General features: G+C 46.4%; 1 protein-coding gene and 1 long non-coding RNA gene across 3 annotated transcripts; one reads left to right on the top strand and one right to left on the bottom strand.

Annotated features, from left to right (window-relative positions):
- Positions 1 to 2,345: 2,345 nt before the first annotated feature.
- Positions 2,346 to 120,130, top strand: AIFM3 (apoptosis inducing factor mitochondria associated 3). Of its 2 annotated transcripts, none has more exons than XM_037879114.2 (20): positions 2,346 to 2,543; positions 27,093 to 27,318; positions 47,830 to 48,043; positions 54,944 to 55,053; positions 56,967 to 57,076; positions 57,746 to 57,790; positions 59,109 to 59,205; positions 61,647 to 61,759; positions 66,427 to 66,513; positions 69,280 to 69,371; positions 77,451 to 77,581; positions 80,285 to 80,400; positions 80,883 to 80,954; positions 81,976 to 82,039; positions 88,384 to 88,460; positions 91,084 to 91,201; positions 94,633 to 94,731; positions 97,728 to 97,803; positions 106,276 to 106,380; positions 113,821 to 120,130. In XM_037879114.2, exons 2-20 carry the CDS (start codon positions 27,288 to 27,290, stop codon positions 113,858 to 113,860), a joined length of 1,797 nt encoding a protein of 598 aa, XP_037735042.1. In that variant the 5' UTR covers positions 2,346 to 2,543; positions 27,093 to 27,287; the 3' UTR covers positions 113,861 to 120,130. The 2 variants fall into 2 exon arrangements, with proteins under 2 accessions (XP_037735042.1, XP_037735041.1); XM_037879113.2 differs by having other exon boundaries at positions 119,297 to 120,115.
- On the bottom strand, positions 28,316 to 44,826 carry LOC122463063. Its single transcript, XR_006286040.1, has 3 exons — positions 44,632 to 44,826; positions 33,582 to 33,695; positions 28,316 to 28,777 (listed from the first exon to the last, which is right to left on the bottom strand). It is a non-coding gene; the product is annotated as an uncharacterized LOC122463063 (long non-coding RNA).
- Positions 120,131 to 121,896: the final 1,766 nt, after the last annotated feature.

The raw sequence follows: 121,896 nt of genomic DNA, 5'->3' as shown, positions 1-121,896 counted from the left end.
CTCTGTGTGTGTGTGTGTGTTGCACAGGTCTATCCATGTGAGAATGCCACGGGACAGGGTGCAATTGTTTGATGGACCACTGGAAAGGCCACTGATTCATGTGCAAGGGACCAGTCTCAGATCCAATCTCTCAGAAGTGATTTTAAAAAAAACAAAACTGATGCCCTCTTCCCAGCTTTTTTCCTTTCAAATTTTACACAGCCCCATGATGACTTCTATTGTATAGTGGCTTGGCTGGTCTCGTGGCAAAGCTTCCTGTTTTGTTTACAATACTCCCAGATTCCCATCCCAGCTCGGCTCTTACAGACACATTCCGTAACCTCTTGTGTATGTAGAGAGAGAGAGAGAGAGAGAGAGACGCCATGATTTATTTAGTTCTTCCTGTTATAACCAGCAAAAGGCTGGGTCAGAAGTAACCACCTCTACTATTTTAAGACTATAGATTCCTACCCCTGCCTTTTTGTGTGTTTCAAGGTGGTGTGACCCTCTAAAGAGGCAAACTGGTGTTGCTGGAGTGCTAGTCTTAGCTTCAGTGTTCCTTACTTTCCTGTCTTGACACCCTGTTGCAGCCTGGACTCGCCTTAATGGTTCTTTCCGGGGCCTCTGTTTTTAGGTTCTTCTATGTTTTACTGCATGTTCTGTATAGCTTTTTGTCTGTTCTGGCTGGGATGAAAGGGTTGTTTTTCTGTTTCCCTTTTCACAGGGGTGTTCTGTGATCTGTTGGGTCTTCATCTGATCCCACATTACCACCAGATAGTGATTACAGAGACCTAGGAGGCCAGGACATCATGGTTTGAGTGAATGTCTTTATTTCCTGTTTACATAGGCACATCTCCTTGTACTGTGCCTCCTAGTGGCCAGCCTGATAGTGACTCTCAAAACTAACACCACACTTCTCACATATCCAATCCTGGCTTGAGTGTCTGGTGTCAGAGTGGTATGGTTCTTGTTCTGTATGCAAGAGGTCAAAGATTTAATTTGCTGTGGAAGTGGAGAGGGCGTTTGCTCTATTGGGATGTGTAAATGGGTGGTTAGTGTGTCTATGGAGGAATCCCTTACTGTGGGTGTTGTATGAGTAGGGGATTCCCTGATGTACGTGGTCTGTGTGCACTCCCCCGAGCTAGGGATACCATTGACTAGTGGGAACATTTGCTGTTTGCAAAGTTGTATGTAACCGTAGGTTCAAATTCCCTTCCCTCCACCTCTTGCAGAATTGGTAAAAAGGTTCTTCCCTTTACATTTAAGCACCACATCAGGAGTTACGGTTCTTCCCATGTGGCAGCAGATGCAGCGTGTGCAGTGACTTGGTTGGTCTTGTGAAAAGCTTCCTGTTTTATGTGCAAATGGTTGCTTGACTCACTAGCCTCTTGCAGATGTGGTAAAAATGATGTTTTAGCATCTCAATAAAAGATCCCTATATCGGGGATACAATAAACCCCTATATGAAAGGGGAATAAATAAACCTGTATATCATTGGGAAGTAATAAAAGCCATATATCAATGAAAAAAAAACCCTATATCCAGAAGGAGTCAAATCAATCCATATATCAAGATGAATTTAAAAAAAAAACACATTTCAGGGGATTATAAAAACCCCATAGAGCAGGAGATAGTAAGACCTCCCCCCCAAAATCCAAACAACCCCCCTCCATATGATTAAAATAATCTCATGTATTAAGGGCAACTGGAAAATGTCATACATCAGGGAAAGCAACAAAATCCTGGTATCTAAAGTGGGAGTAGGGGGGGAAAACACATATTTGAGGCATTAAAAACAATCAATAGAGCTGTGGGGAGGGATGAAAAATACAATATATGGGGGGAGCAGTAAAAAACAAAAAACATGAAACCCTATTTCTGGAGGGAGGGATGGGTGGGGTGCACATGAGGTACCTGGCAGCCCACCCTCATGCGTGCCACTCCCTAGCACCCCATCCTGATTGCACTCAAAACCCTTGCACCCCACATGAATGGTATCCCACATCCACGACAGCTGCCAGGGCTATAGTAACCCTAAGTCTGCCCCCAGCATTGGGTCACGTATTGATATCATACAATTCTCGCAGCATGAGAAGATACAAGTATCCAACAGCAGCAAAGAGGTTAAGCAAGAGAAGTTCACTGGCCTTCTTCACTCTGACATCACAGCCAAAGGCCTCCTGCCAGCCCCCACAGAGTTTATGCAGTGAAGCCCTTTGAAAGGTGCATGAAGTTCTTTAGCAATCAAGAGTGACTATAAAGGTAGGGGCTGCTGTAGCAGCAGCTAAATGAAAGTGGGTGGGATGTGGGAGAATTCCTGCTGCCCTGGCGTTCTGAGCTACTTTATTAAGACTGCATGCAGCCCAAGAGAACTGACTGTACTCCCTGCTGCAAGCCTCGAATAAGCTGCATTACACACACTGTAGCTCGGCTTAAGCCTCTTCTAAATTGGAATACAATGCAAAGGATTTCCAGTATAGCTTTCTGCTGCCTGAAGGGACTCTGAGCAGCTTTCTTGTAACCTTACGTGTTAGTTTCATTGTGGCGCCAGTCTTTCCACTCAGGTAAGCAGTTATTTTAGGTTGTGCATTATTTTGCTTTATGAGCAGCAAATGGATAGATTTCTCCTTGGTTGAAAACTGAAGTGCAAAGAAGCTGTTTCTCTCAAATTGTGATCAGGTTCATGATAAACACTATTGTGTTGACATTGCTACCATGGTATAATTATGGCTTTCTGAATAGATTGACTGTATCATCCTAGGCAGTGTTTGCTCTAAGTTAAAATTAAAACCTAAAAAAAGAATACAGGCTGGTGCTTCTAATTTGACATTGACAGATTGCAGCTCCCATATGCTGCAATGTGTGTTATTACTGCCAGCATAGAGTTCAGCTGATCTGCTCTGCCAGCATTATCAGCACAAAATGCAACATTTTATTTAGGTTCGGCTGCGTCAGATTTCTTTTTACATTCAGTTTGGGCCAGTCCCCGGCTTCATTAATGATAAATGTTGAATCAGTTCTTCCAGTATAAATAGCACTCACGTTTATTAATTATTCTTGGTAGCCTCCAGTGTAAGTTTGAATCATTAAGCACAAGATGCATGGGCTAGTAATTAAAGCACAGGACAGTGAATTGGAACAGCTGGATCAAGATTTTCAAACTTGGCTGCCTAAAATTAGGCTCCTAAATCCATATTTAGGCATCTAAATTGGGATTTTTGGGGCACCTAACTCTCTTAGGTTCCATTTAAAAATCAAGCCATTTATTTAAGGGTGGAATTTTCAAAATGCTGAGCACCCTGCAGCACCAATTGAAACCAGTGAAATTCAGGCTAGTTAGCCAGCTACTTAAAAATGATCTTAGGCTGGGATTTTAAAAGGTGCCCAGGAGAGTTGGGTGCCCAGCTCCCATTGACTTTCTGTGAGATTTGGGCTCCTAATGCCATTTGGCCCCCTTGAAAATCACAGCCTTAGGACCCTAACTATAGGCAGCCAAGTGTGAAAATCTTGACTCTGAGTAAAGCAGAGTTGTAGATACAAACACTCTTCCCCCCTCCAACTCTGAGATATTTAGATTGAACTGTAGATCCACATTTTATGGCTTGGGCACCTTTCTGCTGGGCTGCGTTTTTATCTCTGAAATGGTCTCCCTGTGTGATCCTGAGCAAATCCTTTAAATTCTGTCTCTGTTTCTCCAACTGAAAAATGAAGTGATGACATTTAACAACTTGCTAAGGGGTGGAGGCTAAATTCGTTAAAGTTTGCAGAGCGCTTGGGGCCAGATTCTGACATACTGGCTCATAGCAATGATGATAGGGCCTACAAGACCTAGTCATGTTCCAGGACCCCATTATGCCAGGCACTGTACAAACAGAACAAAAAGACAGTCCCTATCCCAAAGTATTTATAATCTAAGTCACCAGACGGATAGGGGAGTACAAGGAAACAATGAGACATTATTGGTCAGCATGCCAGGCAGTCATCTCAGCACACCCGTGGCCCAATCGTTGACAAGGTTTTTATAGGCTTCACAGCAAAGGAGAGTTTTAAGGAAGATTTGAAGGAATATAATGAGGCAGCATTATGGATGATTATGGGGAAATCATCACAAGCATAAGGGGCAGCATGGGAGAATGCAGAAGGGTGCTTGAAAATTTAACAAGTGGGTGGTGGAAGCCCATCATGGGCTAATAGAAGGCAGAAGTCAACCTCTTGATAGTGAAGGAGAAATGATAGGTGGGGTATGCATAGGTATGAAAAGATTTGAAAATGAAGACGTGGAGCTAATGTTTGTTGTAATAGAAAAGGGAAAGCCACTGGGGGGATGCAAAAGAGGGATGAGGTGGTCAGAATGATGGGCTAGGAGAATGATCTTTTCAGCAGCATTCAGAATAGAGATGAGCAAGGCAAGAATGCTTGAGCAAGGCAAGAGAGAAAGATGTGGTAATCAAGACATGAGAGACTTCAAGAGAGTTTTAGGTGTGTGCATGGATAGGAAGGCCGTATTTAGGAGATATTGTGCAGAAACCATCAGCAGGATTTAGACTTAGCCTGGATGTGAAGATCTAGACAAAAGTTGGAGTCTAGTGTGGTGCCCAGGTTTTGGACCTTAGTGACAGGTAGGATGGTGATATTGTCCACAGTAATCAAGAAAGGAGGTAGCAGAGAGGGACTGGGGGGTGAGTAAGAGTTCTGTTTGAGCCATACTGATCTTGAGGTGACAGTTAGGCATCTATGAGTAGATGTCTGAGAGACAGGCCAAGATATTAGTTTGGACAAAAGGAGACTGGTCTGGAGTAGCAATAGAGATCTGTGAGTCATTACAGATGGTAATTGATTTGTGTTAATAGATAAGATTACTCGGAGATCCAGTGTAAAGGGTGAAGAGAAAGGAACTAAGGACTGACCTGTGTGGAACCCCCACAGAAAGTTGGAGTGGGGGGATGAGGAGGATCCTCCAGAGGACATCTGAAGGGGCAACTTGTGAGGTAGGAGGAAAACCAGGAGAGAACAGAATCATAGAAGCTAAGGGAGGACAAGATTTCAAGAAAGAAAGAGCATGGTTGATGGCCTTGTTGGTGATTGACAAGTCTAAGACGGTGAGGATGGAGTAAGGGTTCTGAGCTGTCCGTAGGAAGAGGTTATCCAGGCCTTGGTAGTAGTGGTTTCAGTGGAGTGCAAGGAGAAGATGCTGGATTAGAGAAGTTCTAGGCTGGAACTGGAGGAGACACTATAAGGTGGGTAGAAAGTTGGCTAGATTGTCGGGCTCAACGGGTAGTGATCAATGGCTCCATGTCTAGTTGGCAGCCGGTATCAAGTGGAGTGCCCCAAGGGTCAGTCCTGGGGCTGGTTTTGTTCAAAATCTTCATAAATGATCTGGAGGATGGTGTGGATTGCACTCTCAGCAAATTTGCGGATGATACTAAACTAGGAGGAGTGGTAGATACGGTGGCAGGTAGGGATAGGATACAGAGGGACCTAGACAAATTGGAGGATTGGGCCAAAAGAAATCTGATGAGGTTCAACAAGGATAAGTGCAGGGTCCTGCACTTAGGACGGAAGAATCCCATGCACCGCTACAGACTAGGGACCGAATGGCTAGGCAGCAGTTCTGCGGAAAAGGACCTAGGGGTGACAGTGGACAAGAAGCTGGATCTGAGTCAACAGTGTGCCCTTGTTGCCAAGAAGGCCAATGGCATTTTGGGATATATAAGTAGGGGCATTGCCAGCAGATCGAGGGACGTGATCGTTCCCCTCTATTCGACATTGGTGAGGCCTCATCTGGAGTACTGTGTCCAGTTTTGGGCCCCACACTACAAGAAGGATGTGGATAAATTAGAGAGAGTCCAGCGAAGGGCAACAAAAATGATTAGGGGTCTGGAACACATGACTTATGAGGAGAGGCTGAGGGAACTTGGATTGTTTAGTCTGCAGAAGAGAAGAATGAGGGGGGATTTGATAGCTGCTTTCAACTACCTGAGAGGTGGTTCCAGAGAGGATGGTTTTAGACTATTCTCAGTGGTAGAAGATGACAGGACAAGGAGTAATGGTCTCAAGTTGCAATGGGGAAGGTTTAGGTTGGATATTAGGAAAAACTTTTTCACTAGGAGGGTGGTGAAACACTGGAATGCGTTACCTAGGGAGGTGGTAGAATCTCCTTCCTTAGAAGTTTTTAAGGTCAGGCTTGACAAAGCTCTGGCTGGGATGATTTAATTGGGGATTGGTCCTGCTTTGAGCAGGGGGTTGGACTAGATGACCTCCTGAGGTCCCTTCCAACCCTGATATTCTATGATTCTATGAGACCTCAGACAACAATTGTAGACAGTACGTTCAATAAGCTTACATCTGAAAGGGAGGTGGGCCAGTAGTTGGAGAGACAAATGGGGTCATGGGTGGGTTTTTTTAAAGTGGGAAAGAATAAAGTGTGTTTGCATTATGAGGGGAAGGAGCTAGAGGAGAGTGAGGAGAAGAGCAAGGGAGGGGATGAGAGGGGAATCGAGGGAGATCAGGAGATGGGATGGGGTCACTGAGGAAAGTGGAGGGTTTAGAGAAGAGCAGACGAGAAACTTCTGTGACAGGGGAGAAAGGGAAAGCAAGGTGAGGGGAGACGGAAAGTTACATGGTATTTTGTCAACTTTCTCTTGGAATAAATTGGCAAGATTCTGTGTAGAGACAGAAGCAAAGACAGGATGAGGGAAGAGTTTGAGAAGTGAGTCAAAGATAGCTGTGATTGAATTAAGGCAGGAATGGGATTCAGTTAAGTTGACAGAGTTGTTTAGGTAGGAAGATGGCAGAACTGAAGGAGAGGAGAAAGACTGTGCAGTGGAGGAAGTCAGCCTGGTCACAGGATTTCTGCCAGCAATGCTTCGCAACGTGAGAGCAAAAGTGAAGGGAATGAGCCAGGGCTGTGGGTTGGCAGGATAGACTTTGTGATGAGTGAGAGGGGCAAAAAAGTCAAGGGTGGAGGAAAGTGAAGCCTGGGGAGAATCAACAACAATGGCAATGAAAGAAAGGGAGGAGAAGGCTGAGAGCAGTTAAAGTCATCAGTGCTGATGGACTGGAAGACACAGAAAGGCAGAGTGATGGTCTGTAGTCCGACGTGCACCCCTTTTTATAGGACCATGGGAAGTGTTGTACAAAGTATGCCTTGTGAGGTATCATTTGAAAGCTCATGATTTGCTGATCATTATTGTCCTGGTGAAATATGTGAAGCAACATTGCATGAAAAGATATATGATTCCTCTGTATAGTGTTAAGACAAGATCAAATGGATAATCACCTAGTGAAGTGGCCACTCTTGGGCAGGAAAAAGGGTGTGTGCAGAAAATCTACAACTTGAACAAAGGACCAGCTTGAGGTTCCCTTCTGTCTCCTGAACCTCAGTGGGAGATGATTCTTGTGCAAGATAAAGGGCTATAAAGGGGGCAGGCAGACTTCCCAAAATGTCTCCCTCCTTATCTCTACCCACTGCATCAGCAACACCTGAAAAACAAAGAAAGCAGCACTGGACTGAGAGAGAGCTCTTGTATGAAAGGGGATCAGCCAGTAAGACTGTTGGGACATGTGATGAGAGAGATCTTTGCTTTGAATTCATGTAGCTATTAAGTTAGGTATTAGTTGCATTTTATTTTTTATTTCTTGGTAACCAATTCTGAGGTTTATGCCTCATTACTTCTAATCACTTAAAATCTATAATTTTCTAGTTAATAAATTTGTTTTATTGTTTTATCTAAATCAGTGTGTTTGGATTGAAGTGTTTGGGAAACTCCATTTGGGATAATAAGGCTCTTGCGTATCATTTTCTATTAATACATGGCAGACTTTATATGAGCTTGTATTGTCCAAGAGAGGGCTGGGCAGTACAGGATGCACATTTCTGGGGGAAGTCTGGGACTGGAGAGTTTGCTGGTGGTGTTCTGCAGTGTAATTCATGAGTGGCTGCAATAGCATTCATGCAGTGTAATTGGGAGTAATTTACATGCTGGAGGCTGTGTGGGAGCAGATCAGAAGTGGTAACTCTCATAGCAAAGCAGTGTAAAAAGCACCCCATTCTGGAGGATTGAGGGGACACAGCTGTTCATCAGTCCAGATTTTACCTTGGGTAATGTCTCAGGGCATGGGGGATAGGGGCTGCTGGGCGATGCTGAAAAAGACCAGGTGATGGTTGGAAAGGGGGAGCTTGGCAATAGAACAATCAGAGAGAGAGAGCAGTGCTTGCTCAAGTTCAAATAATTGGCTGACCATTTTGGTGAGTGGGAGAATTGAAGCAGGGCTGCAGGTCAAGAGAAGAGGTAAGAGTGAGGAAACATGCAACGAAAGGGTCAGGCAGGCCATCGACATGGAAGCCAAAGAGACAGAGGATGAGTGAGGGAGATTGCAAGGAGAGGGAGCCAGGAGCTGGGGCAGGAGAGAGAGGCTGATGGGGAGGAGTTGGATGGACAGTAGATGACAGCAACATGGAGGGAGAAGGTAGAGGAGCATCAGATGCGATGCTGCTCAAAAGATGGGGCAGTGGGAAGGGAGAGGCCAGAGGAGTTGGAAGCAGCAGGAATGGGAAAAAAGTCTAAACATTCCATGAGTAGTCCAACTGACTCCACTGTCATTCAGTCTCAGTAAAGGTATCAGAATGTGGCGCTTTGAAAGCATTAGCTAGAGGGTGCTATAGAAGATCAAAAAATACGATTGTTACTTTTATGACCTGATTTGAAATACAGCTATTGTCTGAAATACCAAAGCACCAGGCAAATGGAATATGGTTGTTTCAAGATGAAAGACATACTTGTTGTTAAAATCTACTATTTCAGAAGCCCTATTTACATGGGGGCAAAGTTTTCAAATGTCCACTAAGTTTGCTTGCCTCAGTTTTGGGGACTATAATCCCTTTGGAGCAAACAGGATCAGATTTTCATTGGCCAGCATCAGGGGTCCTGGGACAATTTGAATAGTGGTGGTGCTGAGAACCACTGAACCAAACTGTAAACCCTGCATTTGATGGAAAACAATTCAAGCCAGGAGGTGTGGCAGCATCCCCGGCACCCCTAGTTCCAGCACCGCCGCTGTACCTGGAAAAGGCACACTATCCTGGATTTGCGTGCAGAAATCTGCACTTGCACGAGTGACTGAGTAGTTACACATGCAATTTCCTGTTTCTACAGGTAAATGTGAGACTTCTGGGTGTAATGTATTTATGCACAAATTTTGTGGGGGCAGCTTAGTCTCTGGTTGTTGATGTCCCATAGTAAACTGTCCTTATTTGTTTTGCACAGTCTGTCGCAGAAATATCCTTTTCTTGTGCAAAAGGATACATTTAAAAACTATGAAAAAGATGTGAAAATAATTCACAGCTTCAAAATGAAAGTTTCATTCTTACCATTTTGTGCATTGTGAAATCCTTCAGTTCCACATAGTGCAATCTGACACCTGTGAAACTTTTCAATGTTTCTGTGTTTATTGATGCACCTTTGAGATATTAATTGCATCTCTTGTTTAATTATTGTCAGAACATTTCCAGTCTATCTTGCAAAGAACATACTAAAGCGGTTGTACCGAAAGCTCTGTTAATGACCCTGGAAAATATAAACTACTGAAGCAGCAACCAGTAAAACAATACTAATTAATTGTTGCTTTAAACAATGTTCATGGGATACATCTGAGAAAAACATCTGAACACATTAAATGGCAGCATGATAACATTTAGTACAGTGAAGGTTGCACCAAGACACTATCCACTGAAACCTTCACAGCAGAAGGTAAGGGAGAAGTCTCTTGGATTTCATGCCACAGCACGTCACCTACAGTAGCATGGAAAACACTCCAACACTCGTCAAGGCTTTCACTTCCATTGCCCATGAACACCAAAAGTGATATCTCACTTGCAAACAGAAATCCAGCTATCACCAATATGCAGTTGATTCATAGATTTACCCTCTATACTCTGGATTTGTCTCTTTCTGGCCAAACTAAAATCTTCCCTTTCTCTTTGACATCTTCTCAAGGACATCCAGGCTTCAACTTAAGCTCAACATGGCCAACAACAGAGCTCTTGATCTTTCCTTCCATGCCCTCCTCTCTCCCTCCTTTCTCAATCACAATGTGCACGACAACCACAATATCCTCTCTGTCAATCAGACCCCTAACCTGGGTGTCCTCTTCTACTCAGGGCTCTCTACGTCCTCACATGCAAGCTGTGTCTAAACCATTCTGGTTGTTTCCTGCACAACATCTCTAAAATCCAGCTTTTCCTTGCCATCTGGTTGCTTGGTAAACTGGATGCAAGTAAACAATACACATTTTAAGATGGCTAAATGTAAATCTATACCTCTAGGAACAAAGAATGTAGGTCATACTTACAGGATGGGGACTCTATTCTAGGAAGCAGTGACTCTTTGGGGGCCGTAATAATCAGCTGAATATGAGCTCCCAGTGTGAAGCTGTGGCCAAAGCAGCTCATAGGATCCCGGGTCTGGGATGCATGAACAAGGGAATCTCTAATAGGAGTAGAGAGGTTATTTGACCTCTATATTTGACAATGGTGCGACTGCTGCAGGGATCCTGTGTCCGTTGCTGGTGCCCACAATTCAAAAGATGTTGATAAATTGGAGATAGTTCAGAGAAGAGCCATGAGAATGATTAAAGGTTTAGAAAACCTGCCATTAGCAATAGACTTAAAGAGTTCAAGCTATTTAGCCTACCAAAGAGAAGGTTAAGGGGTGTCTTCATTACAGTCTGTAAGTACCTAGAGGGGAAATAAATACTGTATTTAATAATGAGCTCTTCAATCTAGCAGAGATCCAATGGCTAGAAGTTGAAACTAGACAAATTCAGACTGGAAATAAGGTGAGAATAATGAACCATTGGAATAATTTACTGAAGGTCATGGTGGATTCTCCATCACTGAGAATTTTTAAATCAAGACTGGATGTTTTTCTAAAAGATCCGCTCTAGGAATTATTTTGGGGAAGTTCTATGGCCTGTGTTATTCAGGAGGTCAGACAAGATGATCACAATGGTCCCAGAGAACTTCCCTGTATTCATTTCTACTTTGAATCCAATAGCTGTCCCTGAATTAGATCCTATCTATTAGAAAAACCTCCAATTTTGATTTAAAAATTCCCAAGGTGAATCCACCACCACCAGTAAGTTGTTCCAATAGATAATTGCCCTCCCTTAAAAATTTGCACTTTATTGCTAGTCTGAATTTGTCCTGTTTCAACTTCCAGCCATTGGATCTTGTTACAGTGTTGTCTGCTGGAGTGAAGAGCTGCCTATTTTCAAATTTCAGTCATCCATGTAGATACTTATATGATCAAGTCATCTCTTAACTTTGTCTTTCATAAGCTAAATAGATATGGCTGAGGGGGGAGGGTTGTGTGTTTGGGGGGTGCTCAGTAGCTGAAGGGAGAGGGTTGCTTTTGAGTTTGTGTTCTGGTGGATTATTTGTAGCTGAGGGAACAGGTTTATGTTTGTTCTAGGAGGTGTAGGTGTGTGTGTATTTTGGAGATAGTGGATAGTGTGCAGGGGAGGTACTTGTGTGTGTTCTGGAGGGTTGTGTGTAGCTGAGGGGGGAGGGTTGTTCATATGGTTTTGGGTGTGTAGATGAGGGTGGAAGTTGTGTATTTTAGGGGGTGGTTTATACATAGAATCATAGAATATCAGGGTTGGAAGGGACCTCAGGAGGTCATCTAGTCCAACCCCCTGCTCAAAGCAGGACCAATCCCCAATTAAATCATCCCAGCCAGGGCTTTGTCAAGCCTGACCTTAAAAACTTCTAAGGAAGGAGATTCTACCACCTCCCTAGGTAACGCATTCCAGTGTTTCACCACCCTCCTAGTGAAAAAGTTTTTCCTAATATCCAATCTAAACCTCCCCCACTGCAACTTGAGACCATTACTCCTTGTCCTGTCATCTTCTACCACTGAAAATAGTCTAGAACCATCCTCTCTGGAACCACCTCTCAGGTAGTTGAAAGCAGCTATCAAATCCCCCCTCATTCTTCTCTTCTGCAGACTAAACAATCCCAGTTCCCTCAGCCGCTCCTCATAAGTCATGTGTTCCAGACCCCTAATCATTTTTGTTGCCCTTCGCTGGACTCTCTCCAATTTATCCACATCCTTCTTGTAGTGTGGGGCCCAAAACTGGACACAGTACTCCAGATGAGGCCTCACCAATGTCGAATAGAGGGGAACGATCACGTCCCTCGATCTGCTGGCTATGCCCCTACTTATACATCCCAAAATGCCATTGGCCTTCTTGGCAACAAGGGCACACTGTTGACTCATATCCAGCTTCTCGTCCACTGTCACCCCTAGGTCCTTTTCCGCAGAACTGCTGCCTAGCCGTTCGGTCCCTAGTCTGTAGCGATGCATTGGATTCTTCCGTCCTAAGTGGAGGACCCTGCACTTATCCTTGTTGAACCTCATCAGATTTCTTTTGGCCCAATCCTCCAATTTGTCTAGGTCCCTCTGTATCCTATCCCTACCTGCCACCGTATCTACCACTCCTTCTAGTTTAGTATCATCCGCAAATTTGCTGAGAGTGCAATCCACACCATCCTCCAGATCATTTATGAAGATATTGAACAAAACCGGCCCCAGGACCGACCCTTGGGGCACTCCACTTGATACCGGCTGCCAACTAGACATGGAGCCATTGATTACTACCCGTTGAGCCCGACAATCTAGCCAACTTTCTACCCACCTTATAGTGCATTCATCCAGCCCATACTTCTTTAACTTGCTGACAAGAATACTGTGGGAGACCGTGTCAAAAGCTTTGCTAAAGTCAAGAAACAATACATCCACTGCTTTCCCTTCATCCACAGAACCAGTAATCTCATCATAGAAGGCGATTAGATTAGTCAGGCATGACCTTCCCTTGGTGAATCCATGCTGACTGTTCGTGATCACTTTCCTCTCATGTAAGTGCTTCAGGATAGATTCCTTGAGGACCTGCTCCATGATTTTTCCGGGGACTGAGGTGAGGCTGACCGGCCTGTAGTTCCCAGGATCCTCCTTCTTCCCTTTTTTAAAGATTGGCACTACATTAGCCTTTTTTCCATTTGTCCGGGACTTCCCTGTTCGCCACGAGTTTTCAAAGATAATGGCCAATGGCTCTGCAATCACAGCCGCCAATTCCTTTAGCACTCTTGGATGCAACGCATCCGGCCCCATGGACTTGTGCACGTCCAGCTTTTCTAAATAGTCCCTGACCATCTCTTTCTCCACAGAGGGCTGGCCACCTACTCCCCATGCTGTGTTGCCCAGCGCAGCAGTCTGGGAGCTGACCTTGTTCATGAAGACAGAGGCAAAGAAAGCATTGAGTACATTAGCATTGAGGGGGGAGGGGAATGCTGTCAGTTTGGGGTCCCATGTAGCAGAGAGGAAGAGGTGTGTATGTATGTTTTGGAGGTAGTGTGTGGGTGAAGGGTCACAGATTGGTGTGTTTATAGTGGTGTTTAGCTCAGGAGGCAGGGTGTGTGTGTATTTTGGTGTTTATAGGTGGTGTGTAGCAGAGGAATGGGGTTGTGTGTGTTTTGGAGATTGTTTGTAGCTAAGGAATGGGGTTGTGTGTAGCTGAGGGATGGATTGCGTGTAGCTAAGGAGCAGGGTAGTGTGTGTTTTGTGGGTGGTGTGCAGCTGAAGGGCAGGGAAGTGTGTGTTTTGTGGGTGTTGTTGCCATGGGGCAGGGTTTCCTCTTCCCCTGAGGAGTAAGCTAGTGATGGTGGGTGGCAAAGGAAGGAGTGACCTCTTTCTTGGTCTCCCCCATGGAACCTGTAGTTCCCTGGCAGGGTGTCTGTTCACAGCTCCTGCTGTCTATGGGGGAGGCTAGTGCAGCACTGGCTTGGGACACCCTTACTAGGAAATGATTGTTGTGAACACATTTGGTGCAGGGAGGAGGTGGGATTTCTGCAACTTGTTAATTAAAAACTTGTCCTGAGCCATCAAGGTTAGAGACCAATTGCTCCCTGGAGATTGGGACTCTGTTGTGTCACTGAACCTGAAGACACAGCCCTAGTTCATACTATGCAGGGCTTTCTTTGCCTTGGCCTCCAGGTTAGCCACCATTTCTTTGCATATGCTCTTTGCTATCTGACTCCAGCTATGCGGCGAGGCTGGGAATGCGTGTTGGAGGCTGGGAGATCACCCGGACTTGTTTATAAGTAACCCTGGTTAGTTAAACCCAGTGACAGTGCAATTCCTAACTTCACAGGCTAGATAGTTTCAGCACACTAATTTTTTTTTTAAATCACCTCACCCATCTTGTAAAGATAACAATGTACTAAGCACTTAGCTTGGAGATAACAAAGGGCATTTGTGTCCAAAAGACACACTTCACTCATTCAAGGATTAGCCACACAAGAATGGCATCCATGTTTACTCCATATTGTAGGCAGCATGGGTAATGACCGCATCAGGTTTCTTTTGGCCCAATCCTCCAATTTGTCTAGGTCCCTCTGTATCCTATCCCTGCCCTCCAGCGTATCTACCACTCCTCCCAGTTTAGTATCATCTGCAAATTTGCTGAGAGTGCAATCCACACCATCCTCCAGATCATTTATGAAGATATTGAACAAAACTGGCCCCAGGACCGACCCCTGGGGCACTCCACTTGACACCGGCTGCCAACTAGACATGGAGCCATTGATCACTACCCGTTGAGCCCGACAATCTAGCCAACTTTCTACCCACCTTATAGTGCATTCATCCAGCCCATACTTCTTTAACTTGCTGACAAGAATACTGTGGGAGACCGTGTCAAAAGCTTTGCTAAAGTCAAGAAACAATACATCCACTGCTTTCCCTTCATCCACAGAATCAGTAATCTCATCATAGAAGGCTATTAGATTAGTCAGGCATGACCTACCCTTGGTGAATCCATGCTGACTGTTCCTGATCACTTTCCTCTCGTCTAAGTGCTTCAGGATTGATTCCTTGAGGACCTGCTCCATGATTTTTCCGGGGACTGAGGTGAGGCTGACTGGCCTGTAGTTCCCAGGATCCTCCTTCTTCCCTTTTTTAAAGATTGGCACTATGTTAGCCTTTTTCCAGTCATCTGGGACTTCCCCCGTTCGCCACGACTTTTCAAAGATAATGGCCAATGGCTCTGCAATCACATCCGCCAATTCCTTTAGCACTCTCGGATGCAACTCGTCCGGCCCCATAGACTTGTGCTCGTCCAGCTTTTCTAAATAGTCCCTAACCACCTCTTTCTCCACAGAGGGCTGGCCATCTACTCCCCATGTTGCGATGCCCAGCGCAGCAGTCTGGGAGCTGTCCTTGTTAGTGAAGACAGAGGCAAAAAAAGCATTGAGCACATTAGCTTTTTCCACATCCTCTGTCACTAGGTTGCCTCCCTCATTCAGTAAGGGGCCCACACTTTCCTTGGCTTTCTTCTTGTTGCCAACATACCTGAAGAAACCCTTCTTGTTACTCTTGACATCAGTTATTCAGCGACTTCCCAGATTGAGATTATAGGGGGAAATATGCGTTTTGTCCATGTTTAAAAATATTTACAGCCCTTTTGTTAAGAAGCTCTAGCACCCCCAGTCTTTGGAGCAGGGACTTTACATTTTGCAGCAGGGTCACAGTGATATCAGGGATGTGCCTTTTGCTGCTCCTGTGACAATCCAGCCAAATGTAGCCAAATTATATAAACAATAGTGTGCAGCTTCAAAGCCAGTCAGGCCAGCGAATTTCACCCACTTGACCCTGCACTGGGTTCAGTAACTTGCGTTTGGCTAAAACTCCTTCCAAAAAGGCATCCTGTCTTGAGTGAACTTGTCAAGAAATGGAGAATCCACCTGGGTATTTTGTTCCAGTGGTTAATCACCCTCACTGTTAAAACTGGTGCCTTATTTCTAATTTGAATTTGTCTGGTTTCAGCTTCCAGCCATTGGTTTTTGGTCTGCCTGTCTCTGCTAGATTAGAGAGCCCCTTACTACCTGGTATTTTCTCCCATGAAGGTGCTTATACACTGTAATCAATCACCTCTCAATCTTCTTGTTTGATAAACTAAACAGATGGAGCTCTGTGAGTCTCTCACTGTAAGGACGATCAGTAGAGGTTTAATAGAATTCAGCAGAGCTACATTCTCTGAAGATTCTGGCTGTGGGCTACAGTGGCCGAGCAGGACTTTCTGTGTAATTGCTCTTCCTGGCTGCTGGGGGTTATTGTGATGCCAGAATTGAAGCAGGGAAATTATCTTTCTTCTGGTCTCAGTGCTACCCCCACTGGATCTCACCATGGAGGCAAAGAAGGAAGCTGCCTGCATCCTGATTGGAATGCATAGGTGTAGGACAGGAGCTGAAGAAGGGGTGGCGGGATGGGAGCACAGGGGACAGTGACAGGAATCAGGGGTGGGGGAGAATAGTAGCAGAGGGGGATGTCAGGGACAGGTTAGGACACAGGTGCAGAAGAGTCTATATGTTCCTCTCTGGAACCTACATAAGAATGGCCATACTGGGTCAGACCAAAGGTCCATCCAGCCCAGTATCTTGTCTACCAACAGTGGCCAATGCCAGGTGCCCCAGAGGGAGTGAACCTAACAGGTAATGATCAAGTGATCTCTCTCTCCTGCCATCCATCTCCACCCTCTGACAAACAAAGGCTAGGGATACCATTCCTTACCCATCCTGGCTAATAGCCATTAATGGACTTAACCTCCATGAATTTATCCAGTTCTCTTTTAAACCCTGTTATAGTCCTAGCCTTCACAACCTCCTCAGGCAAGGAGTTCCACAGGTTGACTGTGTGCTGAATGAAGAAGAACTTCCTTTTATTTGTTTTAAACCTGCTACCCATTAATTTCATTTGGTTCTTATATTATGGGAACAAGTAAATAACTTTTCCTTGTTCACTTTCCCCACACCACTCATGATTTTATAGACCTCTATCATATCCCCGCTTAGTCTCCTCTTTTCCAAGCTGAAAAGTCCTAGCCTATTTAATCTCTCTTCATATGGGACCCGTTCCAAACCCCTAATCATTTTAGTTGCCCTTTTCTGAACCTCTTCTAATGCCAGTATATCTTTTTTGAGATGAGGGGACCACATCTGTATGCAGTATTCAAGATGTGGGCGTACCATGGATTTATATAAGGGCAATAAGATATTCTCCATCTTATTCTCTATCCCTTTTTTAATGATTCCTAACATCCCGTTTGCTTTTTTGACTGCCGCTGCACACTGCGTGGACGTCTTTAGAGAACTATCCACGATGATGCCAAGATCTTTCTCCTGATTAGTTGTAGCTAAATTAGCCCCCGTTATATTGTCTGTATAGTTGGGGTTATTTTTTCCAATGTGCATTACTTTACATTTATCCACATTAAATTTCATTTGCCATTTTGTTGCCCAAACACTTAGTTTTGTGAGATCTTTTTGAAGTTCTTCACAGTCTGCTTTGGTCTTAACTATCTTGAGCAGTTTAGTATCGTCTGCAAACTTTGCCACCTCACTGTTTACCCCTTTCTCCAGATCATTTATGAATAGTTGAATAGGATTGGTCCTAGGACTGACCCTTGGGGAACACCACTAGTTACCCCTCTCCATTCTGAAAATGTACCATTTATTCCTACCCTTTGTTCCCTGTCTTTTAACAGTTTTCAGTCCATGAAAGGATCTTCCCTCTTATCCCATGACAACTTAATTTACATAAGAGCCTTTGGTGAGGGACCTTGTCAAAGGCTTTCTGGAAATCTAAGTACACTACGTCCACTGGATCCCCCTTGTCCACATGTTTGTTGACCCCCTCAAAGAACTCTAATAGATTAGTAAGACATGATCTCCCTTTACAGAAACCATGTTGACTTTTGTACAACAATTTATGTTCTTCTATGTGTCTGACAATTTTATTCTTTACTATTGTTTCAACTAATTTGCCCGGTACTGATGTTAGACTTACCGGTCTGTAATTGCCAGGTCACCTCTAGAGCCCTTCTTAAATATTGGCGTTACATTAGCTATCTTCCAGTCATTGGGTACAGTAGCTGATTTAAAGGACAGTTTACAAACTATAATTAATAGTTCCGCAATTTCACATTTGAGTTCCTTCAGAACTCTTGGGTGAATGCCATCTGGTCCCGGTGACTTGTTACTGTTAAGTTTCTCAATTAATTCCAAAACCTCCTCTAGCGATATTTCAATCTGTGACAATACCTCAGATTCATCACTTACAAAAGACGGCCCAGGTTTGGGAATCTCCCTAACATCCTCAGCTGTGAAGACTGAAGCAAAGAATTCATTTAGTTTGTCTGCAATAACTTTATCGTCTTTAAGTGCTCCTTTTGTATCTCAATCGGCCAGGGGCCCCACTGGTTGTTTAGCAGGCTTTCTGCTTCTGATGTACTTTAAAAACATTTTGTTATTACCTTTTGAGTTTTTGGCTAGCTGTTCTTCAAACTCCTTTTTGGCTTTTCTTATTTCTTTTTACATTTAATTTGGCAGTGTTTATGCTCCTTTCTATTTACCTCACTAGGATTTGACTTCCACTTTTTAAAAGATGTCTTTTTATGTCTCACTGCTTCTTCTACATGGTTGTTAAGCCACGGTGGCTCTTTTTTAGTTTTTACTGTGTTTTTTAACTTGGGGTATACATTTAAGTTGAGCATCTATTATGGTGTCTTTGAAAAGTGTCCATGCAGCTTGTAGGGATTTCACTCTAGTCACTGTACCTTTTAATTTCTGTTTAACTAACCTCCTCATTTTTGCATCGTTCCCCTTTCTGAAATTAAATGCACAGTGTTGGTCTGTTGACGTGTTCTTCCCATTACAGGAATGTTAAATGTTATTATATTATGGGCTCTATTTCCAAGTGGTCCTGTTATAGTTACTTTTTGGACCAGATCCTGTGCTCCACTCAGGACTAGATCGAGAGTTGCCTCTCCCCTTGTGGGTTCCTGACCAGCTGCTCCAAGAAGCAGTCATTTAAAGTATCAAGAAATTTTGTCTCTGCATTTCGTACTGAGGTGACATGTATCCAGTCAATATGGGGATAATTGAAATCCCCCACTATTATTGAGTTTTTTTATTTTGATAGTCTCTCATTGTCGCTATCACTGTCCTGGTCAGGTGGTCGATAATAGATCCCTACTGTTATATTCTTATTAGAGCATGGAATTACTATCCAGAGAGATTCTATGGAACATGTGGATTCATTTAAGATTTTTATTTTCATTTGATTCTACATTTTCTTTCATATATAGTGCCCGCCCCCCGGCACGACCTGTTCTGTCCTTCCGATATATTTTGTAACCTGGAATAATTGTGTCCCATTGATTGTCCTCACTCCACCAGGTTTCTGTGATGCCTATTATATCAATATCCTCCTTTAACACAAGGCACTCTAGTTCACCCATCTTATTATTTAGACTTCTAGCATTTGTGTACAAGCACTTTAAAAACTTGTCACTGCTTATTTGTCTGCCCTTTTCTGATGTGTCAGATTCTTTATGTGAATGTTTCTCGTCTGATCTGGCCCCTACTTTATCCTCTTCCATCCTCTCCTCTTGACTAAAACCTAGAGAATGTCTCTCAATAGACTCTCCTCTAAGAGAAGTCTCTGTTCCAATCCACGTGCGCCTCTGCAGCAATCGGCTCCCACCACCGTCCCACATCTCTTAGTTTAAAAACTGCTCTGCAACCTTTTTAAAGTGAAGTGCCAGCAGGCTGGCTCCACTCTGGTTTAGGGGTAGCCCATCCTTCCTGTATAGGCTCACCCCCCCATCCCAAAAGTTTCCCCAGTTCCTAATAAATCTAAACCCCTCCCCTCTACACCATCGTCTCATCCACGCATTGAGACTCTGAAGCTCTCCCTGCCTACCTGACCCTGCGCGTGGAACTGGTAGTATTTCTGAGAATGCCACCATAGAGGTCCTGGATTTCAGTCTCTTTCCTACCAGCTTAAATTTGGCCTCCAGGACGTCTCTCCTACCCTTCCCTATGGCATTGGTACCTACATGTACCACGACCGCCGGCTCCTCCCCAGCACTACACATAAGTCTATCTAGATGCCTTAAGAGATCTGCAACCTTCGCACCAGGCAGGCAAGTCACCATACGGTTCTCCCAATCATCACAAACCCAGCTATCTATGTTTCTAATGATCTAATCTCCCATTACTAACACCTGCCTTTTCCTAATGACTGGAGTTCCCTCCCCCGGAGAGGTAACCTCAGTGCGAGAGGATACCCCAACATCATCTGGAAGGAGGGTCCCAACTATGGGAAGGTTTCCCCCTGTTCCCATTGACTGCTCTCCTTCCCTGAGCCTTTTATCCTCCTTAACAGCGCAGGGGCTGTCTGACCGGAGGTGGGAGAAATCTACAGTGTCCCGGAAAGCCTCATCAACATACCTCTCTGCCTCCCTTAGCTCCTTCAGTTCCGCTACCCTGGCCTCCAAAGCCCGTACTCAGTCTCTAAGGGCCAGGAGCTCCTTGCACCGAATGCACACATATGCCACCCACCCACAGGGCAGATAATCATACATGCTACACTGAGTGCAATAAACAGGATAACGCCCACTCTGCTGCTGGGCTTCTACCTGCATTTTCTCCTACAATTACCTAGGTTAATGATGGGGGTTTTGTTTAAATCAAGAAGTTTTGATTATAGTTTAGTGTAAAGGTTTTAAAGAATGGCAAGTGTACCTTGCCCCCTTCCCAACTCCCTCTCGAAACTCCCTGTTAGCGGCCCCTGTTTGCAAAGCTCCCTGGTCGCTTGCTCACTGCTTTATAAAGTCCTGGTCTCTTTAATAGCCCCGCCCCCTGACTAAGGCTCAGCCAATGAACAGAGGCTTCTAGATTTCAGACCTTGTTTAGAAGCTCACAGCTTCCAACTGCTGCCCACAGAAACACGGTCCTTCAAACGAAAACAAACAGACAGACAAATACAAGCTCAGCACACAGCACATAACCCCCAAACACAAACACACACTACAGACAGCCACTTACGCCAAGGATCCCATATTTGCTCCTCCTTCAGCTGGAGAACTCCCTCTCGAAACTCCCTGTTAGCGGCTCCCTAGCAATGAAGCCAAGTACCCTAGGTCTCTACATTCCTCTGCTGTTAGCCAATAGCTGTAAAAATCACTGTGTATCTCATCCCGTTGTACTGACTGGTCCATATAGAGGATAACAGCCTGCTACTGCTGTCAGTTACCATTAGCTCAAGTGGTAGAGGTCTGTGCTGTGAGTCTAAAGGACCCAATCCTGCTGTTGTCCCATGTAGGGATCAGTATGGTTCCACGTAATAAAATTTCCATTTTAATCCATTTGCTTTTTAAAAATATAAGAAATTACATTTAAAAAAACTACATTAAAAGAATGTTATGGATGGAAAGTCAAGCACTCCAATGTTAAGAAATGCTAGAATTAAGGATCCTAATGCATCCTTAATTTGGCCCCCTTGTACACATCATACAATCTTTAAGTATGTGATCACACATGATTTATTTCCACAAGGTCCCTGCCTCATTCACTGCAGAGGGGATCTGACTGTGCCCTTACATACAGGGCAGAGAAGAAGGTTTCTAACAATGACAGAAGTGAGGTTCTGGAACTGCTTCCTAATAGGAGTTCTGTGGGCAAACAACTTAATTAGTCTTAAGATAGAGCTTGATTCATTTATGAGTGGGGCTTCTGTTGTGGTTGGGAGGCAGGGCTTGGTGGTTCTTTTCAGTTCATGATGTCTTACGTTCCTAAAATCTCGTGCTTCAGGGCTTCAGCCCTGAAGATGTGGTTTATCGTGCTGTAGTTCCTTCGAAAGCCGGCCTGCTCTCTAGGTTGCTGTTCATCCAGATTTCGCGACAGTCGATTTGTTATTTGTTATTATTTTTGTGAACAACTTATAGATATGCGAAAGCAGGCAGATCAGGTGATAGTTCTTTAGATTTTCTCTATCGCCTTTCTTATGCAGCAAGATGGTATTGGACTCTTTCCAACTGGATGGTATTTTCTGGATTTCCAGTTAGTGGCTGAACCTTTGGGTAAGAGCTTTCCAAAGTTCCTGACCTCCCGCCTTAAGCACTTCTGCTGTCAGACCTTCCTTGCCTGGAGCCTTCCCCTCTTTCATTTGATGGATTGCGTGACGGACTTCGCTGATGAGAACTGGGAGTATGTGTTCATCGGTTTGTTGCAGTGATGGTACTCAAGCCTGTCACTGCCATTTCTTTTCATTTTCCTCGTCTTCTCCAATAAAGTCTTTGTATTCTCCGAGATTCTTCTGCTAGCTCTTCTTGGTCTTTCACGCTCAGCTTATTTCACACACCATTTCAGTCTCTTACTGAAGTTCTCATAATCGTCATTGCAGTTGTCCAGGAGGCTCCAATTTTCCCTAGAAATGTTTTCCTTCGGGATTGCCTCATCGAAAGCTACCGGTTGGTGCCTTCTGTTCGCCATACATAGTCTTTTTCTCCACCTTCACAGTGAATGTGAGTCTGGCTTTCAGTAGGCGGTGATTGCTACCGATATTGAATGATGGCACTACTGAAATATCCTGCACGATGCGTCGTCTATCGATCAGAAAGTAATCTATTTTATTTTTTGTCTTCGTTTGGTGCGATCCAGGTCCATCTTCTGTTGGCCTTCTTTCGGAACCAGATGTTACCAATGAACATTCTCCTTGTCTCTGCCAATATAGCTAGTCGTTCTCCTCGCGTATTTCATTCTCCGATACTGTACCTTCCTGTGAACTTTTTGCCCTCTCTCCCTCTTCCAACCTTGGCGTTAAAATCTCCCATCACAATCGTATATGTGGAACTCTGGGCGAGGGTTTCCTCCAGTTCCTGATAGAATCCTTCCACATCATCATCTTCGCATGCACTTGAGGGAGCATAGATCTGGATGATTTTGAGGGTACTATTTCGGTTCAATCCCGATACATGATGATTTCAAATGGCATGAGACAATTTTCGAAGACCATTCCTTGTTTATGATGAATCTGACTCCTGCAACTGACCTTGTGCTTTCTCCGTGTTTCCATCCCTCCAGCTGACCTCCATCTCCTTCTTTCTGCATTATTACTGATAATTCTACCATTTCCATCTATTAATGAACTAGTACCATTGTCAGGATTTTTTTTTTCCTAATAGATTTTAAAAAATGCCTCCTTATTTTCCTTAACTCTGCTGGCCATAGATTTCGCTTTCTGTCCATTTGCTTTCCTTATCAATTTTCTACAATTCCTATCTTCTGATCTGTATTAATTACTATCAACTTCTCCTTTCTTCCATTTGTAATATATTAGGGTTTTTTTAAATAGCTGCCTTCACTTTCCCTTTAAACCAGGTACATTTTTTAAATCAAGACAGCTTTCTTCCTTGGTTGTGGGATTGTGCTTTTTTGGGCATCTAGTAAAGTGTTCTTAATCAATTCCCAATTATCAGTCATTTTTCTGATTAAATTCTTCCTGCCAGCTAATTTGATTCACAGTTGTTTTCAGCATTGGGAAACTGGCCCTTTCAAAGCACGCAGTTTAAATATTCCTGTTCTGGACATTATTCTGTTTGCATATTATAAACATGATCAAGTCATGATCATTTGTACCTAAGCTATGATTAACTTTAAGTTCTGTGACCAATACTTCATTATCTGTCAAGATAAGGTCTAATATATAATTCCCCTGCATTGGATGCAACACTTTTTGAGATAGGAAATTGTCATCTATCATGTTTAGAAATATCAGGGAAGTTTTAGTATTGGCAGCATGAGACCTCCAGCATACATCACTCAGATTGAAGTCTCTCATGATCACAAAGTTCTTTTCCCTACACACTATAGATAGGCGCATAAGGAGCCTGTCATCCTGTTCCCTAGTGTGATTTGGTGGTCTCTAGAAGACACCAGCTAATAACCCATCTTGTGCTTTATTTGCTTTTTGCGGGATCTGCTTAATTAAACATACTGATGATACCCTTTGTACTTTGAATGACTCACAAGCAACATTGTGATCTCATGGGGTATATATCCACCCATGGAAAAAAAACAGGGAAATCCAAAAACTTTTTCAAGACAGAGATGTAGGCCGGGTACTTTCTATCACCAGAGATCATCAGTAACCCCCAAGGAAGAGTCAGCAATACCAGAAAGAGAATTTTTGCCTTAGCCACTCATACATCTCAGCCTGCAATACTTTGCCAATCCCCTATCCTCTTCCACATTCCTCTTCAGGGACTCATCTCATGAGAGACTGTGGCATCAGGAGGTGCATTAACTTCTGTCACTCACAGCAATAAAAGATGTTCCATCTCAATTCTGAGGAAGACGTTTCTACTCCAACTCCTTCTTGATACCAAAGAAGGGTGGCATCCCATTTTGCATATGAGCAGGATCAGCATCTTCATTCATCACATAAAGTTCAGAATAGTGACCCTAGCATCAATGATTCCACCTCTAGATCTGCAAGACTGGTTTGCAACTCTAGACTTGCAAAATGCATAATTGCACGTTGTGATTGAGCTGGATTTAAGATTCCTGATCAGCCAGAAGAACTACCAATACTAGGTTTTCATTTTCAGACTCTCTGTAGCACTGGGAGTATTTACCAAGCCATGGCAGCTAAGAAGACAGGACATAATAGTTCATCCATATTTGGATAATTGGTTAGTCTGGGGAAGATCCCCACAGAGCTGATGAAAGATTCCATTCATCATATTCTTCATCTCGTCCTTGCTCTTAGTTTAAAAATCAACAGAGAAAAGTCCAGATTGACAGCAATACAAAGAACAGAAGTTATAATTGCAGCCACAGATTCCATCACAGCCAGATGGAATAGTGCAGACTGTTCCTTTGTCCAGATTTTTAAAAGGATTTTTAAAAATTGGAGATGATGCAGAAAAAAGCCAGAAATACCTTACAATGAGAGACTTGGGGCATACCTGCATTGCCCCACGGTTGTGACTAAAGGGGTGTGAATAGCAGAGCACACCAAAGTGTAACATTATGGGCATAAATTTACAAGTCCAGAGTTGGCGCTAAGGTAGTTGAAACCTTTACATTCACACTCGCAGCGTCCACACACGGAAGTTACAGTGCAGCCCTTTGATGCGCACTGTTAGTCACACCCCATTAGAGTCAGAACTGTGGCAATTTAGACATGCACATACAGAGCTCAATCTGTTTAGAGTATCAGAAAGAAGATTGTTAGGCGACTTGATTATAGTGGATAAGTAAGTCCACAGGGAGAAAATAATGGGTCCCAACAGGCTCTTTAACGGGGGGGCAAAAGTTTTAGCCCAAGGGCCACATTGGGGTTGCAAAACGGTATGGAGGGCCCGGGCTGTGCCCCCCAAACAGCCTGGCACTGCCCCCTATCCGACCCCTCCCACTTCCTACCCCCTGACTGTCCCCCTCAGAACCCCCGACCCATCCAACCCCCCCTGCTCCTTGTCCCCTGACTGCCCCCTCCCGGGACCCCACCCCATCCAACCCCCCTGCTCCCTGTCCCCTGACTGCCCCGACCCCTATCCACACCCCTGCCCCCAGACAGGCCCCCTAGGGCCCCCCCGCCCCTAACCACCCCCCCGGGACCTCACCCCTATCCAACTCCCCTGTCCCCTGACTGCCCTGACGTCTATCCACACCCCTGCCCCATGACAGACCCATTGGGACTCCCACGCCTTTCCAACTTCCCCTGTTCCCCATCCCCTGACCGCCCCCCCAGAACCTCCGCCCCATCCAACCGCCCCCTGACAGGCTCCCCGGGACTCCCACACCTATCCAACCGCCCCCTGCTCCCTTTCCCCTGACTGCCCCCTGGGGCCTCCCAGCCCCGGCCCCCTTACCATGCCGCTCAGAGCAGCATGTCTGGCAGCCGCGCCGCCTGGCCAGAGCCAGACACACTGCCGCACTGCCCTGCAGGAGCACGCAGACCCGCCGCCCAGAGTGCTGCCCGCACAGTGGCGTGGCTGCGGGGGCGGGGGACGACAGTGGGAGAGGGGCCGGGGGCTAGTCTCCCTGATGGGGAGCTCAAGGGCCGGGCAGGACATTCCTGTGGGTCAGATGTGGCCTGCAGGCCAGAGTTTGCCCACCTCTGCTCTTTAATCTAGCAGAGAAAGGCATAACAAGAACCAATGGCTGGAAGATGAAGCTAGACAAAATAAAATTAGAAATAATTTTTTAACCGTGGGGATGATTAACCATTGAAACAAACTACCAAGGGAAGTTGGGGAGTCTCCATCTTGTGGGCTCTTCAAATCCAGACTGGCTGCCTTTCATGAACCAGGTGAGACAGGCATTGCTCTGCTGAAGTTCCCTGCCAGGCCCACACCGGTAGGCGCGCTCAGAGCCACACCTAACTCCACACAAAACAGCCAGGTGGACGGAACGACAGTTCGCTCACAACGTTTCGCCCAGTGGTTAGGGTGCTCACCTAGAAGGTCAGTCAAGTACCCCCTGTGCCTGGGGGAGAAGGGATTTGAACAGGGGTCGGCCACTTCTCAGGTATATGCGCTAGAAACTGGGCTATGGGACATTCTGATGTAGTGCTCCCTTGGTCTCCTCTCCTGCTGAAGCTGTTCCTTTTTGTATGGCGAGTTAAAGAGTGCTGAACTCCCGAACCCGGCCAGGGCTTAAGAAACACCTCTCTCCTTTGCATCTCCCCTGGGCTAGCATGGCCAGCTCCCCGCCCAGCATGCTGGCTTCTGTGAATCCCTAGATGCCTATCAGAATGGCCAGACTGGGTCAGATCAGAGGTCCATCTAGCCCAGTATCCTGTCTTCTGACAGTGGCCAATCCTATCTCCCTCAATTCATTGGAGAGGAAGCCTGAATGCCTAACGGTGGCTTTGTGAATCCCAGGGATTCTGTCGGTAACTGAAAGTCCCTTTGTGAATCTAGCACTAGATGTCTGGAAATGAGTTTGTCTCTGATTTGGAGGCCCCAATCTCCAATGTGTTAATCAGTTTACAAAGAGACTCATGGGGCTTACTTGAACATGATTTGTGAGCCATTATTTCATGTAAGGGAAGTGCCTCTGACTTGTGGATTTGTGTTGCCTAGCCCATCGGTGCATGGTGATGTGAAGGAAACAACATCTGGGATGACTTAAAAACAAAAAAAATAAAGTATCTGAGTGAATGTATTCCAGTTATTCATTTTTAATTGAGCTTTTCCATTTAATGTAGGTTATGAAGGCAGCCTAATACCCGAGCTGGAATGACTGGCCAGTTTACCGTGAAAGGACATGCCAGTCATCCTCATGAGCTGATTGCTCACTTTAAGCCCTAATGGTCTATCCCTTCTGGAGATTGGGCTGAAGCATCTACTAGCTGACTTGCCTCCTATTCCTGCTGTGATTCTCTCCTTCTACTTGGCGCACCATGGGAGGATGCTTCTCCAAACCAAAACCAGGTGACTGCTGTTTAGTGTTCCTCTAATCATCATGTGTTTGCCCAAGTAGCTGCAGATGAAACTAGGTCAGGCACGCAGAGGTGCTCCACGGGGAGGCTGCTTCAGAGAATTTTAATTCTCTGCTCTTACACGGAGGATTACGGGGCAGTTAATCCACAGAACATTCCACTTCATTTTTATTCACATGCAGTGAATTGCGTAAAACCTTTCAAAGTGCTGAGGGGTAGGGTGAAAAACTCAAATCTCAGTAAACTAGAGATAGAAAAGCTCGCTGGGGTATCAGTCGCAGCCTGGGACAAAGGTAAGAATCCAGCCTTGATTTGAAAGTCAGAGATTCAAAATCTATAAGTACATTTCCCATTTGATTTGCCCTCACACATAAACGGCACACTCACATCCTGCTGCCCTGTACACGCCCACACAGAGCAGCTTTTCGGTCCCCTTGTGGCCCACATTCACAAAATTATGGTGTGGTCTTCCCACATGCTTGCCTCACCTTGAGGTTACTGCTATACGCTCCCCTGTCCCTGATCCTCTGCCGGATTCACAACACAACTGTATTCTCCCTCACCCCCCTTTCAGAACTGCACTGCTCCCAGGCTCAGCCCCGAAGGCACCGCTGTACACTTTCCATCTGCCCCCCGGATCCTCATGGTGAGTGAAAACTTGTGGGGAGGTAATAGGTCCATTATGGAAAAGGACTGTAAATTGCTTCAAAAGAGCAGTGTGACAACCATCCTTAAAACAGGCAATATTGTGACCTTGCTCAAGAAACAATCTCAGCTCTAGTAACCCCATCAATTATTGACCAGCCTCAAATCTTCCCTTTTTGGAAGATCTTCCATAGTTGTATGCAGTGTTGTTGTAGCCATGTGGGTCCCAGGATATTAGAGACACAAGGTGGGCGAGGTGATATCTTTTATTGAAACAATATCTCTTTGTGAGAGAGACACGCTTTCAAGCTACACAGAGCTCTTCCTCAGATCTGGGAAGGGTAGGTATAGTGTCACAGCTAATTACAAGATCAAACAGATAGTTTAACATAAGTAGTTAGCACATAGTCTTTATTCTTTTAGTTAGCACATCTTTAAAAATGTCATCATTTTAAGCTGATCTTTAATTGTGGGGGCCTGATTCATCATTTTTTAATTCTTGAAGCTGGCAATTCTGAGCATGGCATATACTGAGGTGATGCTCTTTTGTACAATATTAGCATTCACAAATAATATAAATAAACCACTTCATCTACTTTTTTATTTTTCTTTAAAAAATACTCAAATTATTGGGTTAATTCATGTGTCCTTCCATTATATGTACCAGCAGAACCGTAGTTGCTTTGCCATGAGAGAGAACTGATTTCTCATTCCTGACCACCTCAGGTCTTAGATGGCAAGAGTCCTGGTCTTCAGTACAAAAGTTCCCCCTTTTGTTAGTCCAACAGAAGTCAGCCTCAGAACACCTGTTATTGAGTAAACAGAAGTACAGTCATATGTGACTGCTTAAAAAATTGCAAAACATTAGATCGCATTCACATTAAGCTTAAGAACCTCTTTTAGTAGGGTTAAAAAGGGCTTAAAATATGCTGGAATGCAGTCCAAGTACATCAAGCCAATCGGATTAAAAAAGTTAAGAAACTTGGTGTTTATAAACCCCTTATTTCTTAGAAATCTAATTTTCCTTGATCAAAATAGACCTACATCCATTCTGAACAAACCTCGTTACCACGGAGCCCCAGACTCCAGAAAGGCACAGCAAAAGGGAACACAGCTCCCTACCTAGAGCAAAGGGGCTGTCCCAGAGGCACCCAGTGTGGGGTGAAGCAGTGAGTTGCCAGGATGGGGAAGGGGTGAGGTTGACCAGGGGGGTGCCATAAAGAGGAGTGGGTGGGGTGAAAATGGATGGTTGTGTGGGGAGGTGAAATGGAGCCACACTGTAAAGGGTTGGGGTGGAGCCCAGAGGCACATGGCAGGGAGTGGAGCCATGAGGCACAGGGAGCAGGTGGAGCTGAGAGGTGCAGTGTGTGTGTGTGGGGAGCTGGGAGGTGTCCTGAGGGATGCGGGGGGGAGCTGAGAGCTGAAGTTGGGGAGGAGTGAGGAGCTGGGAGGTGTCCTGAGGGAGAGGGATGAAGGGGAGCTGAGAGGTGCACTGTGTGTGGGGGGGGCGGTAGCTGGGAGGTGTCCTGAGAGAGAGGAAGGAGGGGGGCTGAGAGGTGCAGTGTGGGGGGGGGGAGCTGGGAGGTATCTTGAGGGAGAGGGATGGGGGGAGCTGAGAGGTGTAGCGGGGTGTGGGGGGAGCGGGGAGGTGTTTTTGAGTGAGAGAAATGAGGGGGGCTGAGAGGTGCAGTGGGGGGAAGCTGGGAGGTGTCTTGAGGGAGAGGGATGGGCGGGAGCTGAGAGGTGCAGTGGGGGGTGGGGAGGAGCTGTGAGGTGTTCTGAGGAAGAGGGATGGGGGGCTGAGAGGTGCAGTGTGGGGGGAGCTGGGAGGTGTTCTGAGGAAGAGGGATGGGGGGAGCTGAAAGGTGCAGTGGAGGTGGGGGGAGGAGCTGGGAGGTGTTCTGAGGAAGAGGAATGAGGGGGAGCTGAGAGGTGCTGTGTAATGGAGGGGACAGATGAAGCATCCATGGTACCTTTTTGCTAGGGACAATTGTTTTGAAAATTACTTTAGTGATACTGATTATTGTGTGAGCCACCAGATTTTTGTGAAGTGCTGCACTAGTTAGCACCTTCTGGAGCTGTCTAGTGTCATATACTGCCCAACTGGTTTTGCATAGCAGTGGTCCATGGACCCAGACTATGTCTAAGGGGTCTGCAAAAGACAGATTGAAAACTGACTGAACAGAATTCTACTATATATACAGACCATAGATTTCCAAAGGGGCCCACACCTTCATTCAAAATTTTTTAGGGGTCTGTAAAATGAAAAAAGGTTGAGAACCACTGTTGTAAAGTGCCATCGATGTGTTGCTCTGCCTGTTAATTCAGCAGATAGGGAAGTACGTACTCCCACATATCTGCTCACGAGGCTCCTCCTTTGTCCACAGAGACTCATATTTGCATGGGTACCTTAGGCCATGTCTACACTATAAAATAAAGTTGACCTAACATCTTTTGGCATATAACAGCTGCAGTTATTATATTGCTTGTGCATGTCTACACTTCGCTCCTTGTGTCGGTGGTGCACGTCCTCACCAGGAGCACAAGTGTCGATTGTACTGTCAGTGTGGGGCGGTTCCTGAAAGCCAGTAACAGTCAATATAAGCAACACAGTGTTGACCTAACCTAACTACATTGACCGTGACTCTACGCCACCCATGAAGATGGAGTTATTATGTCAGCGTAGTGGGGCAGTTATGTCAGCAAGAGTGAAATTTGGGTGTAGACACTTCCAGCTAACCAGCAGTTAATGTGCTGCAGAAGGTTCCACAAGGCTGCATGACCATAGTGTGAAATTATCTGTTTTTTACCATGACTGAGCCATGCATTATGCACAATACTCATTGTGGAGGGTAGCAGAGCTTTGCTCCACCAAAGTTCTGGGTGGTCTCTTAGCCCATGTCTACTATAAGGAATTTTAGTAAAAAAATTGTCACAGGTTCTACCTCTGGTAACACCAGTAATAGCACTGGTAGGAGCCCTAGTGTAGATGGCTTTCAGGCTCTGGCAGTTTTTTTCAGTGTCAGTTAACACTGCTGAGGAGACTAAGTCTAAATTTCGAGATCCTGAACACTGCTGCTGAGCTGGAAAACTTTCTATACTAGGCCTCCCATCAGTGCAATTACTGGTGCAGCTGAACCAGTGGTAACATTAGTGAGAATTTTTTTTACTAAAGTTCCCTAGGGTTGATAAAGCCTTCATTGGAAAAAAAAAAAAAAAGATGAAGGTCCTTCTTTGTAGAGCTGGCAGCTAATGTAGTCTTTGCATGATGAGACAGGCCCATTTCTTGGTTTTACCTCTTCAGTGCTGAACTGTGTACACGGTATGTACACCACGCTACAGAAGGATTGAAGAGAGGGCTGTCTACAGACTTTGAGCTCTGCTCAAAGGTGAGGTTTGCAAATATTATTGCCTTTGTACTGTAGTAGGAAAGTGCGATTGGGTGTGCGCAGGTCTTTGTTCCTCAAGAGCTCATTGAAAGAGGCCCCTCTCAGGTGGGTGAAACGAAATTGGGCAGGAAGAGAAGAACTCAGGGGAGGTTTGTATGGGAGTAAAAACCAATTTGGGTTTGTGATGTGGAAATATCCTGACAGAAAAACACTATGTAAACACGTCAATAGTTGGATGGGTCACATAGGGCATCACCAGCTGGGACTCCATAGAGATGATGACCGGAGCTGAGACAGGAGTGTCGTCATGTTGGGTGTTGGGCAATCACACCTCCTCATGGAAGTTGTTGGGCAGGATAGTTGACTTCCATTTAGGTCAAGTGAGGGAACAATTACATGCCCCTTTGGTTAGTGAAAGCTGAAACAGGGACTAGGCCGCCTGCAAGCCTGGGCAGTGGCTGTGCCATATGGTCCACGGGGTTTTCCAGGGGATCTGATAACAAATGCTGGGGCAGGGGTTTGACTGGATTGCAGCTGTATGTCTATGTGAGAGAAAGAGAGAAGCAGCAGAAACACCACTGAAGTGCACAGAGAAGGCAGTAAGGAAGCCCTAGCCACATCCGGAAAAGGTCTTGTAGCATGACCTTCAGAAAAGATGAAAGAGCTTGTGGATAAAGGGCTGGAGCTGGAAAAAGGCTTGGCACTGAGAGCAAAGAATCTGCCTCCATCTGTTTGATTCCTACTGTGTTCTGGGAAACAGGACTGTATGCATTCTTTGTAAGTAAACAGGATTGCATCCAAGAAATACCTAACTGCATCAATTTCTTAGGCTCCCGAAAATAATCTGCTAGACCCTAATTACTGGCTAACCACTCGGGTCAAAAGCAGTAACAACGCTGTATCTGGGTCCCATATTTGCATGGTGTTTCTATACCATAGGTAGGGATGGATATTTCCCCCAGGGACCTAGCTGGGTAGCAGAGCCTACACATCTAGGCAATGTCTTTATTACAAAAAGTGTGTTTTTTACATGGAGATAGTGAACTCAAGATAGCCATCTTGCTGTAAAATCAGTGTGGAGACAAGGCACAGTCGTTTTAATTCCAGGTAGCTAGTCAAGGTATATTCCAGGTGGTGCTATAGTGTGGACCTTGACTAACTATATCAAGGTAAAAAGAACTGCATCTCATCTCCACTGGGGTTTTATATCAAGATAGTCTCTCAATGGAAGAACACACCTTTGTTTGCAGTTAGGGCATAGCCACAGGGCAGGGATGGGAGGAGGAGATGTCTCTGTCTAACAGTCACCTAACAGCTTCCAGTTAAGAGACCGTGCCAAGCCCACTAGCCTTAATGGTTCTAGCCTGACCTCCTAGGCAGCCCCTAAACTGGTTTGAAGAGGGTGGGTGAGGCACAGCATCATGATCCGCACCTACTGGGTACAGAATCCAGGGGGACAAAGGGAGGTTGTGTGGCTTAAATAAGGACAGACTCTGGAGAGGAATCAGACAGAACTAGAATGAGACCCCCAGAAGGATCTGGGCTTTCTAAGAGTATGTGAGTTGGGTCAGTTCTGTTCTTGTAACTTAACAGGAAACTCTCTCTCTCCAACTCAGCTTGTAGAGAACACAGGTGGTTGGTGTACGTGAAGTAGTGTATCCAGGTTCCAGTTTAAGAGTAGGAGAATTGTGAGATTCCACCCTGACAGAGGCTTATCTCCTGAGGGGGTGTGCTGAGCGAGACCAGAAAGGCACAGAGCTGCAGCTAGCCATGCAACTATGGCAATACCCGGTTCCCTTTTACAACAAAAGAGAATGGGAAATTTACAGCTCTTAGGAGACTTTGAGAATCCAAGTCTAAATGTTTGCTCAATAAGTTACGTCTTTCTATTTCATATTAGAGTTAACTAGTGAAGTAACACCTCGCTCTGGAAATCTAGAAATCAAAATACTCCACTATAGGACACCTCATGCCTATTCACTTCTGAGCCGATGCTCTACATGCCACATCAACCAATAAGTCCACCAGGGACCACCAATTTCTGCATTCACCCATCTGCCTGGAACAACAGCAGTGAGGGATGATTCTCTTGGCCAGTGACAAGGGCCAGAAATCCACATTGATATCACTGCACCTCTCCACATCAGTTGACATGTCAGCCATGATGCAGCTCAGAGACACAGCAGGGGTTGGGGGATTGTGCTGTGATAGCTTCCATTACCCCTCTAAGACTGTTATCATGGTCTCCTGCTTCTCCAGCTCCAAAGTCCTCAGTCATAGAGTCCCAAAGGAATCCATTCTCTTCTGCAATTTGATCCACATCTGTGTGAAGTTTCTAGGGAAGAATATGAGTAGAGAATAATATACCAGTAATACATTAATAATAACTAGCCCTACATCAAAGGCAGCTCCACTCTAGCATGTGCTCCCTGCTTGCTTGTGTGCCACCCCAAAACTCTCCACACACAGCCCTCTCCTCCTTTTTACCCTGGGATAGGGGTGTAGCTGTCATAAAAGGCCTCAGAGCTGCCTTTGCCAGATCCCCACCAGCGCAGAGTTCTCCTACACTGGGAATTCACTGGCCTTTCCTCCCACTTGAAGGCCACTTTGTACTGTGGCCTTAGCAGAATGGAGACTCAGGCCTTTGTCTTTATCTTTCATTTTCTAATCCTTTGCATCACAATGGTTTATGTGGGAACACTCTGAAGAGTATCAGTGACGGAGTGTACAAACCCCACACTGGGGGTGTGGAAGGGGTTAAGGAGCAGCTCTGGGCCCAGGTGGCCCTGCCCAGCAGCCCTTGCAAAGCCTGCACAAGCTGAAGGCAGAGCTTAAAAGGGGAAGAAGAGAGGTTCAGAAGAGGACAAGCAGGGAAAGGGAACAAATTGGTGCTCTGCGGAAATAATAGCCTAACAGCTCCTATTTCCTGAGACCTGACACACCAAGCCTGCAAAAGAGACTGGTCGCTGTTTAGGAAGGCCAGGGACTATTTTCAGTTCAGTAATTTAATTTGTCCTGTGAGGGGGGGAAAAAGGGGAACTCAGGTAAGAAGTGATCCTATTTAGCTCCCCAAGGTCAGAACTTAGCTACCCACTGCTGGGCCCTGGATTGGGGCCTGGTGGAGAGTGTGGGCCTGGGCTCCCCTACCAACCCCTGAAGGTGGGATGACAACAGGAGTCTACTCTTCAGTGGAAAATCCAGCTGGGAAAGGCCCTCAATACACAAGGAACGAGATCCCCAGTCCCAGAGCTAAGGAGAAAGTCCTGAAGCCCTTGTGGGCACAAAAAGATCTCTGCTATTGGATTTTTCTCTCTGTATATCCCAAAAGGGCTGAACTAGAATATGTGACCTGGCTGGAGGGCTGAGCTGCAAAAGAAGGGACCAGCCCCACAGGACGGAGCTGTAGATGACAGGCGGACCTCTGGTCATACTCTGCCTGACCACTAGGCTCCACTGCCAGGGAGGGTCACCTTTCACAGCTTCCCAGACAGACTTCCGGCCTGTGGGTAATCTTGTTCTGAGCCGGTAGGGGCACTTCATTTTCACACATTCCAATGATGTGTCTTCTTTACCTTTGGCCTGTGACAGCCTGTTTTCAGTCCATTTTATATGTGCTATTGATCGTTTTACAATCAAATGCTTTACAAAAATGCAATATTATATCAAACCTGTTTCCTTTATCAGTTAATTTATAATATTGCCAGAGGACAATTTTCAAACTTATTTAACAAGAATTATTTTCCAGGAAACCACATTGATTGCCAATAATTATATTACATAAGTGTATTTTGGAAAATCCCCGTTTGCCCTTCACAGTGTTTTAGGTTAGGAAGAAATCAGCTCACTGTGCCACTGATGTGAACTGAATGAGTCAATGAAGTTCACTTGGAACCCTGCAAAGAAACTTGCTCACAGCCAGAGACTTTTAAATTGGTAAAGTCTGGCACATTTGATTGATTGATTGACTACTGCAGCAGTCAGTTGTAATAATGTGAAAGAAGTTCACAATCCATCTCTTCCAGTGAGTCAACATGGAAACATTGGCCTGAGGGAGAGAACAGGCATGAGAATGATGCTATAAACCGGTGTTTGCAGATCCAGATACTCCCCCTGCTCCATTGACTCTTCTTAATTGTTATTCCACAGTGGAACAGCTTCAGCAGGAGAGGCTGAGGAATTCCCAATCTCAGAACATCCCATATTCCAATGGTTAGGATCACAGGCACTGACTTTTCAAAGTGGTGGGGGGTGCTCAATCCCTGTCTCTGTCCCAGGCCCCGCCCCCACACCACCCCTTCCCCCAAGGCCCCACCCTGCCACTTCCCGCCCCCGCTCCACCCCACCTCACTTCTTCCCACCCAGTTCCGCCCCTCCCCCGAGCACACCACATCTTCGCTCCTCCCCTCCAGAGCCTCCTGCACGCCACGAAACAGGGAGGCACGGGGAGGGAGGGGGAGGTGCTGATCCGCAGGGCCTGCTGGCGGGCGGCACTGGGGGCTGCTGGTGGGTAGTCAGCACCCACCATTTGTTCCCTGTGGGTGTTCCAGCCCCAGAGCACCCACGGAGTCGGCGCCTATGGTTAGGGTATTCACCTGAGCAGTGAGAGATTCCTGTTCCAATCCTCTCTCTCCATCAGGCAGAGAGGGGATTTGAACCAAGGGTCTCCCACATCCCAGCTGAGTGCTGTAAGCACCGGGCTAAAAGTCCTCCTCCATCATTTTGTGTGAACTCACCTGAGGGGCCTGACCCAATAAGTGGCCTCTGGACATGCCTGCCAAATCAGTCCCCCCACCTGACTAGGTCAGCTGAATGCATGTCCTCCCCCCGTTTTGTGAATCGCTCTGGGGCTTAGGTGGGAGGCAGGTGCCCAGATGCCCCCAGGAAGGCAGTAGGGCGCATACCCAGAGATACCTAGGGAACTCTGACCGCAAAGTACATGGTTTGGCAGCGGGGAGGTGGGATGGGATGGGTTCTGTCTTGAAGTCAGGGGCACCAGAACAGAGGGGGCCAGAAGGCCATGGCCCCATCCCTTTGAAAAGAGCACTTTTTACGGGCTGTAAGGATGAGTGATGGGGGAGGGGCGGAGAGACGTGAGTAAGGGGTGGGATCTTGGTGGGGAAGACATGGCACAGGAGTGGGGCCTTTGGGGAAGAGGCGGTGCGGGGGCGGGGGCTCAGGGAGAAGGGGTGATGTGAGGCGGAGCCTGAGGGGGGGGGCAATGTGAGGAGTAGACCTAGGGGGAATGGGCAGCACAATGCCAGGGACTCAGGGGGAGGGGCAGTGTGAGGGTGGGGGCTTGGGAGGAAAGGGTAGGGACCATGTTTTAGGCATCGGTGGCCCCTCAATTTTAGGGAGCTCCCACTGCTCCTGACTGAAGTGATGCCAAAACAGGGACTTAGGTACCTAACGCCTATTGTGCATTCAGGCCGTGGAAACTGCTATACTGGGTCAGACCGTCAAGACTGGTAATTAGTGTCCTTCCTCCGCTGAATGCCAGTACCTAATACTTCAGCATAAGGTGAACCCCACTTTCATGCATCTGCCGTGCTGGAGATGGGAGCGAAGTTCCCTTCCTGGACCCTGAACGATCAGTTTCATATCCTGAAGCGTAAGGTTGGATTAATCCTGTCTAATCATGCATGACTACAAATATGATGGGTCAGAAGTACACAGCCCTGTTTTAAAATCAAGCAGCAGGGTTGGACTTTGTAACCTCTTGCTCTTGTGGCGGTGAATTCCACAGCAGGACCACATACCGTGTAATGAAGTATTTCCTTAATTTCTTGCAGTTTTGTGGGCTGTTGTTAAGTCATTGAGTGACCCTTTGTTCCTGGTATGGAAAAATACAAAAGATAGAAACTCACAGCTTGATCGGGACAAGTAGCTGCCCTCAGTTTAATGGCGGGGAGAAGATTGGGCGGGGGGGGGGAGGCAAATGTTCCTTAAAGAGGAAACCTGCCCTGCATGCTCAAAAACTCTAAAGGTACATAGTTCTTAATCCCCCTGCTCTCACCATCACCTCTGCCCTTGGAGAAATACCAGTTCTGCACAGGGGCCTCAATCCCCCCATCAACACCATCAGTGCAGCCCCAAAATGCCCAGACAAACTGCAAACCCTGGAGGGGTTTCAGGAAATCTAATAGGAAAGGGGAGGTCGCACAGAGTGCAACAGAATCAGGGTATTTACAGCCCTCGCCTGGAGCACCTCTGGTCCCCAGCCAAGGCAGTTTCTCCATTCCAAGGGACTTTGTGATTCCCCATTAGGCTAGAACAATGGGTTCTTTGTGCTCCGGGATCCAATGGCAGGTCTCAGCCTGCTTTCCTCCTGAACTGCATACAGTGAGGTGCCTCCATCTAACTGTCGAGTGAATAAATGAATATGTAACTCCTAGGACATGAATAATAATTGAATTCAAAAGGACTCATGGACCAAGAGTGGTGAGAAGAACCAACACTTTCATAGGGGGCAGAATAGGGCAGCAGTCATCTGCCGCACCCATAGCACTCATCACCCCAGCACTAGCTCTGTCTCACACACCAGAGTCTCCCTAAGGACCATTATGGGCATGTCTGACTCCTCCCCATCCTGACATTTCTTGGCCTTTTCTCCATTCCCCTCCTACGGTTGAGTTGCATTCCATCAGGCTATACTCTCCCCTCCTGCTTCCTATGGCTTTTCTCTACTCCCCTATCTCCTCCACAAACAGCTTCCCCTTGGATTTCAACACCTGGCTTACCCGTTTCCTTTCTTCTCACTCTCCCCACCCTGCATCCGTAGAGACTTCCCTTTCCACATCAATGCCACACCTGCGCATTAGCAGCTCCCTCCTCACTCTCATTTCCTCCTGTGATCATCAGTCCTGGATCCACTCTCCTAAATGGTCATTTGACCTGCTTCTCACCAAAAACTCTTTGACCCTGTGTGACACGGAGGCCCATTGGTGGTTCACTGCTCTGTCAGCAACTCATCAAGCCTGACATTCCACACCTAACACACTGTTCTCATGCTATATACCCAAACGGTGGCATGTAAGATATCACTGGAAAATGAATTACTCACTGATCATTAATATTCTTGCAGGAGGTGCATGTATGTGTGGAGTGTGTGTCTACAAAGAGTTATGGATATGTGCTAGAATTCTGTTCTTTAAAATGTGTTTGGCAAGCAATGCATAAGCCCAGTCTGCCCTAGACAAAGGAATATATATTTGTTTGTTGGACCTGCTTGGTTGTTAGGCAGAGACAATGAAAGCACACTCATATGAAAGCCATCGATCTACTGAGTGGGGGAGATAGCCTCTAAACTATGAGACCAGGGGTCTCAAATGATAAGTAATTAGATCAACTGATTGTACACAATATTATAAAAGTGCATCGAGTACAGTCTCTGCTGAAAGCTGATGACATACTGGTGATTAATAACATGGTGAATCTATGGATTAACGCTATGTGAGGAAATATGGATACTCGCTGATATAATGATTTAAAGTCTGTGACCAAACACAGGGAGAAACAGGTTTTCTTGAGGGAAGGTAGCAGCGTGGAATCAATACAATGGAAGCCCTGTTACATAAGAATTGGCAGGGGGATGGGAAACCCACAGGAAAGGAAGAACAGCATGAGGTCATCCTGAGACTGGGGAAAAAACAGTGAGTTAGGGAAGATACAAGGAGAGAGAAGATGTGGTCCTGGCATCCATCACTAGACAGACACAAGGAGCCAGAGCCTCTAGCAAGATGAGAAAGATGGGTCCTTCTGCCAAGGGGTTTGACATCTCTGGGAGAGAAACCTGCTTCAGCAAAGATCTTTCACCAAGGAAGACAAGAGAAACCAGCATCTTGGGCTTCTGAGAAAGTCAGCAATGGCTGGGAAAAAAAAGAATGGTAAGAAATCTATCTTGAACCAAGGCTGTAGTTTGCTGAATTAAATCTCTATTTTTGTGTGTTAGTAATTCTTTCTAACTTTATTCCTTCTACTTGGTATCACTTACCTATGTCCTTTTGTTAATGCATTTGTTTTATTTTCACAATGAACCAACTCAGTGCGGTGCTTGAAGGGAAGGGTGTATTAACAGCTTATTAACCTAACTGGGGTAATGTGCTTTTGCCTCTTTCAAGGAGCAAACAAACATTATTTCTGAGTGGTCCAGGACAGGGCTGGATACTTCAGGGCAAACAGTTTTCGGGAAATTCAGAACTGGAGGTGTGTTGGGGTCACTTGGCTAGTAGTAACCCCCACAGTGTATGACTGTGATGTAACATGCAGGCTGCTGGAGTCAGAGTTGCTGAAGCAGGGTTGCTTATCACACAGACATTCAGTGCATGCTTGTCTGATGGCTGGGAGAATCCAGACAGGGAATCATAGAATATCAGGGTTGGAAGGGACCTCAGGAGATCATCTAGTCCAACCCCCTGCTCAAGCAGGACCAATCTCCAATTTTTGCCCCAGATCCCTAAATGGCCCCCTCAAGGATTGAACTCACAACCCTGGGTTTAAGGAACTACAGCAGCAGAGCCTTTTAAGACACTCAGGGTTACAGGACAGGTGGTAACACAACCTCTCAATGGTCTGGGTTGCAGCTCAAAATGTGACACTCTACCCCTCCACCTGGACCTTCTGCAACCTCCAGTCTATTGAGGCCCTTGACTTCCCAGCCGACTTCAGCTCACTCCTCTCAGTGCCCTAACCTCTCTTCAGTACACAGTTGTTCTCTGCCAGCACTCTGCTCTCGTGTACCCACTTCCCTGGCTCGATTCCCGTGCTCAACACCATTGGCGGGAGTCCCATGATCTCAGAGACTTTCTCTACAACACGTGTTTTCTCTCCTGCTTTAGCTCTGGCACCTCCCTGTCCAAAACCAATACTTTGGCCCCTCACAGCCTCTCATGCCCACAGTCCTGTCACTTATCTGTGGTTTGTGGCCCTGCCTCTTCCTCTGTCTCTGCACAGGATCTTGCTGATTTCTCCAAAGAAAAAAAACCTGACAAAATCTGTTGATTTCTCCCCCTCCCTGACTTGTCTTCTACCTCTAATGCCTCCCCATGCCATAGTGATCCTATGCCTACCCACCTCCTTAGCTCCATCGCCTCCATGCCCACCCCTTCCCTCACATTGCTTATCAACCTCTCATTGTTCTTTGTCCCTACCCCTTAAAATATAAATATGCCTTGTTCTTCCTACCCTCAAAATAGTCTTTGATTCTTGCTGCCTCTCTAGCGACTGCTCCATCTTTCTCCTTCCCTTTATCTCTAGAACAGGCACCTTCTAACCCTATACGGAACTCAGACCCTCCTTGCTTATATTCTCTTGCCAAGCTTCGCTTCATCTCAGATCCACCCCCCACTCTGCCAGTGCCCCCAGCATTGGCACTCCATTTGTCAGATTCGTGCCCAATCCTCTCTGTGACTTCATGGTAGGACCTCCCTGAGCTCAACTGCAAGGCCCCTGCCCAATCTCTGACATGCTCCCACTACTGTGAATTGAGGTGACTTGTATGCACCTTGCCCTAATGTTCTTCCCCTTCTCCTAACCACTGTCTACCTGTCCGTCTGCCCTTATAGTGGGAGCTTCTCCGAGGAGAGACTGCACTCCCTGAGTGTTTGGAAAGTGCCCAACATATACCGGATACTAATATAAATAATAATAATAAAGGGAGGGACCAGAGATAGAAAGGAAAGCATGGGAGTTGAGGGCACCAGATGTATAAATTAATAAATTCATAGATACTAAGGTCAGAAGGGACCATTATGATCGTCTAGTCTGACCTCCTGCACAACGCAGGCCACAGAATCTCACCCACCCACCCCTGCGAAAAACCTCTCACCTATGTCTGAGCTATTGACACCACTTCAAATCGTGGTTTAAAGACTTCAAGAAGCAGAGAATCCTCCAGCAAGTGACCCGTGCCCCATGCTACAGAGGAAGGTGAAAAACCTCCAAGGCCTCATCCAGTCTGCCCTGGAGGAAAATTCCTTCCCAACCCCAAATATGGCGATCAGCTAAACCCTGATCATATGGACAAGAGTTACCAGCCAGATACCCAGGAAAGACTTCTCTGTAGTAACTCAGATCTCACCCCATCTAACATCCCAAATTAACTTACAGCTGTAATCGGACTCTCTTACCTTCAGACAAGGAGAACCCCACAAACAGTATGTGACTGCACTCTCTCAAATCAGGACAGTCACCTGGGCATCGCTGAGGACTGCTCAACGGATACCTTGGCTCAGTGGGTAGCTAGCTGCAGCCAAAGAGGCCAGCCAGATGTTGGGATGCTCTAGGATATGTGAAATATAGACATATATGTTTGGTGTTTGGGTATGTGAAAAGATGCCTGCTTGTCTGGCAGGGAGGGAGAACAGCCAGGTGAAAAGCTGAGCCAGCAATCTGATCAGGTGTTCACCTGGGTCAGCAGTTCAATTAGGTAAACAACTGAGTTAGCAAACTAATCCTAGCATTAGGCAGAAAAGTGTTTATACAATACATAATGAGTAACTTTGTAATAATATATTTTTGAGTACCTGAATGAGGCTATGCACTTGCATTTAACCCTATGCTGTGCCCTGTTTCAGTGAACTGATCACTCACTGAAGCAGCAAATAAACTACATACTTCTTCAGCTCAAGAATCTGTCTGTGAACCTGTGTGTTCTGGGTAGCGGGAAGAAGAATGGTCAGCAGACACATAAGGAATAGGATGGTGAATAATACAGAAAATATTCAATGCCTTTATACAAATCAATGGACCAGCCTTATCAGGATACTAGGGGTAGGACTAGTCACCCTGTCTCACCCAGGATATTGCAGAACTAGAGGGGTCTGATAGAAGAGCAATGAAAAGGATCAGTGTCCTGGAAAAGGTGTCTTATGAAGAGAGAGTGACAAGACTGGGATTGTTACCTTAGAGATGAGACAAATAAGAATGGATATGATCAATGTTTATAAAATAATAGACTCATAGACTTTAAGGTCAGAAGGCATCATTATGATCATCTAGTCTGACCTCCTGTACATTGCAGGCCACAGAACCTCACCCACCCACTCCTGTAATAGATCCCTAACCTCTGGCTGAGTTACTGAAGTTCTCAAATCATGGTCTGAAGACTTCAAGTTCCAGAGAAGCCACCATTTACTCTAGTTCAAACCAGCAAGTGACACATGCCCCATGCTGCAGAGGAAGGCAAGCCTCTCCACCAGCACCTCTGCCAATCTGATGTGGGGGGAAATTCCTCCCTGACCCCAAATATGGTGATCAGTTAGACCCTGAACAAGTTGACGAGACCCACCAACCAGACATCTGGGAAAGAAATTCTTGGTAGTAACTCAGAGCCTTTCCCATCTGTGTCCCATCACCAGCTGTTGGAGATATTTGCTGCTAGCAGTCATAGATTGGTTGCATGGCATTGTAGGCAGGCTCATCATCTCATCCCCTCCATAAACTTACCAAGCACAGTCTTGAAGTCAGTTAGGTGTTTTGCCCCCAGTGCCCCCCTTAGAAGACTGTTCCAGAACTTTACTCCTCTGATGGTTAGAAACCTTAATCTAATTTCAAACCTAAACTTGTTGATGGCTAGTTTATATTCATTTGTTCTTGTGTCCACATTGGTATTTAACTTAAATATGAGGGAAGGAGAGGAGTTATTTATCCCTCTGATGTATTTATAGAGAGGAATATCTCCCCTCAAGCTTCTTTTGGTTAGGCTAAACAAGCCAAGCTCTTTGAGTCTCCTCTCATAAGGTAGGTTTTCCATTCCTTGGATCATCCTAGTAGCTCTTCTCTGCACCTGTTCCAGTTTGAATTCCTCTTCCTTGAACACCAGAGACCAGAATTGTACACAGTATTCCAGATGAGGTCTCACCTCCACCCTGTGTAATGGTACTAACACTTCCCTGTCTCTACTGGAAATACCTCACCTGATGCATACTAGGACTGCATTAGCCTTTTTTTTGTGGCAACATCACAACTGCAACTCATAGTCATCCTGTGATCAATCAATACACTCAGATCTTTTTCCTCTTCTGTCACTTCCAACTAGAGAAGGTACATTGGGAGCATCTGGTCTCCCTGTGTCATAACAGAAACAAGGGGACATAGAAAGAAATGGAAAGATGGCAAATTCTAAAGTGATAAAAATAATTTTTTTTCACATGGAACAGCTTGTGGAAGTCATTGCCATTGGCTGGCATTGTCAAAGAGGGCTTGGACATTTAAATGGATGATGAGACTTCTGGATTTATAATAGCTAATGCTAAAAAAAAAAAAGCACTAAAATCAATGGGAATTTAGACTCATAAACACCAAGGTCAGAAGGGACCATTATGATCATCCAGTCTGACCTCCTGCACAACGCAGGCCACCGAATCTCACCCACCCACTCCTGCAATAAACCTCTCACCTATGTCTGAGCTATTGAAGTCCTCAAATCATGGTTTAAAGACTTCAAGGTGCAGAGAATCCTTCCAATCTGCCCTGGAGGAAAATTCCTTCCCTACCCCAAATATGGCGATCTGCTGAACCCTGAGCATGTGGGCAAGATTCACCAGCCAGATACCCAGGAAAGAATTTGGTGCATAGGTGCTTCAGAAAATCCCACTTCCCCTAGTAGGGGGCATGGGCCCCTAGGGTGGCATAGAGAAACATTCAGGGGACACGCAGTGGGTCCCAGGCCAGTCCCCACAGGAGGTGGGGAGGGAGCGACACCCAAACCCACTCTGCCCCCAGCCCAGCTCCACTCCACCCTGTGCCCCACCCCAGCCCAAGCTCCACTCCGGCCCCTGCTGCACCCCCATGGCGTCATTCCCTTTCCGCCCCAAGGCCAGCTCCACATCTAGCTCCATCTCCTCCCTCATCCCAGTTCTACCTCCAGCTCCTCTGTTTAGCCAACTGTGCAATAATGGAGGGGTGTGTGGACAGGTAAGGGGGGGGGGAGGATGCAACAGGAAAAGTTGGGGCACCACTGCACTAGCTGCTTACCTTTCAATATCTGGTCATTGCCTTTTTTCACATTTTTTTTGTAAACTACTACTACCTAATTTGCTGTCTGCTCTCACCCTTAACTCTTTCATTGTCACAGCTTCCCAGGGTGCTACCTACCCTGAAGTACCCTGGCAAGTTTAATTAATTAATGTTTACTCCCTGCTTCTAGATTACCAGTAAAGGTGTTCAATTAAGCTGGTACCAACAGTGATCTCTGAGACATCTCCCCAAAGAGCTCCCCTATGCCCATGCATCAGCTGGTATCTAACCAACCTAATTATGTAAAGGAGACTCACCTCCAGGTTCTTGCATGACATCCTGCAAGTTACCCATTGCTAGACTGGATTTGTCTTTATGAAGATAGTACCACTTTAAATACCTGTAACATTTCAACTCCTATTAAACCAAACTCTTTTTCTGTTACTACTTTCCAGCCACTGTCTTCCCAGGTTGACTTGCATTTGCTGTTCTAAGCCCCATTTTCATTTATCTTTTTATTAACTGGCCCAGATTTTCACTGATCCTAATGCAGGGGAATGAGGAGGTATAAGGCCCCACCCCACCTGTTGGCAGTTTGCAGGAACAAGCTTAGGACCAAGAGCAGGTGCAGCAGTGCTGCAATAGAAATGGAGAGGGCAGTGTGTTGGTTTTGCCCCCCTCACTATGCCAGCATGGCTGGCAAAAGGTAAGGAGCAAGCTGCACCCTGCTGTAAATCTGAGCCGCTCTCTCCCCTTCCCCCCAACTCTCCCAGCTGCTGCAGAAGAGGCACTGCTATCCAGAGGCATTAGATAGGCCCCCTTTTCTGTGGCCGCACACTACCCATTTGGCAGCTAAGGGCCAGTGGTAATATGAAAGCTGAGCTACTCCACCCCTAGCCTCTGATAGCAACTCCCTCTCCCACTCCTTTGTCTACAACTCTGTCCTTTCCCCGGCCTTTCCCACCTCCCTGGCTGCTGCTGCTCCTCCTCCTGGCAAAGTGAAGCTGGGGTTCCTGTGTGTTGCTTGGTCCTGGCTGAAGGTTTCCTCCTCTATAGCTGGCCTGGGTCAGTTTCAGGTGCATTGAGAGTTAGGGGGCACCAAGCGCTGGAGAGAAATAGGTGCCTCTCGATCTAACTGTCCTGTGAACTGGTGTGCTCAGAGCTCACCTACCAGAGTAGATCCCCCATAGGTGAACAAACACAAAATGGCTGGGGAAGGAGGATGTCCCTCATAGCTTTTAGCCCAGTGGTGGGTACTCTCCTGGGATGGGGAAGACCCCTGCTTCCCCCCCACCTCCCGTAGGCACCTAATGCCAAGTAAGGATTTTGTTGATGAGAATTCCAAACAGAGGGAGGTGCCAAACTCCCAGAGAGGATGCACTTGTCTTGGAAACTCCCATTAACTAGCTGAGGCAGGGAGCCACCTCCCATGCTGGCTTTTGTGGATCCCATTCTGAGGTGCCTATCTCTCCCTTTCCAGTGTGCAGGGAGCCCAGGTACTGAACTCAAGTGTTGTGAATCCCAGTGATTTTCTAGGCCCCTGCATGTCACCACCCCTAAGTTCCTTTGTGAATCTAGTGATAAGCAACTGTTGGGGGAGATGGGTGAGCAACAGCAGCAGCAATTGACTGGTTTGTGGGGAAAGGGAGTTTGTGCAGTTGCATGTGACATTCCTCACTAGTAAGAAAAGGTCATGATTGTCCTCACTTGAATCTCACGCAAAACCTGGCAGCTACGGGAATTCCTCTACAAGTCACAGGAATATCAATCTCCCCATTTTCCAGCTGCTAATGCAGACAACGATCATTTCCTTATGTTATGAGACATAAACAAATAATGTTTGCCACCACAGTGTGAGGGTAACTGCCCCTGTATTCCCCACTCTGTGGCCCATTCCAGGAGTGCCCAGTCAGGTCTCAGGTGTCACCTGTCTCTGAGAAGGGAGTGTTGCCCCACTCCCTTCTGACTGCGGGTTTTAAGGCTGCACAGCTCCCTACCTTACACAGGGATATCCCCAGTCTGCCTAACGGTCAGCGCTTGTGCATGGCTTTCTCTCCAAGGGCTCTGCGCAGTGTATTGCCAGCAGTTACAAGTTATCGCACAGGTCTTTCTAAGCAAACACGTTTATTCTTAAGGTAAAAACATCACAGAAAAGCATAAAATCAATAGAAGTTCCTATACACATGCTAAAAGCTTAACAGAGGTCACCTCATAGATCTTATGGGGCCTTAGTAGGCCAAAGTCCTTCAAACACTTTCACAAGGGTTGGTGGGAGGACCCCTTGGAGAGAATGTCCTGGCTGCTGGTTCAGAAAGAAGGCCCCTTGTCAATTTAAATGTAGTCCTTTTATCTAGAAAGCCCTTTCTTCATCTGTTGGTCTCTGAAAAACTATGTTTGGATCAGTGTATGCATACCTCCCCAGCAGGTGGCACCTCTTTGGACATGTTGGCAGTTTCAGAGACTTGCCTTAATCACCCTCCATTGCTTTTAGCTCCAGGAGGAGTGGCAGTAACCCTCCCCCTTGGAGTTGCAACGCTCCCTGGCCCATAACGATAAATAAACCATTCAACACTTAATAAAATATGGTCCCCAAACATTGCATGCAGTTGCAATATCATTTACACTTGCAAGTACAAAGTATTAAGGCCAGTTAGCAGCACAGCTGGGACTAGAACTCAGATGCTGCCAGCGCCTGGCGTTAGACACAGATCTTGGGGCTACATGGCTTCTAGGAAGGCTCTTTCTCCTCTAGCAGCTCTGTCAAAAATTCAAATTTGAAAATCAGCCAATGTTGCTGGAAAATACTGCTCTTTATCCCCAGGATGATTTTCATCTTCTATTGCCAAATTTGTGCACCTTTCCCATTTAATGCTCAGGATTCATAAGAGTCAGAACTCAAATAATAGTTGAAATTCATAACATCAATTTCTTATTAATTGCCATCTGAAGTGGTAGCAAAAGCCTGCTCAGCTGTGTACAGATTTAATATACCATACTGTATAGGGTTAGCTTTACCTCCCATTTAATATTGGTTATTAATGATGGACAATTTTTCTTTATCTGTTTTCAGATGAAGAGAGACCCATTTATGACTAGAAACTGAAGCGTCTAAGCCTAAACATAAATTACAGCTGATTGCTAGCAGCTGTATTTCATTAACAGGGAACAAGACTAACATTGATTGGGTGGGGTTTCACAAGCTTTAATATTTCTGTTTGCAAGAAGACTTGGTTGGTACATATTAAGGAAAACTGGTGGGTTGTGATTAAAAAGGGAATATAGGGTCAAGACAGAGATTTAATATGCCACCTTCCCAGCCAAGGCAGCAAAGATGGCACTCTGAATGGCATGCGTCAGGTCACCTAGAATTTCCTGAAAGCCAGTGTTCCTAGGAAAGCTGGAAGTAATGTTTCAAGGCCGTAATAGCATTATCTGCAGATTTCTGGAGAAATTGTACAATTTGACTGAAAAAACTGCTGCTTAGTTTGAATGAAGATTTCTGTTCGCTCCTGCAGTTGAAGTGAAAATTGAAGTTGTCCTACCAGAGAAAGAGAGGGCAAAGGAAGAGATGTCACCCAATGGGAAAGCCAGTCCACTTGTTTACAAAGTCAATGGGACTGCCCGGCATTACCACCTTGAAGAACATCCCATCACCATCAACCCCTACCAGAACGTGAAGGATGTAGTTGAAGCCTCAGTGTGCCACGTGAAGGACCTTGAGAATGGACAGTAAGTGTTTAACATTTTTACACTTAGCTTGAAGGATCCCAGAGGGCTTTATACATGCTACCATATACTATTACCATAACTGAAATGCTGCCAGCATGGTGCTGGAGCTGAACAGCAAGGCTGCAAACGTCTGTGAAATGTGGCATGTTATGACCCCAATTTATCTAAACACTTGAGCATGTGCTCAACTGTAACTTTGTGCTTAAGCTTAAATTTATCTCCAGTCAGCACAGCATTTAAGCATATGCAGGTAAGCATGTATTTAACTGCTTTGCTGAATCAGGGCCTATGTCATGGAAACTGTTGCTTTTTTCTCACTAGCTCTTTAGTCTTGACTAATCCAAGATGATCGGACCATCTGTGGCTAGTGTAATTTATCTTTGTAATATGGGTATTGTTATCTTCCTCCAGTTTGAATACAATAGAATCTTGTACAAGTGACAACTCATCTTTAATGTTTTTGGATACATGAAATTCTCTCATGTTCTGTGCCTGTGGAACTCCTTTTTGGGGAGATGCGACACTAATTTCCAATAGACCTTGCCTAGTATCCTTTAGTTGCTTCTTTAATGATTTGTAAGTTTATTTGCAAAGTTCTCGACTTAGCATTTTAACAAACTAGTTTAAGTAAAACAAGCGCGTGGAGTTCGTGGAGTAGGCCCCATACCACTTCTACCTTGTCTTGTTTTTCTAGTTAATGTGGTTCCTCATCAATTTGTTCTCTCACAAAGAATGGAATTTTCTGATGTTTTCGTGCCAATGGAAACACACTTTGCATGCAACTTCACAGTCCTGATTTTTCATGTAACAATGGAATCTGTTAGGATATCAGACAATAGATCACTGGTACATACTGATGAAAACACATTTTCAAACCAGAACAAAAAACAACGGATTATGTAGCAACCGAGAGAGGGGAGAAACCAGATATGTAGGAAGAAGCCCAGGGAAACAGCAGTAAGGGGTTGGACTGCACAGGGACTGTGGCTGCTTGTTCTAGGGTCCCTGGGCTGGAACCCAGTGTAAAGGATGGGCCTGGGTTCCCCTACCAGCCTCTGGGGAGTGGCAAAAGGTGTTGGAGATGCCTGCCAGCCAGCAGGTCTGGAAAGACTGCAGATTCTCCAGAAGGGGAAGACTTAAGTGACCTGGCCGGAGGGCCAAGCCAGAGGGAGGAAGCTGCAGACCCAGAAGTGAGCGGGGCAGCAGAGTGAGACAAGACAGGAGAAGACAACACTGGAGGGAGAGCATAAACTGGCAGAGCTAATCCCCAGGATGGCCAGCAGTAGGTGCTGCAAGCGATGATGTCAAGGGACGCACTCATGTTCCCTTACTTTCGTGGCACCTACAGCCTGGCTTGTAAGTATAAGCCACTTTTGTTTCATCTGGTAGCAAGTCCATAGTTTTGGGTCATCTCCCATGAAAGTACTGTCTCCCTCAGTCATAAATCTCCCCCTCTTCATCCACAGCTTCATTGCTGCAGCAAACAAAGCTGTCATGGTAGAGACAGAGAGACATTCCAGGCAGAACTCTGAAAATCAGGTCAAGTGCTTGCACAGGATTCTGTTCAATAGGGACGAGTGCAGAGTGGCATATCGGAGTGATGTGTTCTTCCTGGTGACCCTCCGCTGTTGAGCCTGAGGCTGCCACAATCTGAACTAACTGGAGCTTCCTCTGGGCATAGGCCTTCATTCCTAGATACAGGGAATTGCAGTATCCGAGTGTAAATGCATGGGTCGCCGTGACCCAGTCTGAGTGCGATGGGATCAGGTGCAATATTCTGACCAATTGCAAAGGAAATGGGAGTGCAGGGTCTTATACCTGTAGACTGCGGTGTAAATGCCTTTGGTGGGAGGGGTGAGTTATTCCAGGTGCTAACCCTGTCTCGTCAGCATTGCTTCAGTGTGGTCTAGCTGAGGAAGTTTTTAAAAAAACATCGTTGTGCTTAGAAACCGATGTGTGGTCAGTGAGACAAAATGAATAGGGAACACACAGACAGAGGCTGGTTTTCCAAAGGCTTTTTTTTAGGACAGATCTGCATTTTAACTGGCATTTCCTGGCTTGTGAGTGCAAGCTGGGCAGACATGACAAACCTTAACCCTCCCCCCTTTTTTAAAAATATGGAATAAAATCTTAATAGCAATGACTCTAAATGAGTAGATTGCTTCATTCTAACAGCCCTTGGTTGTAAATAGCCATCTCACTCACCTGTGGAATGAGTGTGTCATTTGAAATCTTTTGCACAAGGTTTCTGTATTTGCTTCGAGACATCAGGTGCTGATGATTATCTATCTCAGGTCAAGTGGTTCCTTCAGGTGGCTGTAAACCATTTCTCTTATCTTTTCATAACTCTGAAGTTGTCATTTAACAAGAACCGTGGGTTTGGTCTGAAATAAAATCCATCCGAAGAATGCAACAAGACTTGTTCCTTTTGCATGTGGTGAAGCATGAGAATGCATTGATCTCTTTATTCCATTTGGACTGTGCTTACTGCAAGGACTAAACAGGCACATGGGGGGGAGCAGAGCCCTTGTAGCATTCTGCTCCAATAAAATTGCGGTATGTCCTTAGCAGTAGCCCATACTGCTGGTTAGGGCCCCGTCAGCAAGGTGTCTAAGCACATGCCAAAAAGGATTATTCCAGTGGGACAATTCTTGGGTAAAGGTAGGCAGGTGCAGAACTGAAGTCTGGCAGGTGCTCCACTTCGTTGCACAGCAGGGGGACTCTGGTGATGTCCTGTGGGAGCACCAGCATTCTAGCTCAGACCCCAGCAGAGACCTACAGAGCGCCAGAGAGGTGGGATTCACAAAGGTATTCAGGCACTTAACTTCCAAAAATAGGTCAGCTAGGATAACTGGGACTTGCAGCATAAAACGAGGAGGCCATGGGGGATTCTGCCACTCCTCTGGGATGGAGCATGGCAATCAAGGGCACTTGGCCCGGAGAGATCTGCTAGCTGCCTGGTTCAAACTAGACTGAGAGATGAGGAGCAGACCCACCCACCGGGGATGGCAGTTGTCAGGAGTGGACGCAGATTTAGAACCAATTGCTGAAGTATATTTAGCTCATTAAAGGCTTCAATAAAGGTCCTTAACAGAGGGACAGCGGCCCTGCTGGGCATCTTAAGGATTGGATAGTCTGAAGGTTTTGAATATTCCCCTGTGAACCTTTGTCACCATGGCTGTCTGTGGTGTGGGCAGAGGAGGGACAATCAAGAAGAAGGGTAGGTCTCTTAGGAGATTTGATTTATATGCTGTCCTATAGGATAAGTTTTTGGCAGCAGAGGCAGTAATGGTTTCATAGATTGCTAGGGGTTTAAGGCCAAAGGGACCATTGTGTTAATCTTGTCTGAACTGCATAACACTAGCCAGGGAGCTCACCCTGCCATTCCTGCATGGATCTCAGTAACCTGTGGTTGACTTAAAGCAGAACTTGTAGATAGAGATCTAATCTTGATATAAAGATCTCTCTCTCTCTCTCTCCCCGTGTATGCTGCCATTGAGAGAGGTGGAAGAGCGCCTTCTGCAGTCCCCTGGGTTTACATGGAGGGATTTGTTCATTGTAAAGGGCAGGCATTTCAACTTGCTTCCCTCTTAGTCTGCTAAAGCCCAGTTATTCTTCCTGGCATGCCGCAAAACCCATCTCTTCTCCCAGGTATTTGGGGATGAAGCCGATGGTGAGAGACAGTGTTAAATGGCTTTATGTTAATGATTGTACAAGCTACGGACAGTTCATCTGAAATGATGACACTGATGAATGTATATTTTGCTATAGTAGGATAATGTGTTGCAGAGCTGCCCTCCACAATGGAGGGGAGCTGTTTGGTTATAAATAAAGATTCTTCATTTTTATTTTAATTGCAAAAACCTGAATAAACCTCACTGCTGCATCCTAAAACTCCCTCTTGCAAGTGACAGTGTTTGGAAACTCCCTTCTGCAAGTGAGCGCGTTTGCTTTGGCGGCATCACTAAATATGCTCTCAGGGATCCTGTGGGCAAGCTGATAGGCCACAGCTGGGTTCCATAGAAAGGGCAACAGCTCACCATACCCAGGAGATTGAGACGAAAGAAATCCTTGCACCAAAAATCCCTGGAAAGCAGCATTCCATGTGTAAATGCACTAGTCAGGAATGGAATACCTGCTGCCAAGCTGCTGAACATCTTCCGCCAGTTCCTTAGCCAGCATAATGCATGCAGCCCCATGGAAGCCAGTAAGGCCAGATCCTCTGCCAGCGTAAAGCAATTGGATCTCATTGTAGCAGTGGGACCAGACCCCCTGCTGGTGTCAGTCAGCTCAACCTTGACTCAGAGTCATGTTGGATTCTCCTTCACTGGCAACGTTTCAATCAAGACTGGATGTTTTTCTGAAACTTATGCTCTAGTTCAAAGGAATTATTCTAGGGAAGTTCTCTGACCTGTGTAATACAGGACGTCTTCTGGCCTTGGAATCTATGAACCTCATTGAAAGGGGATTTAGTCTTACTGGCTTCAATGTAAACAGCACAGTCCCATTGAAGTCAATGGGCTCAAAATCCCAAATGGTGTAAATTGGCCAGAGCAACCATTGAATTTAATGAAGCTACATCAGTTTATGCCTGCTGAGAACTGGCCCATTTTTTAAAATCAAAAGTGCACATTAAATTGAGGTAACCAGTACCAAAAATGAAACTGATCCATTCCAGATGTTACTGCTACCATAAGTCCATTCAAATGGGAAAGGGAAGATGGGAGGAATTTAGCCCATGAGCTTTCTAGAGCCCTGGTTTGATCAGGAGTCAGTCTAAGCTGCACCGATGGCCATACTGGTGATCTGTGTCGCCAGCATCCCCCAGCAATTCAAATCAAGCCAACTGTGTGAAAAATATTTACCGAAGATCTAACCCAGATGCTGAATACATTGTTATGCACTTGATTCAATGTTTGACATGTGGGGGGAGAGGGGGATCACGCAGTGTTGATGCATGGTTGGCAAAGCTGTCCTAGTGGCCAGCACAGCAGTGACTGGATCTGCAATGCTGTTTAGCACAGCTGCAGAAAGAGATAATGTCGCTATATGGCTGGAGTTGGAATCCAGTGTCCTCTCCTGCTTCAGCCTTTCAGAAAACCTGGAGATAAGATTGTAAATAGTTATTCTTTAGCTTAGTTCAGTTAGTCCTAGTGTAGATAGCATAGTTTGTTTTCCCGGACTGGGGATTCCCTCCCCGTAGTCGGGGACAATTCCTAGACTCTGGGCTTCAAAAACTGTGTTTCCTGCCCTAGATCTTTCTGCATCAGCAACAACACCAACGCTGCCTCTACTGTCTGGGGGAGATGCACGTCTTGGGGAAGTGCAGCATTTGTTGCTCGTTTCCCCCAAGACCTCTAGGGGTGGGGTTCTGACTTAAAATGTTTGGTCCGTAATCTTGATGGAAGCATTCGGTGAGACGTTTTGCTTAGGCACTAGAAAGTATTTTATCTTTATTTTTCTTGTAACCATTTCTGACTTTTATGCCTCATGACTTGTACTCACTTGAAATGTATCTCTTTATAGTTAATAAACTTGTTTTATTGTTTAAGCGGAAGTGACAGGGTAACTCTGTTTATGGTAGTGAGCTGATATATTATTCCCTTAAAGGAATAACAAACAATATATTTGTACTGTCCAGGAGACTGCTGGACAGTACAGGACATACATTTCTGGGGGACAATCCAGGATTGGGAGTGTTTTGGGGTCACTCCACAGTATAACCGAGGCTGGTGAGAGCCAGGGTGTGACTGGCAGTTTTCAGTTACACAAACACATCTGGGAGTGACCTGCGTGCTGGTGGCTGTTTGTGAGCAGTCCAGGTTGGAGGCTACAGCAGCAAGGCATTGCAAGGCACCCCAGGTCACAGGGCAGAGGTGACACAGCCTGCACTGGTTTGGATTGTACTCTGTTCTTGTGAAATACTGTAAAGGAGTCTTGACATATCAAATTATTCCTTCTCCTTCACTCTAAATTTCTACCCAAGGTTGTCTCCAAATTCTACCTTCACCAGTATATTTCCTTACCTGTCCTTTTTCCAAAACTCCATGTTTCACATGAAGAGAAAAGACTTCATTCCCTCAACATCAGGTGTGCACTGGCTTTGACCTGCAAAGAACCAAGTCCATCAAAGTCTCCAAGACTTTGTTGTGATAGCAGAGAGATCCCGTGGTTAGGCTATATCCTTTCAGAGGATTTCTAAGTGGGTTTCTGGCTGCATTATTGAATGCTGCAGACTCGCATCCCACCTCCCATTCAAGTGGTAATGAAGCCATTTAACAGGCATTTGCAAACCCCCAGGTGTACACTGTCAGTTTGTGAATTTACTGACAGAAACAGTTGTGCATTACTGTAATATTTACTCAGAACATGTTTAGTCTACAGGACCTTAGTTTAAAATTTGCTTTAAAAATATTTCATTAGTGTGTTGCTGAAGATTACAAAATCACATCTCTAAAAAATCCTTGCATAGATTTTTTTAGATGCACAATCTGAGTATTCATCTTTAGCCTTAAATGCTTGGATCTTCAGACATATAGTTTTCTAAATAAATCTTCAAAAGACCACCCTTATCTAAAATACACATGCGAGCCTGGGCTGCCATCGGGCATAGGGGCACCAGTTTAATAATACTGCACAGGGCCCCATAAATCCTAAGGATGTCCCTGTGCATACCCACAGATGGAGTACAGCTAGAGACCACACACCTTGAAGAACCTCCAGTGACAGTAAGTAACTGTGCTTATAGCTAAAAAGAAACCATTAGCTAATGTGAAAGCTTGGGACTGGCTCTCTGACATGTGATAGCCCGAGCGGATCAAAAGGCAGTGATAATAAATAATAGTAACAATAATAAATATCTATTATGTATACTATATTTTTCATGCTTTTTAACTCCAGGATGCGAGAAGTAGACCTGGGTTGTGGGAAGGCTCTGCTGATAAAGGAAAATGGAGACTACTATGCAATGGGACACAAATGCCCTCACTACGGAGCCCCACTGGTTAAAGGTTAGTCTGTACGCTCTTGGTGTAAGAGTATGAACCTGAATCAGATAGTCACAACAGACAATGGATCCGTATGAAGAATATGAGCCATTTGGTATCATTCACTACATTGCAGAATTTTCAGGTCTATAGAGACATCCTGCCTTTGAGGTAAACATACACCGTTAATCCAGGAAAGGGATCAAAATCCTCTGCAGAGCACTCTGTCCATGTTTGAAGAATAGAAATGTAACCTTTCTGCCAGTCCAAGTTGACAGCAACAAGAGCTGGGTTCAGTATCTAGGGGTTCCTTTTCAACAATACATCATGAAACTGGCTTGAGCCCCCACCCAGTGACTTGGGACAATTATACACCACCTCCTGGGTGCCTCTAAGAGGCAATACTTCTCCATTCGCAAGCACGGAGTCTGAATGAAGCAAAGAAACTTTTAATAAAAGGAGGGAAGTAACCTGGCATTAAATTGGGAAAACACTACAAACAGGGTTCATAAACATAAACCATTAGCAAAAGGCCCACTCCCAAGTAAGTTGGGCAGTATCCTTTTCCCCTCAGGTTCTTAAGTCCAGCAACCAAAAGTCCCCTTAACGTGCCCATCCCTTCTCTGCAGCCCACTCACAGCTGTTATCCTTGGTCAGGGCAGACCCAGGATTGAGAGATTCATCTGCAGATTTCACCTCTCACCCTGGGCAGTGGGGGGAGAGTAAGAAGGTACCTCACTTGCTCCGCTGCCCAGCTGATCAGTGCTCCGCTCCTCGCCACTGGCCGCCCTGCTGGCCAATCGCCACGTCTCTCCACCAGGCTCCACTCACCGCCCTGCTGGCCAGTCGCCACGCCTCTCCGCTGGCCGCCCTGCCAGCCGACCATCGATCCACTGGGATCTCTCCAGGTCTCCCCACTTAACACAGGGGCCTGAGACTTTCACCCAGCGATTCCTGCTGCGGAGGGGAACTATTCTTCTCTACGACAGAGCATTTAGAAATTCCATCCTCTATGTGGATGGCTCTGCTGTGGTCCTGCTTCTTACCTGGAAGCCAGAGCTCTTCCTCCCACCCACCTCACGCTCACAGTCTGGTTCTGCACATAACCAGCCACACCACATAAACATTCTTACCTCAAAAAACAGTAAGAGCTGCTCTACAGGCCATTTTTGCAGCAAATTTAACTATTCCAGGTGAAATTGGTGCACCCCCTGGTGTGGATACAGTTCTCTTGTTACAAAGGAGCTTATACAGTTATAGCTTATTGCTGTCTGTTTACCTGCTGGGCTCGTGGGAGAGCTGGCTTTGGTCCCTAGGCACCAGACTTTCAGCTCTGCTCTAGCTCCTGGGCAGGAGACAGCTGTTAACTAGCATCAGGGGCTGAACCAACCCCTGCCACCCCTGCAATAGGGAAGCACAAGAGTCTATATAACAACCTTCACCCCGCAACTTGGGTCCCATGCCTGAGCACTGGGCTGCACAATTTAAAGTCCAGTGAGCCCTGTCACAGTTCCCAGGCTAGCTGCACCTTTGACCCCTCCTGGCCTCTCTGAGGGCACCCCTTTCTCAGGCCTCGAACCGTCACCTCTCTGGATGGTATCACACAGTTCTCCCACTCTCAAACCAGGCCTTGGACTGCATCCCCCTGCAACCAACCATGATCACCTCAGCAGAACTGACTTATCCTCAGCACCTGCAGTTCCATCCCCTCCAGGATCAATGACAGAGGCTAATACAGTGGCCTCCAGATCTGTGAATCTATGTTGACATGCTTCTGCACTGTCACTGAGCCAGCATGAAGGGGGCCAACACCTGATCATTGGCCATCAGTAATGTTGCCAGGAGGTTGCTGCACTGAGTTCTCGCTGGGATTGCTAGGAAATGGTAGGGAAGGATCAACGGTGAGGTGTGACTCGTTCCTGCCATGCCTTTTGCAGGGGTTTTATCCAAAGGAAGAGTGCGCTGTCCCTGGCATGGGGCTTGTTTCAGCATTGGCACTGGTGATATAGAGGACTTCCCTGGCTTGGACAGCTTACCCAAATTCCAGGTGAGATCTTTCAATCTGCAGAGAAAGAAATGACCATTGGGGAAGGAGGGGGCAGGGGAAGTGTTTTCCTTTCAGAGTGCAGAGCTGGGGTCTCCCAAGTGTGGGGGTGGTGGTGACTTCATGTGACCCCACTCATTGCTCCCTCCACCTGACCCCCATGATTCCAGCTGACCCCTTTGCCCTGCACCCATCTTGCAAGTGCCAGCCAGCTCCTGTGAAACTGAGTCTCCAGGGTAAGGAAGAAGGAGAGAGAAAGGGAGGGGGCACATACATGGGAAGGGCTTGTTACACAAAGGCTGCTGCTGAGGAAGAAGGAGGGGAGAAGGGCATCCAGGTGCCCCCCAGGACACGGTCCTGAGAAGTCACTTAGGCATGTGGGATAAGAATCCAGACGAACAGAGATGGACACTCTGCTAAAGATCCTTGTACACCTGTTACTAGTTAACAGAGAAAGTCCCAGCTCCCTGGGTGTAAGAGAGCCCTGGGTGCTGCTCACCCAGCTCTTACATGGGCCATGCAGAGAGTACAGCGAGCATGCAATGTGGCTGAGTGGACAGAACCTGTTTTGCATTGACCTATGTTTAGTTCAGCAGCTGTTAGCACAGAACACTCCCTTTAAACCCAGAGACGCTAACTGTGCTGCAAACTGCTGCTGTCTTCTCGCCCCAGGTGAAAATCGAGAAGGAGAAGGTGTACATCCGAGCGAGCAAGCAGGTGAGGGGGAGAGATTCCATTGGCATCCAAACACAGGGACTGGGGACCGCAGCTTGCTGGGAGGCAAGGGTGATTTGATCCTTTGGTTAGGTAAACAAATGTCCAAACAGGAAATAAATAGACCTTCCACACTCAAACCCTCCAGCCCTCATCCCCAGAGCTACAATGGGGTTCAAGTTACTAAGGTTATCTGCTGCCCCCTAGGGAGTACCACAAGGAATGCTCTAGGTTTGGTTTTAGAGACTGCTCAGATATGCAACAAAAATTATTAAAGATCTAGAAAACATGAGCTATGAGGGAAGATTGAAAAAATCGGGTTTGTTTAGTCTGGGGAAGAGAAGACTGAAAGGGGACATGATAACAATTTTCAAATACATAAAAGGTGTTACAAGGAGGAAGGAGAAAAATTGTTCTCTTTAACTTCTGAGGATAGGACAAGAAGCAATGGGCTTAAATTGCAGCCAGGGGGGTTAAGTTAGACATTAGGAAAAACTTCCTGTAAGGTGGTTAAGCGCTGGAATAAATTCCCTAGGGAGGTTGTGGAATCTCTGTAATTGGAGATTTTTAAGAGCAGGTTAGATGAACACCTGTCAAGGATGGTCTAGATAATGCTTAGTCCTGCCTTGAGTGCGGGGGACTGGATTAGATGGCCTCTCGAGGTCCCTTCCAGTCTTATGATTCTATGCACATTCTATCTATTAGGAGCCACGTTCTGATATCCACCCATACATTTAAGGAGCTCCAGTGACTCAAAGATTTGGCCCAAAGAGGTCACTAATATCAGGTGTGGCTGCCAGCATGTGGACAGATGATTTGTGATGCAGTGTCCCATCTACCCAGGTTACACACGTGAATGTTGGGGTTTGATGAAAAGGGATAACACCTTCCCATCCCTACCATCCTGTGCTGAGTTCTCCATTGGCAATGTGGGGGGCCGTACGTGGGGTGGTAGAAGTTACACTGAACTTTGCTTTGCTAGGACTTGCTGCTGTATAGTTGTAAAGCTAAAGAACATTGAACCAGCACTGCCACCGCTTTGTTTGCCACCCAAACTTTCTGACCTGGATGAATTTGTGGCTGGTGGTGGATTTATTCTTCAACTGCCTTCTGGAAGTGGCATAGTGACGTGTCTGGTAGAAAGGTTTTATAGTCCCATCATGCTTTTGTTGGGTGTGAGTTTGGAATCCTCTTCAGGCAATAAGAGTGAAGCTTTCATCCAAGCTGCTTTACGAAATAACTCATAGCTGTTCCCATTTGTACCTGGCAAAGTTAAAGCTTTGAACCATTAATGACAGTCATCTCATTAATTGCTACACAGGCTCTTCTGACGCAAAGAAGGACAAAGGTTATGGCAAAATGCATCTCCCTCAGCAACTACAATATCAGTAGCACCAACGTGCTGATCATCGGAGCAGGTATTGAGATGTGCCTGCTGCCAGCAGCAGATCTGTCATTTCAGTGGAGGATATAAAGAGAACAGTGAATAGTCTATGCTAACTGATGTACACCCTTCATCTTCCTGGCCAGGCTGTGGATACACCCATCCCACTCCCAGTCTGGGTACATAACTGTCCATTCTCCTGATGTGTATAGACCCACAGACCAGATCCACCAATACAGAACTATTAACTAAGCTCAAGATCTGTGTATGCCACTACGCTAACCATTGGCCTGGGCTATGCAGCAAGTCAGACGAGATGAAAATCTAGGACTCTGTGAACAGTGTCCCCGTGTGCCTAATTTATAGTCATTTGCTCCCAAACTTTGTGGAAACCCTTCCCCAACCTCCCACACTGGGTAACTAACTACCGCTCCCACTGCAAGTTTCTCAGGGTATTTCTTCACTGCACAGTTAGCCCAGTAAGTTATGTTCCTGGTCTGTATTGAGATAACACACACCCTAGCTCCAGAGCAATAATGGGAAATGGTGATGTCCTGTGTATAAGTAACCCCTAACTCCTGCACCTGATATATTTTAATTCTCCCACTCTGTGAATACAGTCATTTCCTCCTAAACCATCACCAGACACTCCAGGCACTTCTCTTTCTAATCACCACCCCAGTTCCTTTGACATTCCCCCCCATGCTCCTGAGCTGCTGCTAACCTCCACTCTCCCAGGCTATATAAAATACAGGTATATAATAGCAAAGCTTCTGTCCCTGCTGTCCTCCGCAGTCTCTCGTGTGTGTTAAGTTTGGAATTAACGCTTTGTCTACAGTAAGAAAATTTTGCAAAACTCTGCTCTGTCACCAGTTCAACTGCATTGGTTTTCACAATCTAGTTTTTCAAAAAGATCTGCTCTAGTTCAAACAGGAGTTAATTCAGGGAAGTCCTATGGCCTGTGTTATGCAGAAGGTCAAACTAGATGACCACAGTGCTACTTTCTGTCCTTGGAATCTATTGGTCTAGCGTAGATGGGTTACTGGCTGCAGTACTTACTTTAAGCACTGGGTCTTATACGCAGCTCTGAGTATGTTTAATCAGCTCAGTGCTTAAAACAGCCCCTTGACACTAGTGCTCCCAATATAATTAGCACCAGCCAAGCTGAAATGATGATAGCAACAATGAGATCATTTTACAGAAGTTCCCTAGCGTAGACATGGCTTTAGTTCCAAACTTACCAGGGACAAATTGGAGGAGGAGTGTGAGTAGGAGGGGCCAGTTGCATTTGTGTTGGTACTTTGTGCTTTTCTTAAAATGTGTTTTGTGGATGGAACAAAACTTTACAGAATAGAAGACGTCACCAGTCTGTAGGCAGCAACGAACTTCCCTGCGGTTGCTTTTCTACAGAGAACAGGGAGTCATGGTGGCTGCTGCCTTTCCAATGATGGTTAGCGTGGGCTATTCATTGTTTGTAATGACACCATTATTGCAGGCTTAGTTGCAGAAGAGCCCCGAGGCTGAGAAATTTCTACTCATTTTTCAAAGCTTCAAGTATACACCTAGAGCTGGTTCAATATTTTTGGCCAAGACATTGTTCAGCATACGTTGCCATGGCACGACTATGTAATGGAACAAGTACCTTTTGTGGTATTCGATTATCTCTGGAGCTAGTCAAATCCTAGGCCAGATGTCACGGTTTACTCAGATCATCCTTAGCGAAGTAGAGCAGGGCTATCAGGTAGCCAGCTGTTGATTCTCTGCTTGGCCCCTGCATATGCCAGATGTCTCTAGTCCCTAAGGTGCCATATGCTATGGATGAAAGCCAAAGCACACCATGTTCCACCACTCCTTGTCCCCTTGCTTCCTGCCCCAGGTGCTGTGGGAAGAGTGGGATAGAAGCCAGCTATGCCTGCTCTTCTCCTATTGCATTACCCATTTCCTTTGTGCCGGTGTGCTTTGCTGGATAAAAGCCAAATTCTGAAACTCCTGTCCCTTGGTTTCAAGGGGTCTGTTCCTAGAGCAAGGCACAGCTACACATGGAAATGGACATCAGAATCCGGACCCAAGTTACTCATCAGATAATGGTGATTTAATCAAAGAATGCATTTGATTAATGGCTTTTCCAGGCTTTAGCCAGCTCATTTTACAGCCCTCCTAATGCTCCAGTTTTAACTGGTGAGCCAGAAAGGCAGGGGTTCAAACCCTAAACAGTGAGGCAGAAGCTCTGAGGACAGAGTAGACCTGCTACCCAATGGAGCAATTCAGAATCCACTCCCTGTGCCAAGGTATCAATGACTGGAATAGCACTAGGCAACCTTTTTATTTATTTGTTCATAAAAGCAAAAGAAATGAAAGGCTAGATTCACAAAAAAAAGTCTGAGAGATTATTGAGTCCTCTACTGGATGGGTGCTAAACTTTTCATTTGTTAAATAAAATACATATGTAGCAATTACTGGCCTTATGCCTCTTAGGTGCTGCTGGATTGGTTTGTGCAGAGACCTTAAGACAGGAAGGTTTCTCCGACAGGATCGTAATGTGCACAATGGACAGACACTTACCCTATGACCGACCCAAGCTAAGTAAGGTTTGTATCATCCAGAATGTTTTATATTCTTATTTCATGTATTCTATATTCATGTTTCTCTCACTAGACAGTGGGTGTCCCAGTTGCTAGAAACTTTGCCAGCTTGTCCTTTTATTGCACTGAGGCACTGTCGACAAAATTAATTCTAGGGACTTCTGGAGCTTTTCACCTTTTTCAGTGTGTGTTTTCGGAGGCAAACCCGTGAACCCTCCTCTTACCTAGTCATATCATCATCTAAGACCAATAATGGAAGGAGCCTGATGAAACCTGGGGCTGAGATTTCGCAATGTACATGCTTTATGTCCCATTCTTAAGTCCATAGTTAGGTATCTAAATAAGTGGCCTCATGTTCAAAAGTACTGAGTAGCTCTCAGTTCCGACTAAAACCAGAGAGAGTTACTGGCTACCCAGCACTTTGCACAATCAAGTCACCTAGGTCTCAGGTTACATAACCTGTTTTAGAAAAGCTTGGCTGGGGGCCTTGTCCCAACTTTATTAAATCATCTTCGTCTTTCATATGCTTGGGGTAGAGCAGCAACTACACTTTCACCTGACGTCGATCGAGCCAAATGGCTGTAGCGGGAGTAGCAGAATTTATTGCAGTGATGCCTGTTTAACTAAATATACTGGCACCTTTCTTTCATTTTGACCTCTTGTTTCTTCTTTGGCTTGAATTTTCTTTTCTGCAAACAACTGAGGATATTAAATACAAAACCCTATGTTCAACTTGCAATCATAGTACTGCACTGTCTGCATAAAAATGAGAAAATTGTAAATATTCCCAAAGCAAATTCATATACAGGGAGAACTGGATTTAATCTCTATATTGTTACCTTTAATTCTTTAATATATTCCTAGGCAGAAATCTTTACAATGATGAAGTGAAGGTTGTAAACATAAATTCTTTTTAAAAAAAGAATGATAGTCACTGCCTCCATATTTCTTTCACACAGAGCTAAAGTGGGCGAGTTAGTGATACACCCTTCCAGAACATGGAGGATGGGTAACGTTTAATCTCTGGAAAGCAGGAAATAAAGAGATCAGTGAAGACAAATTTAAACCTCTGGAAACCAGAGAACACGGAGATAAAAATGTCTCCCACCCCGACAGAACCTTAACTCTGCTCCTCTGGAGCTGGCATTAGTCACTGGGACAAAACCTGATCTATCCCTAAAAGCCTGCCACCCATCCAAGCAAAGGCTCAGCTCAGCTCACTCATGGGGCTCTCCACCCTTCTGACTCCCCGGTGCGTACTTCAGGAGGTGAGGACAGCCTTGTCGCCCACCTCTCGAGCTTACCTCGAGCAGGTCCTGAGGGAGGGTGCTCCCCGGACCCTATGGATCTTTTCTTCGGACCCCTGTCCCGTGAGCCTCCCCTGCCACCCCACCCTGATACCTGAAACCAGCTGCGTGACCTGCAGCCGGTTGGCTTTCAAACCACACCAAGGGCACATCTGTGCACATTTGTGCTCCATACTCTGTTTCCTCACCCTCGTGTCCCGCCCCGATACTAAGCGGCGGGACCCAATGTCATCTGTCGAGGGTGAGGAACCCCGGTGGGCCAGTCTATATTCCATCCTCGTCCCACGGCCCACCAGGGATATTGGCTGGCGACTCCTCCACGAAACTGAGAGCACGGGCGTGGATTTGGCGCAGTTCACTCCTGTCCCCAAAGCCTGTCCCTTCTGCAGTGTGAGGGAGATCCTGGAGCATGTGTAGCTTGAGGGCACCAGGTTGCAGCCCTTTTTCGGGCTCCTCCTGGACCCCCTTTTACGTTTTTGGCTGCACTTCTCCCCCCACCTCCTTATATATCACACCCTGTCGTGGCCCCACAAAGTCACGGGACCTCCCAGTCAACTTCTTCCTAGCGATGGCCAAGGTGGCCGTCTGTAACCCCAGGGAAAGGATGTTGGCTGAGAGGGTTCTCTGTGACTGTGGGACCTATTTCCAATCCTCCCTCCGTTCATGCATCTGGGCAGAGTTCCTCTGGGCAGCGTCTGCTGGCTCCCTTGACACCTTTGAGGAGCAGTGTGCGCTGTCCAGGGTTCTCTGCTCGGTGTTTCCTTCAGCTTTCCTTTTTTTGACCCTTTGACCTTCACACCCATCCTTGTTATTTTTTCTGTTGTCCCCGATAATTATATGAGTTTTCCGGGCTCTGTGGATCCTCCCTATAGGCTTGGGGAGGGTCCCTTGGCCAGCCCACCTCTCCATAACCCAATAGGATCCATGCAGAGGACACTGCAGGGTGTGTGTGTGTGCTCTGCTGACATCACCCCGTCAGAGCCAGGAGGGGGACGGGAGGGTCTTGTCACTAGAAGGCAGGTTTTCTAATCCTTTCATCATTCTCACAGCTCTTCTCTGAACTCTCTCCAATTTATCAACATCCTTCTGGACTTGTGGGCAGAGCCAGGGAGCCTAGACCCCTCCACCTGCCTGGGGTGGGGGTGGGAGGGCTGAGAGCACCCCGCAGTCCATGTCCCTGCCCCCCCAGACCCTCCACCCAGGGCAGAGGGTCCATGGCTCCCCACAGCTGCCTGCGTGGCTCTTACCCTGACCTGGCTCCAGCTTCTGGCCTGGCCGGGGGAGTGGGACCTTGGGGGCCGAAGAGCTACAGCCAGGCTGTGGTAAGAGCCACATGGGCAACCGTGGGGAGCCGCAGAGCCTCCATCTCCTGCTCTTGAGCCCCCCCACTTTGGGCAGGTGGACGGTCCATGGCTGCCTAGGCTGCTGGGGCCACACTTACATTCGCTCTTTTGGCCACAGCATCACACTGGGAATTCATGTTCAGTTGATTATCCACCGCAACCCCCAAGTCTGTCTGAGTCACTGCTTCCCAGGATAGAGTCCCACATCCTGTAAGTATGGCCTGCAAGCTTTGTTCCCAGATCTATACATTAGCTGTCTTACAATACGTGCTGGTTGCTTACGTTCGGTTTCCCAAGCAATCCAGATCGCTCTGTATCAGTGACCTGTCCTCTTCATTATTTATCCAGTTTCCAATGTTTGTATCATCTGCAAACTTTATCAGTGATGATTGTATGTTTTCTTCCAGGTTATTAATACAAATGTTAAATAGCATAGGGCCAAGAACTGATCCCTGCAGAACCCCAGTAGAAACAGACCCATTCTGTGATGATTCCCTATTTACAATGACATTTTAAGACCTATGCTACCAGTTTTTAATTCATTTAATATATGCCCTGTTAATTTTATATTGTTCTAGTCTTTTAATCAAAATGTTGTGCAGGAACAAATCAAATAGACTCATAGACTTTAAGGTCAGAAGGGACCATCGTGATCATCTAGTCTGACCTCCTGCACATCGCAGGCCACAGAACCTCACCCACCCGCTCCTGTAATAGATCCCTAACCTCTGGCTGAATTACTGAAGTCCTCAAATCATGCTTTAAAGGCTTCAAGTTAGAGAGAATCCACCATTTACACTAGTTTAAACCTGCAAGTGACCCGTGTCCCATGCTGCAAACGAAGGCGAAAAACTGTCAGGGCCTCTGCCAATCTGGCCTGAGGGAAAATTCTTTCCAGACCCCAAATATGGTGATCAGTTAGACCCTGAGCATGTGGGCAAGACCCACCAGCCAGATACCTGGGAAAGAATTCTCTGTAGTAACTCAGAGCCCTCCACATCTAGTGTCCCGTCTCCCGCAACTGGGGATTTTTGCTACTGGCAGTCACCAATGGGCCACATGTCAATAAGTTTCTATGGTAGTCTTGTGGTTGAATATCTGCTGATGTTCCTAACTCAAAATATCTAAGCTGGTATAAACTAGCATTTTGCTGTCAACTCTCAGCAATTTAGCATCATTTACTTATAACATCACTTTATCTTGTGACATCTTGTAATGCAAGGTCATGTATAGGTTAATTACTTGTGTCCAGATTTTAAGCCTTTGGCCTCAGTTAGTTTGTAAGTTATTGCCTTACAGGCTTGGGACATATAAGCTTTTGCATTACTGCCTTAATTCATACTTATTCCTTACCTATGAGTATATATGTTTGTATCACTGTCTACAAATTAATTGGCTACAATCCAGTGAAATTACTAGGCATCAAGTTTAATACAAACAGGAGGAAATACTCTTTCATGCAATGCACAATTTACCTGTGGAACTCATTGCCAGGGGATGTTGTGAAGGTCAAAAGTATAAGTAGGTTAAAAAAAGAAATAGATAAGAGCTTGTGTTTTGACTCTTGCTGGGACATTTGCTCTTAAATAACTTAGCTGCTCTTGAAAATTCTGCCCTCAGGTGGATAACTGATTCTCTTTCCAAAAGTAACTCTTTTCTTGGCCCCTTTGTTTGTCTCTGTGCTCTTCCATGTTACAGCTATTCAAAAGCCTTCCCTTCCTGTCTTTCTTAGTAGGCCAATTCTTGTACTGCAGTGTGAGCTAATATAAAAGGAATTAAGGCCCAATACCAAGTCCATTCAAGTCAATGGAGATCCTTCAATTTTCTTCAATGAGTTTTGGTTCAGGCCCTTAGCCCTGGTCACCTGCACAGATTTCCTGTGTATCAGGTTACTACAAGGACAGATTTCAGCCTATCACTGAAAAGTACTGGGAACATGTATAAAGGATGTAACTGGGAATTTACAAACATCTCTCACACGGTAAACTGTGTAACTGACAGCAAAATTGCTTCTTTGTTGCAGTCAATGGATTCCCACTTAGATCAGATCACCTTGCGCCCTAAGGAATTCTTCCGTACAAATGACATTGAGGTCCTGACTGAAACACAGGTAAGGAGAACAAGATTTGCATGGTGCAGTCATACAAAATAGCATACAGTGTACATCTCGGAAGTTCTTTATCGAACACAGAGACTGTATGTGGCTAGTAAAAGAAAAAGCTAGCTTTGCTAGCTGGCCCTGTCATATTGCCTCTACAGAAATATTACCAAAAGCTGCATTAAAGCCCTCACTTCATAACAAGATCCCAGCTGTATGTCTCTGTTCAAAGCTGCTGTTAGCTTGGCTAGCAAATAGCTACAAGATGGACGCTCATTGCGGCTGTTCCCACACTGAACATGCTCATGGCTGTCACCCTACAGGAGTTCGATGCTGAGCACTACAGCTCCATGCATTGCAATAGGAATTACCCAGCAATAGGAATTGGGCCCTGACTTAGACCACTCAAGACTGCTTGTATTATTTTACCAAGGATACCAGTTAGACATACAGGGACCCAACTTCCTTCTTTTGTGAGCCAGTTTTTCAGGATCTCCTAAATTGCTTGTGGTTTTTCCAGAGTCAGTGTCAGTGAAGCAATAAGCCATTAATTATTGTCTTAATACACTTGGAGGCAACTTTTCCTGGCTCTCTTGTACATCTAGATTTTCTAATCATTGCCTTGCTTGCTTTTTATCAAGTTGTTTTTACAGACTCCTTCTTCCTACCTGTTCACATTTCCTTTCCCAGCCCCTTTGCTGGCCACCTTAGTATGGTCAGCGAGTGACGCAGCTCTGCTGAGTGCCAGGGTGCCAAAAGGCCCATGAGGTGCTTGGACTCCTCGTTCCCCACGGCACTGGTAGAAGAGACAAAACAGGGAAACCAAACTGCATGTTGGGCATAAACCTGAGCCAGGATCTTTATTATTCTATTTATGTGTATTACAGCAGCACTCCGAGGCTCCAGCCCAGGATCGGGGTTGCAATGTTCCAAGTATACACAAGTATAAAAGACAGATAATCCCTACCCCAGACAGCTCACCTCTATCTTCAGACTGATTGCTTCTTCCTTGTATTAATTCTCAGCATGTTGGGATCCTGTTCTTCACTTCATGCTGTTTAATGTGAGGTCAGTAGCTTATAGAGTTTGAACCATCCACAGTGTAATTAAGGATGCAGCCCTGATTCTTCATTTATCACAAAGACCTGGTTGCATGACCCTGCAGGACTGGTGCTGGCTCAGCTGCCACTTGATCATAGACAATGCAGTTCATGTAAGGAACAACTGACCAAGGGTCAAGGTGGATTCTCCATCACTGACCATTTGAAAAATCAAGACTGGCTGTTTTGCTAAAAGATCCGCACTAGGAATTATTTGGGGGCAGTTCTCTGGCCTCTGTTCTAAAGGGGTCAGACTAATGAACACCATGGTCCCTTCATGGCCCTGGTGTCTATAAATCTAGAAGGGGCATTCAAGGAAATGGTGCTGCTGTGCCACTTCCATCTGCTGCCTCATATGCAGATTTCCTGCTGCAATGCTGTGTGTGTGTGTGTGTGTGTGTGTGTGTGTGAGAGAGAGAGAGAGAGAGAGACAGACAGAGAGAGAGAGAGAGATTTCAGAGACACACCTGGGATGGGGTTAAGGCAGGACTAGTGTTACAGCTGGCCAGGTTCCTGTCTGTGGTCACACTGGAATTGTCAAGGTTCTTTGCTCTTGGTATCCTTACGTGCACACAGATGATGATGATTCTTCCAGGACAGCTCAGGATTTAATGGCTGCTGTGGGAGAGGCCTAGGGTAAAGACCCCTGCTCCTGAGAACCAATCCAAACCAAAACCAATGGGGCTGGTTTTTCCAGTCCAAGCTACTAGTCCCAGCTGGGCTGGGCAGGGACAGGACTTCCTCTTCCCCTGAATGGCTGCTCTTGGGGAGGAGATCAGACCCACTTCTGGGTACTGTCCCCGGCTGCAGGAAGCTCCAGACTGCTGCCTTCACTTCTACACAGAAGTGAGGTTGGCAATTCTCCAACCCCCCTACAACAGCTTTGAGACACCCCCCTCCCACCATGGCTCCCTTTTGGATCAGGACCCCCACGAGTACAACACCATGAAATTTCGGATGTGAACATCTGAAAACGTGAGATTGACGAATTAAAAAACACTGTGACCATGAAATTGACCAAAATGGACTATGAATTTGGTAGGGCCCTAAAATGGTGAAGAGCCTATTGTCAGTGCCTTCTCAGTGCACTAATCAATACTACAGACCACTCTAGGCACACGTCTTTAGCCACAGAAAATAGGTACACTTAAAATAAGGATGGTAATTTCCTCAAACCGTTGGATTAGGAATGACAGGTTGTCACAGACATGGCCGCTATGTCTATTAAAATTGAATATTGAACGACAAATAGCACTGAAACAAGCACCCATTTTATAGCTGCCCCATTCGAAATGAGCCCAAGACTGGAATAACAAGTAGTGCTGCAAGCAAGTCTGTCTGAGCTGCCTGGAGACTTCTGTCCAGAACTCCTCCAGTCTCAGCCTTCGCTGCTTTCACCAGTACTATGTATCTCTCCCTGATTTTTTTGAGCAACAAACTAAGTCACGATTAATCCAAAATGATTAGTCCAAATGAATGATTTGGTTGCATGAGCTAATACAATGTGATCCATGGAAAACTCAGCCCAGAGTACCAGGCGAGGCTGCCAGTGTGCCTTGAGAGGAGACCAGCCCTTTGCCCTCGCGCCTTCCAGGCTATTCCACTTGGAGCTAAATCCTTTGGTATCTCAATAAGCACCTTGGATTTTGCCCCGTAACGTTATCTAGAATGATTGCAGGTTGCAGCTGTGGACACCAAGAACAAGACAGCCGTGTTCAAGGACGGATTTAAGATGGACTATAACAAACTGCTGATAGCAACCGGAAACACGTAAGCTACAAACAAACGTAATCCACCCCAAGACACATCCTACTCTTAGGAGAACCTAAGGAGCTTGTGCCTAGGGATAAAGGCCTAGACTCACAAAGGCTCTTGGGCATCCAACCCCCAAATTTAGGGCCTAAATCCCACTTTTCGGCTGCACTGTGACCCACAAAACTCCCACTGAATCCTGTAGGTGCCTCAACTCACTAGGCACCTAAATTTTTTTTCCAGTAAAAAAAATTACCTTGATGCACGTTTCTGCCTCCGGGCAGGCACAAGTTGCCTCCCTCTAGGTGTCTGGAGGCCTATCTCCCACCTGAGCCCCAGAGCAATTCATGAACTGGGGGCAGATAAGCATTTGGCCCCCTTATTTGTGTGCAGGGCCCGGCCAGGCAGGTGTGCTCAGAGCATGCCTCCCAGATTGTGCCCCTCAGGTGAGTTGGCACACAGCCCATGAGAGGGGCAGGGAAGGAGGAGCTCCCCAACTCTTAGCCCAGTGATTAGGGCATTCACCTGGGATGTGAGACCCCCCAGCTCAAGTCTCCCCCTAGTCTGATGAAAAGGAATTTGAACAGGGATCTGCCACCTCTCAGGTGCGTGCTCCAACCACTGGCCTGTGGGCTATTCTCTTTTGGGGCTCCCAAACTCTCTCCTGTTGAAGCTGTGCCACTGTGGTGCAGGGAGATGGGACCCTAGCTTTCCCACATCCTGGGTGATACACTAGCTATCAGGAGAGTGAGTCTGTCTGTCTGTCTCTCTAGCCCAATGAGGAAGCGTCTGCCTCTTCACAAAACATTCCTGAGGCAGCTAACTCCAAAGAGAGTTTATAGCTGAGAATCACTAGCCTCCCAGCCGCCCCGACTCAGACATCTATCTCCAGGAGAGGGGCGGGGCTTAGGACACCCCTCTGGTTGGCATCTCCCATTGGCTAACTTAGTCAACTCCCTGCCTAGCATGTTAGTTTTTGTGAACCACAGTCTAAGGCACCTGTCTCTCCCCATTCAAAGCCTGGGAGCCTAACTCAGACTTTGATTTTCTAGGCACCTCAAAACACCTTTGTGAATCTAGGTCAAGCAACCTAACATGACTTAACCATTTGAATGGGGAATTTTTGTTCGCAAGAATATATGCGAAAAAGGAAAGTGGGGATCTATGAATCCTGGTCTGAATATATGTTCACATGATTAGCCATTCAGGCTGGAAAGGTTTGTGCAGCCAAACCTGAAAACTGTGTTTTGGAGCAATCCAACCAGGAAGCAAAACCAATATCATGTTACCAGTTAGGCAGCAGGAGTTGTTAATTGTGCATAGTGACTACTGAAGTACTAATTGATGACCAATGCACAGGTTAAAATGTTCACAGACGCTATTTATGAATGATGAATAAATGAGTGTAACCAAAGTATCAGTGGGTAAATCATGAGCAGAGCAGGTAGGGGTTCAAACACCTCTCTGGTTGACATCTCCCATTGGCTAGCTTAGGTGGCTCCCTGTATTTGTAATTTTCACCCCATGCATATGAAGAAGTGGGTTTTTTACCCACGAAAGCTTATGCCCAAATAAATCTGTTCGTCTTTAAGGTGCTACCAGACTCCTTGGTTTTTTTAGCATTCATGCTGTCCATGTTTACAGCTTCTAAGTTTCAGGTTTTTCAGGTTGCTCCTGCTGTTTGACTAGTTCAGAGTGATTTACTATCTACGTAGCTGTGGGTAGATTTAAGTCTGTCTTTAATTGTGATTGCTGTGAGAAGTTCTTGTCAGTTAACCCAGTAACCAGCCTATCTCTGATACTTTCATGGTTTGCATTCCCAGAATCAGTTCTCAGCCAATGCATGCAGGGATTTTATAAAAGATTCGAATTTTCTCTTTGTTCCTGAATTCTCTGGTGAAAACCTGCTCTTTCATAAACCACATTTTTCTGAGTTATAAAGTATGCATCAAACATAGCCAAAACTCTCTTTCATAGTCATCATTGTGACTCTTCAGTAAAGTCAAAGGATTTAAAGATATGCTCTAATGGTTTCCCCATAGCATAAATTAAAGACTATACCTGGATATCTCCAGGGTCCTGGTGGAAGCTCCATCAAAGCTAAAGTTCTCTGGAGCATTGAAGAGTGGTATGGTGATAAGATCTGACAACTTTTGTTTTGTGCCCTCTGTTTCTGCTCTCCTCTGGCACTTGATTACTTGTGATGCCCATGTCATGTACACCTTGTACTCAGTACAAGCCTGACTGCTAGCTGACAAGCAAATCAGGCTTCTGTGCCAGATATGGACTATCTACAAACCTTCCTTCACAGAGAACGGCACACAAGATGTGTTCACTATAAAATCCTTTAATGCATTGCCAGGAAGGAATGGCTGTTGTGAGCTTAAGGTATGTCAGATGGAGCCACCTGGTGGCTAAACAGTATGATACAGTTTAGCATTTCATTTCACAGTTTCAGAGTAGCAGCCGTGTTAGTCTGTATTCGCAAAAAGAAAAGGAGGACTTGTGGCACCTTAGAGACTAACAAATTTATTTGAGCATAAGCTTTCGTGGGCTACAGCTCACTTCATCGGATGCATTCAGTGGAAAATGCAGTGGGGAGATTTATATACACAGAGAACATGAAACAATGGGTGTTACCATACACACTGTAAGGAGAGTGATCACTTAAGATGAGCTAATACTAGCTGGAGAGCCGGGGCGGGAGAGGGGGAGGGGGAAGAAAACCTTTTGTAGGGATAATCAAGGTGGGCCATTTCCAGCAGTTGACAAGAACGTCTGAGGAACAATGGGGGGTGGGGGATAAACATGGTGAAATAGTTTTACTTTGTGTAATGACCCATCCACTCCCAGTCTCTATTCAAGCCTAAGTTAATTGTATCCAGTTTGCAAATTAATTCCAATTCAGCAGTCTCTCATTGGAGTCTGTTTTTGAAGTCTTTTTGTTGTAATATTACAACTTTTAGGTCTGTAATCGAGTGACCAGAGAGATTGAAGTGTTCTCTGACTGCTTTATGAATGTTATAATTCTTGACATCTGATTTGTGTCCATTTAGTCTTTTACGTAGAGACTGTCCAGTTTGACCAATGTACATGGCAGAGGGGCAGTACTGGCACATGTTCTGTTATTTTCTTTGTGGGCCTGTCCTGTAGTAGGTGACTTCTGGGTACTCTTCTGGCTCTGTCAATCTGTTTCTTCACTTCAGCAGGTGGGTATTGTAGTTGTAAGACTGCTTGATAGAGATCTTGTAGGTGTTTGTCTCTGTCTGAGGGGTTGGAGCAAATGTGGTTGTATCGCAGAGCTTGGCTGTAGACAATGGATCGTGTGGTGTGGTCAGGGTGAAAGCTGGAGGCATGTAGGTAGGAATAGCGGTCAGTAGGTTTCCGGTATAGGGTGGTGTTTATGTGACCATCGCTTCTGAGCACCGTAGTGTCCAGGAAGTGGATCTCTTGTGTGGACTGGACCAGGCTGAGGTTGATGGTGGGATGGAAATTGTTGAAATCATGGTGGAATTCCTCAAGGGCTTCTTTTCCATGAGTCCAGATGATGAAGATGTCATCAGTGTAGCGCAAGTAGAGTAGGGGCATTAGGGGACGAGAGCTGAGGAAGCGTTGTTCTAAGTCAACCATAAAAATGTTGGCATACTGTGCGGCCATGCGGGTACCCATAGCAGTGCCGCTGATTTGAAGGTATACGTTGTCCCCAAACGTGAAATAGTTATGGGTGAGGACAAAGTCACAAAGTTCAGCCACTAGGTTTGCCATGACATTATCGGGGATAGTGTTCCTGACGGCTTGTAGTCCATCTTTGTGTGGAATGTTGGTGAAGAGGGCTTCTACATCCATAGTGGCCAGGATGGTGTTTTCAGGAAGATCACTGATGGACTGTAGTTTCCTCAGGAAGTCAGTGGTGTCTCGAAGATAGCTGGGAATGCTGGTAGCGTAGGGCCTGAGGAGGGAGTCTACGTAGCCAGACAATCCTGCTGTCAGGGTGCCAATGCCAGTGCCAGATTGACAGAGCCAGAAGAGTACCCAGAAGTCACCTACTACAGGACAGGCCCAACAAAGAAAATAACAGAACGCCACTAGCCATCATCTTCAGCCCCCAACTAAAACCTCTCCAACACATCATCAAGGATCTACAACCTATCCTGAAGGACGACCCATCACTCTCACAGATCATGGGAGACAGGCCAGTCCTTGCTTACAGACAGCCCCCCAACCTGAAGCAAATACTCACCAGCAACCACATACCTCACAACAGAACCACTAACCCAGGAACCTATCCTTGCAACAAAGCCCGTTGCCAACTGTGTCCACATATCTATTCAGGGGACACCATCACAGGGCCTAATAACATCAGCCACACTATCAGAGGCTCGTTCACCTGCACATCCACCAATGTGATATATGCCATCATGTGCCAGCACTGCCCCTCTGCCATGTACATTGGTCAAACTGGACAGTCTCTACGTAAAAGACTAAATGGACACAAATCAGATCTCAAGAATTATAACATTCATAAACCAGTCAGAGAACACTTCAATCTCTCTGGTCTCTCGATTACAGACCTAAAAGTCGCAATATTACAACAAAAAGACTTCAAAAACAGACTCCAACGAGAGACTGCTGAATTGGAATTAATTTGCAAACTGGATACAATTAACTTAGGCTGGAATAGAGACTGGGAGTGGTTGAGTCATTACACAAAGTAAAACTATTTCCGCATGTTTATTCCTTCCCCCCTCCCCCCCCCCACCCACCCACCCCACCTCACACCCCACGTTCCTCAGATGTTCTTGTCAACTGCTGGAAATGGCTCACCTTGATTATCACTACAAAAGGTTTTCTTACCCCTCCTCCTCCGCTCTCCTGCTGGTATTAGCTCATCTTAAGTGATCACTCTCCTTACAGTGTGTATGATAACACCCATTGTTTCATGTTCTCTGTGTATATAAATCTCCCCACTGCATTTTCCACTGAATGCATCCGATGAAGTGAGCTGTAGCCCACGAAAGCTTATGCTCAAATAAATTTGTTAGTCTCTAAGGTGCCACAAGTCCTCCTTTTCTTATTTCACAGTTTCAGTCTTAACTATTCTGTTGCTTTCATGAGTAAAGGTTGCTCCTATGAGTGTGTTTTGCAGAATTAGACCCTAATTCTGACCCTGGAAATAGGAGGACCCTGTTTCAGGATGAAAACAAATGTTGAAATACCAGAACTTCTCCGGGACAGAAATTCCATTTTCTGAACATGTCTATATCTGAATGTGCATAGACAGCAGGAATATAAATGTGAGGTGACTAAAATATGGAGGCTTCCCAATAGATGCTATGGGCCTGAAAGTCATGATACAGAATCTAGCCCTGTACTGTAAGGCATACTAGTAGACTTACCTTTCGCGTGTATGTCCTTAACGTTCACATTTCCTAGGTTGTGAGTATTTAAATATACAACATTAACATTGCATAACCATAGCATCTGATAGCATTAGGTCTGTATAATAGCACAGTGGGACAATCCACATCAAGATATGTGGTCAAGATTGTGCCCCCTGAGATTTCCCTTTTCCCACCTCTGTGACACTATCCCGCAGCTCACTGGGCCCCACATAACTCTTACAATATTTTCCATACATACATCCCACAATAACCATGACCACCAGAAAGTTCTTAGCTTTCAGCAGAGACCCCATATGCCCTTCCTTTGGTGAAACATCATGAAGATGGTGATTGTAGGGGAAGCATGACCATCTGGGTATGTCTTGGCTTACAGAGTAGTAACTCTGTACCCCTAGTCTGTTGCCAAACTGGGGCTGTTGGGTCCTAACACCTAACCCAGGCTTTGTGAATCCCCAGTGATTTTTTTCCAGGCACCTAAAAATTAGGCAGGTGATATTCAGCATTGTCATGCCCAAGTTTCTTCAGGAATCTAGTCCCAAATGTTTATATGTTAATATATTGTTTGAAAATACTTTTAAAATCCTTTTACATAAGCTCCTGGGTAAAATTTTCAAAAGCACCAAAGTTACGTAAGAGCCTAAATCCTATTTTCAGATGTAATCTAAGCCCGTATCTACCTAAGATCCCTTAGGGCTAGATCCACATAGAGACTTAGATGTCACAGAGGTGAGCATTGCAAAGCCTAATTTTTAGTTGCCTGCCACCCAGCGGACTCCTCAGACCTGAGTTAGGTGCTGTGGCAAATGGCCAACGCTACTGTGGCTCCAGGTGCTCTGATTAACCTGTAGTAACCTCTCCTTAGTCCACAGGGAATAAGGCTCTGATCATCCTGGGGCTTACATATTTCCCCTCTATCACACTTTTGCTGCCCTCTGGCCTTGCTGTATCACAGTACCCAGACTCCCTATGCAATGCAGGGGGAGAGTTAGGGGCCTAAGAATGGGATTGGCAGACCCCAGCAAGTGGAATGGGGAGCTTCCTGAGCTAGCCAATTAGAAATGCAGAGGAGGGGCCCAAACACATGCCTTCATCTAACTTCAGGCTGGAGGAAAGTGTCTTTCTCCCCTGGGGACTCGCAGCTGTGACCCTTCTCCTGGTGCTAGGTGGCTGAGCAAGAACAGCCCTTTCTTATGGAAAAACCAGAGATAGAGTCAATAATCCAGTGGTTAGAGAACTCACATGAGCATACGGGGACGCAAGAACAAATGGATATAAACTGGTCATTGGGAAGTTTAGACTTGAAATTAGATGAAGGTTTCTAACCATCAGAGGAGTGAAGTTTTGGAATAGCCTTCCAAGGGAAGCAGTGGGGGCAAAAGATCTATCTGGCTTTAAGATTAAACTCGATAAGTTTATGGAGGAGATGGTATGATGAGATAACATGATTTTGGTAATTAATTGATCTTTAAATGTTCATGGTAAATAGACCTAATGGCCTGTGATGGGATGTTAGATGGGGTGGGATCTGAGTATCCAGGAAAGAATTTTCTGTAGTATCTGGCTGGTGAATCTTGCCCACATGCTCAGGGTTTAGCTGATCGCCATATTTGGTGTCGGGAAGGAATTTTCCTCCAGGGCAGATTGGAAGAGGCCCTGGCGGTTTTTCGCCTTCCTCTGTAGCATGGGGCACGGGTCACTTGCTGGAGGATTCTCTGCACCTTGAAGTCTTTAAACCACGATTTGAGGACTTCAATAGCTCAGACATAGGTGAGAGGTTTTTCGCAGGGTGGGTGGGTGAGATTCTGTGGCCTGCATTGTGCAGGAGGTCAGACTAGATGATCATAATGGTCCCTTCTGACCCTAGTATCTATGAATCTGTTCTCAAACTCTTGATGTGGAACAGGAACTTGAACGTGGGCATCCGACTTCCCAGGGGAATGCCCAAATCACCAGTCTGGGGGTTGTTTTGGGATGTCTCTTTCTCAATCTCTGTTCTGCTGTGTATAAATAATGACACAGGCATTGCTGCAGCATTGGGCCCCAGAATCTGTCATTTCTCTAGTTGATCATTATGATTCCAGCTCTTTTGGTACTGGAGATAATCTTGAAAACTGGACCAGCTGTCACTGAGGCAGGGTCCCATGCCCCATGCCTGAGTCTGCAGAAAGCCTGCAACAATAGTTCAAATATTTTAGAACTGTCTCATTCATCTCAATCAGGGTCCCTGGGACAGCTGCAGTAATTGACATTTTTTTTCAAGATGCCACCAGATTCAGCATTTCTGCTGTACAATTTGTTGTTTTGCTGCAGTGTGGCTACAATCTCTGACCCGTCCCACAGCACCAGGCCCCTTGTCACTGGCACAGATGGAGGAATTGATTTGGGACAAACATTTATGAGAGAAAGAACCCCTTCTTGAGATCACCAGCCAATCAGTAACTGCTGGGGATCAGAAAACTTCCTCTGTGGCCACCTCTATTATGGAAATTTTACACCTACCTCTGCAACAGTGGGTAGTGGCCGGTGTCAGAGTGCCCGGCCAGAAGATCACTTGCAGTTATATTAGACAGTGTGTTGGCTCCTTGAGTCACTCCGTGCAGCACTTGCAGAGACATGTTTAGTAACAGAAAGGATGCAGATAAGAAAACCACAATTGAAACCTGACAAATTCTTTTCCTAAATGTGTGTTTTTCAGGCCCAAAGCCCTTAGCTGTAAAGGCAAAGAAGTTGAGAATGTTTTCAACATCCGAACTCCTGAAGATGCCAACCGGGTAGTGAAACTGGCCAGCAGCAAGAATGCAGTTATAGTGGGAGCCTCTTTCCTTGGTGAGATTTGGTCTTGGGCAGACCATCTCAAAAGTCCCATTCAGGGGCCTTTGGGCAGAATTTTCCCTTTGAGATGTTATATTATAGTTTTCTTTATAATTCCCCATTTTCCACATGGGTAATGAACCGCTGGAACAATTTACCTAGGGAAGTAGTGGAGTCTCTGTCCCTTGAAATCTTTAAATCAATATGTCTCTCTAAAAGATCTGCTCTAGCTCAGTCAGACGTTATTAGACTGGATGCAGGAATCGCTGGGTGAAATTTGATGTCATGTGTTATTCATGAGGTCAGACCTTGACATCTATTAATCCTATTTTTGACCTATGCCTAGCCCTTGAATTTTCTTGTGATCTTTTTGGCCAGAATAATCTATTGTAAATCCTTAAAAGATATAGCTAGTTCATGAAGCTAGTGAATTTTCTGGGCTGTTTTATTTTTTGTATGCAGACACATGACATCCTTTAAATGAAAAATTCCCTTCTTATGACTCATTTGTGGCTATTGCCACAATTGTCTACTTGTATTGGTAACATTCCATTTTATTCAGGTTCTTATAATACTTCTTGAATACCCACAGACAGAGGGGGTTACTCATTATGAATTAAGATGGATTTAATAAATAACAAAGATTGTCGTCATGACTTCAGACATAATGGTCTTATAAGCAGAGAAATATCGAGTCGGAGTAGGGGATGTGATATTGCCACTGCATAAGACACCAGTGAGACCAGCCCTGAAATACCATGTCCATTTAAAAGGGATGTTAACAACTGGAAAGAGTTCAGAGAAGTACTATGAGAGAGATTAACTGGCTGGAAAACATGCCTTACTGCAAGAGGCTAAAGCAGCTCAAGTTGAGATTTGCAGTGACTTGTGCTCCTAACTAACGGTGGCATTGCTGAAAATCCCATCCCATCCTTGTCCAAGAGCAGGTTAAGAGGTGAGTTCGTCACAGTCCAGAAGTACCTACATGGAGAGAATAATTTTTTAATCTAGCAGATAAAGGCACACCAAGATCCAAGACTGGAATATGAATGTAGACAAATTCAAATGGGAAATAAACCAAGCTGCAAATTTTTAACATCTTCTTTGATATCTCCCTATAAGGCAGGTTTTCCAGACCTCTGATGGTTCTTGTAGCTCTTTTCTGACCCCTTCCAATTTTTCAACATCCTTTTTGAAGTGTGAATACCAGAACTGGACGTAGTATCCAGCAATGGTCTTGCTAATGCTGCATACAGAGGTAATAAACCCTCCCTACTCAATATTCCTCTCTTTGTACATCCAAAGATTGTGTTAGTCCTTTTATAGTCACAGAAGTGCACTGGGAGCTTTTATTCAAACTGGTCTCCACCATGGCCTCTAAGTCCTCTGAGTCACTACTTTCTAGGATACAGCCCTCCCGACCTCAACTTGTAAATTAATTTAATTAATTGTCTAGAAGACTGAACAATTAGGCTGACCAGTCTATGGACTGCATGCACATATTGGATACTTATTGTTTGGGTCAGTTTCCTGGTTTCAAGATGTAATCCATCCAGTCAGGAAGCAGAAACTATAACATGCAACCTCGGTGACCAATCACAAACTGCAAATAGTCAAAGTGAACAATTCACAAACAACGGATAGGTTGAAAATGTCTTGGCCAGGCTATTTGAACAGTACTTCCAAATAACAAACACGTTCCCAGACATCGGGATTGGTTCATGATTAGAAAAAAAGAGCTAAATTCACAATGATTCTTATTTGCAATGTATAATTCAGTAAGCTTGACTATGATCCCAGCCACAGAGTGTATGCTCCTCCTAGTTCTTCTATTCATAATGTTACGGTTTTAAATGAGAGAGACAAGGTGGGTGTGGTAATATTTTTATTGAACCAACTTCTGCAGGTGAGAGACACGAGCTTTCACTCTCCACAGAGCTCTGCTTCAGGCTTGTGGAGTTTGAAAGCTTGTCTATTTCACCCACAGAAGTTGATCCAATAAAAGATGTTACCACACCCACCTTGTCTCTCATATCCCAGGACCAGCATGTCTACATCACCACTGCAAGCAGTGATGGTTTTCAATGACCATTTACTAAGTATATTACAGTGCATCACTTCAGTCTTCAAATCCTTTTTGTGGCTTCTTCCTTGTAAGAATTTCACAAATAAATAATTGGTCTTGGGGTGAAGAACAAAAACAATCACTATGAAACCCTTTGGCGAGCAGAAGGTTTGGTTTCTGCCCAACCTATGAATACACTTAATATCCCAAAATAGCAATTCCAGTTCCCATCACAGGGAATCAGGCTGCTTGAGGCAACCCAAGTCATGCTGAGCCACAATTATCATTATTCATACCAGCAGTAGTCCTCAAATTGCAGTCATACCAGAAACCCCAGTAAGGATCAGATCCTGACAGTGCTAGGAGGGAAGGGGTGACGTTACACATGTATAACAAAAAGATGGTCCCTGCCCCCAGTGCTTACAATAGACTGAGCGAGCGGAAAACGTTCTTCATACCATCTGCAGTGTATCCTTCTGCTGAGCCCAAAAGCAGCTGCTCATGCCGTGGCAGCTGTTCCCAGCCCTGAAAGGGTGAATTGAAAGTTCTCACATCTCTAGCCACCACCTGACAGCTCTTGAATTCAGCTCCAGAGACCTCACTGAAGTGCAGGGAGTGGCGCGCGCTGTCTCTGACCTGCTTCTCTTCCCCAGGGATGGAGGTGGCAGCCTACCTCACAGAGAAGGCCCATTCTGTGTCTGTGGTTGAGCTGGAAGAAGTGCCTTTCATGAAGTTCTTTGGGGAGAAGGTTGGCCAAGCTCTCATGAAGGTGATTATGACTTACCAGTCTCTTAGAGGATTGTTTTGGATCAAGCAAGCAGGTCAGTGACCCTGATTCCTGCTGTGCGGAGGACAGCTGTGTACGTCTTACCTCCCTGCTGGCACTACCAGTTAATCATATCATTGTGTTTGGTTTATTTAATGTATGAAATGAGAATACAGTGTTCTGATGCTATAAAGTGATGCATGGTGGTTGACACCTAAAAGAAAACATTGGTCATATCCTCCCCCATTGGCCTAATTGCAATATCCTCAAGTATTTTGTGTTCCTACACTGCAAAATTATGATACCCCACTAAGCAGGCGAGATGCAGAGATGCTCAGAGAGCCCGTTTTCAGTGCACCCTCAAGCCAAGGTGAGAGCTGTAGCTCAAGAGGGAGGGAATGGGATTGTGGAGGAAAAGTCAGAGAAACCAGAAGCTGGTGGTAGCTCCAGAGCGTAAGGACTTTTGTCTCTCTCTTGTTGCACAGATGTTTGAAAACAACAGGGTGAAGTTCTACATGCAGACTGAAGTGTCTGAGCTGCGGGAGCAGGAGGGCAAGGTACAGTGGCTGGTACTCCACAGGAGCTGAGCATTGTGGGGCTAAGGGAATGGGACTGGGGGCCAGATTGCGCCTGACCTGTGCATGAGTGTGGGAAGGACAGGGAGAGTGTGAGGAGCTCAAAGGAGTGCAGGAACCATTCCCAACCTGCATCCTAGGAGCATCTGTGACTCCAAAGTGGGTGAAGAGAGCTGGCGAGGAGGCCAGGCTATGCCCCCCAGCCCCACCTCCTCCCAGCCTGTAGAGTGAACTGGGTTCAAATTAAATATAGCGATCACTACGAGCCTCCAGTAATTATGGGCTGAGGGATTCTCCTGTTTTTGGTGATGCCACATTGTACACTGCTGAGACAGGGCTTATCCTGTGACATCACTCAGAGGGCCCAAATGCCCTTTGTGCAATCAGGGTGCCTAGCTCATCCGTTAATGAAATACTTCATGAGAAAAGCACAGAGAAATTAGCAATGCCAGAAATCAAGTTGCCCGTGCAGTCCTAATTTGGCCCCCTTTGTGTGCATGCCCAGAGAAGTCCAGAAGTCTGTCTGTCAGAGGTAGGGTTCGGACTTGCATTGCTGGTTCATTGTTTCTTCTCGCTTCTGTTCTATTAAATTCACATTCTCTCATCACACCACCAGCATGTCTGTGAGGGCAACAGACATCTCAGCCCGCTGTATTTTTGTGACTGGATTTTACTGTGGAGAGATTTCAATTCTGGGGGTCTGGACAGCAGTTAGGATCTAGGATGGCTGGTGAGCACCAGCCAAAGGAGAGGTTGGTGTGACATAAATCATGCATTACCACTGTGTGTCATTAGGGACTAAGAATCCTGCATAGCTACAGGGTTTACAATAGGAAGACAAGAGTGAGAATCCTGCAGGATGATCTCTTCATTGAAGCAGAATTACAATTGAGTCATTTCCCCTTATTTCATGAACTGGAGTGAGATTCCAACTCAGCTGGGTACTGCTAGGTTCTTTTTTTGTCCTTAAAGTAACCATGAGTTTCATCTGTGTCCCCTAAAGCTTAAGGAAGTTGTCCTGAAGAGTGGGAAAGTCCTCCGTGCAGATGTCTGTGTCATCGGCATAGGTAAATGAACCCTAACGTGCAAAGCTTCAGCGTTTGGCAGCAATGTGGCTTCTGCTTCCCCAGATAGAGGCGAGAGCTTGGGCTGGGAATGCTGATAGCTACACTATAAGAGTGCCACATTGTAGCCATGAATCATAGGAACATAAAACTGGTAGGGACCTCCTGGGTCAATGAGTCCAGCCCTTTGCAACCATCAAATCCACCATCAACACCCGAACAAGGGGAACCTTTTCAGCTGGTGGTTAATTGATCCTTGCCAAAGGGATGTGAAGAGAACAGTGAGAAATCGCTGTGTCAAACTCCCTTGTTATAACCTTGGTAGGTAATAGTAACTTGATGTTTCCCTCAACATTTTTCATGTGATTTTTGTTTTCAGGAAAACATTCATTTAATTTCAAATTGATCTTTTTATTTGATTCATTTTTTTTCTTTACAGTCTGATATGGTAGAATGGATGTTGTGTAGAGTATTTTTCCCTTTTTCTTCTCTATAATTTTCCAAACCATCTTGAGCTTTGGAAGAGTCACCAAGTGACAGCCTTCCGTTTCCCTTTTTGCTGCCTGTTGACTTTTCCAAAGTTGGTGAAGTTTTGAAAAGTGAGAATGAAAAAAGGAAAATGGGGGGAGAAAAAGGAGAAAAGAAGGGGGAAAATGATCTGTAATGCAGAGAAACAGAGGAGAGCCCTCTTTGAACATGGTTGTGCAACTGGATGCTCTCATAAAAAACCAACCTTCGACACAAACTTCCTCATGGCTGGACTTTACTAAAACTAGACAAGCCATTTACAACACACACTTTGCTTCTCTACGAAAGAAAAAGGACACTAAATTATCTAAACTACTACATGCCACAAGGGTCCACAGCAATGGTTCCCTTAACCCACCCAGCAATATTGTTAATCTATCCAACTATACTCTTAACCCAGCAGAAGAATCTGTCCTATCTCGGGGCCTCTCCTTCTGTCCCTCCACCCCCACGAACATGATACAGTTCTGTGGTGATCTAGAATCCTATTTTCGACGTCTCCGACTCAAGGAATATTTCCAACACACCTCTGAACAACATACTAATCCACAGAGACCTTCCTACCAACACTACAAAAAGAAGGATTCTGGGTGGACTCCTCCTGAAGGTCGAAACAGCAGACTAGACTTCTACATAGAGTGTTTCAGCCGACGTGCACGGGCTGAAATTGTGGAAAAGCAGCATCACTTGCCCCATAACCTCAGCCGTGCAGAGCACAATGCCATCCACAGCCTCAGAAACAACTCTGACATCATAATCAAAAAGGCTGACAAAGGAGGTGCTGTTGTCATCATGAATAGGTCGGAATATGAACAAGAGGCTGCTCGGCAGCTCTCCAACACCACTTTCTACAAGCCATTACCCTCTGATCCCACTGAGGGTTACCAAAAGAAACTACAGCATTTGCTCAAGAAACTCCCTGAAAAAGCACAAGAACAAATCCGCACAGACACACGCCTGGAACCCCAAGCAGGGGTATTCTATCTGCTACCCAAGATCCATAAACCTGGAAATCCTGGGCACCCCATCATCTCAGGCATTGGCACCCTGACAGCAGGATTGTCTGGCTATGTAGACTCCCTCCTCAGGCCCTATGCTACCAGCACTCCCAGCTATCTTCAAGACACCACTGACTTCCTGAGGAAACTACAATCCATCAGTCTTCCTGAAAACACCATCCTGGCCACTATGGATGTAGAAGCCCTCTTCACCAACATTCCACACAAAGATGGACTACAAGCCGTCAGGAACACTATCCCCGATAATGTCACGGCAAACCTGGTGGCTGAACTTTGTGACTTTGTCCTCACCCATAACTATTTCACGTTTGGGGACAATGTATACCTTCAAATCAGCGGCACTGCTATGAGTACCCGCATGGCCGCACAGTATGCCAACATTTTTATGGCTGACTTAGAACAACGCTTCCTCGGCTCTCGTCCCCTAACGCCCCTACTCTACTTGCGCTATATTGATGACATCTTCATCATCTGGACTCATGGAAAAGAAGCCCTTGAGGAATTCCACCATGATTTCAACATTTTCCATCCCACCATCAACTTCAGCCTGGACCAGTCCACACAAGAGATCCACTTCCTGGACACTACAGTGCTAATAAGCGATGGTCACATAAACACCACCCTATACCGGAAACCTACTGACCGCTATTCCTACCTACATGCCTCCAGCTTTCACCCAGACCACACCACACGATCCATTGTCTACAGCCAAGCTCTACGATACCACCGCATTTGCTCCAACCCCTCAGACAGAGACAAACACCTACAAGATCTCTATCAAGCATTCTTACAACTACAATACCCACCCGCTGAAGTGAAGAAACAGATTGACAGAGCCAGAAGAGTACCCAGAAGTCACATACTACAGGACAGGCCCAACAAAGAAAATAACAGAACGCCACTAGCCCCCAACTAAAACCTCTCCAACGCATTATCAAGGATCTACAACATATCCTGAAGGACGACCCATCACTCTCACAAATCTTGGGAGACAGGCCAGTCCTTGCCTACAGACAGCCCCCCAACCTGAAGCAAATACTCACCAGCAACCACACACCACACAACAGAACCACTAACCCAGGAACCTATCCTTGCAACAAAGCCCGTTGCCAACTGTGCCCACATATCTATTCAGGGGACACCATCACAGGGCCTAATAACATCAGCCACACTATCAGAGGGTCGTTCACCTGCACATCCACCAATGTGAGATATGCCATCATGTGCCAGCAATGCACCTCTGCCAAGTACATTGGTCAAACTGGACAGTCTCTACGTAAAAGAATAAATGGACACAAATCAGATGTCAAGAATTATAACATTCATAAACCAGTCGGAGAACACTTCAGTCTCTCTGGTCACTCGATTTCTGACCTCAGAGTGATTATCCTTCAACAAAAAAACTTCGAAAACAGACTCCAACAAGAAACTGCTGAATTAGAATTAATTTGCAAATTGGATACAATTAACTTTAGGCTTGAATAGAGACTGGGAGTGGCTGAGTCATTATACTAAGTGAAACTATTTCCCCTTGTTTATTCCTCCCTCCCCCCCCCCCCCCCCCCCCCCCACTGTTCCTCAGACGTTCTTGTTAATTCCTGGAAATGTGCTGGAAATGGCCCACCTTGATTATCACTTCAAAAGGTTTTCTCTCCCCCCACCCCACTCTCCTGCTGGTAATAGCTCATCTTAAGTGATCACTCTCCTTACAATGTATATTTTTTCATGGTCTGTGTGTATATAAAATCTCCTCACTGTACTTTCCACTTTATGCATCCGATGAAGTGAGCTGTAGCTTACGAAAGCTTATGCTCAAATAAATTGGTTAGTCTCTAAGGTGCCACAAGTACACCAAGGAAAGTGTGGGCCCCTTACTAAATGAGGGAGGCAACCTAGTGACAGAGGATGTGGAAAAAGCTAATGTACTCAATGCTTTTTTTGCCTCTGTCTTCACGAACAAGGTCAGCTCCCAGACTACTGCGCTGGGCAGCACAGCATGGGGAGGAGGTGACCAGCCCTCTGTGAAGGAAGAAGTGGTTCAGGACTATTTAGAAAAACTGGATGTGCACAAGTCCATGGGGCCGGATGCGTTGCATCCGAGAGTGCTAAAGGAATTGGTGGATGTGATTGCAGAGCCATTGGCCATTATCTTTGAAAACTCATGGTGATCGGGGGTAGTCCTGGAAGATTGGAAAAAGGCTAATGTAGTGCCAATCTTTAAAAAAGGGAAGAAGGATGATCCTGGGAACTACAGGCCAGACAGCCTCACCTCAGTCCCCAGAAAAATCATGGATCAGGTCCTCAAGGAATCAATTCTGAAGCACTTAGAGGAGAGGAAAGTGATCAGGAACAGTCAGCATGGATTCACCAAGGGCAAGTCATGCCTGACTAATCTAATTGCCTTCTATGATGAGATAACTGGTTCTGTGGATGAAGGGAAAGCAGTGGACGTGTTATTCCTTAACTTTAGCAAAGCTTTTGACACAGTCTCCCACAGTATTCTTGTCAGCAAGTTAAAGAAGTATGGGCTCGATGGATGCACTACAAGGTGGGTAGAAAGTTGGCTAGATTGTCGGGCTCAACGGGTAGTGATCAATGGCTCCATGTCTAGTTGGCAGCCGGTATCTAGCGGAGTGCCCCAAGGGTCAGTCCTAGGGCCGGTTTTGTTCAATATCTTCATTAATGATCTGGAGGATGGTGTGGATTGCACCCTCAGCAAGTTTGCGGATGACACTTAACTGGGCGGAGTGGTAGATACGCTGGAGGGTAGGGATAGGATGCAGAGGGACCTAGACAAATTGGAGGATTGGGCCAAAAGAAATCTGAGGTTCAACAAGGACAAGTGCAGAGTCCTGCACTTAGGACAGAACAATCCAACGCACCGCTACAGACTAGGGACCGAATGGCTAGGAAGCAGTTCTGCAGAGAAGGACCTAGGGGTTACAGTGGACGAGAAGCTGGATATGAGTCAACAGTGTGCCCTTGTTGCCAAGAAAGCCAATGGCATTTTGGGGTGTATAAGTAGGGGCATTGCCAGCAGATCGAGGGACGTGATCGTTCTCCTCTATTCGACATTGGTGAGGCCTCATCTGGAGTACTGTGTCCAGTTTTGGGCCCCACACTACAAGAAGGATGTGGAAAAATTGGAGAGAGTCCAGCGAAGGGCAACAAAAATGATTAGGGGACTGGAACACATGAGTTATGAGGAGCGGCTGAGGGAACTGGGATTGTTTAGTCTACGGAAGAGAAGAATGAGGGGGGATTTGATTGCTGCTTTTAACTACCTGAAAGGTGGATCCAAAGAGGATGGATCTAGACTATTCTCAGTGATAACAGATGAGAGGACAAGGAGTAATGGTCTCAAGTTGCAGTGGGGGAGGTTTAGGTTGGATATTAGGAAAAACTTTTTCACTAGGAGGGTGGTGAAACACTGGAATGCGTTACCTAGGGAGGTGGTGGAATCCCCTTCCTTAGAAGTTTTTAGGTCAGGCTTGACAAAGCCCTGGCTGGGATGATTTAGTTGGGATTGGTCCTGCTCTGGGCAGGGGGTTGGACTAGATGGCCTCCAGAGGTCCCTTCCAACTCTGTTGTTCTATGATTCTTTTCTTTTTGAGAATACAGACTAACCGGCTGCTACTCTGAAACCTGCCATTTTAATGATTGTTTGGCACTTAGATACCATCACTTTTGAAATATTTGTGATAGATAGAGAAACAGACTAAAACTATTCTCAAGCATTGATAAGACTCCCCCAATTCAACACCCTTATGAATTTTAAACTTGAAGTGCATTAAAACATGATAATATTCATTGTGTAGTATGTAGAGTCCAATACTTGGTGGTTCTCAAACTTTTCCATAACAAGACCCCCTGACCGCTGTTCTAGGACTCCCACAAAACCCTTCTCTCATTTAACTAGGCAGTAACTATTGACATAATGTACTTGTGCATCATTTTGTACAAATTAGGCAGTCTAGATGGCCTAGCTTTTATTTCCCCTCTTTTATTTGCATTTTGTATCGATATTTTAAAAAGCTACAACCAAAAACATTTTAAGATTAAAAATCATGGCTGGCACTCTGGGTGCTCTGTTTATGGCCATGCTTCGGGTTCAGGGAGCTATGCCACCTCCTTGTGCTCTCCTCCTGGACAAAGCCTCAGGCCTGCAGGTGCACTCCATGAAGGTGACCCCTCTGCCCATGTGGAACTCGTTGCAGGATGGGGGCTTGAACGTACAAGCCAGGCAAAGGTTAGAGGGGGAGGGATAGTCTACAAGCATGGTGATCACCATGGATGGGTGGCAATCAACGTGTTAGCTCCACTTTTCGAAGGAAATTGTTCTGATATTTTTTAAAATTTGTATATTGAGTGGGGTGAGTTAATTGGAGCACAGGAGTCTGGAAGGGAAGGACAGTACTGCGGAGGAGGGCAAACAGGGACAGAAGGAACACTCTCCATGTGCCATCTGATAAGAACAGAGTTACCTGGTTTCCAAATGCAGCTGCACAAGTTGTACATATTCTGATTAGTTTATCCCTAGGTCTGTGCATTTCCACTGTACTTTTGCTTCTGCCAAATCCTCCCCATCCTTTGAACTTGAACCCAGCACAGCTGCATTTGTGAGACCCAACAGAAGCTGTTAACTGAGCAGCACCTGGTATCATGGAACTGAACTGACATTGGCAGGAGAGTGATTGCTGGCGTTAGCAGGTCCTTTCTCGCTCTGACATCTGTTTTCATGAGAGAGCCAGTATTTGGGAGTCAGACCCACTTACACCACGTCCTTTGACTTTCTGGCAGGTGCAAGTCCAGCAACAGGATTTCTGAAGCAGAGCGGCATTAACATTGATTCCAAAGGCTTCATTGTCGTCAACAAGGTAAATACTGTCAGAGCACTGACTGTTGCAAGGCCCTACGCAGGCTCTGAAGGTAGGTGTGGAGACAGCCATATAGCGGAGGAGTGGGAGCAAATCCAGAGTTAAGGTTGTAGTGCAGTAGCTGTTTAGAGCCAAATTTTCAAAGTAATCTGCCTACACATGTGTATTTTAGAGTATCTTGAAAATTGCTGTAGCTCACTAAGGGCATGGTTAGACTATGTGGGATAAATATGGGGTCATTTAGCTAAGGGATTCTTGAGTAGCCCCAAAGTGAGTGGTTTAAGATTAATAGATTCTTATGAATATTGACTCACAATAAAATTGCGCGAGAGGATGCGATTTTGGCCCCTGCTGTGGACTGTCCCATGAGGATGTGAAAAGCTTGAGACATCAAATGATTCTGGGGACGCAAAATGAGAAAAAAATAGAGAGGGAGAGCTCCCACCCCTTCTCACAAATTCCTGGAGTGTATCGGCAGTTGCACAAAAGTACACACCCAGTAACCAAGAGGTCTACTCACAGAACGTACTCTAACTGCTATTAATGTTTCTGTGCCGTGCAGAACCCTCACTGTGTTACTGTAGCCTTGGAGGCTGACTCGAATGCACCCATTTCACAGAGCCAGGATAGAACCCAGGACCCAGATCCTCTAAAGTATTTAGACTTCTAACTCCCATCAACTTCAATGGGAAACACCTTTGAGGACCTGGGTCTATGTCTCTCATATGACCAAGCCAACTCTCATCCACTTTGCCACACAGTCTTCAAAAAGCAGCCTGCCAAATCAGATGTGTGTATAACCCACAATAACAATAAGATTCTGCAGTGGTGACCCTCTAGAACAGGGATGGGCAACCTGTGGCACGTGTGCCGAAGGCAGCATGCGAGCTGATTTTCAGTGGCACTCTCACTGACTGGGTCCTGGCCACCTGTCGGGGGGGCTCTGCATTTTAATTTAATTTTAAATGAAGCTTCTTAAACATTTTAAAAACCTTATTTACTTTACATACAACAATAGTTTAGTTATATGTTATAGACTTATAGAAAGAGACCTTCTAAAAACGTTAAAATGTATTACTGGCACGCAAAACCTTAAATTAGAGTGAATAAATGAAGACTCGGCACAGCACTTCTGAAAGGTTGCCGACCCCTGCTCTAGAAGTTATACCACGGATCAAGGTTTATGGCTGTACTGCTCATTGTGTGTTATGTGATGTGGTTTTGAGCTCAAGTGGCAGGGGCTTGTGCTTCTACAGCCGGAGGTTCTGGGTTCAGTCATCACAGACAACCGACACAGAAGCATTGTTACCTTTGGCGATGCTATCTGAACCATGCTCGCATAAACAGGAAGACACACCTAGAATCTTGTTGCCTAGTGTCCCTCTGCACTCTCAAATCCTGTGTAACAAAGTGTGATTGTGACTCCCTACATGGCCCACACAGAGAGCAGTAGCATTTATACACTCCCTTTCCCCCCCAAGAACCACCGCCCATTGCTCCTGTAGGTGAGGTGAAAAAGGTCTGTGCTGTGAAGATGAAGGTTGTGGGTCAAACCTAGTTAGTGACCCCTGTGAGCGTAAAAAGACATCTTTATGTATAAAAGTTCACCATCAGCAGGAACAGGACAGGTTCACTGTCTCTGCGAAGGTACTGATATTAGGACTGTTCCTATGGCATGGTATGGTTTTGCAAGACATCTCGTAGTGCTGACACTAGAGACTGTGGGGGAGGCTGAGTTCCAGATGCCCAGGGCCTGCTATCCTTTCATCCAGTGAGCCTGATGTGGGTACAGCTGGCAAAGGAGAAGTGGGAGTAATGTATTGGGGTGTAGATGGGGAAGCAACTTCTTTTCTCTCTCTTTCTCATCCCTTCCCTTCTCCTCTAGTACTTGGATTCTTTTTGCCTGATTTGGCTCAGTGTTGTAACCATGGTGACATCACCGACCACTCCACTGAGCTGAGTACTTGCGGGACCTGTGCTTTGCTCGTGCTGGGAGGTGGGGGAAGGCGAGAGGCAGGCGTGCCTATGGAGGTGACCAGTATAGTCCAAATCCAGTGAGTCTTGCCATCCAAGTAAGGGTAGAGTAGTTGCTACGTACAATTCTGCACACTCAGTCTGTGGGGGTGACACCTTGTTTGTTGCTATGTCTAAGTCAGCAGCATGAAGCTGCTGCTGACCCTGAACTTATAACGCCAATTGCAGCATAATCACCAGTGGTGCTTGTGGTTAGATTTTCGGCTGCGTGTGTGTTCCCTCTGTGCGCTGCCCCAGCTCTGCGCAGTTAGCTGGCACAGCAGACCTCGAGCAAACGCCCAATGACCACAAAATCCATTAAGGTGCAAAGGCACTTGGTCAGGTTTATTGTCAATGAAGCACGGTCCTAGCTCTCCAGATCAATGTCTACAGTTACACTAGCACATGTATGCCCGTGACAATGGATACAGCTCAGTGTATGGCGGGACTTTCCATTCCCCCCTCAGCTGGCCTGCCTCTTGCTCACAACTTAACTTTATATCAGCAAAGTTTTGACTACTTTAGCCCAGGCCTCAGGTCTCTGATACATGGGCTTATGTTTCAGGCTCTCTCCCTACTACAGTGCTAATGGCCCCTTGCTTCCTTTCAGATGATGCAGACCAACACCCCAGGAGTTTTTGCAGCTGGTGATGCTGTCACATTTCCACTGGCCTTGCGTAACAACAAGAAGGTGAACATCCCTCACTGGCAGATGGCACATATGCATGGTGGGTGTATTTCAGTCCCTTGGCTTTAGGGCTCCTGAACTACTTAGGGACAAGCGCATCTTGAAGATGGCCAGCCAGACCTGGCTAGATAGAGAGGCAGTTGGGGAATGGGGATATATTATTCACCATTCACTTGACTGTTCAGTATTATCCCTCATGATTCCTTCATGGGTTGTTTGTCCTAGATTGGCCAGTAGTCCTTACCCAATGGGGTTTTTTCAGATTTGAAGGTATTTAGGCACCTACTGATGCAAATAGGTGCCTAGTGGAACTTAATAAAGCACGTAAATTAGTTGAGTCCCTAACTCCCATTGCAGTGTTGTAAATCTGACTAGGTGCCCACCTTCCTCTTTAGGCCCCCAGATACAGCTCTAGACCTTAGCTGTGCAAGCGAGGAATTTTTCCGTGATGCCTTTAGCTTCCTGCCATAGCACAATCCTTCATGGAGCTCCCTCCTGCAGCAGGCTGTGGCATGACAGGCACAGTTTCCTTCCTTAAGAGTCCCCAGTAACTTCACACAAGCTTTCTTGCCTCAATAATACCCCTCCTTGGGGCCAGTTTATTATCAAAACATAGTGCAAATCAGTCCATAATCAAAAGTCCCCCACATAGTCCATATCACTGCAGTGCATGTAGTCCTTAAAACCCTGCTCTTTCCAGCAGGAAATTCACCTCGCTGCTGGGACTCATACTGCAGTGTCTTCCACTACATCTCTGCTCCTTGTCAGTCCCCTTCTGGCCCTCTGCCAAGACAGCCACCCCATTCCTTCCAGCTGGAGCGTAACCCTGCTCTTCCCAGAGGGAACCCCACAGCCCCTTTGCTGCGAGATTGTCCTCTCCAGGGGAGCATCCCTCACTCCCCCAACCCTCTCGCTGTTCCCTGGGTCCAGCTCTCCAGCATGTCAGCTGCAAGCCCTTCTGCTGCTCCCCTGCCTCTAGCCTGCTTCCTCCTTCAGCTTTCTGGCTTAGAGCCAGCAGGCACCTCTCTCTGCTGCTGCCACTCCTCTTCCTGCCATCCGCCCTCTCCAGCCCTGGCTCAGGGAGACCAGCCAACAAAACCCACTTGCATTGCTCCTGCCTTCAGCCTTCTCCCAGTAAATACCTTCTGCTTCCTACGAGGACCTCCTGTAGTCTCTTGTTAACTGGTAGCTCTCACCTGCCTTCTTCCGAATGAAGCTGGTAACCCCAACTCAGCGGATCTGTCTCCCCATTAAGGCCCTGCTGCCCTGCTCCTTTACAGCCTCCAGCACTGCCTCATCCTCTTAAATGGCCAAACTGGTACAGGGGCACCGGATCTGCTTCATTTAAGGGGGTCAGCCGCCCTGTGACACTTCCCTTATCAATTCTCTGCACTTCATAGCCTCTAACTGATATTGATTTCCTTGTATTTCCCTTTTCTTCCATTAGTTCTGTTTCTTTTTTATTTCTAATGCTGATTTCACTTCACCACGGAACCAGGTTAGGTTTTAGCCCAAGTGGTCATCCTTCCTGAGTGTGGAATTCTGGCTTTTTAGCCCTCTAATAAACTCCTATTTTTCATTCACATTTTTCTATCTCAATTTTTCCTCTTATTCAGTTTGGCTCATAATTGTTCTCAGTGTTGGGAACTGAGCGATTTTCAAGCACCAAGTCTAGGTAGTTCTGGCTGCGACTGTCTTCTTTGTCCATATTGAACATAATCAAATGTGGCCTAGACCATTGCTAGAATTCCTCTTCTTCCTGATATATTTAAAAATACGTTTATTATCCTTAACCTACTGGCCTTAGACATTTGGCTTCTCTCAGTGTTCAACAGTTTACCCAGAAAAAAGGAACTCCGCCCCCTCCCCCCAGTCAAGTTGAAGGACTCAGTCATCTCCCCGCTTGCACACTAGCCTCTTTCTCCTTTTTGCATCAGCCTTTTTTCCCCACCCCCCATTCTCATGCTTCCCACCGTGGCACTGCCTGTCTGCCAGCCAGGTGCCCCAGTGGTCAGTTTTTGGAGTTCTATCACCCAGGTTACCCTTCCTTTTGAACACAATACTCTGGTTAGCATTGTTTTAAACATGCTTTGAGGATTTGAATATCATTACATGACCTAAACAAGCATCGGCACTAAAAACATGCTCTTCTTTACCTACAGCAACGCCATTCTCAGTCTATGAAGCCCTGAATCACCATGGTGCCAGTACAGATTTTGGGGAGGGGCAGTGATACTTTGCCCCATAAAGGTCTCTGTTCTTGAGAAGTGTTTTATCCACTGCCCCTCCTCTTCCCCTCTCTCCTTGTTCATTTTTCAATATCTGTGAAAGGTGCCAGGCGTGGAAGCCTGTGGCCTATCTGTGACTTTTACTAAAAATAATGGAGTCGGGGGGTGTTGACAGGGAACTGACTGATGCCCAAGTGGGGGGTGGGAGGAAGGGGAAGAGAGCCTGAGATCTGTTGCAGGAGGAAGGGGGAAGTCCAGCATGTGCCACTGCCCACAGCTTCAGATCCCTCTGCCACAACCCCAGCAGCTGAGAGCTCTGGGGCCCCACCATCTGCGGTGGCTCGGATCTCCAGGTCCTGCTGAGGCAGCTGAGAGCTCTGGGGCCCCCCCACGGCAGCTGAGAACTCTGGCCCTGCCATCCTGGGGTTGAAGCAGAAAACGTCTGGGAGGTCTCTGAAAGTCATGGAATCTGTGATCTCCGTGACATAATCTTATCCTTACTGATAGCCAGTCTTCTTGGAGGTGGGAGGGCACCCTCTAAAAGTGCAGATTAAGGGTTTATATGTGAACAAGAGCCACACAGCCTTCCTTTGAAGGCAGGTAACTGAGGGGCTTCACCATGACCTTGCTAGCATTGTGGTTCATGTAACTTCTGCTGTCGTCCCTTTTGCTTGGTTGTCTGATGGGAGTTTTTTAGTCTAAGGTGAAAGGTCTCCTGTGATGGTGGACTGTGCTGATGGTCACCTGTGCTGATGGTGACCAAACAGGAAATTCAAAAGCTCCCAGGGTTTTTACTGCCTACCTGGCTAGTGCATCGGAGTTCAGAGTGTTGTCCAGAGCGGTCACAAGGGAGCATTCTGGGATCGCTCCCGGAGGCCAATATCGTTGAGTTGCGTCCACAGTACCTGGAACTGTGATCTCGATTTTAGCGCTACTCCACTTGCCGAGGTGGAGTACAGAAATCGGGGTAAAGAGCCCTTTAAATCGAAAAAACTGGTTTCGTTGTGTGGACAGAACCAGTTTTAGTTCAAGGTAACTCAGCTAATTCCAAAATAACTGCATACTGTAGACCAGGTCTTAGACTCCACTTAAACTGTGATTAGAGCAATTGGTAGCAAAAGGCTCTAAACCATCCCAAAGCCCTGGGTGCAATCCAAGTACTCTGGGCCTGCCCACGCCCAGAGCATGTGACAAGACTCCCACATGATTTCCTTTCTTACACTCTGTTTCTTCGGTTTTCCAGGCCGCATAGCAGCTCTGAACATGCTGGCCCATGGCATGGAGATCAACACGGTCCCGTATCTGTGGACGGCTGTGTTTGGGAAGAGCATACGATATGCAGGTCAGACATACTAATGTGAGCCTGAGGAGCAAGGCAGCCTCTCGAACCGGACAGAAGCCTTAGAGAAGTCTTGGGGGGATAACACCCAGCTCCCTGGAGGGGTCTCACCAGCCACCGATGTCTGCACTTTAGGAAAAAATGCCACACGTGCTACTGTGGGAACAGGAGGAGACCCCAGCGTCCTAAGATTTACAAACGGGAGATGGCTTTGAGAGTGCAGTGCTGAACCTGACTGGGGGCAGGGCCTGACCTTCAGTGGGGAGGAGATGCCTGTCCCTGGCTGAGGCGTAGGGGCAATCCCTAAACCTGGCTAGGGGTGATGGGTGACAGCTGAATCTGACTCGGGGGAGAGGCAACACCCAAAACTCTTTCGGGGGGCAGTGCCTGAGCTGGGCATGGCACCTGGACCCAATGAGGGTGTGAGGTAGCTGGACTGTGATGACTGGTATCACAGACGCTGAGTTTTATTTTTCCTGGTGGGTGCTTCACCCCCGCTCCATCCCGAGGCCCCGCCCTCAATTCATCCCCGAGGCCCTGCCCTCGCCCTGTCTCTTCCCGCCCCTGCTCAGCCCCTTTCCCCAAGTGCCTCCCACCAGCCGCTGAACAGCTGATCGGTGCTGAGCACCTGCTATTTTTCTTCCCGTGGGTGCTCCAGCCCCGGAGCCCCCACGGACTCGGCGCCCATGGCTGGCACTGCTGATGTGTGAACATGAGGAGTTCTGAGAGAATTCCCAGACAAAAACTATGCTAACAGGGAGTTAAAGTGAAGAGTGCATATTTCGAGTGAAATACATGACGGCAGTGTTGTCCAAAAGAAGCATTATAAAGCCACAACATTCAGAGTTAAGGTTTAATTTAAAAGAATTCCAAACAAGTTAAAATAATCATATGATCATGACGACTGAGGTGTTTCAGTTTCTGTGGTCCCAGGTCAGATGATACAGGAGATTTGTTTTCTTTTTTTTTTTCATCATGGAAAATGTATTTATAATGTGAAGTTTTCCTGGGACCCATATTGTGCATGAATTCAAAATGCCAGCCTGAGTTACCACATCATTTGTATATTTCATACCTGCACACATAGCACTGGGTAAGCCCATTCTAAAACATCTGAACAACACGTGAAGGTAAATTTGCCTGTTCAATGGCTTGGCAGTAGATTCTACTGGTGAGAGGTCTGAGCCCGTCCAAATAGGGAAGATAACCACTGTGCTAATCTGGACATCACTTCTGGGTCTGAGTCTCTTCTTCATCCCATTTAGCCTCAGCAAGGGGCTAGAAAGCCACTGAATTTCCCTCACTGTGAAGCAATCCCCAGCAGAGATAGAGCTAGAATAGCTGGCTCCTTCACCACCCCCTGCAGCCTCTAGCATAGGGGACCAATGTGCTACTTTGCTCTGGCCGTTCTCCACTCATGTACTGGCCAGTTGGAGCCAGAGTCAGCAAGTATAGGTTAGAGGAGCCCCAAGGCCTCTCTGAAGTACACCAAGGCTAGAACAGAACTGGCCCTCAGATCAAGAAGTCAGTTTCTTTGCTATGTTCTCTCTCAGCTATGCCTTCTCTCTCTAGTCATCTGATATTGTTGGTTTATCCCACTGAGGTCCTTATGCTCATAACCTTATTCTGAACCTCCAGTGCCTCCTGCATCAGTCAAGGTACATCTATGCTCGTGCTGGAAGGTGGCATTTCCAGCTAGACATACTTGTGCTAGCTTGACGAGTGTTAGTGTGCTAAAAATAGACATGTAGCATGAGCAGCGCAAGTGGCAGGAGGGACTAGCTGCTTCTGTGGATAATTAATGAACCAATCACTGGTCCAGGGAGAGACAGAGAGAGAGAAATGAAAAACACCTTTATTCACATAAAATTACATTAAAAACGATTTAGAAGTGTTATAAAATTGCAATATATACACCAAACAATGAATATGAAAGCAAAATGTGTCTTAAGCAAACATTACACATGGATCACTAAAGCGTCGTCATCACCACATTCGCTCAAAATATTAACACACCAAGTCAACCGAAAAGTCCCTCTACCCTCCCAGTCTGTTCTGGTGAGATTTCAGAACAGCCAGTTTTTTCCCAACCCAGCAAAAAGTTAGGCAGTCAAGAAACATGTGGCCAGTCTCACCCTGAGAACAAACAGGGGCTTGTGAGTGCTGTCTGGAATTTGGCAAGGATCTTATCCAAAAAACACACACTCCCTCTGTCCCAGTGACTCTTTCCTTGTTTGTCCTCAGTGCAACAGCTTCAACAGGAGACACTGAGGGAGCCCCCACATCCGACTATCCCATACCACAGTGATAGGCGCTCACCTGAGAGGTGGCAGATCCCTGTTCCATTCCTTGCCCCCACCCACAGGCATAGGGGGTGACTTGAACTGAGGGACTCCTATAGACATGCTGAGAACCCTCATCACTGAGCTAAAAGTTATGGGGGAGGTCTTCTTCCTTCTCCCTGGACACCCAGCATGGTGCTGCAGTGCACATACCCAGAGGCAGAAACATGGGTACTGAGCAATTTTAGGAGCCTACAGGGTTTGGTGGCGGCTGAGCAGTGGTTTTGTGAATCCCAGTGGGGCCAGATTCTGGGATTTAGGCACCTAAAGTGACACTTATGCACTTAATTCCTTACTGACTCCAGCTCTTGCTGGACAGACTGTGGCGTCCCATAGCACTATGACTGAATCATTTGGGAGATGGCTAAGCAACGAATGCTGGGATTTTACGACTGTCATGCCAACTCCAGCACATGGTGTGTATGGTTTGTAGACTGTTGTCCAAAAAGAGGTTGTGGCTGTAAGACAGACCACCGCCGTATGGCATGTGTTATAATCCAGAGCAGCGCCACACAAAGGGGGAGAGGGGTGTCTACATCTGTAGGTGCTTGCCTGTGTGTGTATCTGTGTGCACATAAGATTGTGTAATGTGGAACCAGGGCAAAGGGAGCAGAATCCTGTCTCCTGCACTGCTTTGACATTTCCCCTGTTTTTCAGGCCATGGGGAAGGATTTGATGATGTCATCTTTCAAGGCGATTTAGATGAACTGAAGTTTGTGGCATTCTACACCAAGTAAGTGCTTCTCTTCCCTTTGAGATATCCCAACATGGACATTAATCTGTCTGCTCAGTTAGAGTAGAAGGAAATATTTCTGCTGAAGTCACTAGCCATCAGGTTTCCCCCCTCCAAGGATTCAGGTTGCTGTGCATTAATAAAAAGACGCATTTGAAATCAGAGGAGTTTTGAGGCCAATGCTGCATGAGGGCACTAGGTTCAGTCTGTTCTGCACAATGAATGTTCTCTAGGCATGCCCAGCACAACGTAGACCTCAGAGCAGGAGGGTGGATTAGGTGCAATGGGTGAGATTCTTAAGCGTGATTTAAGTGCCTAACTCACTTTAGGCATCTCCATCCAACATTTAGCTGCCACTGGCCTGTAGGCACCAATTTCTCACCTTTAAAGTCCACAAGGCACCTCCATTTCAGCAGCTGGTCCTTCACAGAGCACCTCATTCCTGACATCTCCCAGCAGGTCAGCACCTACCTCACACCTAAGCCCCAGTAGGATTTGCAACTAGGCATTTCTAACAGATCTTGCCTCCAAGGCCTGGTGCAATAGGCATGCTGAGAGGACACTGGAGAAGGAGGTGTCCCCTTACGTTCAGTGGTTAGAGCTGGGGCTGGGGGGAGGCCTCAGTTGTGTTTACAAGGCACTTTACAAGGAAAAGTGCGAGAGAGAATGAAAACTAAGTCCTTCCTTTGCATCTTGAGTTCCCTGGGAGGCCACAGGCTCTGGAACGATTACAATCTCTCAGATAGTGCTCCCCTCACAGAGTCAGTGGTAAGGGCTGGCATAGCACCTGGGTTCTCCCGACAACACTGTGATTACAAAGTGGACCCCACTTCCACTGGCCCACAGGGGAGGGCCTGGGACAGGGCAGAAAGGGAGTGAAGGGCTGATGGTGGTGATGGGGAGGGTAGAATGTTGCTCCACATATAACAGAATCCTAGAAGTTAGTGATGGACTGCATCATCCCAGATCTCCTCCTTCTCCCCCTGTCTATCACTCGCAATAGGCCTTCCCCCTGCTCGCTCTTCACACCTGTCAGACTAGCGAGGGTCAGAAAATGGAATTTCTGTTCGGTGGGAAACTTCAACCCTTTGAAATTTGTTTTCATTCTGAATCGGAATAAAAAACTGAAATTTCAGAATTTCCCATGAAATGAAAATGTTAAGAAACTCCATTTGGAAACATAAAAACATTCCATCCTGACAATGTCAGTGCAATAAAATATATCACTGGGGGGGCTGGGGCTCCCGTGGATCCCTGCCAGACCCCTCTTCAAATGGTTTCCATTTGATAATGTGAAAAAAAGTTTCTTTCCAACTTTATCATTTTGATTCATTTTGATTCCCATATCATTTAAATGTCTAGATGTTTCTAATGCCCTCCCCCAGCTGAGGGGTTCTCCTAGCAAAACCAACAAAAGAGAGCTCCTTTTCTCTCTCTTTCCCTTACAAGAGCAGGGAATAGAGTAAAAGAATTTAAAGGCAAAGGCGGCCCCTCTCTTTGGCAATCTTTCTGGAGTCAGCCCTTTTGGGGCTTGGCTTATCAACTAGTCTTTGTCTTTAATTAGGGTCTACCTCCAGCCCCTCCTCTTGGAGCATCCTGCTTTACAAATGGTCCGTGCAGTTTCAGGAGCAGTGAGGCCTGCAACTGTCTCCCTCTTGGCTGATCTGTCTCTGTTGTCAGCAGTCTCTGAGGTGTATCAGTCTTCTTCCAGTTCACCACCCCATCCTGTGGCAAGTTTTCCCTTTTTAAGCTTTCCCCTCCAGGCAGAGCAAGACTTACAGGTGCTGAATAAGCCCAGAAGAATTCGCTGGTTTCCTCCCCAGCAGAGTGAGTGCATGCCCCTTCACAATTATATATATTAAATACAATATATAAACATGTAATATTAACATTAACATTTTGTTATAATGGTTCAAACAAAATGCACTGAAATGATAAAGTTGGAAAGAAACATTTTTACATTATCAAAATGAAACAGTTTGACACTTAAATGAAATGAGAAAAGTCTAAACGATTTGTCTAGACTTTTCTCATCAAAAACTTTGTTGAAATTGAGACATTCCCAAAAGCCATTTTTATTTCAATGAAATTGCATTTTCCAACAGAAAATTCTTCCATCAAAACATTTCTTACCAACTCTACTTCGGACATGGACTAGGGTGACCAGACTTCCCAATTTTATAGGGACAGTCCTGATTTTGGGGGCTTTTTCTTATATAGACTCCTATTACCCCCCACCCCCGTCCTGATTTTTTTTACACTTGCTATCTGGTCACCCTAATATGGACAGACTTATGTTCCCCCTTAGCTGCTCCTTAGCTGACCTACGCACATATAGCTCTTTCAACCTTTTCAAATAAGTCCTTTAACCAGTTCCTCCAACCCCATGATCATTGTTGTTGTTCTTCTCAGAACAGTCTCCAGTTTGTCAAGATCTCTCTGCTAGTGAAGTGGTCAGAACTGAATGCACGATTCCAGGAGTGCTCAATAAAAGTTGTATGGTGACATGATTCTTTCACATATTGAAGCTCAAAATGGGGCTTTCTTTGAAGCCTCATTATATTCCTCCCCTTCAATAGCACAGGAAAATATTTGGCATATTTTGGTATTTATTCCATCCCTAATTAGGAAGGAAATGTCAAATCTCTTTAATTAAACATCTGTAAAGTATTTTGAAGATGAAAAGCTATGGATAGCTAATATGAATAATGACAGCATGTTATTATGGTAATTGATTCATCACTTTGTGTTCAACACTCAGTAAAGCAAGGAAGTGGCAAAGGATTTTGAGCAGTGAAATGTCACGGAAAGGAGAGCTGCTTGAACAGAGCCTGCTGGCCAACCTTAATGTAAATAGTACAGGTTGTAAATAAGCCTTAAATAAACCAGATAGAAAGTGGGAGTCTGCTGCTAAAAGTATGAGTGTTATTCTGAGACTTAGGAAAGCCCACAGGAATTGACTTTTCTATAATAGGATGATCACCTGCATAGAGTCCTTGAGGTAACTTTGAACAGCTCTAGCTAGTGGGGGGCTGCACTGGTTAATCAGTCTGGGGTTCTTCCAAGCCTGCGACTAGTGTCACCTTCTCTTTATCTCTTTATATCCAATTACTTGGAATCAAGGGCAGTCTTTGCCTCTCAGGCCCTAGGAGTTATTTCTAGGTGCTTGAAAAAGTCTCTTCTTTCTAACCTTTGATGGCAGCTCAGTATGGTTCAGTGCTGGTGTTGGGAGAGAGGCCACTGTCATAAATTGACTCTCCTCTGACGACTTCTACCACTAGTCAAAGCTGGAGAGACTGTACCTAGCTGCCTATTTGGAAAGGTACAAAGGGCCCCTTTTGCACTTTGATCTCCCCTGTCTAATTCATTGCAATGAAATGCGGATGGCTTACATTCCAGGGCCTGCTCTCACCGCTCAGTTTCACAATTAAACTAACATTATTTTTTCAGAGATTGAAGAAGAAATTATACAATTGGTAAAAAAAAAAACCCCACAAACACCAAACCTGCCTGTTACCCCACAGTTACAGGGCAACAAAAGCCAGGGCACCAGCACAAGCAAAGCCCCTGTTGGTGCCATAGGTGCTGGAACTAGAGGTGCTGCAGCACCCCCTGACTTGAAGTGGTTTCCATCATATCCAGGGTTTACAGTTTGGTTCAATGGCTCTCAGCACCCCCACTATACACATTGTTCCAGGACCCCTGGTTGGTGTTGCTAGAGCAAAGGTTGAAGTGCTCTTGTCACAAAGGAGATTGGTTTCTTATCACCAAATATGTTGGTGCTAGATCACCCCCAGGAGAGGAAACATAGGAGAAAGGGCCCTCCATACAGTTCACCCTGCGGAATCTCTTGATTATTGTCCCAGAGGATCCACCATGAAGGATCATTGCTGTTGCCTTTCCCCAGAACCTCTCCTCCACAGTAGTAATCCCTGTTTCCCCAACCTCATACCCTCCCATTCCAGCCAATCCCATCCCCACATACAGATTCCCCAACCCCACTGAAGGGCTCCTCTTGGAAAGGGAGGAATGATGCTGCAAAGGTGGTGGAGATCCATCAGGATTTCATGTCCTCTGTCTGTAGATCTTGATTCCTAATTCTTGCACACCCCAGTTTCAGAAATGGTGCCCCAGTTGATTTTGTTAAGAGGCATTTCTTATAGTTTTTCCTGCCCATACCACACTATGGCCAAGATTTTCAAAAGTGACACGTATTTAGGATGTCCTTTTTGAGACACCATAAAAGGACCTAGTTGTACTTAACTTTGTTGACATTACAAGACCTAGAAATGTTTCCAAAGTTAATAATTCGAGTGTGTGAGTCTAGAATAGGATATCCCTATTGATAATGGTTCTGTCATTGTCTCAATCATGCCCAATTCTCAGTCAAATAAAGGCTACCTATTTGGAAAGTGTTTGTGCGATCTTTTTTCTTTCTCCCAAATATATACATAGTTTATTCCTTGCTTCAGAATAGCAAATCTTTTACCCTAGCTGATTGATAGTGTCTCTCTCTTACTTCCTTGTCTTTGAACCAATGAAGTAGAAATTGTCATTTTTCATTCTTGCCTTTCATCTTAGCTACGTAATTAGGTGCCCGTGACATTCCAGAAGTTTTATACGTGTCAGTATCTACTTCTAGTTTTGTACATTGATCTGATATTTAGATAAGAGACAGTCTCCCAGAATTAATTGTTTACAAACTAGTTTGTAATTTGTCTGGCGTTCCCAGCAGGCAGGGTACTAGCCTGCTAGTGTTTGGGTTAGTTGCTTGAGGATTATTGGTTTTCACCCAAGATTGTGTACAACACAGATCTGGGTGTCATTGCTGTGACACCTGGAGGTATGGGAGCAGTGTTGGAGTCTAATGCAGGTTAATCAGGCTCTGTTGCTGTTCTTCTAAGGCCTGTCCACACTAGTTTCTACTGTGTTTAAAAAATCATTTTTCAACATAGTTTTTAAAGTGATTGCTGCAAACACGCTGTTGAGGTGGGAGAAGAGAGACAGTCTGGTGACTGAAGTATGACTTCAGTGGAGCTATGCCCATTTACACTGGTTAAGAATCTGGCTCAGGGATGTTAAAGCCTGAAAGGACCATTCTGATCAACTGGTGTGCTCTCTTGCTTAACACAGGCCAGATAATTTCACCTGTGATTCCTGCATCCTGCCCAGTAACTAGTGGCTGAGGTAGGGGGTTTCTTTCATAATGGCATCCAATCTTGGTTTAAAGGCCCAGATGCTCTCCTCATGTTCAAACCATTTTGTTGCCACCTGCATACTCTGGCCTCAGCTAGTTGGCTAAGAAAGACTCGAGTGGTGGGGAGCTCTCGCCTGGCATAAAGTGTCATAGCTGGCTCCTAGACCAACGACCATTAACATTCTGATGGGGGCTGAGGGGTGTTGAGAGTGAGAGGGGTAAGGATGGAGATTACTTCACCAGGCCAATGCATAACTGGTACAAGGTCCCATAAGGACCTTGGTGAAAGTTTCACTTGGTGAAAGTTACAGCAGCCCTGAAACTTTGCATTGTTGTGCCCGGCCAGTGCAGATGCACCTTCAGAATCCAGTAGGTATAAGTGGCTTCCTGAAGCCCCTCCCCCGTTTCCTGTCATCATCACCATCATGGCAAATCCCAAAGGGACATGGCCTCCTTGAAGAACAAGCGCCACCTTGCAGGCTGGCTGGATGTTCAGTTTATGCCCATCACTGGCAATCTTATCGCACCACCAAAGCTTCAGGTGACCACATGACCACTAGCTGTGTAGTGGCATTCCTGGGTAAACACACTTCGTGATTTGTTGGTCTTCTATCCTAATAACATGTCTGTGCCAAGAAAGTCACCAAAACCAAACCATTGCTGATGGAAGCCATTGCTGGGTTCAGCTTCAAATATCCTCATTTCTGATCTTGTCCTGCCTCTTAATAAGGAGAAACTGATGAAGACGATAAGAACTGAAAACATCAATCAAATGCTCATTAGCCTTCCTCAGCACGCACGTTTCACTGGCGTACAACAGAGTGGGTAGAACCGTGGCTCTATAGAGCCACAGCTTTGTAGCAAGCTTAATGTCATGGCATTGCAACAGAGGCTGATGAAGGGCCTGAAACATGGCAGCAGCTGCTGCTATACAAGTGCCCACCACTCCTGAGCAACCTCCAGCACTGTCTGTGACACTTCAAGTATTTGCCAGTTGCCACCTGCTCGATGTCTAGTCTGGACTGGTTAATAGTGAGCTGGTTGAAATCTGGAGTTGGAGAATGCTTGATAGCAGGGGCCAGGACTGAATTTTATCCAGATTAATAATCAGACCTGTATGCACTATTTCTTGCCTAGCTGCAGCAATTCACCCAACTGAGCCAACAAGACAAGGCCATCGGTGTATTTGAGATCTCAAAACAGAATGTTATTCAGCTCAATAGCATCAACAACTGGCTCCGCAAGCTTATCCATCATCCCATTCAATGTCCAATTTCCTGTGGGACACTTGCAAAGAACTGGAGAATTAACCAGATCCCTTGGTAAATTCTTCCAAAGGTTAATTACACTCACTGGTAAAAATGTGTGTGTGATACAGCATGGCCAGAGGGCAGCAGGAGAGTGTTAGAAGGGAGCCTTATTCCCTGTAGAGGAAAGAGAGTTTGCTATAAATTAATTAAAGCACCTGAAGCCAATTAAAGCACCTGAAGCCACTCACATGATAAAACCCCCTGCTTCAATCAGACAAGAGGAGGAGTTGAAGCAGAGCGGATTGGTGTTGGAGCAGAGAGCAGTTTGAAGGAGTTGAAGCAGAGTGGATTGGTGTTGGAGCAGAGAGCAGTTTGGAGAAGTGCTGCGGTGGGCTAAGAAGACCAAGACCCTAGGTAAAGGGACACCTGGTTTGTGCAGAGGGAGAGCAGGAAGTCCCACAAGCTGAAGGGCAGGAGAGGGAAGTAGCCCAGGAGAAGGAACCGCTAGTTCTAGCGGTTTACCGCTATCCCTAGGGCCCCTGGGCTGGGACCCAGAGTAGAGGGTGGGCCCAGGTCCCTCCCTCTCCACTCCCCTCCTCTAGGACACTAGTGGGGCAGTTAATACCCCAGTTCAGGGGCAAGAAATGGTGCCCTGAACGCCCCCACCCCCCAAGAAGAGAAAGCGCAAGACCCATCATAGAAGTGCCGGCAATTTGCCACAGTGCTATATTTCTAGTATGAATTTGTAGATCTTCAGCTTCCAGCCACTGGACCTTTGTTCTGACTATATGCTAGATTAAAGAGCTGTCTGATGTCAGAATCCTTAATCTAGGTACTTGTCACCTCTTATGCTTCTTTTCAACGAGCTAAATAGGTGGATGATGGGGATTTTCGAAAGTATCTAAATCCAACTGATTTTTCTTCTATCCCTATTGGAGCTACCACTCTGATGAATCAATGAGTTTAAGTACTTTATCATCACTCCATCCCTGCACTTTGATACATAAGGACCCTCTTATTGGAATATTTCTTACTTTACTCTGGGCAGGGATTGCATTGCTTTTCACGCTGTTCTAGTCACGAATGGCTTTGCAGGTCTCAGAGAAGTCATGAACACACTGTAGTCTTGTCAGAAGCGTAATAGTCACTTGAATGCTGCACAGGTTCATTTTGATTTAGGCTCAAGTGCTCTGCACAGAGTGCATGTCTCTTTGTCTGTATGATATTTCCCAACTCTTTTTAGCAGTGAAAAACCATTATACATTATTACGTGTGGTCCTTATTAGAGCTTGGAGAATAAATGATTTCTCAGTTTGCTGGCATTTCCAAAAAAACTTTTTTTTTTTACATTTCAGCTCAACCAGACCTAATCCAAAATCTCTGAAAAAATATGATGATTTGAAAAAGTTGACAAACCATTTTGTTCAACTTGCAATGAACCATTTCACTTTGTTTCTAGGCACTTTTTAACATACCGCCAAAGGAAATAAAAGGCTAGAATCACATTCACCTAATTTTCCCACCACCTGCAGCACTGTGATTTCTATGCATACTAGAAGGCATCACATCTTTAGTACAACATCTATCATGTTGTCTAGGTTCTGCCCTCTTTCTCCAGAGGCAGCTGGACATTTTTTTTCCACCTCAAAATAATGTTTTGGGTTATTTTAGTATTTAAAGCCACATCAGAGCGCCATAGGGTCAGACCGTACTGCCCTGACTAGGGGCAGGGTGTAGCTATGCTGTCCCATGGGCAAAGCTGGGACCAGGCATGGAGCCAGGGCTCCTACCAGTGCCTGCCCGCACGCTGCTCACTGACCGCTCTCCCTTGCCAGGTGCTGTTGCCTGAGGTAGGAAGCACATGGGGTAAAGGGGGCTCCTGAAGCTGGGAAGAGATTATAAATTCATAATCCCTGGTGGTTCCATCAAGGAGTTTACCCTTTTGTGAAGGAAAAAAGTGTCCATCTAAAGCCATTCACTTCACTACCCACAGTGTCTCCTTCATGCCTCTGATCTTTGTTGTAGGAACGAGGAGGTGATTGCTGTGGCTAGTATGAACTATGATCCAATTGTGTCCAAAGTCGCTGAGGTCATGGCCTCTGGGAGAGCGATCAGAAAACGAGATGTGGAGTAAGTAGAAGCTGCTAAAGACAACTGAACATACAAACATTGTGACATAAATCGGGCCAAATAAAATCAAAACCAAATGGGTGAGTGATCCATCAGCCGGCAAGTACTAGAGCAGAAACACGGCCTGGGCTAGAAGCAATGGTTCATCCCATTTTAGTTCAGGTGAATGACAAGTGGCAACCCATACATATCCACTGCTGGTTGCTACTGTCAGCTGTACTTCCTAAACATACTCATTCCTCAAGTCCCACTAAACCAGGGGGGGAAGTTTTTGGCCTGAGGGCCACATCGGGTTTCTGAAATTATATGGAGGGCCAGTTAAGGGAGGCTGTGCCTCCCCAAACAGCTAAGCATGGTCAGGCCCCTGCCCCCTATCCAACCCCCCTGACACCTCCCGGGACCCCTGCCCCATCTACCCTCCCACTCTCTGTCCCCTGACTGCCCCTGGACCTCCCCACCCCATCCAACCCCCCCCCCCTTCCTGACTGCCCCCCCGGGACTCCTGCCCCATCCAACCACCCCTTCTCCCTGACTGCCCCCGGACCCTCTACCCCAACTGCTCCCCGACCCTAACTGCCCCCCGCTGCCCCATCCAACACTCCTCTCCTTCGTGACTGCCCCCCCCCCCAGACCCCTGCTCCCATTCAACCCCCTTGTTCACCGCCCTCTGACCGCCCCGACCACTATCCATGCCCCTGGCCCCTGACCACACCCCAAACTCCTCTGCCCTCTATCCAACACCCCCGCTCCCTGCCCCCTTGCCGCGCTGCCTGGTGCACCAGTGGCTGGAGCTGGAGTGGCAAGCCACCCGCCGCGCCGCCCAGAGACCGGGTCAGGCAGCCGCGCCCCCCCGGCTGGAGCCAGCCACCCGCCGCACCGCCCAGAGACCGGGTCAGGCAGCCGCTCCCCCCCGGCTGGAGCCTGCCACCCGCCGCGCAGCCCAAAGACCGGGTCAGGCAGCCGCGCCCCCCTGGCTGGAGCCAGCCACCCGCCGCGCAGCCCAGAGACCGGGTCAGGCAGCCGCGCCCCCCCAGCTGGAGCCAGCCACCCGCCGTGCCGCCCAGAGACCGGGTCAGGCAGCCGCACCGCCCGGCTGGAGCCAGCCACCCACCGCGCCGCCCAGAGACTGGGTCAGGCTGGGCTCTTCAGCTGAGCTGCCCCAGGAGCTCGCAGCCCCCCGCCCACAGCATTGCACTGGGGGCGCAGTGAGCTGAGGCTGCGGGGGCAGGGGGACAGCGGGCGAGGGGCTGGGGATAAGCCTCCCAGGCCAGGAGCTCAGGGACCAGGCAGGATGGTCCTGCGGGCCAGATGTGTCCCGCGGGCCGTAGTTTGCCCACCTCTGTACTGAATTCATTAATCCTCCCCCATGCACTGTCCCTTGCCTCCCTGCCTTTATGTCTACACTACGAAATTAGATCGAATTTATAGAAGTTGATTTTTAGAAAGCGATTTTATACAGTCAATTGTGTGTCCCCACTAAGCGCATTAAGTCAGCGGAGTGCGTCCACAGTACCGAGTCTAGCATCGACTTTTGGAGCGTTGCACTGTGGGTAGCTATCCCAGAGTTCCTGCAGTCTCCGCCGCCCATTGGAATTCTGGGTTAAGCTCCCAATGCCTGATGAGGCAAAAACATTGTTGCGGGTGGTTTTGGGTATATGTCATCAGTCGCCCCTCCCTCCGTGAAAGCAACGGCAATCGTTTTGCGCCTTCTTTCTGTGCGGGCACCATACTGCTTTCAGCAGACGGTGCAGTAGGACTGCTAACCGTCGTCATTGAACCATCACTTCCATTGCCACTCTGCTCTCCTGCTCTTGTCTCGATAGTGAATTTTTCCATGTTGTCTCTCATGGCTCCTGCTTCTGCTGCAACTCTGCTCTCCTGCAGATGCCATACCAGACAGCAAACATGGAGCCCACTCAGATCACTAGGCAGTTGTAAACAACTTGTGCATTATCATGCAGTATACGCAGAACCAGAACCTGCAAAAGCAGGTGAGGAGGCGATGGCAGTGCGGTGACGAGAGTGATGAGGACATGGACACAGACTTCTCTCAAAGCACGGTCCCCGGCAATTTGGCCATCCTGGTGGCAATGGGGCAGGCTCATGCCATGGAACGCCGATTCTGGGTCCATGAAACAAGCACAGACTGGTGGGACCACATAGTGTTGCAGGTCTGGGATGATTCCCAGTGGCTGCGAAACTTTCGCATGCGTAAGGGCACTTTCATGGAACTTTGGGACTGGCTTTCCCCTGCCCTGAAGTGCAAGAATACCAAGATGAGAGCAGCCCTCACAGTTCACAAGTGAGTGGCGATAGCCCTCTGTAAGCTTGCAACGCCAGACAGCTACTGGTCAGTCAGTAATCAATTTGGAGTGGGCAAATCTACTGTGGGGGCTGCTGTAATCCAAGTAGCCAACACAATCACTGAGCTGCTGCTATCAAGAGTAGTGACTCTGGGAAATGTGCAGGTTATAGTGGATGGCTTTGCTGCAATGGGATTCCCTAACTATGGTGGGGCGATAGATGGAACACATATCCCTATCTTGGGACTGGACCACCAAGGCAGCCAGTACATAAACCAAAAGGGGTACTTTTCAATGGTGCTGTAAGCACTGGTGGATCACAAGGGACATTTCACCAATATCAGAATCGGATGGCCAGGAAGGGTACATGATGCTCGCATCTTCAGGAACTCTGGTCTATATGAACAGCTGCAGCAAGGGACTTACTTTCCAGACCAGAAAATAACTGTTGGGGATGTTGAAATGCCTATAGTTATCCTCGGGGACCCAGCCTACCCCTTAATGCCATGGCTCATGAAGCAGTACACAGGCAGTCTGGACAGTAGTCAGGAGCTGTTCAACTATAGGCTGAGCAAGTGCAGAATGGTGGTAGAATGTCCATTTGGACGTTTAAAAGCACGCTGGCGCACTTTATTGACTCGGTTAGACCTCAGTATTCCCATTGTTATTACTGCTTGCTGTGTGCTCCACAATATCTGTGAGAGTAAGGTGGAGACATTTATGGTGGGGTGGGAAGTTGAGGTAAATCGCCTGGCCACTGCTTACACACAGCCAAACACCAGGGCGGTTAGAAGAGCACTGCAGGTCACACTGCGCGTCAGAGAAGCTTTGAAAACCAGTTTCATGGCTGACCAGGTTACAGTGTGACAGTTCTGTTTGTTTCTCCTTGATTAAAAACCCACCCCCTTGGCTCACTCTACTTCCCTGTACGCCAATCGCCCTCCCCTCCCCCCTTTGATTACTGCTTGCAGAGGCAATAAAGTCATTGTTGCTTCCAATTCATGCATTCTTTATTAATTCATCACACAAATAGGGGGATAACTGCCAAGGTAGCCCAGAAAGGGCGGGGAGGAGGGAAGCACCGGGTGGGGGGGGGGAGGGGAGGACAAGACCACACTGAACTTCAAAACTTATTGAATGCCAGCCTTCTGTTGCTTGGGCAGTCCTCTGGGGTGGAGTGGTTGGGTGCCCGGAGGCCCCTCCCCCGCATTCTTGGGCGTCTGGGTGAGGAGGCTATGGAACTTGGGGAGGAGGGTGGTTGATTACACAGGGGCTGCAGTGGCGGTCTGTGCCTTTCCTGCACCTCAACCGTATGCCGGAGCATATCAGTTTGATCCTCCAGTAGCCTCAGCATTGCATCCTGCCTCCTTTCATCATGCTCTCCTGTTGCTCCAGCCATCTGTCCTCGCACTCATTTTGTGCTTTCCTGGACTCTGCCATTGTCTGCCTCCATGCATTCTGCTGGGCTCTTTCAGTTTGGGTGGACTGCATGAGCTCAGAGAACATTTCATCGTGAATGCATTTTTTTTGCCTTCTTATCTGCGCTAGCCTCTGGGACAGAGATGCTAGTTGCAGCGTTGAAACATTTGCAGCTGTGGGAGGGAAAAAAAGGAGATTAAAATTGAAAAAGACACATTGGCCCTTTAAAAGGAGGGGCTGATGTTTTCGGGTTAACGTGCAGCACAAACCCAACTAACCCCCCCACACATCCAATTCTCTGGGATGATCACTTCACCCCTCCTCCCACCACGTGGCTAACAGTGGGGATGATTTTTTTTCAGCCACAGGCAAACAGCCCAGCAGGAACAGCCACCTCAGAATGTCCCTTGAATAAAATTCCCCTATTTCAACCAGGTGACCATGAATGATATCACTCTCCTGAGGATAACACAGAGAGATAAAGAATGGATGTTGCTTGAATGCCAGCCAACACTGGGACCACATGCTGCCATGCTTTCTTATGCAATGATTCCAGACTACATGCTACTGGCCTGGCGTGGTAAAGTGTCCTACCATGGAGGACACAATAAGGCTGCCCTCCCCAGAAACCTTCTGCCAAGGCTTTGGGAGTACCTCCAGGATAGCTTCATTGAGCTGTCCCTGGAGGATTTCTGCTCCATCCCCAGACACATTAACAGACTTTTCCAGTAGCTGTTCTGGCCGCGAATGCATCCCAAGTCTTCAGGGCAAAGTAATCATTAAACATGCTTGCTTTTAAACCACGTATTATATTTACATTTATATTATATTTACTCACCAGAGGTGCCTTCTCCGCCTTCAAGGTCTGGGAGCCTGGGTTGGGAGGGTATTGGATCCAGGGTGGTAAACAGTTCCTGGCTGTCAGGGAGAACGGTTTCTCCGCTTGCCTGGTGTGCGCTATCATCTTCTTCGTCCCCCAAAATCCTCATCCTGTTGCGTGAGTCTCCCGCCTTGCAGGAGTCCACGTACAGGAGTGGGGCAGTGGTAGGGCCACCCCCCTAGAATTGCATGCAGCTCATCATAGAAGCGGCATGTCTGAGGCTCTGACCCCGAGCGGGAGTTTGCCTCTTGGGTTTTTTGGTAGGGTTGCCTAAGCTCCTTAAGTTCCACGCAGCACTGCTGTGGGTCCCTGTGATAGCCTCTGTCCTTCATGCCCTTGGAGATTTTTTCAAATATTTTGGCATTTCATCTTTTGGAACGGAGTTCTGATGGCACGGATTCATCTCCCCATACAGCAATCAGATCCAGTACCTCCTGTTTGGTCCATGCTGGAGCTCTTTTGTCCACAGTATGCATCCGATGAAGTGAGCTGTAGCTCACGAAAGCTCATGCTCAAATAAATTGGTTAGTCTCTAAGGTGCCACAAGTCCTCCTTTTCTTTTTGCGAATACAGACTAACACGGCTGTTACTCTGAAACCTGGGACTCCATGGTCACCTCTGCTGATGAAATCTGCACGGTCACCTGTGCTGATCAGCTTGCCACACTGGCCAAACAGGAAATGAAATTCAAAAGTTCGCAGGCCTTTTCCTGTCTACCTGGCCAGTGCATCCGAGTTCAGAGTGCTGTCCAGAGCGGTCACAATGGAGCACTGTGGGATAGCTCCCGGAGGCCAATACCGTCGAATTGCGTCCACACTAACCCAAATTCGACTCAGCGATGTTGATTTCAGCGCTAATCCCCTCATTGGGGAGGAGTACAGAAACCAATTTTAAGAGCCCATTAAGTTGGCAAAAATGGCTTAGTTGTGTGGATGGGTGCAGGGTTAAATCAATCTAACGCTGCTAAATTCCACCTAAACTCGTAGTGTAGACCAGGGCTCAGTCACTATTCATCATCCATCACATTTACACATTGATAGCCTCAAGGGGAAATTAGCCATGCAGGCCCAGTTCTGCAGGATCCCTGACTGTGCACTGACCAAACAACAGTGACTGAGGAGGGAGCCTGTATATAACAGCATGTGGACCATGAATGGAATGTGGCACAGTGCGTACCCCTAGGAGAAGGGGGAGCATTCTGAAGGTAGACCTAAGTTCCACTCAACTTGCATAGGGGATGCCAAGAAAATATTGGAAGATTGATTTCTACTGAATGAAAATCCAGCAGCGTATATAAACCCTTTAACTCCGCCACGCTGAAATAGATATGCCCCAAATCACTCCAGACTGACAAATTTCGATTTCTGGCTCAAAGCACTAAGGAGGTAGGGCTTTAACAAAAAGTTGCATTTTTATAATGGCCAAAATGTATCTCTCTTCCCCCCCCCTCGGCCCCTTTCTTTGTCCTCAAAAGTGTCCAACTTATTTTTGCTGAAGCTTTTTTTTTTAAAAAAAATTTACATTCCTTCAGTCACCAGAGGTGAAAAATGTCATGTTGAAAGGTAAACGTTACTTGCAGGTTTAAACTAGCGTAAATGGAGAATTCTCTGGAACTTGAAGTCTTTAAACCATGATTTGAGGACTTCAGTCACGCAGCCAGATGTTAAGGGTCTATTTCAGGAGTGGGTGGGTGAGGTTCTGGGGCCTGCGATGTGCCACATCATGGTCAGCAGTGACCCTCCCCACAGTGGGGAGTCTGGCATTTCTCCCTCGTTGCCTGCAGAGCATAGAAAGCAGTCTCACTGCTCTGGCCACAGAGTGCAAAGGCTGCTTTTTGCTCAACCTGTCAAGAGCCAGCCTGTTCTCTGCCCCTCCTGGGGGTAGGGGTGGAGCTGGGAGAGGACTCTTGGCCCTGCCATGCATCAGGAACAGGACACTTAATACTAACCGAACATTCTCTCCTTGTTTTCCTGCTGCATACGCGTATTTAAGGCTGTTAGTTCGTCATGGCAAGTATGTTTCCTTTTGTATCTTGAACTTGCCGCATATTAGCAATGACGGGTTAAAGTGACAAATTTTAAGTTAACATCAACCTCTGAAGCCCTGGTTTGGGAGATGTTCCTAATTCCTGCAGAAATGTTATTTACTCTGTTTGACTGAATGAAGTGGTTTGACTGTGGTTTGTTCCCTCTGCGTAGGGCAGTTGATAAATCTATTGCTTCTGTGGAAAGGGAGTTTGGACACATGGGGCCGGATTTGCTAAAGTGTACTCACAATAGTGCTCATTCCTCAACTTGTGCATGTGCATGAATCTGGACCACTGCACTGCTAGACCAATGGGCCTGGTCTATATTCACAGTTGCACTGGTTCACCTGTAACTTGGTTCAACAACTGATTCTATTAAACCAGTGCAAAACCCTGTGTGGCCATTCAGAATTCAGTTTAAACCTGGTTTTTAACAATTTCAGCTAAAACAACCTAAACCAAATTTCAATTGAATTAAGAGCCTCTACACAGGGTTTTGTACTGGTTTAACAATCACTTTTTAAAAAAATCACACCTTTATTTAAACCAGTGCAACTTGGGATATAGACAAGACTTTAATGACACAAAGCCTGGACGTGCTCCCCTCACTGCATTTGGCTATATCAGGTCAATATTCTGCCCCAGCTTCTCCAGCAGGGTTGCAGGCAACTCAGTGAAGAGAGGGTGTTTGCTGCAGAGAAACTGGAGCTGCATGATAGCTAGCAATCCTGGCCCGTGCAGAAGGCAAACTCAGAAACACTAGGTGAGCAGATCTGGTTAATCCTGTTGTCCTGCTTTTGTCTTTGCCTTAGAACTGGAGACATGTCTTGGTTAACTGGAAAAGGCTCTTAACATGGGAAGGAACTGATTTCTGCTGAGGCTGCACTTGCCAGAGAGGAGACTGGGATGACCAGGAGGCTCCGCTGCTAGATGCAAATCTAGTCAGCTGAGTCATTGCCTCCCTCAGACTTTGAAGCATCTTTCACTGAACGTTTATGTTCCCACCAATGCCCTCTGTACACACAGCCGGTGGTTCTGAAGCACCAGTGGCAGCCTGCATGCTTGGGCTCTGCAGAGTTTAAAAATCCTATGGAAACGCAAGGAGAACACAGGATCCCTGAGAAAGCACTGACTTGTACGGGCCTTCAGAGTCTGAAACAAACGTATGCTCTAGCACCAACAGCTGCATCTCTCCATGAACCCTGCTGGGGCATGGGGAGAGTAGAATGGAGCTTACCTTCACTTGCTTCTGGTAGGGAGGGACCGCCTGCAAAAACAGGGCAAACTAGTCATCCTGATTAAAGTTAAAGTTACCCACTCTGGGACACATCTGCTCCCCCTACAAACAATGCCACAGCCTTTCACTGCACCCCATGCTCCCGACTTCACCCACAATATGCACCCAACTAGCCTACCCCTCACCCACACTCCACTCACATCCAAGCATGCCCTCACCAACACCCTGCATCACTCTCCAACCTGCACTAACACCCCCTCCCTGCCACACTCTCCCAGACACCCTCACACAACTGCTTGCCCCCCTGCATCCTCCTCAACCAGGTTCGCTTTCCACCCACAGTGTCATCCTCACCCACACAGCTTCAACCACATCCACGTGCTCCCATTCAGATCCTTACCTGCACAATCCGAGTCATAGAGCTTCACCTTTATCCACGCCCTCAGCCATAAGCACGGAGCTCCTGAGGTACACAGCTCACAGGAGCGAGCCTCCCAGCCCAGGTCGACAGATTCCCCGGCTTGCGGGGCTAGCGCACTAAAAACAGCTGTGTAGACAGTGCTTCACCGCTGCAGCTTGGACTGAAACTTAGGCTCCCCGACCTCCAGTCCAGCCAATGTCAACACAGCTGTTTTTGGAGCACGAGCCCAGCAGGTATCCTTGGAATGTATAGTCTGATTCCTGTGTTAATTGCAGTCAGTTGCTAGGTGTTGAAGTTAAACTCCCTGTTCTGTAAAGACCTGGGTCTCCCTTTTTCCGTTCTTAAACATCTGGGCTAGGTTCAGTCTTTCCCAGTTCCCCAGGGACCAGTTTTGACCTCACTTACACCGGAATGATGCCAGTGCAACTCCATTGTTCCAATGGAGTTACTCCTGATTTACATCAATGTCAGTGGGTCCAGAACAAGCCCTATGATCTCCAGAAGATCTCCGGTATAATTGCCAATGGTTCTGATACCATTTCAGCTTATTCCTTTAGCATCCCAGGGTGAATGTTCAGAGCATCCTGTTTTGAATACAGATCTAGTCATCCCGGTCCCTTTAACTTGCTTCTGCCTGATCCAGCCTCATGACCACTCCCTTCTTCTTTAATTGTTTTGCATAAGTCATCCTGCTGCTGTCATCCTACCCACTGGAAAGTGGGGCAAAGTAGCTATTGAATGAGATTTCTGACTGTGCCTTGTCATCTGTTATTTATTCTGCTTGTCATTCAGTGGCAGCGCTAAACCTACCTTCTCAGTGTCTTGCTTTATTATCCCCCTTTTAGGAACAAAGGCATTGCCACACCACTTCAGAATGCCCACGTAATCTCGCATTCTGTCTCGGTCAGTACCCACTGCCCAGAGGCTTCAGAGAAAATTGCTGGAATCCTATAACAGACAGTTTTGAAATAACCTGCCCCTGAGGAAAATTTCCTCCCAAATCCTTCAATCCATCATACTTTATGCCCTGAAGCAGGAGAGTTTATATCTTATGTATTATTTATCCTGTTTGATGTAACCGGTGTTATTCTCATTATCCTTAAGTGTTAAATCCATTCTGGAATCCTGATAAATCCTTGGACTCAAGGATATTTTGTGGCAGAGAGTTCCCTAGTGAAGTGTGTTGTTGTCACAGGGTACACTCACTGCTAGTGGCACCTCCTAGCTGTACTGGGGATTAGCTCTGGCCAGGCATAGCGCCCTCCTCTGGTGGTGTCTCTGCTGTTGTCCTCTTGCCCAGCAGACCCTTCTAGCTCCAGGGTCTGCAGCGTCCTCTTCGTGACTCAGCCCTCCAGCCAGGTCACTCTATAGTTCCCCCTTCGGGGGTGGGGGGGGGGGGAGGAGATAGGGTGGGTATCAAAGTCCCTCCATACACAATGGCAGTCTTCCCTTTACTGCTCTGACCATGCCACACTTCCAGGGGCTGGTAGGGGAACCCAGGCCCACCCTCTATTCTGGGTCCCAGCTCAGGGACCCTCCAGTTAGCAGCCAAGACCTGCACTCTCCTACCTTGCTTCTTTTCCCCTGATCCTTTTCCTACCTTCACAGCTCCCTACCGAGTTTGTCAGCCTCCCAACTCCCTCTTTTCGGGATGTAACTGTAGACTACTTGTCTCTAACCCTAGACACACCTCCCTTCTCCAAAGGAGCAACTGCAGACACCTTCCCTGCAGCACTCTGTTGCCAGCTTCCTGGCTTATATAGGTCCCCACCTGTTTCTGCCCAGTTGAGCCTCTTCTAATTAAATCCCTCTTCTCCAAGATGCAGCCTGGGCAGTTAATTGGCCCACTTAGCCATCTTCACCCCTCCAGGCCTTGTGTAGGGTGGACATCCCATCACAATTGTATATAAAATATTTCCTTAGCTTGTGTGTGACTATGTTGCCCTTTGTTATTTTATATAACTGTCAAACACCCCCTTATTTGTTGTATCCTAAACTTTTCAGTCTTTGCTTAGGCAGCAAGGCCTCCTATTGGTATCACTCATTTCTAGTCCCTGCTATTTCCGCTGTAACTATCTGCAAAGGGCGTAATCAGAGCAGAACACAGTATTTCAGTCAAGGATGTACCAATGACTTACAGATGGCATGACCAGCTTTTCAGTATTATTGTCCACAGCGCTCTTCACAGTAGTATTGTTGCCAAGGTCTCGGTCTCTGTGACTTGACCTTACACATCCTTGCTGTCACCCTTTCTCTCCCTACCCCACAACTTTTACTTGCCCCCTGGAATGAATCCTTTTCCTTATTTTTTTATTCTCTTTTGTTTTAAGATCTTTACAAAGTTTTCTAAGACCCCAGTGCAGCCATACTGATCCTTCACTTCCTTCCCCACTGCGGCCTTATCCAGACTAGGATAAAGGAGTTGAGTTTTTAAATAGCACTTAATTAAAATGTATTAGCCAACATGATTTAAAAAAAAACATTAGCCACTAATGTAGATAGGTTCTAACTCCTTTAAAATGTGTTAGCTGATTGTGGCCAATCCTAGCCCACTCCAAGAGTTCACGTCAGCTGGCTAATATGTGGGAAAATACCACTGGCCCTGTCTACTCTAGCGTTTTCAGCTGTGTTAGTTCACCCTATTTTAAAAGCATCTCTTTCTCCATCCGGATGAGGCCTGGGTTTGGGATACACACACCCCACAGTGAGTAAGCAGGGGTAGAGGTGAGTCTAGAGATGAAGGTGTGAGCGTAGGGGGCAGGTGGAAGCCGAGAAGCCCAGACCCTGCTGCCTCTTTGGCAGAAGGGGGAAAGACGAGCAGCAGGCTCAGAAGCCAGTAGCATTTTTTTCATGAGGGAAGGAGCAGAGAAGGGGGCATGGAGTGAAGGACTGAACCCCAGGCAGAGAGGAGCAGCTGGAGCCACGGCTCTTTTAATGGGTGGGAAGGAGGGAAAAGAGGTGAGGGACACAGCCATCTGCAGTAGGCACTGGGAGGCTTCCTGTTCCCAAGAGAGGCAATAGCAGCAGGAGCAACGATGGTTGGTCCCTGGCGGCAGGCTGGAGAGCAGCAAGAACTGACTTGGCTGAAGGAGTGAGGTCAGCAGAAACCTATAGGGAACATAGAGGGTTCAGAGGCCCCTTAGTGATGGGGGTGCCTGAGGCCCCGGGGGCTGTTCAGAAACCCCCTCTTCAGCTTCACTGCTGCTTCCCATCAGTGCTAGTCCCACTGAATGTGGGCCACACCCACCTGCAGGATCCCCAAGCAGCCACTTGTTCTGTTGGTACTTAAGTCTTTTCCTTTTAGAGCTGTCCCATTAGAGTGTGATAGAACAGGGATGCTGGGCTTTTAAGCCCTGTGCAGCCCCTACAGCTCATTTAAGCTTTCTGAGGCTGAGAAATTTCCTGGCTCCTCTTGAATTCTCTTTCTCTCCTCCCCTCAAGGTCACTCAAGACCAACATTCCCTCTAATTTTTGACAGGCCGTGTGCACAAAATATTTCTTCTGTGCAAATTGTTGTGCTTCTGTTCAAATTTTTGTGCGTGTGGTGTTTCTCCATGTGCGCGGGGTTTAGGATCTGTGCGCGCACGCGCACAGCTTAGAGGGAACAGTGCTCAAGACCATTCCTCCGCAGGCCAGAGGTAGGAGGGTTGAGCATGGATCCTTTCATCTTTGCAGTCTCATTGCCAGGTTATTTTCATGTGTCCCTGGCTGCTTCCTCTACCTTCTGCCTGGAGAACCCACCTGCTTCCTCTTTCGATTCACTAACTTCTCCTCCTGATTTCTACCTCGTAGCTAATTATTCTGTGTTCCCCAAGTTACAAACTACCTCTCTCAGCTTGTCAATAACTAATTATCCTTTATCCTGCTTGGGTTCTCCATCTTCCCACTGTCTGCCTCTTCCATGTGTTTTCTGGTCTCCTCGGCTCACTGGCTTGGCCTTATTCAAAGGGCTCTTGGGTATAAAAATAAAGAAGCAAAGCACCCCTTGCCCCTGCTTCCATTAGCTGTACTCACCAGCCCCTTCCCACCTTTGTCCCACACACATTGATACTCATTTCTTCTCACACCAAACCGGTCCACCAGGCCACAGGAAGTGTATGTGGATGCTCAGCTCCTTGGGGCAGGAACTGTGGCCAGCATTAGACCTCTGAAGGGGGAGATTTTCAACAAGAAAGCAGGGACCTGCCCATTTACAAGTGAAAGGTCCCATCTGTGCCTTTGAAAAAAAAATCTCACCTAGGTGCCAAACCGTAGGCATCAACATTTGAAAATGTTGCCATTTGTTCTTATTTGCTATTAAAGATGGACAACATTTTTTAAATAAAAGGTTTTCTATTGAAAAAATAGCCTCTTTCCCCATGTGAAATATGTCACAAACATTGTCATTATTGAAATTGTTCATTTTCGCTGGAATTTTGGGAGAAATTTTTAACTGACATTTTTAATCAAAATTTTTTGTTTACTGAAAAGTCAGGTTTTCGCAAAACATAAGGGCAATATTGGTTTTGATAAAAATTTAGATAGAACTTTGATTTGAAACGATGCACAAAATTCCTGAAAACTGGAAAAGGTTTCATTTCAAACCAAAATAAATTTGTTGTGAAATTGTGTTTTTTCCTTTTTTGACCAGATCCGTTTGCTGTTCAAAGAATTGTGTTCTGCTAGTGGGCTATATATAGCATCATCATCATCATCACTGTGCAAAACAGAGCTGCCAAAACCTCCCCTGAGGAAGAAGCAATTGTGTATGGCATGGAAAGAGAATCCAAGCTTAACACGCAGTGATATGCATGGACTTTGACGATCTTATTTATTGTGAATGCCATCAGCACTTTGCAATGCATAATGAACAGATCTCTGAGCTGATTCTCCTGCAGTTACATACACACAGCTGCCATTGGATTTAACAGGAACTAGGTGCAACACAATGTGAGAGAGTCAGGCCCAGGTCTACATTATATCCCGCCTGACTGTAATCAGTTATAGGGCATTCAAGTGGGACACTCCCATGGTGCCTTTCTTTCCCTTCCTTCCCTTTTTCCTTTTGTTCCTTTCAGAATTTTTAAATTAGCAATAATTAGAATGATTATAATGAAGCCCCTCCTGAGAGGGTAATGAGTGATTGTGAACTGTAGGAGGAGTGTGAGGGGAGGAGCGGGCAGTGTGTGAGGATCTGTGTGAGAAGGGAGATGGGGAGACGTTGTCTTATCTATTGTTGTCATCATCTGTACTGACAAATGTTCTGATTATAGTTGGCTAATCTTCCTTTCCTCACTGTAGACTCTTATAGGGAGAATCTGCATATTCATCTAGTGCTCTGCATGGATGAATATAAATATAACCTGAATAATAAAGTCCAAACTTCCAGCAGATTATTATTGTCATTTATTTGCCTACCATTAAGCTACCCCCAGATCCTCTATCCTTCCATTTTCCTGTCAAGGAGCTTTTCTTACAAATGGGGAGTCATCAAAGAGTGGGGTCTGTCTAGTGGGGTCCTGTATGGGTCAGTTTTCAGCCCAACGCTATTCAGTGTCTTTGTCAGTCATATGGAAGAAAACTTAAAATCACTACCGGCAAAGTTTGCAGATGGCACAAATATTGGGGTGTGTGGCAAATAATGAGTAGAACAGGTCCCTGATACAGGGAAATCTGTATTGCTCGGTAAGCTGGACGCAAGCAAGCAATAGAAGCTGTAATGCAGCACAATGCAAGGTCATGCATCTAGGAATGCTGACTGGCTGAGGGACTGTACCCTGGAAAGCAGTGGCTGAAAAGGAGAATACGTGCTCCTTTCGGGTATGATATTGTGGCTAAGAAGGCTAATGCGAGCCTTAGACGTATGAAGAGGGGAATATCAATGAGAAGTAGGGACATTATGTGATCTTAGTGTAAGGCCCTGGTGAGACCACAGCCTGTATACAATGCCCAGTTATAGAAGGTTGCTGAAAAATTGGGGCGGGTCCAGAGAAGAACTACAAGAGTGACTTAGAGTCTGGAAAACAGATTAAAGGAGCTCAGTGTAATGGATGCAATGCCCTGGGTCTCAAATGCAGGCCTGCGCATCCCCAGGCAGCTGTCGCATCCTGGCCACCACCCAATGTCTGCTGAAATGTGGGGGTCCCAGGAGCTAGCAGGACTATAGCCTCGTCCACGGCACCACGCACGGGAGCCCTGATTGGAGGATCACCCAGCTCCACCAGTTGGTCCAAGCAGGCTGTTTAAGCCAGAAAAAGGCACAGGAAGTTGAGCTACTAGGTGATTTCCTGCTTCTGCATTGGACCCTGCTCGTGCCTGCGTTCTGCACCCAACCCTGTTCCTGATTCCTGCTCCGCTCCTGGCTCCTGCCTCACTCCCCATTCCCACCGTGCCCCTGATCCTTGCCTCTGCTCCAGCTCCTGGCCTTACAGCTCACTGGCGACTATCGGTTACCAATCCTGGCTCTGACCTCTCACTCCAGCTCTCGGTTTGACCCTTGGCTTTGACACTTGGTATCTGATCCCAGCTCCAGCCCTCAGCTTTGGTTCTGTCTCAACCCCTGGCTCTGGTCATTGGCAGTTAACTCTGCCAGTGCTGTCCCTCAGTGCTGTTCCCTGACCAGGACTCCTGCTCTGACCACTAGGCAAGACTGCTTACCTTCTGGTTCCCTAACCCTTAGTGTATTGAAGAGAAGGCTAAGAGGTGACTTGATCACTGTCTGTAATTTCGTACACAAGGAGAACAATACTCATAGAATCATAGAATATCAGGGCTGGAAGGGACCCCAGAAGGTCATCTAGTCCAACCCCCTGCTCGAAGCAGGACCAATTCCCAGTTAAATCAGCAAACTGGGAATTGTTTTAGTCCAGCAAAGAGTTAACAAAATTCAACTGCTAGAGGTTGAAGTCAGGAAAATTCAATTTGGAAATAAAAGTGGCAAAGTTTTAACAATGAGTGTGTCACAGGCCAGGGCAACTGCACCCGTATTCCCCCTGTCTGGTCCCTCAAGGGCACCTACTCTAAGCTCCCAGCTCTTCAGTCATCACTTCTTTTCAGTAGAGACCCATGTGTCTCTCCCTCATGATTGCGGTTTTTCCCAGACTGCATGGTTCCCTGCCTGCACTGTGATATTCCCAGCAAGCCAGATTGCCTAAATAGACCAGTGTCTGTGCTTTGCTTGCTCTTAGAGGGCTGTAAGTAGTGTAATTGCCACCAGTTACAAGTTACCACACAGCTCTTTTTAAAGCAAGC

This window comes from Chelonia mydas, chromosome 15 (genome assembly GCF_015237465.2).
Source record: "Chelonia mydas isolate rCheMyd1 chromosome 15, rCheMyd1.pri.v2, whole genome shotgun sequence".
NCBI classification, from domain to species: Eukaryota; Metazoa; Chordata; order Testudines; family Cheloniidae; genus Chelonia; species Chelonia mydas.
Note: the sequence above shows the minus strand (reverse complement) of the source record. Positions and strands in the feature narration are given on the sequence as shown.

What these genes read in the sequence shown, in the direction of transcription:
- AIFM3 (XM_037879113.2), top strand. Translation starts at nt 27,288, where the DNA reads ATGGGAGGATGCTTCTCCAAACCAAAACCAG. An exon ending in GAAGAGCATACGATATGCAG is followed by an intron (nt 94,732 to 97,727) that starts GTCAGACATACT and finishes CCTGTTTTTCAG; the next exon opens with GCCATGGGGAAGGATTTGAT. An exon ending in TTTGTGGCATTCTACACCAA is followed by an intron (nt 97,804 to 106,275) that starts GTAAGTGCTTCT and finishes TCTTTGTTGTAG; the next exon opens with GAACGAGGAGGTGATTGCTG.